General features: G+C 44.5%; 1 protein-coding gene across 3 annotated transcripts; it reads right to left on the reverse strand.

Moving 5' to 3' along the window:
• Positions 1-32,158: 32,158 nt before the first annotated feature.
• On the reverse strand, positions 32,159-92,582 carry LOC123482012 (U3 small nucleolar RNA-associated protein 25-like). 3 transcript variants are annotated; one of them, XM_045208035.1, is made up of 3 exons: positions 90,734-92,582; positions 74,520-74,609; positions 32,159-32,608 (listed from the first exon to the last, which is right to left on the reverse strand). In XM_045208035.1, exons 1-3 carry the CDS (start codon positions 90,842-90,844, stop codon positions 32,456-32,458), a joined length of 354 nt encoding a protein of 117 aa, XP_045063970.1. In that variant the 5' UTR covers positions 90,845-92,582; the 3' UTR covers positions 32,159-32,455. The 3 variants fall into 3 exon arrangements, 2 of the variants coding, with proteins under 2 accessions (XP_045063970.1, XP_045063969.1); XM_045208034.1 differs by having other exon boundaries at positions 90,702-92,582; XR_006657512.1 differs by lacking the exon at positions 32,159-32,608 and having other exon boundaries at positions 73,480-74,609; positions 90,495-92,582.
• Positions 92,583-144,179: the final 51,597 nt, after the last annotated feature.

Consider the following 144,179-nt stretch of genomic DNA (forward strand, 5'->3'; position numbering starts at 1 on the left):
TGGTGCGTGTTCCCAGTCCGGCCCGGCCCGTTCCTGCTCCTCGCACCATGCCAGTGGTGCGTGTTCCCAGTCCGGTACGGCCCGTGCCTGCTCCCCGCACAAAGCCAGTGGTGCGTGTCGCCAGTCCGGCCCGGCCCGTTCCTGCTCCACGCACCAAGCCAGTGGTGCGTGTCGCCAGCCCGGTATGGCCCGTGCCTGCTCCCCGCACCCAGCCAGTGGTGTGTGTTCCCAGTCCGGCCCGGCCCGTTCCTGTTCCTCGCACCAGGCCAGTGGTGCGTGTCGCCAGTCCGGCCCGGCCCGTTCCTGCTCCTCGTACCAGACCAGTGGTGCGTGTTCCCAGTCCGGTCCGGCCCGTGCCTTCTCCTCGCACCAGACCAGTGGTGCGTGTTCCCAGTCCGGTACGGCCCGTGCCTGCTCCCCGCACCAAGCCAGTGGTGCGTGTTGCCAATCCGGCCCGTTCCTGCTCCTCGCACCAGACCAGTGGTGCGTGTTCCCAGTCCAGTACGGCCCGTGGCTGCCCCCCGCACCAAGCCAGTGGTGCGTGTTCCTAGTCCGGTCCGGCCCGGGCCTGCTCCTCGCATCAGACCAGTGGTGCGTGTGTCCAGTCCGGCACGGCCCATGCCCGTTCCACCGGTGCCTGATCCAGCTCCGGTCAGCTGCTCCACTCCAGAGCCAGAGCAGTCCGCTCCACCGGTGCCCAGTCCAGCTCCGGTCAGCGGCTCCACTCCGGAGCCAGAGCAGTCCGCTCCACCGGTGCCTAGTCCAGCTCCGGTCAGCGGCTCCAGTCCGGAGCCAGAGCAGTCCGCTCCACCGGTGCCCAGTCCAGCTCCGGTCAGCGGCTCCATTCCAGACCCAGACGGTTCGGGGTCTCCCACACCAGGGTCCAGACAGGGCTTGGTACATCGTGGGAGGAAGGAGAGGGGAAGCAGCGCGCCGAGGTCCAGACCAGACCAGGAGCGCAACGGGGAGGCTGAGAGAATGTGGTCGTCACGCCCGGAGCCGGATCCGCCTCCGAGGCGGAATGCCCACCCAGATCCTACCCCAGGGTTCTTCAATTCCGGTCCTGGAGTGCCGAAACACCTCTGTTTTTCATCCTCTCCTTCTAATCAGGGGCTAATTCAGACCTGGGACACCAGGTGAGTGCAATTAACTACCAGGTAGAAATAAAAAACAGAACTGTTTCAGCCCTCCAGGACCGGAATTGAAGAACCCTGCCCTACCCTGTTATGTCAGGTTTGTGCGGTCAGAGTCCGCACCTTTGGGGTGGGGGGGGGGGGGTACTGTCACGTCCTGACTTATGGGACTCTAGTATGTTGAGTCAGGGTGTGGAGTTCTATGTTGTATTTTCTATGTTCTCTTTCTAGGTGTTGTATTTCTATGTTTGGCCGGGAGTGATTCCCAATCAGAGACAGCTGTCGCTCGTTGTCTCTGATTGGGGATCATACTTAGGCAGCCTGTTTGCTATCATTAGTTGTGGGATCTTGTTCCGTGTCAGAGGCTTGTATTGTGTTTAGCCTTAGGACTTCACGTTTCGTTGGTTTGTTCGTGTGTTTATCGGTGAAATAAACATCAAATCAAATCAAATCAAATTTTATTGGTCACATGCGCGGAATACAACAGGTGCAGACATTGCAGTGAAATGCTTACTTACAGCCCTTAACCAACAGTGCATTTATTTTAAACAAAAAAGTAAGAATAAAACAACAACAAAAAAAGTGTTGAGAAAAAAAGAGCAGAAGTAAAATAAAGTGACAGTAGGGAGGCTATATATACAGTAAAATAAAGTGACAGTAGGGGAGGCTATATATACAGGGGAGTACCGTTGCAGAGTCAATGTGCGGGGCACCGGCTAGTTGAGGTAGTTGAGGTAATATGTACATGTGGGTAGAGTTAAAGTGACTATGCATAAATACTTAACAGAGTAGCAGCAGCGTAAAAAGGATGGGGTGGGGGAGCAGTGCAAATAGTCCGGTAGCCATGATTAGCTGTTCAGGAGTCTTATGGCTTGGGGGTAGAAGCTGTTGAGAAGTCTTTTGGACCTAGACTTGGCACTCCGGTACCGCTTGCCGTGCGGTAGCAGAGAGAACAGTCTATGACTAGGGGTGGCTGGAGTCTTTGACAATTTTGAGGGCCTTCCTCTGACACCGCCTGGTATAGAGGTCCTGGATGGCAGGGAGCTTTGCCCCAGTGATGTACTGGGCCGTACGCACTACCCTCTGTAGTGCCTTGCGGTCAGAGGCCAAGCAGTTGCCATACCAGGCGGTGATGCAACCAGTCAGGATGCTCTCGATGGTGCAGCTGTATAATTTTTTGAGGATCTGAGGACCCATGCCAAATCTTTTTAGTCTCCTGAGGGGGAATAGGCTTTGTCGTGCCCTCTTCACGACTGTCTTGGTGTGTTTGGACCATGATAGTTCGTTGGTGATGTGGACACCAAGGAACTTGAAACTCTCAACCTGTTCCACTACAGCCCCTTCGATGAGAATGGGGGCGTGCTCAGTCCTGTTTTTTTTCCTGTAGTCCACAATCATCTCCTTTGTCTTGGTCACGTTGAGGGAGAGGTTGTTGTCCTGGCACCACATGGCCAGATCTCTGACCTCCTCCCTATAGGCTGTCTCATCGTTGTCGGTGATCAGGCCTACCACTGTTGTGTCGTCGGCAAACTTAATGATGGTGTTGGAGTCGTGCCTGGCCATACAGTCATGGGTGAACAGAGAGTACAGGAGGGGGACTGAGCACGCACCCCTGAGGGGCCCCCGTGTTGAGGATCAGTGTGGCAGATGTGTTGTTACCTACCCTTACCACCTGGGGGCGGCCCGTCAGGAAGTCCAGGATCCAGTTGCAGAGGGAGGTGTTTAGTCCCAGGATCCTTAGCTTAGTGATGAGCTTAGAGGGCACTATGGTGTTGAATGCTGAGCTGTAGTCAATGAATAGCATTCTCACGTAGGTGTTCCTCTTGTCCAGGTGGGAAAGGGCAGTGTGGGTGCGATAGAGATTGCATCATCTGTGGATCTGTTGAAGCGGTATGCAAATTGGAGTGGGTCTAGGGTTTCTGGGATTATGCTGTTGATGTGAGCCATGACCAGTCTTTCAAAGCACTTCATGGCTACAGACGTCAGTGCTACGGGTCGGTAGTCATTTAGGCAGGTTATCTTAGAGTTCTTGGGCACGGGGACTATGGTGGTCTGCTTGAAACATGTATGCCTTTCACGAAACATGTATGCCTTTCACGCTGCGCCTTGGTCTGACCCGTCCTTAAACGTCCGTGACACTGTTTTAATGATACTAATGAATCACTATGATAAATGTAATTGTTTTTCGTGAGTTTATTACCAAAGCTGAGATTTACTTTGAAGTCCAAAGTGTAGGAAAGTGTAGGTGAAATCAGTTTTTGTTTGCAGGGCATCACCTGTGAAATCTTGTGTGAAAATGTGTTAAAGGTTATGTGATCACGTGAAAATCCACATGTGAAACTTCATGTGAAATATCATCACATGTGAAGTGTTCCAAAAACACATGGTTTCACATGATTTCACATGTACAAAACATGTGAAAATGTCATGTGAAATCATGTGATTTCCCACTTATGAAATCGTGGTTTTTCCATAAGGGGAGTCATTCACTGGTAGTACAGGATGACACACGCTTAGAACCACTTTCTCGGTTTTGTTCCGTTGTCTATGCTAATTTCCTATCCTATTGAAATGTATCACTTTGAGAGCAGCAGAATGAAGCAGACAGATTAATAGTTCCACGTCTACATGTGCTCAGTGGGGATCTTGCAGAGCTAAAACTATTACCACCCCAGTGTGGATTGGAATACCAGCCTATGATAAATCAATAGAGTCATATAGCTAGAAGACTGGGAGGAAAAACAACAGCCATAAAAAACAATTCATTTTAATTATGCGCGATAAAAAGGGGAAATTAGGAGAACTCGGGTGTCCCTGTTGGTGTTCTCGCTGCACTGATTCCACTTAGAATGTGTCTTTGTCAGCGCTTCAAACACCCGCTACACAAACCAAACAAAATGTCTACCTACCAATTAACATTTCCCCAGACACAGCAACAGACAGAATAGTCTTAGACAAAATAACAACTTGATTGCCATGGAGAGGACACACACACGCGCACATGCACACATGCAGACATGACCACTAAGCTAAAACTTTTAAGCTTAGATCCCATTTCAAGTTACTTTCACTTGGTTGACCAATAAGTATAGTTGAAGCCAAATAAAATAGATTATTCTATTATTGTACCACCTTTTGTATTGCACCAACAGCACTTTTCACAGGGGAATGCTGCATTACTAGCGTATACAAACTATTACATGAATAACAATGATACGCGTTATTTATAAAGATAATTTCTCATAGTACCCAATGCATCATAAGGGAATTACATTTGCACAAAAAAAGTATGTTTTATACCCTAAATCCCAGAAAGCCCTGGGGCGATGTATAGATCTGAGGCAGATAGCGGACTGCATTCCTGCATATTCTATTTCGCATATAGATTGTGTGTGTTCCTGCAGACATGCCATTTTGTATGTGTGTGTACATGTTTGTGTGTGTATGTTTGTGTGTGTGTGCCCCTGCATGGATGCTTGTGTGTGTTGTGTACTTAAATGTGACTGATTGACCATAGCTGTGCTTTTTCATGCATATAGTACACATACTTACACACTCAAATACTCACATGTGGAGACAACAAGCTTGTATTAAACCCACGTTCTGCTGTGACAATATAGTTGGCGCTCTACCAAGGGTCAAGTTGTGTGTGTGTGTGTGTGTGTATGAAAATGTATGCACTCACTAACAGTAAGTCGCTCTGGATAAGAGCGTCTGCTAAATGACTAAAATGTAAATGAAATGTAAAATGTGTGATCGTGCGCACACGTCCATGCTCACAACACAAGCTGTGGTGACAAAATGCATGCCATCTGTGCACACAGGATATTTCACACTCTTGCCCATGTATAAACTATGCCAGTAGTCCCAGGGGACTGTGACCAATGAGCACATAGTGCCACAGAGCAACCAGTAAAGGCCTGTTGGGTATGACACACATTGTGAAAAACCCTGCAGTGAACAGATTGGTGTAAGGAGATATGGTTGGTGTTTGTGGCACATACACTCTATGCTGGATACCTGGCAATACTGGGTAAATGCAATGGCAGTTGGCTGCTATGAACATATGAAAACATGAGTAATGATCTATCACAGTGTGAGTGGCAGTTGGTGATTCATCATGACTCAACATTTTTCTTCCATTCTTCCTCTCAGATCATAAAAGGACGATGGTCGACGGGGCCATAGATCTAAAAATAATAATAACTCAGCCGATGCTGTTTGATTGGAGTGAAACTAAATGAAAATGAACCAGTGACAAAGCACACTCTCCCTCCACAATAATTTCAAAGTAAACACGGGGAGACCTAGCCAGGAGACATACCTGGGTTCTCGGATATGGAAAATCAAATAAACCCTGGCACACACCTCAACCTGTAGAGACTCATTAAAACAGCATAATTCTCGTCTCTATGTCTGTGTGTGTGTGTGTGTGTCTTTCTCTCTCTCTCTCACTCTCTCTCTCTCTCCATGTCTCTCAGTGCTGAGGCCTGCAAATTACTGCACAGTAAATTCTCCAGTGTTAAATCAACACTGAGAGTGTTAAATTTAACACTGGTCCAGTGTCTATACGGGTCCACACATTTCAGTGTTAAATCAACACACTGCTTCATGTAAAACATTATTTGCATATTTCCCAGAGTGCCTTCCATGTCAAGTGAATTTTAGAGTTACCACCCATGACTGTATTTGTTAGTGACAGAGACATGGTTGTTGTATTCATCCAACTCCTGGCCCAATGATTTACGGGCAACATCAAGCCTGCAAGTCACATCATGCTGGTTGCAAAGTTATGTCTAATTCATTTTGGAATCCAGACAGAGTGATGTTATTTATATTTGAGTAGCATAAGATTAATTAATCAACCAATGTACATGCAAAAACATAGACATTGAAACAAACATTTCAAAAAATCTACCTGCAATAGAGCATGCTGTGAAATATGATAAGGATGGTTGTGGTTTTGGTTTAAAACTGTTCATCAACACCAACACTGGGGTTCTTATACACCAATTAGTGTTAATTTAACACTTACAGAGTTAATTTAACAACTGAATAAACAATATATCAACAATGTTACACTGAAAAATCAACACTAGGTACACTGCCTTGCTAAAGTATTCATCCCCCTTGGCGTTTTTCCTATTGTGTTGCATTACAACCTGTAATTTAAATGGATTTTTATTTGGATTTCATGTAATGGACATACACAAAATAGTCGAAATTGGTGAAGTGAAATAAAAAAAAATCGAAAAAATAAATAACGGAAAAGGGGTGCGTGCGCACAGTTGAAGTCGGAAGTTTACATACACCTTAGCCAAATACATTTAAACTCAGTTTTTGTCACGATCGTCGTAGTAATGAGTAGACCAAGGCGCAGCGTGAGAAACAAACATGACTTTAATTAGTTAAAGTTTCTAAACAAAACAAAACACGACTCGTGAAGTCCACGGTGACAATGACCGAACACGGAACAAAAACCCACAAACCCAAAGTGAAACACAGACAGTTAAATATGGCTCCCAATCAGAGACAACCAGCAAACAGCTGACACTCGTTGCCTCTGATTGGGAGTCACTCAGTCAAACATAGAAAATGACGAACTAGAACACCCAACATAGAAACAGAACACATAGAATGAACACACCCTGGCTCAACATAATGAGTCCCAGAGCCAGGGTGTGACAGTACCCCCCCCTAAAGGCGCGGACTGCGACCGCGCCTCAAAGTAAAACAAAACAGGGGAGGGCTGGGCGGGCATACCTCCTCGGCGGCGGTTCTGGCTCCGGCCTTGACCACCACCCTCCAATACACCCCCCATAGTGCCCCTGGTCCAGTCTGTCGACTTGCACCCCTGGCTTGGTGCGTGGAGGAGGAACGGGCCTTACCAGGCTGACTTCTCGCACCCCTGGCTTAGTGCGAGTGGCAGGAACAGGCCGGACCGGGCTGGCGACGCGCACCGTAGGTTTGGTGCGAGTGGCAGGAACAGGCCGGGTCGGGCTGGCGACGCGCACCGTAGACTTGGTGCGGGTGGCAGGAACAGGCCGGGTCGGGCTGGCGACGCGCACCGTAGACTTGGTGCGGGTGGCAGGAACAGGCCGGACCGGGCTGGCGACGCGCACCGTAGGTTTAGTGCGTGGAGCAGGGACAGGCCGGGCTGGGCTGTCGACGCACACCGTAGGCTTGGTGCGTGGAGCAGGGACAGGCCGGGCTGGGCTGTCGACGCACACCGTAGGCTTGGTGCGTGGAGCAGGGACAGGCCGGGCTGGGCTGTCGACGCACACCGTAGGCTTGGTGCGGGTGGCAGGAACAGGCCGGGCTGGGCTGTCGACGCACACCGTAGGCTTGGTGCGTGGAGCAGGGACAGGCCGGGCTGGGCTGTCGACGCACACCGTAGGCTTGGTGCGTGGAGCAGGGACAGGCCGGACCGGGCTGGCGACGCACACCGTAGGCTTGGTGCGTGGAGCAGGGACAGGCCGGACCGGGCTGGCGACGCACACCGTAGGCTTGGTGCGTGGAGCAGGGACAGGCCGAACCGGGCTGTGGAGACGGATAGGAGGCCTGGAGTGAATAGCGGCCACCACCCGTCCTGGCTGAATGCCTACCCTCACACACTCTGTGTGAGGCATCCGCACAGGACGTACAGGGCGGTGTACCCCTGGCCTGGTGGCCTTCTGGATCCGCCCCCTTTTCTCCTCCGTCAGCCCCGTCGTCCATGCCGTGTGCCCCCCTAAAAATTTTCTGGGGTTGCCTCACGACCGTCCGACGACGACCCTGATCACGCCGTAGCTCCTCTCTACGGCGCGCCTCCACCGTCTCACTCCATGGCCGCGATCCATCCCGGCCAGGATTTCCTCCCAGGTCCAGGACCCTGCCCGTCCAAGATCTGCTCCCACGTCCAGGCTGCCTGCTCCTGGACACGCTGCTGGTCTTGGTATGGTGGATTTTTTCTGTCCCGATCGTCGTAGTAATGAGTAGACCAAGGCGCAGCGTGAGAAACAAACATGACTTTAATTAGTTAAAGTATCTAAACAAAACAAAACACGACTCGTGAAGTCCACGGTGACAATGACCGAACACGGAACAAAAACCCACAAACCCAAAGTGAAACACAGACAGTTAAATATGGCTCCCAATCAGAGACAACCAGCAAACAGCTGACACTCGTTGCCTCTGATTGGGAGTCACTCAGTCAAACATAGAAAATGACGAACTAGAACACCCAACATAGAAACAGAACACATAGAATGAACACACCCTGGCTCAACATAATGAGTCCCAGAGCCAGGGTGTGACAGTTTTTCACAATTCCTGACATTTAATCCTAGTAAAAATTCCCTGTCTTAGGTCAGCTAGGATCACCACTTCATTTTAAGAAGATGAAATGTCAGAATAATAGTAGAGAGAATTATTTATTTCAGCTTTTATTTATTTAATCACATTCCCAGTGGGTCAGAAGTTTACATACACTCAATTAGTATTTGGTAGCATTGCCTTTAAATTGTTTAACTTGGGTCAAACGTTTCGGGTAGCAAGATACCCCCTTTTTCCTCCAAACATAACAATGGTCATTATGGGCAAACAGTTCTATTTTTGTTTCATCAGACCAGAGGACATTTCTCCAAAAAGCTTCCCACAATAAGTTGGGTGAATTTTGGCCCATTCCTCCTGACAGAGCTGGTGTAACTGAGTCAGGTTTGTAGGCCTCCTTGCTCGCACACGCTTTTTCAGTTCTGACCACAAATCTTATATAGGATTGAGTTCAGGGCTTTGTGATGGCCACTCCAATACCTTGACTTTGTTGTCCTTAAGCCATTTTGCCACAACTTTGGAAGTATGCTTGGGGTCATTGTTCATTTGGAAGACCCATTTGCGACCAAGCTTTAACTTCCTGACTGATGTCTTGAGATGTTGCTTCAATATATCCACATACTTTTCCTTCCTCATGATGCCATCTATTTTGTTTAGTGCACCAGTCCCTCCTGCAGCAAAGCACCCCCACAGCATGATGCTGCCACCCCCGTGCTACACGGTTGGGATGGTGTTCTTCGGCTTGCAAGATGCCCCCTTTTTCCTCCAAACATTACAATGGTCATTATGGACAAACAGTTCTATTTTTGTTTCATCAGACCAGAGGACATTTCTCCAAAAAGTACGATCTTTGTCCCCATGTGCAGTTGCAAACCAAAGTCTGGCTTTTGCATGGTGGTTTTGGAGCAGTGGCTTCTTCCTTGCTGAGGGGCCTTTCAGGTTATGTCGATATAGGACTCATTTTACTGTGGATATAGATACTTTTGTACCTGTTTCTTCCAACATCTTCACAAGGTCCTTTGCTGTTGTTCTGGGATTGATTTGCACTTTTTGCACCAAAGTACGTTCATCTCTAGGAGACAAAACGTGTCTCCATCCTGCGTGGTCCCATGGTGTTTATACTTGCATACTATTGTTTGTACAGATGAACGTGGTACCTTCAGGCGTTTGGAAATTGCTCCCAATGATGAACCAGACTTGTAGAGGTCTATTTCTGAGGTCTTGGCTGATTTCTTTTGATTTTCACATGATGTCAAGCAAATAGGCACTGATTTGAAGGTAGGCCTTGAAATACATCCACAGGTAACCCTCCAATTGACTCAAATGATGTCAATTAGCCTATCAGAAGCTTCTAAAGCCATGACATCATTTTCTGGAAATTTCCAAGCTGTTTAAAGGCACTGTCAACTTAGTGTATGTACATTTCTGACCCACTGGAATAGTTATACAGTGAATTATAAGTTAAATAATCTGTCTGTAAACAATTGTTGGAAAAATGTGTGGAGTGGTTCAAAAACGAGTTTTAATTACTTCAACCTAAGTGGATGTAAACTTCTGACTTCAACTGTATGTATTCCCCCCCTTTGCTATGAAGCCCCTAAATAAGATCTGGTGCAACCAATTACCTTCAGAAGTCACATAATTAGTTAAATAAAGTCCACCTGTGTGCAATCTACGTGTTATATGACCTGTCACATGATCTCAGTAGATATACACCTGTTCTGAAAGGCCCCAGAGTCTGCAACACCACTAAGCAAGGGGCACTACCAACCAAGCGGCACCATGAAGACCAAGGAGCTCTCCGAACAGGTCAGGGACAATGCTATGTCTGGCGCAAACCCAACACCTCTCATCACCCCGAGAACACCATCCCCACAATGAAGCATGGTGGTGGCAGCATCATGCTATGGGGATGTTTTTCATCGGCAGGGACTGGGAAACTGGTCAGAATTGAAGGAATGATGGATGGCGCTAAATACAGGGAAATTCTTGAGGGAAACCTGTTTCAGTCTTCCAGGGGTGAATAGTTATGCACGCTCAAGTTTTCTGTTTTTTTGTCTTATTTCTTGTTTGTTTCACCCAAAAAATGATTTTGCATCTGCATGTTTTGTAAATCAAATGATACAAACTCCCCCAAAAATCAATTTTAATTCCAGGTTGTAAGGCAACAAAATAGGAAAAATGCCAAGGGGATGAATACTTTTGCAAGCCACTGTAACTAAGTAACACTGGCCGATTTGTTGCGTGCATCTCCTGTTCTCCCTGTCACTGTATGTTTCTCTCTGTATCTCTATTTCTCTGATCTACATAGTGTGTATTCATTAGGCAGAAGTCACTGTCACTGTTTAAACACTGAACTACCCTTTTGGGAACTGTTGTTGATGTACTATAAACAATAAGAAAAACTCCAGCACACCGTTCATCTTGATGATTCCAATAAACGAATAGATCTTATTTACCAAAAATCCAGTCTGAAACGACCTCCATCAGGATATTGTTCTACTATTGAACCATCACTACTAAGTGATAGAGGAATTATGATTCTGACTAAAATTGTTCCACCCCAATACTGATGATGACTGTGTGAACTGTGTTAGGGTTGTCATTATAAACCCACTAACAGAGGGGGTGAGTTAGAAACTGCTGAGACAAACATTCCAGGAGGGAGGGGACTTAGAAACTAGTTAATCATTCTATACTGTGGAAATGTACAGGCCGCCTAAAGGTGGGCGGAGCAGATTTCCTTTGTGTGAAGGGTTATAAAAGGCTGTGTGTGTGTTTTGGCGGGAGAGCTCTCCATGATTAAATATTACAGATCATTCTTGTTGGTTGTGGACCTTGAATAATTCATGATTAAAACCAGAGCATTACAACCTCTGGGAATTATTCAAGCTTGAGTTTAATTAGAGATAGAAATTCTCGTGACAAAAGGTCCTTCGTGCCGGATCTCAATATCTTTGTCGTTCCGGGGACACCGAAAACCATGCACGGGCGGATGATAGCATCCGTATAGACTAAGTCCTGGCCTTTAACATTAAGGTTCATAAACAGGCCGGTGATGAAACTAATGAACGACAAAAACGTTGACGAGATCTGATTATTTTTTTAAAATCCCAGCTGCAAGAAGAAGGTCAGTCATTTTAATTCATGGTTTTTTGGGGAGAATGATCTGAACTTGTAATAACATAGAAATACTGTTGTAATTCTTGTAATGGCAGAGATTGATTACCAAAATCCAGTAAGGCTTGCCATCGTGTTTTTAGACGTTTATCTAGAGAAAACCCAATGCGCCAGTATTCTAGATAGATATAAAATGCGAGTGGTATAGCACAGTAAACTTAAGTAAAAAGAGGTGGGTCCAAAATTGACTCCAGGTAGAGAGGCCATTACCAAAAATAAACTAACCTTGTGTTGAGACAATCAGGAATTGTCAAAAGTATACAAGAAGGAAGTAAACTTAAGCGTTTTTAGACGTTCATTTAGAGAAAACCCAATGCACCAGTATTCTAAATGAACATAAAACGGGGGTGAACTTCAAGAAGAAAGAGGTAAAATAGCAGGGGTGAGAAGTAGAATATTAGTACAGTCAAAAGTCATAAACAACTGTAGATTTGCCATTACTCTATCTGTTCCATGAAACTGGAGCTTTACGACCTCTGGGTTACCGATAGTGATAATTGATGATCATATAAGGTTATATACGTGTGAGACTTAATATCTATTCAAAAGTCACAGCCAAGAATACATTCCAAAAGAAGGGACTAAAATAGATTGCGTGAGAAAAAATGGTTGTCCCATCCGTTTCATGAAACTGGGGTCTTAAAAAAATCTCTGGGTTACGGGTTGAATAATTTAAATGGTTAATTACAAAAGCTGATCATAACATTTGCTCAAAAGTCGCACCTAATAATAAGTTCAAAGGAAAATAATTATTGAGTGAATTATTACTAGATTATAAGGACAACTGGGGGATTTCTTATTTTTCTACCATGGGAAATAAATATTCAAAAGAGGTCCGGGAATTAACGGAGGATGAAAGATATATGGTGGGAAAATATCAAAGGAATATTTACTATGGATCCATTTGGGGGAAGAAGTATGGGTTTATTGGGCATCTCGATGTAGATAAATTAGAGGCTATGATTAAACAGATGCATGTAAACTGTGGAACAGATCTAAAGAAACAGCGAGGGGAGGAGCTAGACACTGCTAGAGTTTGGCTCTCTGAGGCTCGGAAGAGAGAGGAAGGACAGAGAAGGAAAAAGGGAGTTATGCAGAGAGTAAATGAAGTGGAGGTTGAGGTCTCAGTGCCTCCCCCAGAGCAGAGGGCAGAGAGGTTATATCTAGTAAGAAAACTTAGAGAACGAGCAAGAAAAGAATGGAAGGGAGCCTTTTGCTTCTCTCCTCAACCAGAGAGGAAAGAGCGGCCACGGTTGAGCAGAATTCAGACTAAAACCTTTGTCTCTCCTTTGCTATCTTCTTAATTGATTACAGCATGATGGGGGGGTTGGGTTAGGTTTGAAAGATTTAAGTATGGACCTGTCATGTCCAACCATCAGTCTTCAGGTCAAGCCCGGAGGAGCCGGGGTAGAACAGAGTTTAAACTAAACATGAGTGTTTTTACAAGATAAGGGATTGATTGATTGTATTACTATTGATTCTAAACTGAATGAAAGTCGAATTTAGCCGCCATAATAGACAAAGGAAGTGGGAGGAGCAATAAAGAAGCAAGGGGCAGTCTCAGGAAGAAATTGGGTATAATGTCTACCGATAGTATTAATGACGATCAGGATAACTCCAGATAAAGAAGGGTTATTGCCATTGGAGAAGGTATTTGGTAGACCATGCAGAATGCCCGAGTTAGGGGGATCAGAGCAGGCAGAGATAGAAATTGAGAGCACCCTAGCAGAACACGTGAGAAGGTAGTTTATTAACCACACGCGTATGTCAGAGGTTTTGTGCCCCACAGGTGAACTAAAGGAGAAGGTGACCCACTCTATCCAACCAGGTGACTGGTGTGGATCCAGTCCCTAAAGAAGAAAGACTGGAAGCAGGCCTGTTGGGAAGGGCCCTATCAGGTTATATTGGTCACGCCTTTTGCCATTAGAATAGCAGAAAGAGCAACCTGGGTCCACATTACCCACTGCAAAAAGGTAAGAACACATACAAACAACAATACTGTGGAAATGTACAGGCCGCCTAAAGGTGGGCGGAGCAAAGTTCCTTTGTGTGAAGGGTTATAAAAGGCTGTGTGTGTGTTTTGGCGGGAGAGCTCTCCATGATTAAATATTACAGATCATTCTTGCTGGTTGTGGACCTTGAATAATTCATGATTAAAACCAGAGCATTACAACCTCTGGGAATTATTCAAGCTTGACTTTAATTAGAGATTCTCGTGACACTAAGCCAGCTACAAAATAGACATTTTACTTACTTTGTAGCTATGGTACACACACACTCAAAAATGTTCTAAATAGTACCAGATAGGGTTTCTTTATATTTACATTTTACATTTTAGTCATTTAGCAGACACTCTCATCCAGAGTGACTTACAGTTACTGCATTCATCTTAAAATAGCTAGGTGGGACAACCACATATCACAGTCATAGTATGTAAATTTTTTCCTCAATAAAGTAGCTATCAGCAAAGTCAGAGCTAGTAAGGGGGAAAAGAGTCAAGTGTGAGTGTTAGTTCACAAAAAGCTTGAGGTGGTGAGCCGACATCCAAGCTAAAATATATACCAGGCACACAGAGATGCGTGTTGCCACCTGGGTGTCAGAAGGGGGATGGAGAAAAGTAGTTGAGTGTCATCCGCATAGCAATGATAGGAGAGAGTGACCATGTGAAGATGTGATGGAGCCAAGTGACTTGGCGTATAGAGAGAAGAGGAGAAGGCCTAGAATCGAGCCCTGGGGGACACCGGTACTGAGAGTACATGGTGCAGACACAGATCCTTGCCACATCACCTGGTAGCAGCGGCTTGCCAGGTAGGATGCAATCCAAGAGTGTGCAGAGCCTGAGACGCCCAGCCCTGAGAGGGTGGAGAGGAGGATCTGATGGTTCACAGTGTAGAAAGCAGCGGATAGATCTAGGAGGATGAGAACAGAGGAGAGAGTGTCAGCTTTGTAAGTACGGAGAGCCTCTGTGACACAGAGAAGAGCAGTCTCAGTTGAGTGACCCGTCTTGAAGCCTGCCTGGCTAGGGTCAAGAAGATTATTCTGAGAGCGATAGCGAGAGAGTTGGTCAAAGACAGCACGCTGAGGTGTTTTGGAAAGAAAAGAAAGAAGGGACACTGGTCTGTAGTTTTTGACATCAGAAGGGTCGAGTGTTGAGGGAAGTGAGGAATGGGAGAAGGGCTCCAGAGATGGTCTGGAGAAGGGATGAGGGGATGGGGTCGAGCAGGCAGGTTGTCGGGCGGCCGTTCCTCACTAGTCACAGAATTTCATCTGGAGAGAGAAGGGAGAAAGAGGTCAAGGCGTATGGTAGCTCTGTGTCAGTGGGACCAGTGGATTCAATAGGCTGAGTGAATGAGGAGCGGATGTCGTCAACCTTCTCAAAGTGGTTGAAAAAGTCGCCTGTAGAGAGGGAGGAGGGAGGGGGAGGGGGTGGAGGATTAAGGAGGGAGGAGAAGGTGGAAAAGAGATTCCTAGAGTTAGAGGCAGAAGCTTGAAATTTAGAGTGATAGAAAGTGGCTTTAGCAGCGTATACAGAGGAAGAGAAGGTAGAGAGGAGTGAGTGAAAAGATGATAGGTCCTCCGGAAGTTTAGTTTTCCTCACTTTTGGCTCAGCTGCCTGCAGCCCTGATATGCAAGCTCGCAATCAGTCACTCAGCAATGGAGCAGGAGGGGAGGGCCGAGCCGCCCTGAGGAAAGGGGACAGTGCGAGTCATAGGATGCAGAAAGGGAGGATAGTAGGATTGAAGAGGCAGAATCAGGAGACAGAAGGGAGATGGATTTATCAGAAAGGAGCGATGATAGGATAGAAGGAGAGAGAGAGCGAAGATTGCAACGGCGCATTACCATCTGGGAAGGTGCTAAGTTGTCAGGGTTGGAGGAGAGGGAGACAGAAAAGTGTGTATATCAATGACGTCGCTCTTGCTGCTGGTGACTCTCAGATCCACCTCTACGCAGACGACACCATTTTGTATACATCTGGCCCTTCATTGGACACTGTGTTAACAAACCTCCAAACGAGCTTCAATGCCATACAACACTCCTTCAGTAGCCTCCAACTGCTCTTAAACTGTAACGATCCCGGCAGTCTGAGTCGGGTCCTGTCTGTGGACTAGTTTTTCTGCTCGGGATCTCCAGTTTCCCGTGGGTTCTGGAACGCTCCGGGGAGCTCTCTTGATTTCCGCACCTGCATCCCATCAGCAATCTGCACACCTGGTCCTGATCATCACCCTTCTTAGGCTCTGGCCTAACATCCATTCCCCTGCCGGATCGTTAGCCATGAACAGTATGTTTGTCAGTGTATCAGCCTTGGAGTTTCTAGCGTTAGTTTTGTTGTTTTGCACCTTGTTGGCTTGCCGTGTACTTACCTCCGTTTTGTTTCTATCTGCAGTCAATCTCCCCGGAACCTTCACCCAACCCCTGCCTGGTTGTCGGCGGCTGCCGAGCCATTCTTGGATCTACCACTGCACCTCCACCAACTCATCTCCGCCGTCCGCTCTGTCCCCTGGATTATTCTACATCGTTTTTGGAATCTGTTAAATAAATACTCACCTTCGTTTCAACTCACCTTGTCCTGGTCTGCTTCTGGGTTCTGGCTTAGTAAACCGTGACAGAACGATCCGGCCAGTAATGAACCCAGCGGACCTGGACTCTGTTCGCCATGCCATTACCCATCAGGAGAAGATGTTGGGCCATCATAGCACGGAGCTACAGGAGATCGCGTTGGCAGTTCGGAACCTTTCTACCGGCCTGACGGAGGTCCAGAACCAGTGCAAGTTTCCGGTGGAGGATCCACTACCGGTTTCACCCATCTCGCCTGCCGCGTCTGGAGCTGTGTCCTTCCGTGAGCCCAAGGTTCCGACGCCGGATAAATATGAGGGGGAGCTGGGAAGATGCCGTTCTTTCCTTATGCAGTGTGGGTTAGTGTTCGATCTACAGCCCTACTCTTATGCCACAGACAAGGCTAGGATAGCCTTTGTGATTGAGTTGCTGCGTGGTCGAGCGCTGGAGTGGGCTTCAGCCGTTTGGGAACGACAAGACCCCTGCATGGCTTCATACCAGGGGTTCACGGCCGAGATGAGGAAGCTCTTCGACCATTCCGTCCGAGGAGGGGACGCAGCTAGGCGCCTGTTTTCGCTTCACCAAGGAACTCGCAGCGTGGCCGACTTCGTGATCGAGTTCAAGACGTTGGCTGTGGAGAGTGGGTGGAATGAGGAGTCTCTGCAAGCGGCCTTTTACCAGGGTTTGTCGGAGCAGCTCAAGGATGAGTTGATCTCCTATCCGGAGCCTAGTGACCTGGACAGCTTGGTAGCCTTGTCTATTCGGGTGGATAATCGAGTCCGAGAGCGAAGGAGGGAGAAGCAATGGGGTCCGTCCAATCGATCAGCTTCTCAGTTCCCAGTCGGGTCGGGTGGTGGACCAGAACACGTCGATCATTCTCCACCACAAAGGATTAGTGGAGAGGTCCTCTCTCCCGATTCTGAACCCATGCAAGTGGGGCGGCACGGGTTAACCAAGGAGGAGCGTCAACATAGACGTAAGACCAACTGCTGCCTCTACTGTGGTAGCTCGGGACATTACATCTCCACTTGTTCCCGGCGGTCGTCAAACTGCCCGGCTCGCTAAAGTTGGGAGGACTTTTAGCGAGCCAGTTTCAACCTCTCAGTACCTCTGTCAGACCCCGTTTCCCGGCTACCCTTGTGAACAGGAATCAGAGCTTAGCGATTAACGCTTTTATCGATTCAGGTGCCGATGGTAGCTTTCTTGATGCCGAGTTGGTGGAACAGCTGGGGCTTTCCAAGGAGCAATTGCCGGAAGCCATTGAAGCGACCACTCTGAACGGCAGTAGTCTGGCACGTATCACGATGAGGACTGAACCGGTTAAGATGCTGTTGTCGGGGGAATCATTCGGAGATGATTTCATTCTTCATTCTGCCGTCTTCCCATGTTCCTCTGGTCCTTGGATACCCCTGGCTGAAGGAACACAATCCCACGTTCGATTGGGTGACGGGCAAGGTAACGAGTTGGAGCCTTGATTGTCATGCTAACTGTCTCAAGACTGCCTGTCCCCATTCGGTTCCCAGTCAGGTGATTGAGGCTAAACCCCCAGATTTGTCCCTGGTTCCCGAGACATATCACGATTTGGGGGAAGTATTCAGTAAGCAGAAGGCTCTGTCACTCCCTCCCCACCGACCATATGATTGTGCCATCAACCTGTTCCCTGGAGCTGTCTACCCCAAGGGAAGGTTATACAGTATCTCCCGCCCTGAACGTGAGGCTTTGGAGACCTACATCAAGGAGTCCCTAGCTGCTGGTCTCGTTCGTCCCTCGTCATCACCCCTGGGGGCAGGATTCTTCTTTGTGGGTAAGAAGGATGGCTCGCTTCGACCGTGTATTGATTATCGGGGGTTGAATGACATCACGGTCAAGAACAAGTATCCCCTGCCCTTGATGAGTTCTGCCTTCGACTCCTTACAGGGTGCTACGGTGTTCACCAAGCTAGACCTACGCAATGCGTATCACATGGTCCGGATCAGAGAGGGAGACGAGTGGTTGACGGGTTTCAATACACCGATGGGTCACTTGAGTATCAGGTGATGCCGTTTGGACTGACCAATGCTCCAGCGGTATTCCAGAGTATGGTGAACGACGTCCTGAGAGATATGATCGGTCTCTTTGTGTTTGTTTACCTGGATGACATTCTGATCTTCTCGAAGGAACCTTCCGACCACGTCCAGCATGTCCGGCAGGTTCTGCAGCGATTGTTGGAGAATCGCCTGTTCGTGAAGGCCGAGAAGTGCGAGTTTCACGCCCACACGACATCCTTTCTCGGGTACATCATCTCCAGGGGAGAGATTAGGATGGACCAGGAGAAGGTTAGAGCGGTTCTGGAATGGGCCCAGCCCGGTACGAGATTGCAGCTCCAGAGATTTTTAGGGTTTGCGAATTTCTACCGCAGATTCATCCGGGATTACAGCCGTGTGGCCGCTCCGTTAACGGCCTTGACTTCCAGTATCAGGAGCTTCAAGTGGAATCCGGAGGCGGATCGAGCGTTTCTGGATTTGAAGAGGCGATTCACCAACGCACCGATTCTCTCTCAACCGGACACGGCCCGTCAGTTCGTCGTTGAAGTGGACGCGTCTGATGTGGGAGTTGGCGCCATCCTGTCGCAGCGATGCTCCACGGACAGTAAACTCCATCCCTGCGCCTACTACTCTCGTCGCCTTTCGCCTGCGGAGAGGAATTACGATGTGGGTAACCGGGAGCTTCTCGCGGTGAAACTTGCCTTGGAGGAGTGGCGCCACTGGTTGGAGGGGGCGGAGCAGCCGTTTATTGTCTGGACTGACCACAAGAATCTTGCTTACGTGCAATCGGCTAGACGTCTCAACTCCCCGTCAGGCCAGGTGGTCGTTGTTTTTCGGACGATTCAATTTTTCCCTGACGTTCCGACCTGGATCTAAGAACGGCAAGGCGGACGCCTTGTCTCGGATGTTCTCCAAGACGGAGGAGAGTGGGTCCAAGACCGAGACAATTCTCCCCCGGAACTGCGTCGTGGGAGCTGTTAGGTGGAAGATTGAGGAGGAGGTGATGGCGGCTCTTCGGACGCAGCCCGGTCCCGGTAACGGTCCACCCGGTCGGTTGTTTGTGCCTGAGTCGGTTCGTCCTGCGGTCCTCAAATGGTCCCACGCCAGCAAGATGGCTTGTCACCCTGGCGTGGCTCGGACGATGGCGTTTCTTCGCAGACGTTTTTGGTGGCCTGCCATGGCCGAGGATACTCGGGGTTATGTTGCTGCCTGTCCAGTGTGTGCGCAGAATAAGAGTACCAATCGGCCCAGCTCTGGACTACTTCACCCCCTTCCTATTCCCCGGCGACCATGGTCGCATCTGGCCCTGGACTTTGTCACTGGGTTGCCCGCTTCTGAGGGGAACACGGTCGTTCTGACTATCGTGGACAGATTCAGCAAGTTCGCCCACTTTGTGCCAATTGCCAAGCTTCCCTCTGCCTCGGAGACGTCCGAGATCCTGGTTAGGGAGGTTTTCAGGGTCCACGGATTGCCCAGTGATATCGTTTCCGACCGTGGCCCTCAGTTTACCTCTGCTGTCTGGAAGTCCTTCTGTTTGGCCATTGGAGCTACAGTCAGTCTCACATCTGGTTTTCACCCCCAATCTAATGGTCAGGCGGAGAGAGCCAACCAGAAGATGGAATCCACGCTACGCTGCCTGGCCTCTTCCAACCCCACCTCCTGGGTCTCTCAGTTGCCTTGGGTTGAGTATGCCCACAATACTCTCCCTACATCTGCCACTGGGATGTCTCCCTTCCAGTGCCTGTATGGCTACCAACCTCCCTTGTTCCCTTCTCAGGAGAAGGAGCTCTCAGTGCCTTCTGTTCAGGCCCATATTCCCGTTGCCACCGGACCTGGCATCGGGCCAGAAAGGCACTCCTTAGAGTTTCGGACCGGTATCAGCTCCAGGCGAATCGTCGCCGGATCCCCGCCTCCCACCTACACCATCGGAGATAGGGTCTGGTTGGCCACACGGGATCTTCCTTTACGGACTGAGTCTAGGAAGTTGTTACCGAAGTTCATTGGTCCGTTTGTGGTGGAGAAGGTGATCAATCCGGTGGCAGTTCGACTCAAACTCCCGAGGACGCTCAGAGTCCATCCCACCTTTCATGTCTCCTGCCTCAAGCCTGTTTTCCTCAGTCCTCTGTTGCCTCCTCCGCCTCCTCCTCCTCCTCCTCGGATGATCGGAGGTGGTCCTGCCTACACGGTGCGACGCATCATGGATTCCAGACGGCGGGGCCGGGGTTTCCAGTATCTCGTGGACTGGGAGGGGTATGGTCCTGAAGAGAGGAGTTGGATTCCGCGGCGACAGATCCTAGATGCTGACCTCATCCGTGACTTCTACCGCCTCCATCCTGGCGCTCCGGGAGTCCGCCCGGTGGCGTTCGTCGGAGGGGGGTACTGTAACGATCCCGGCAGTCTGAGTCGGGTCCTGTCTGTGGACTAGTTTTTCTGCTCGGGATCTCCAGTTTCCCGTGGGTTCTGGAACGCTCCGGGGAGCTCTCTTGATTTCCGCACCTGCATCCCATCAGCAATCTGCACACCTGGTCCTGATCATCACCCTTCTTAGGCTCTGGCCTAACATCCATTCCCTGCCGGATCGTTAGCCATGAACAGTATGTTTGTCAGTGTATCAGCCTTGGAGTTTCTAGCGTTAGTTTTGTTGTTTTGCACCTTGTTGGCTTGCCGTGTACTTACCTCCGTTTTGTTTCTATCTGCAGTCAATCTCCCGGAACCTTCACCCAACCCCTGCCTGGTTGTCGGCGGCTGCCGAGCCATTCTTGGATCTACCACTGCACCTCCAACAACTCATCTCCGCCGTCCGCTCTGTCCCCTGGATTATTCTACATCGTTTTTGGAATCTGTTAAATAAATACTCACCTTCGTTTCAACTCACCTTGTCCTGGTCTGCTTCTGGGTTCTGGCTTAGTAAACCGTGACATAAACACTAGTAAACCTAAATGCATGCTCTTCAACCGAACGCTGCTTGCACCCGCCCACCCGACTAGAATCACTACTCTCGACGGGTCTGACCTAGAGTATGTGGACAACTACAAATATCTAGGTGTCTGGTTAGACTGTAAACTCTCCTTCCAGACTCACATTAAGAATCTCCAATCCAAAGTTAAATCTAGAATCGGTTTCCTATTTCGCAACAAAGCCTCCTTCACTCATGCTGCCAAACATGCCCTCGTAAAACTGACTATCCTACCGATCCTTGACTTCGGCGATGTCATTTACAAAATAGCCTCCAACACTCTACTCAGCAAATTGGATGTAGTCTATCACAGTGCCATCCGTTTTGTCTCCAAAGCCCCATATAATACCCACCACTGTGACCTGTACGCTCTTGTTGGCTGGTCCTCACTACATATTCGTCGCCAAACCCACTGGCTCCAGGCCATCTATAAATCACTGCTAGGCAAATCCCCGCCTTATCTTAGCTCATTGGTCACCATAGCAACACCCACCCGTAGTCTGCGCTCCAGCAGGTATATCTCACTGGTCATCCCCAAAGCCAACACCTCCTTTGGCCGCAATTCCTTCCAGTTCTCTGCTGCCAATGACTGGAACAAATTGCAAAAATCTCTGAAGCTGGAGACACTTATCTCCCTCACTAACTTTAAGCATCAGTTGTCAGAGCACCTTACCGATCACTGCACCTGTACACAGCCCATCTGAAATTAGCCCGCCTGAACTACCTCATCCCTATATTGTTATTTATTTTGCTCATTTGTACCCCAGTATCTCTATTTGCACATCATCTCTTGCACATCTATCATTCCAGTGTTAATACTAATTGTAATTATTTTGCACTATAGCCTATTTATTGCCTTACCTCCATAACTTGCTACATTTGCACACACTGTATATATATGTATTTCTGTTGTATTTTTGACTTTGTTTTGTTTTACCCCATATGTAAAAATAATCAAATGTAACTCTGTGTTGTTGTTTTTATCGCACTGCTTTGCTTTATCTTGGCCAGGTCGCAGTTGTAAATGAGAACTTGTTCTCAACTGGTTTACCTGGTTAAATAAAGGTGAAAAAAAAAAAGGAAACAAAGTAGTGATCAGAGTCCTGGAGGGGGGTTGCCGTGAAATTAGTAGACAAACAGTCTCTAGTAAAAATGAGGTCAAGCGTATTGCCTGCCTTGTGAGTGTGAGGGGACTGGGAAAGGGTGAGGTGAAAAGAGGCAAGGAGGGGAAATTAATCGAAGGCAGGCATCTTTGGCTTGTAACCATAGTGGAACCATTTTTCATACTATGTAAACTGAACAGAAATATAAACGCAACATGTAAAGTGTTGGTCCCATGTTTCATGAGCTGAAATAAAAGATACCAGAAATGTTCCATAAACACAAAAAGCTTATTTCTCTCTATTTTGTGCACAAATTTGTTTACATCAATGTTAGTGAGCATTTATCCTTTGCCAAGATAGTCCATCCACCTGACAGGTGTGGCATATCAAGAAGCTGATTAAACAGCGTGATCAGTTCACAGGTGCATCTTGTGCTGGGGAAAATAAAAAGGCCACTCTAAAATGTGCAGTTTTGTCACACAACACAAAGCCACAGAAGTCTCAAGTTTTGATGTAGCATGCAATTGGCATGCTGACTGCAGGAATGTCCACCAGAGCTGTTGCCAGATAATTGAATGTTCATTTCTCTACCATAAGCCTCCTCCAATGTTGTTTTAGAGAATTTGGCAGTATGTCCAACCGGGCTCACAACTGCAGACCACGTGTATGGCGTACTGTGTTTGAGCGGTTTGCTCATGTCAAAGTTGCGAACAGAGTGCCCCATGGTGGCGGTGGGTTATGGTATGGGCATGCATAAGCTACGGACAACGAACACAATTGCATTTTATCGATTGCAATTTGAATGCACAGATATACCGTGACGAGATCCTGAGGCCCATTGTCGTGCCATTCATCTGCCGCCATCACCTCATGTTTCAGCATGACAATGCAAGGCCCCATGTCGCAAGGATCGGTACACAATTCCTGGAAGCTGAAAATGTCCCAGTTCTTCCATGGCCTGCATTCTCACAGATGTCTTACCCATTGAGCATGTTTGGGATGCTCTGGATCGACGTGCACGACAGTGTGTTCCAGGTACCGCCAATATCCAGCAACTTCGGACAGTCATTGAAGAGGAGTGGTACAACATTCCACAGGCCACAATCAACAGCCTGATCAACTCTATGTGAAGGAGATGTGCACGCTCCATGAAGCGCTCACAGCAGATACTGACTGATTTTCTGATCCACGCCCCTACCTTTTTTTTAAGGTGTCTGTGACCAACAGATGCTTATCTGTATTCCCAGTGATGTGAAATCCATAGATTAGGCCCTAATGAATTTATTTCAATTGACTGATGTCCTTATATGATCTGTAACTCAGTAAAAACTTTGAAATTCTTGCATGTTGAGTTTATATTTTTTGTTCATTATATAACCCTTGTTTGAAGGTTAAAAACAGAACCATGTTCACAAGGTTCTAAATGGAACCTGTATGGTGCTATAAATAACCCTTTCCTAAGGTTTTTTAAAGAACTATGGTTACAGTCTTTTTGGGGCTATAGTCAGTACAAGTGAAAAGATTGGACACACCTACTCATTCAAGGTTTTTCTTTATTTTTACTATTTTCTACATTGTAGAATAATAGTGAAGACATCAAAACTATGAAATAACACATATGGAATCATGTAGTAACCAAAAAAGTGTTAAACAAATAAAAATATATGTTATATTTGAGATTCTTCAAATAGCCACCCTTTGCCTTTATGACAACTTTGCACACTCTTGGCATTCTCTCAATCAGCTTCACCTGGAATGCTTTTCCAACAGTCTTGAAGGAGTTCCCACATATGCTGAGCACTTGTTTGTCACGGTTTCGGCCCAGACTGCTCCTCCTCCTGGTTCAGGCAGGCTTCGGCGTTCGCCGTCCCCGGAGTACTAGCTGCCACCGCTCTATGTTTCTGTATTTGATTGCTTTTGTCTGTCTGTCACACCTGTGTCTGTTTGGGTGTTGATTACGTGTCCTATAAGTTCCTTGTTTTGCTCTAGGGTATTTGTGTGTTGTTATTTTGTTGCCACTTTGTCGATGCTACGTGTTTGTATTCCGTTTTGTTTCATGTTTAGTGTTTTACGCGTGTGCGTAATTTTCCCTCGCCACTTCGTGTATTTTCGAGGTCGGGGTTTTCTACTCGTGTGTTTTAGACGATTAAAGTCTTGTTGGACTAAACCTCTGTTTCCTGCGCTTGACTCCTCCACCACATCCACATCGGTTTAGTGACAGAACAACACACCTTCATGGAGTCAGCAGGAACAGCGGCGGCACCCGAATCCCTGCTGGACCGGATCAACTTCCAGGACGCCATGATCCGGCAACTCGGGACCGCCATGGACAAGGTGTCCAACACTCTGCGCCGATTGGTGAATCGAGAGGTGGCCAAGGACCCTTACAACATCTCATCACCAACGGCCAGTCCTCCTCTCTCAGCACCGGAACCCAGTGGCATTCGGCTCTCGCTCCCGAGGGCATATGACGGTTCTGCAGCCGGGTGTCAGGGATTCCTCCTGCAGGTGGAACTTTACCTTGCCACCATACACCCGGCGCCCTCGGGATACGAGAGCGTCTCCGCCCTCATCTCCTGTCTCTCCGGCAAGGCGTTGGAGTGGGCCAACGCCGAATGGAGGGGAATAGACGCCGCAACCATCACCTACGCGGAGTTCTCCCGCCGCTTCAGGGCTGTCTTCGATCATCCACCTGAGGGGAAAGCGGCGGGAGAGCGTCTATTCCACCTCCGACAGGGGAAGAGGAGCGCACAGGAGTTCGCACTGGAGTTCCGGACACTAGCGGCGGATGCGGGGTGGAATGAGAGGGCCCTCATCGACCAGTACCGGTGTAGTCTACGAGAGGACGTTCGTCGGGAGCTGGCATGCAGGGACACCAACCTGTCGTTTGACCAGTTGGTGGACATTTCCATCCGTCTGGACACCCTGCTGGCTACCCGCGGACGTCCCGAGTGGGGGGTCGTCCAGTCCACCCTCCAGCACCCCGAGCCGATTCCCATGGAGCTCGGGGTGCTGGCGCTAGAGAGAGGAGGAGAGGGAACCCGAGGGGGCCATCCCCTGCACCACCTGCGGTCGTGGAGGACACACTGCGGCCAGGTGCTGGGGAGGGTCTCCTGGGAGAGGTGACAACAGGCCACGCACTGGGGAGTCATTTCAGGTGAGTAGGCGCCCCACTTACCCAGAGCTCTCTGTTGGTCACATGAGTATTCCTGTGAGGTTTCCACAGGTGGCACCTCATTCCCAGCATAAGGCGCTAGTAGATTCCGGCGCAGCTGGGAACTTTATTGATCGGGCATTTTGTAGTAGGTTAGGGAATTCCCCTTCGGCCGGTAGAAGCTCCATTTCCTGTCCACGCATTAGACAGCCGGCCGTTGGGGTCGGGCCTGATCAGGGAAGTCACAGCACCACTGACGATGACGACGCAGGGGGGTCATGAGGAGATCATTCAGTTTTATCTGATTGACTCTCCTGCGTACCCCGTGGTGTTGGGCCTTCCTGGTTAAGCACCCATGATCCTACCATAGCGTGGCAACAGAGGGCTCTTATGGAGTGGTCTGCCCAGTGTGTAGGGAGATGTCTAGGTGTTTCCGTAGGGGCGACCTCGGTAGAGAGTCCGAACCAAGTGCCCGCACTGCGCATTCCCCCAGTATGAGGATTTAGCACTCGTGTTTAGCAAATCGAGGGCAGCACGGCTACCTCCTCATAGACAGGGGGACTGTGCGATAAATCTCCAAACAGGAGCGGCTCTTCCACGGAGTCGTGTGTATCCCCCTGTCTCAAGAGGAAACAGCGCTATGGAGACATACATAGCCGAGTCCTTGGCACAGGGATACATACGGTCCTCTACTTCCCCAGTCTCCTCGAGTTTCTTCTTTGTGAAGAAGAAGGACGGGGATTGCGCCCGTGTATTGATTATCGTAGTCTCAATCAGATCACAGTTAAATACAGCTACCCACTTCCACCGATTGCGACGATGACGGAATCATTACGCGGAGCGCGGTTCTTCACAAAGTTGGATCTCAGGAGCGCGTACAATCTGAGTGCGCATTAGGGAGGGGGATGAATGGAAGACAGCATTTAGCACCACCTCGGGTCATTACGAGTATCTCGTCATGCCATACGGGTTAATGAATGCTCCTTCAGTCTTCCAATCCTTTGTTGACGAGATTTTCCGGGACATGCATGGGCAGGGGGTAGTAGTTTACATCGACGACATCCTAGTGTACTCTGCTACTCGAGCCGAGCATGTAGCCCAGGTGCGCCGAGTGTTGAGAAGACTGTTGGAGCATGACTTGTATGTCAAGGCAGAGAAATGCCTGTTCTTCCAGGAGTCCGTCTCCTTTTTGGGTTATCGGTTGTCCGCGTCTGGTGTGGAGATAGAGGTAGACCGGGTATCGGCCGTGCGTAATTGGCAAATTCCAACCACTGTAAAAGAGGTGCAGCAGTTCTTGGGTTTTGCTAATTACTACCGGAGGTTTATTCTGGGTTTTGGACAGGTTGCAGCTCCCATTACGTCCCTGCTAAAGGGGGGTCCGGTTCGTTTGCAGTGGTCGGCTGAGGCGGACAGGGCATTTGTCAAACTGAAGAACCTGTTCACCTCGGCTCCGGTGCTGGCGCATCCGGATCCCTCTTTACCATTCCAGGTTGAGGTAGACGCGTCCGAGACCGGTACTGGGCAGTCCTGTCACAACGGTTCGGCGCGCCACCTAAACTCCGCCCCTGTGCTTTCTACTCTAAGAAGCTCAGCTCGGTGGAGCGCAACTATGATGTTGGGGACAAGGAGCTGTTAGCCGTAGTCCAAGCCCTAAAGGTGTGGAGGCATTGGCTTGAGGGGGCTCAACACCCTTTCCTCATTCTGACTGATCACCGTAACCTGGAGTACATCCGGGCAGCTAGGAGATTGAACCCTCGTCAGGCTAGGTGGAATATGTTCCTAACCCGGTTTGTTTTTAAGATCACATACATCCCAGGGTCCCAGAATGGTAAGGCAGACGCCCTGTCCCGGCGGTATGACACGGAGGAGAGGTCCAACGAGCCTACTTCCATATTGCCGGAGTCTTGTTTGGTGGCTCCGGTGGTATGGGAGGTCGATGCGGAAATCGAGCGGGCACTGCGTACCGACCCTACTCCCCCCGAGTGTCCTGTGGGGTGGACGTACGTTCCGCTCGAGGTCCGTGATCGTCTTATTTATTGGGCTCATACATCACCCTCCTCTGGACATCCAGGTATTGGCCGGACCGTGTACTGTCTTAGCATGAAATACTGGTGGCCAACGTTAGCTAGGGATGTGAGGGTTTATGTCTCCTCCTGCTCGGTGTGTGCCCAGTGTAAGGCGCCTAGACATTTGCCCAGGGGTAAGCTACATCCCCTTCCCGTTCCACAACGACCATGGTCCCACCTATCGGTGGATTTCGTAACAGACCTACCCCCCTCCCAGGGGAATACCACCATATTGGTCGTTGTGGATCGGTTTTCCAAGGCCTGTCGTCTCCTTCCCATGCCGGGTCTCCCTACTGCCCTACAAACCGCTGAGGCCCTATTTACCCATGTGTTCCGGCACTATGGGGTCCCCGAGGATATTGTGTCTGACCGAGGTCCCCAGTTCACTTCCAGAGTTTGGGAGCGTTCATGGAACGGTTGGGGGTCTCGGTAAGCCTTACCTCGGGGTACCACCCAGAGAGTAATGGGCAGGTGGAACGTGTCAACCAGGATGTGGGTAGGTTTTTGAGGTCCTACTGCCGGGACCGGCCGGAGGAGTGGTCTAGGTTCATCCCCTGGGCAGAGATGGCCCAGAACTCTCTCCGCCACTCCTCCACCAACTTAACACCTTTCCAGTGTGTTTTAGGTTATCAGCCGGTCCTGGCACCATGGCATGAGAGCCAGATCGAGGCCCCTGCGGTGGACGAGTGGATTCGGCGCTCGGAGGAGACGTGGGACGCTGCCCATGTCCATCTGCAGCGTGCCATCCGTCAACAAAAGGCGAGCGCCGATCGCCACCGCAGTGAGGGACCGGTGTACGCACCGGGAGCTCGAGTCTGGCTCTCGACTCGAAACCTGCCCCTCCGCCTGCCCTGCCGGAAGCTGGGTCGGCGGTTTGTGGGGCCCTTCAAAGTCCTGAGAAGATTGAACGAGGTGTGTTACAGGTTACAACTGCCTATTGAGTATAAAAATATTAACCCCTCGTTCCATGTGTCTCTTCTCAGGCCGGTGGTAGCTGGCCCACTCCAAGAAGATGAGATAGGAGAGACCCCTCCGCGCCTTTTGGACATCGAGGGGGTCCCGGCGTACAGGGTCCGGACCATCTTGGACTCGAGGCGCCGGAGGAGTGGTCTCCAGTATCTCGTGGAGTGGGAGGGGTACGGTCCGGAGGAACGGTGCTGGGTGCCCAGGAGGGACATACTCGATCCATCCCTCCTGACTGAGTTTCACCGTGGGCATCCCACGCGCCCGGGTCCGCGTCCTCCTGGCCGTCCCCGAGGCCGGGGTCGGCGCGCGGCTGGAGTCGCGCGTCAAGGGGAGGGTACTGTCAGGGTTTCGGCCGAGACTGCTCCTCCTCCTGGTTCGGGCAGGCTTCGGCGTTCGCCGTCCCCGGAGTACTAGCTGCCACCGCTCTATGTTTCTGTATTTGATTGCTTTTGTCTGTCTGTCACACCTGTGTCTGTTTGGGTGTTGATTACGTGTCCTATAAGTTCCTTGTTTTGCTCTAGGGTATTTGTGTGTTGTTATTTTGTTGCCACTTTGTCGATGCTACGTGTTTGTATTCCGTTTTGTTTCATGTTTAGTGTTTTACGCGTGTGCGTAATTTTCCCTCGCCACTTCATGTATTTTCGAGGTCGGGGTTTTCTACTCGTGTGTTTTAGACGATTAAAGTCTTGTTGGACTAAACCTCTGTTTCCTGCGCTTGACTCCTCCACCACATCCACATCGGTTTAGTGACATTGTTGGTTGCTTTTCCTTCACTCTGACTCATCCCAAACCATCTCAATTGGGTGGAGGTCGGGGGATTGTGGAGGCCAGGCATCTGATGCAGCACTCCATCACTCTCCTTCTTGGTAAAATAGCCCTTACACAGCCTGGAGGTGTGTTGGGTCATTGTCCTGTTGAAAAACAATTGATAGTCCCACTAAGCCCAAACCAGATGGGATGGCATATCGCTGCAGAATGCTGTGGTAGCCATGCTGGTTAAGTGTGCCTTGAATTCTAAATAAATCACAGACAGTGTCACCAGGAAAGCACCCCCACATTATAACACCTCATCCTCCATGCTTTATGGTGGGAAATACACACGCGGAGTTCATCCGTTCACCCACTCCACGTCTCACAAAGCCACAGAGGTTGGAACAAAAAATCTTGAAATATTCCGTATTGACTGAACTTCATGTCTTAAAGTAATTAATGATGGCCTGTTGTTTCTCTTTGCTTATTTGAGCTGTTCTTGCCATAATATGGACTTGGTCTATTACCAAATAGGGCTATCTTTTATATACCACCACTACCTTGTCACAACACAACTGATTGGCTCAAACGCGTTAAATTCCACAAATTAACTTTTAAGAAGGCAGACCTGTTGATTGAAAGGCATTCCAAGTGACTACCTCATGAAGCTGGTTGAGAGAATGCCAAGTGTGTGCAAAGCTATCATCAAGGCAAAGGGTGGCTATTTGAAGGATCTCAAATATAAAATATATTTTGATTTGTTTAACACTTTTGTGGTCACTACATGATTCCATATGTGTTATTTCATAGTTTTGATGTCTTCACTATTATTCTATAACGTAGAAAATAGTAAAAATAAAGAAAAACCCTTGAATGAGTAGGTGTGTCCAAACTTTTGACTGGTAGTGTATAAATAATAAAATATGGTTATTTATAGAACCTCTATGGAGAATGGTTCTATAAATAACTTTTCTCAATCTAAAAGGTTCTTTGTAGATCCTTTTTGAAGAACCAAAGTTTTTTTTTTTCTGGTCAAACATATTACATTGTTAAAATTCAATAGGTGATATTATTGTGTTAATTGACAAGTTGAATCAAGTGGACTACCTCTGGAACAGCTGGGGGTCCCTGAGTAGAGAATACAATTTGATTTGTGAAATACTCACGTAAGGCCTTGTGTCAATTGAAAACGGTTGACGAAATCAGTCAGTGGTTTGATGCTGCAACCACTGACTGATTTAGTCAACCATTTTCAATTGACACAAGGCCATATGTGAGTCTTTCACAAATCAAATCAAATTTCATTTTTCACATGCTTCGTAAACAACAGGTGTGGACTAACAGTGAAATGCTTACTTATGGGCCCTTCCCAACAATGCAGAGATAAAGAAAATAGAGAAATAATAGAAAAGTAAAATACATAATAATAAAAGTAATAATAGATACACAATGAGTAACGCTAACTTGGCTATGTACAACAGTACCAGTACCGAATCGATGTGTAAGGGTATGAGGTAAATTAGGTATATACAGTGCATTCAGAAAGTATTCAGACCCCTTGACTTTTTCCACGTTTTGTTACGTTACAGCCTTATTCTAAAATGGATAAAATTATGTATTTTCCTAATCCATCTTGTGTATCCCATAACGACAAAGCGAAAACAGGTTTTTAGAATTGGGGAAAATGTATAAAAAATATATATCTATATATTTACATAAGTATTCAGACCCTTTGACTTCGCTCTGAGACTCGAAATTGAGCTCAAGTGCATCCTGTTTCCATTGATCATCCTTGAGATGCTTCTACAACTTGATTGGAGTCCACCTGGGGTAAATACAATTGATTGGACATGATTTGGAAAGGCACACACCTGTATATATAAGGTCCCACAGTTGACAGGGCATGCCACAGCAAAAACCAAGCCATGAGGTCGAAGGAATTGTCCGTAGAGCTCCGAGACAGGATTTTGTTGAGGCACAGATCTGGGGAAGGGTACCAATACATTTCTGCAGCATTGAAGGTCCCCAAGAACACAGTGGCCTCCATCATAAATGGAAGAAGTTTGGAACCACCAAGACTCTTCCTAGAGCTGGCCACCTGGCCAAACTGAGCAATCGGGGGAGAAGGGCCTTGGTCAGGGAGGTGACCAAGAACCCGATGGTCACTCTGACAGAGCTCCAGAGTTCTTCTGTGGAGATTGGAGAACCTTCCAGAAGGATGGCAGGGAGCTCGGCCCAAGTGATGTACTGGGCCGTACGCACTACCGTCTGTAGCACCTTGCGGTCGGATGCTAAACAGTTGCCAAACCAAGCGGTGATGCAGCCAGTCAAGATGCTCTCAGTTGTACAGCTGTAGAACGTTTAGAGGATCTGAGAACACATGCCAAATCTTTTCAGCCTCTTGAGGGGGAGGAAGCGTTGTCATGCACTCTTCACAACTGTGTTGGTGTGTTTGGACCATGATAGATCCTTAGTGATGTGGACACTGAGGAACTTGAAGCTCTCGACCTTCTCCACTTCAGTCCTGTTGATGTGAATGGGGGCGTGCTCGGCCCTCCATTTCCTGTAGTCCACGATCAGCTCCTTTGTCTTGCTGAAGTTTAGGGAGAGGTTGTTGTCCTGGCACCAAGTTTCAAGTTTTGTTAGTCGTAAGTACGGGATACAAATGGTATACGTCGTACAACGAAATGCTTACTTGCAGGTTTCCTTCTCGACAATGCAACAACAATAATAAATAATAAAAGGCAAGAATACAAACATAAAGTAAATGGCTCAGTAGAATATAATTAATATTATAGCATAATTATAATACAGGAAGTCTCAATTTATAGTCCAATATTTACATGTGTATTGGGGAAGGTGGGATGGGGGGCAATGTATAAACTGAGCAGTATAATAAGAGTCTGGTAGCAGCAGTTGTGATGGGTGTGTGTATGTCTGTGTGGATGTGTGCATGAGTGAGTGCATGTGTGCTAATGCAAGGAGAATCAGAGCAGGTGGTCAGTCCAGTTCAAGTGTTCAGCAGTCTGATACCTTGTAGATATAAACTGTCTTTGAGCCTGGGTTGGCACTGGTGTTAGGGCCGGCCTGGAAGTCGTGCTATGACCGGGACTGGGGACCAGGAGTTGGTGCTGGGTCTGGTGCTTGGACTGGGGACTGGGAAACAGTAACCAGGAACCAGGAACTGGGGCTGCTGCAGGTGCTGGGTCGGGATCTGGGGCTGTAGCAGGGAGGAAGGACAGCCTGAGGAGCAAGCCTTCACACAAGGGAGCCCCAGACCCAGAGGTCAATGGTAGTACTCCCCTGTGGCCTGGTCGCTCCGGGTGAAGATCTGTTCTCTCCTCCGTGCCTTGTCTGGTGGTCTGGTGCTGGGACTGGTGCTGGATACCGGGATCTGGATTGGTGCTGGATCTGCAGAGGGGAGGAAGGACAACCTGAGGAGCAAGTAGGCACACATGGGAGCCTTAGACCCTGGGGTCAGTGGGGGCACTCCCCTGTGGTCCAGACCTGGGATAACTATAGTTTTAAATATGCTTTGTGGAAAGTTTTTTTTTAAATTGGCGGAATAAATATTTACGTTGGATGTGACTACAAATACAGATCCAAAAAAATGACTACTTTTTAAAACTATTTGAATACAGATTTGAGAAAGCAACTACTTAAAAATAATATTTGAATACAGATCTCAGGAAGTGACTACTTTCAGAATCTATTGGATTTGCTGCCTTCAACTAATGGCAGGGCTGCAACTGGAGATGCATGTTGCGGATAGAAATATAATGACTAAAGCACACACAATGTCCTATAATATTTGAATGTATCTGACAGTAGATCATATTTGATCTACACAGTACATTTCTATCTGAACATTCTGTAAATGTGCATTCTCCTGAACAGGGCCCAGGTGTAGATAATCAAGTCAAACCAATCAACCAATGATATTGTCTACAGATCAGTATAAATAAGTTGTGACACTATACTGCACAACAAATTCTCCACTGTTAATGGTTTAAAAAAAATAATTAATACTGACAGTGTTAAATCAACACTGAAAGTGTTGGGTCTGTGGACCCATATAGACACCGGAACAGTGTTAAATTAACTCACTGCTTAGTGTAAAACCTTATTCAAATACTAGTTTTACCCTAATACTGGGGCTTAAAACTAATATATATCATTTTTAACCAAAACCACGCCCATCATTATCATATTTCTCAGCATGCTCTATTGCAGGTTTATTTTTAGAGTTGTTTGTTTAAATATCTATGTTTGTGCATAGATGTTACTTGGACTTATTGCAACCATTACTGAAATGGTTGTTCCAATTTAGATGCTCAGGTAGTCTCATAGCTTAGTTTTCACAATCCTGGCAATCATTCAGAATACAGGTTGCAGGTGATTAAAAAAACAAAAACACAAATTGGATCTCACTACACAGCCTGGATTACAATAGGAATTCCACGTCACCTTGCAAGCCAGCATAATGTGACTTGCAGGCCTGCTGTGGCCTGTAAACCGTGAGTTTCAGACCACTGTATTACACTTTAAGAAAGACACAAATTGTTCCCAAAGGGCTACAAACATTTGTCACTGTAGTGGTACCCAGTAAGGTTGTCCTTTAAGTTACATGCATAATTGTCCTGCAAGTAGGGTTGCAAACATCCTGTTTGAATGATTATGGATTTCCTGCTTCCATTTCCAGGAAACCTCAAACGAGGATTTCTGGACAAACTGAGAATCTTGCAAAAATTACCAGAGTTTTACAACCCTACCTACAAGTCACATTTTGTTCCAGCAATACGGTGCATTAAAACTAAAAGCAGATTTAATTAGCTCGGTGAAGACCCTAGAAACATCAAGAGTTAACCAATCATGTAAACGGGTAAGGCAACTCAGGTGTCTATACTTCAACAGCAAAGTTAGATAAAACAGAAGTTTATGAAGTAGGGCCTTGTAAACAAAAAGGGAGTAATGTAGAGATCTAAGGGTCTTTAGCGAAGTCCAGCCAACCTTTTGATACAGGATGCAGTGATGAGTATCAAAACTGTCACCTGTAACAAAATGAAGGGCACTATGGTAGATGGCATCCGAAGTTTTAAGAGTAGTAGCAGCTGCAATTTGATAAATAATATCACCATAATCAGGAACAGATTAAAAGGTTGACTGAATATTCTGCTTCCTACTGTTTAGAGAAAGGCATGATCTGTTTCTGTAGAAAAAGCCAACTCTAAATCTTAGCTTCTTAACAACCTAATCTATATGTTTTTAAATGTCAAATCTATATACAGTTGAAGTCGGAGGTTTCCATACACCTTAGACAAATACATTTAAACTCAGTTTTTCACAATTCCTGACATTTAATCCTAGTAAAAATTCCCTGTCTTAGGTCAGTTAGGATCACCACTTTATTTTAAGAATGTGAAATGTCAGAAAAATAGTAGAGAGAATGATTTCTTTCAGCTTTTATTTATTTCATCACGTTCCCAGTGGGTCAGAAGTTTACATACACTCAATTAGTATTTGGTAGCATTGCCTTTAAATTGTTTAACTTGGGTCAAACGGTTCGGGTAGCCTTCCACAAGCTTCCGACAATAAGTTGGGTGAATTTTGGCCCATTCCTCCTGACAGAGCTGGTGTAACTGAGTCAGGTTTGTAGGCCTCCTTGCTCGCACACGTTTTTTCAGTTCTGCCCACAAATGTTCTATAGGATTGAGGTCAGAGCTTTGTGATGGCCACTCCAATACCTTGACTTTGTTGTCCTTAAGCCATTTTGCCACAACTTTGGAAGTATGCTTGGGGTCATTGTCCATTTGGAAGACTCATTTGCGACCAAGCTTTAACTTCCTGACTGATGTCTTGAGATGTTGCTTCAATATATACACATAATTTTCCTTCCTCATGATGCCATCTATTTTGTGTAGTAAACCAGTCCCTGCTGCAGCAAAGCACCCCCACAGCATGAAGCTGCCACCCCCGTGCTTCACGGTTGGGATAGTGTTATTCAGCTTGCAAGTGACCCCCTATTTCCTCCAAACATAACGATGGTCATTATGGCCAAACAGTTCTATTTTTGTTTCATCAGACCAGAGGACATTTCTCCAAAAAGTACGATCTTTGTCCCCATGTGCAGTTGCAAACCGTAGTCTGTCTTTTTTATGGCAGATTTGGAGCAGTGGCTTCTTCCTTGCTGAGCGGCCTTTCAGGTTATGTCAATATAGGACTCGTTTTACTGTGGATATAGATACTTTTGTACCTGTTTCCTCCAGCATCTTCACAAGGTCCTTTGCTGTTGTTCTGGGATTGATTTGCACTTTTGGCACCAAAGTACATTCATCTCTAGGAGACAGAACGCGTCTCCTTCCTGAGCGGTATGACGGCTGCGTGGTCCCATGGTGTTTATACTTGCGTACTATTGTTTGTACAGATGAACGTGGTACCTTCAGGCGTTTGGAAATTGCTCCCAAGGATGAACCAGACCTGTGGAGGTCTACCATTTTTTTCTGAGGTCTTGGCTGATTTCTTTTGATTTTCCCATGATGTCAAGCAAAGAGGCACTGAGTTTGAAGGTAGGCCTTGAAATACATCCTCAGGTACACCTCCAATTGACTCAAATGATGTCAATTAGCTTATCAGAAGCTTCTAAAGCCGTGACATAATTTTCTGTAATTTTCCAAGCTGTTTAAAGGCACAGTCAACTTAGTGTATGTAAACTTCTGACCCACTGGAATTGTGATACAGTGAATTATAAGTGAAATAATCTGTCTGTAAACAATTGTTGGAGAAATTACTTGTGTCATGCACAAAGTAGATGTACTAACCGACTTGCCAAAAGTGTCGTTTGTTAACAAGAAATGTGTGGAGTGGTTGAAAAACTAGTTTTAATGACTCCAACCTAAGTGTATGTAAACTTCCGACTTCAACTGTAAATCCAAATGCCTAAGTATTTATACGCAATATGCAACAATTTCAAAGATTTTAATGAGTTACAGTTAATGTAAGGAAATCAGTCAATGGAAATAAATTCATTAGGCCCTACTCTATGGATTTCACATGACTGGGCAGGGGCGTAGCCATGGGTGGGCCTGGGAGGGCATAGGCCCACTCACTGGGGAGACAGGCCCAGCCAATCAGCATACATTTTTCCCCACAAAAGGGCTTTATCATAGACAGAAGTACTCCTCAGTTTTATCAGCTGTTCGGGTGGCTGTTCTCAGACCATCCCGCAGATGAAGAAGCTGGATGTGGAGGTCCTGGGCTTGCGTGGTTACACGTGGTCATTGGTTGTGAGGCCGGTTGGAGGTATTGCCAAATTCTCTAAAATGACATTGGAGGTGGCCGTGCATTATCATGCTGAAACATGAGGTGATGTAGGTGGATGAATGGCACGACAATGGGCCTCAGGATCTCGTCACGGAATATCTGTGCATTGAAATTGCCATCAGTAAAATACAATTGTGTTCATTGTCTGTAGCTTATGCCTGCCCATACCATAACCCCACCGCCACCATGGGGCACTCTGTTCACAACTTTGACATGAGCAAACTGCTCGCCCACACGACGCCATACACATGATCTGCAGTTGTGAGCCTGGTTGGACATACTGCCAAATTATCTAAAACAACATTGGAGGAGGCTTATGGTAGAGAAATGAACATTAAATTTACTTTTACGTCATTTAGCAGACGCTCTTATCCAGAGCGACTTACAAATTCTCTGGCAATAGCTCTGGTGGACATTCCTGCAGTCAGCATGCCAATTGCACGTGCCCTCAAAACTTGAGACATCTGTGGCATTGTGTTGTGTGACAGAACTGCACATTTTAGAGTGGCCTTTTATTGTCCCCAGCACAAGATACACCGATGTAGTGATCATGCTGTTTAAAACCTCTTAAATGTAAAGTCCCCATATTTGGGGACCCTATTACATTTTTTTCATTCAATTAAGTCTGGTATGAGAACGGTAGCCCCTATCTGCAAAAGCTGGCCTCCTAGCCAAGCAGTCATGAGTGAACAGGGAGTACAGGAGGGGACTGAGCACGCACCCCTGAGGGGCCCCCGTGTTGAGGAACAGCGTGGCGGATATGTTGTTACCTACCCTTTCCACCTTGGGGCGGCCCGTCAGGATGTCCAGGATACAGTTGCAGAGGGAGGTGTTTAGTCCTAGGGTCCTTAGGTTAGTGATGAGCTTTGAGGGCACTATGGTGTTGAACGCTGAGCTGTAGTCAATGAATAGCATTCTCACATAGGTGTTGCTTTTTTCCAGGTGTGAAAGGGCAGTGTGGAGCGCAATAGAGATTGCATCATCTGTGGATCTGTTGGGGTGATATGCAAATTGGAGTGGGTTTCTGGGATAATGGTATTGATGTGAGCCATGACCAGCCTTTCAAAGCACTTCATGGCTACAGACGTGAGCGCTACGGGTCGGTAGTCATTTAGGCAGTTGGTATTACAGACTCAGACAGGGAGAGGTTGAAAATGTCAGTGAAGACATTGCCAGTTGGTCAGCGCATGCTCCGAGTACACGTCCTGGTAATCCGTCTGGTCCTGCGGCCTTGTGAATGTTAACCTGTTTAAAGGACTTACTCACATCGGCTATGGAGAGCGTGATCACACAGTCATCTGGAACAGCTGATGCTCTCATGCATGTTTCAGTGTTACTTGCCTCGAAGCGAGCATAGAAGTAATTTAGCTTGTCTGGTAGGCTTGTGTTACCGGGCAGCTTGCGGCTGTGCTTCCCTTTGTAGTCTGTAATAGTTTGCAAGCCCTGCCACATCCGACGAGCGATGGAGCCGGTGTAGTACGATTCGATCTTAGTCCTGTATTGACGCTTTGCCTGTTTGATGGTTCGTCGGAGGGCATAGCGGGATTTCTTATAAGCTTCCGAGTCGAACTCCTTGAAAGCGGCAGCTCTACCCTTTAGCTCAGTGTGGATGTTGCCTGTAATCCATGGCTTCTGGTTGGGGTATGTACGTACAGTCACTTTGGGGATGACGTCATCGATGCACTTATTGATGAAGCCAGTGACTGATGTGGTGTACTCCTCAATGCCATCGGAAGAATCCCGGAACATATTCCAGTCTGTGCTAGCAAAACAGTCCTTTAGCTTAGCATCTGCTTCATCTGACCACTTTTTTATTGACCGAGTCACTGGCCTGCTTTAGTTTTTGCTTGTAAGCAGGAATCAGGAGGATAGAATAATGGTCCGATTTTCCAAATGGAGGGCGAGGGAGAGCTTTGTACGCTTCTCTGTGTGTGGAGTAAAGGTGGTCTAGACTTTTTTTCCCTCTGTTTGCACATTTAACATGCTGGTAGAAATGAGGTAAAACGGATGTAAGTTTCCCTGCATTAAAGTCCCCGGCCACTAGGAGCTCTGCCTCTGGATGAGCGCTTTCCTGTTAGCTTATGGCCGTATATAGTTAATTGAGTGCGGTCTTAGTGCCAGCATCGGTATGTGGTGGTAAGTAGACAGCTACGAAGAATATAGATGAAAACTCTCTTGGTAGATAGTGTGGTCTACAGCTTATAATGAGATATACCTTAGGTGAGCAAAACCTTTTTTTTTGCACCAGCTGTTGTTTACAAATATACATAGACCGCCACCCCTTGTCTTAACAGAGGCTGCTGTTCTATCCTGCTGATACAGTGTATAACCCGCCGGCTGTATGTCATTCATGTCATCGTTCAGCCACGAGTCGGTGAAGCATAAGATATTACAGTTTTTAATGTCCCGTTGGTAGGATATTCATGCCTGTAGTTCATCAATTTTTTTGTCAAACGATTGTAAATTGGCCAATAGTATCGATGGCAAAGGCAGATTAGCCACTCATCGCCGACTCCTTACCAAGCACCCCGATCTCCTTCCGTGATATCTACTTTTCTTTCTACTGCGAATGACGGGATGAGGGCCCTGTCGGGTGTCTGGAGCAAATCCTGCTCGTCCGACTCATAAAATAACAATAATTAGTCTAGTTCAAGGTGAGTAATCGCTGTTCTGATGTCCAGAAGCTCTTTTCGGTCATAAGAAATGGTAGCAGCAACATTATTTACATTTACGTCATTTAACAGACGCTCTTATCCAGAGCGACTTAAAGTTAGTGAGTGCATACATTTTCATACTGGCCCCCCGTGGGAAACGAACCCACAACCCTGGCGTTGCAAGCGCCATGCTCTACCAACTGAGCTACAGGGGACTATGTACAAAATATGTTACAAACAATGCGAAAAAACACACAAAATAGCACGGTTGGTTAAGAGTCCATAAAACGGCAGCCATCCCCTCTGGCGCCATCAACAGCAAGGGATTCCTGCATAGCTATAAAATCTGACTGTATTTTTGACACAGCCAGATCAACATTCGGAGCAATAGCAAACATAATAGTATCATCCACATATATATTAAGTTTACAATTTTTAACAGATTGACCAATGGTGTTTATATAAATAGTGAAGAGAATAGGTCCCAAAATCGACCCGTGGTACACCTTTATGTACATCAAGAAATTCAGACTTAACCCCATCAATCACGATGGCCTGAGTCAGAGCTCAGGCCTATCGAAGACAACTTATTCAATAAAATAGCATGATCAACAGTATCAAAAGCTTTTGACAGGTCCACAAAGAAAGCACTACTTTTCTTTTTAGGGTCTAAAGCATTGACAAGATCATTAAAAACTAAAGTGGTTGCTGTAATAGTGCTATGCCCAGGCCTAAACCCTGATTGGTTTACATCCAAAATACATTTCACAGATAAAAAAAGGGGAAAGTTGTACATTTACCAAGGATTCAAGAATCTTAGCTAGACAAAGAAGCCTTGAAATGGGGCAATAATGATTAAAATCACTACTATCCCCACCCTTATGCAGTGGCAACACGAGCTGATTTCCATACCTTTGGAAAATTTCCTGATAACAATGTTAAATAAAAAATGTGGGTTATTGAGCCAACGTTGATGGCCGCTGCACATTTAAGCAGACCGGGATCCAATTGGTCGGCCCCTGTGAATTTCTTGTTGTCCATTGCTAGCAAAGCATCCAGGACTTCTCTCTGGTCCTCTGTAGCTCAGCTGGTAGAGCACGGCGCTTGTAACGCCAAGGTAGTGGGTCCGATCCCCGGGACCACCCATACACAAAAAAAAAATGTATGCACGCATGACTGTAAGTCGCTTTGGATAAAAGCGTCTGCTAAATGGCATATTATATATTATATTATATATTATATTATATATTATATATATATTATAAATAGCCTAAAAGAAAAGCTTTGACTATCATTTCTCTGATCATTCAGCAAGTTTCCCCTATCAGCATCCAGCCCAATATCATTGTGAATAGGCTTAGAAGTTATTTCAAAGAGATAGTGGCTAGCGAAAGTATTCAACCCCCTTGGCATTTTTCCTATTTTGTTGCATTACAACCTGGAATTAAAATTGATTTTTTGGGGGTTTGTATCATTTGATTTACACAACATGCCTACCACTTTGAAGAAGCAAAATGTTTTTTCTTGTGAAACAAACAAGAATTAAGACAAAGTTAATACTTTGTAGAGCCACCTTTTGCAGCAATTACAGCTGCAAGTCTCTTGGGGTATGTCTCTATAAGCTTGGCACATCTAGCCACTGGGATTTTTGCCCATTCTTCAAGGCAAAACTGCTCCAGCTCCTTCAAGTTGGATGGGTTCCGCTGGTGTACAGCAATCTTTAAGTCATACCACAGATTCTCAATTGGATTGAGGTCTGGGATTTGACTAAGCCACTAGAGTCTTGCTTTAGCAGTATGCTTAGGGTCATTGTCCTGCTGGAAGGTGAACCTCCGATCCCAGTCTCAAATCTCTGGAAGACTGAAACAGGTTTCCCTCAAGAATTTCCCTGTATTTAGCGCCATCCATCATTCCTTCAATTCTGACCAGTTTCCCAGTCCCTGCCGATGAAAAACATCCCCACAGGATGATGCTGCCACCACCATGCATCACTGTGGGGATGGTGCTCTTGGGGTGATGAGATGCATTGGGTTTGCACCAGACATAGCGTTTTCCTAGATGGCCAAAAAGCTCAATTTTAGTCTCATCTGACCACATGCCTTTTGGCAAACACCAAACGTGTTTGCTTATTTTTTTCTTAAAGCAATGGCTTTTTCTGGCCATTCTTCTGTAAAGCCCAGCTCTGTGGAGTGTACGGCTTAAAGTGGTCCTATGGACAGATACTCCAATCTCCGCTGTGGAGCTTTGCAGCTCCTTCAGGGATATCTTTGGTCTCTTTGTTGCCTCTCTGATTAATGCCCTCCTTGCCTGGTCCGTGAGTTTTGGTGGGCGGCCCTCTCTTGGCAGGTTTGTTGTGGTGCCATATTCTTTAAATGTTTTAATAATGGATTTAATGGTGCTCCGTGGGATGTTCAAAGTTTCAGATTTGTTTTAATAACCCAACCCTGATCTGTACTTCTCCACAACTTTGTCCCTGACCTGTTTGGAGAGCTCCTTGGTCTTCATGGTGCCGCTTGCTTGGTGGTGCCATTTGTTTAGTGGTGATGCAGACTCTGGGGCCTTTCAGAACAGGTGTATATATACTGAGATCATGTGACAGATCATGTGACACTTAGATTGCACACAAGTGGACTTTATTTAACTAATTATGTGACTTCTGAAGGTAATTGGTTGCACCAGATCTTATTTAGGGGCTTCATAGCAAAGGGGGTGAATACATATGCACGCACCACTTTTCCGTTATTTATTTTTTAGAATTTTTTGAAACAAGTTATTTTTTTCATTTCACTTCACCAATTTGGACTATTTTGTATATGTCCATTACATGAAATCCAAATAAAAATCAATTTAAATTACAATGCAACAAAATAGGAAAAACACCAAGGGGGATGAATACTTTTGCAAGGCACTGTAGCCCGCTGAAATAAAAAGGTGCCATTTCTTTCTGTAATGATGCCAGTGTCTGAATTAATTTGTTGTGGCAGGGAGGAGGAATTAGAACGCTTCAGGGATTTTACAGTTTTCCTGAATTTAGCCGGGTTCCCACTACAATCCGAAAGAGCGGTTACAAAATAATTAGATTTAGCCTTTCTCATGTCTTACACAGTGATTCCTCAGTTTCTTAAAAGCTTGCCTGTCCGGGACTAAGCCTTTTTTACTGTTCTTGACCCAAGCATCATCTCTTTAATGAATTACTTCTTATAATTCTGTCGTGTACCAGCCATTCGATCTACCTTCAAAAAATTAAGAGTTAAAGGTATCATGATTATCCACAATAGTATTGAAGACATTTGCAAAAAGGCTGAAAGCTAAATTAGGTTCAGGGATAGCTGAAATACAATCAAGGTAACTAAAATAATGCTAATGTAAAAAAGCCTGTTCACTGAGGTTTTTAAAGGTTCTCTTTGTGATGACAGAAGGCTTTTTTTATTCTCACATCTCTAACACAAACAACTGGGCAATGGTCACTAATGTCTTGGGCGAACACACCAGTAGAAACATATTTCTCTGGTGTATTCGTTAAGATAAGAACAATCAGAGTTGACTTTGAAGGATCTTTAGGGTTGGGCCATGTCACCAGCTGGGTTAGTTTTAGAACATTACACATATTTTAGATTGTCTGAAGCCTACATTTCTCAATCATAATGTAGGTCACCCAGGATAATAATTTCTGATGTAATAAAATAAGACAACAAACTAGTTACCTCCTTGAGTGTACAAAAGGTTAGACGAGGGAGGACGGTAGACCCATATAACAGTTATGGATACATCTTTCCCCAGAAAAAGGCTTCAAAGATAGTAGCAAAAACTAATTGGCAAGGGAAATGGATTTCAGTAAAGAGACAGATAAAACATTTTTTTAAAGAATGGCCCTCCACCACCTCTACCCTGTTTGTCAGCTCTGAACACATTATAAACCTCAATAATAATATCAGAGTCCCGAATGTCCCCAGAGATCCAAGTTTCAGTCAATACCAGAATGTCCGGATATGTCAGCATACTCCAGATCTTGATGTAATCCAGTTCAGGAAGTAAGCTCCTAATGTTCAGATGCATCAACCCAAGGCCTTGTAATGTAATCCATGATGTAAAGAAATTCTGAGAAAATAAACGTTAAACAATAAAACAATCTGTTTGGCTTCTATTTGTATTACTTTCCATTATTTCGATTGATACATTCGAATGTTTAGCTTTTTTTTTCTACAATCATTAAAACCCTTTGACACGTACGAACACACGGGTGTGATCATTCTAGAGTGGTCCCTGCAGCATACACTTAAACCGGTGTGATAAGAACACTTATTTAGAATGTCCAGTTACGATTGATGTAACAGTCAGCGTTTGAGTTGGCCACACTGTTTTTTCACAGAAACATTTTGTGCAAACACAGTCTTTACAACTTTATGTCCTCAATGTGAGCAGTTTATTTTTGGATGCAATGTTCAGACATTCATTGATGTAGCGACAGCATAAGACAATTCTCATCCAAACCGGAAAATGTAGGCTACATTAGTCGTAGCGCTAACTGAGGAAAAAGTGACCTAACACAAGCGGTCATATTTAGCTAACACTCGGCTGACAGAAACCATAATATGAATTTAGCTAATAGCAATTACTATTTACAATTCATCACATCACAGGTGACCTCACCAATGATCGAAATAACTGAATAAAACACTTTCAAAAAATCAAAAGTAATCTGACGATGGGTAGTTTGTGCACGCCGCCATGTTTGTTTTTTCATGTTAACCAAAGGTTACAAGATGAGTTGGGTCTATTTGCAGTATTTATGTGGAAGGGGGTGTGTCGTCTACCATCATTAAATTCCATCATTCACTTTCGGAAGTTTATGCGAAAGACCATCCCTTGACCTCGTTTTTTTATAACATCGTTGGTCTGACAGACGTTTACGTGACAACCAGAATGCATTGCATGATGTCAACAAACATGGCGCCACACATAGCTGGGCTTTAGCTTAGCATTAGCTCATCACAATCAGTACAACCTTCAAAATAGTATTTTACACACATCATAGGTGTCCATTACAATCTATGCAAGAATCGGACTGCATAATTTGTCACCAGTACTTGAAAACATGTGAATAAAACAGTAAATACATTATGCTCCATACATACATACGTCAGTGGCGGTCAGTGCCGTTTATGATGAGGGAGGATGATTTTCTTTTCATGAGCATGGCCTTATTTCTTTTACAGGATGTTGGATGACTACTACATGATACTAAAATGTTCCCTATATCCCTCATGGAGGTTGCTACAACCTAGCCTATGAATGAAAGTTTACAATGTAGGTGTACACAGGTCGAGAGAAAAATATGAGATGACAGACAGTGACACATGGACAGACAGTGACACATCCAATACCGCCTTGCACACTCTTGCCTGCATCTAGCTTATCTAGGGTGTAATCATTAGTCCAACAGTTGCAAACTGAGAGTTTCTATTGGACAAATTCAGGTATTTCTTTCCCTGTTTCGTTTGCGTCCGTTTAAGAAACTTTTTTTCAACAGAATTGGCGGAATGAAACACCCCTGATCATGCATAAACAAAGTCCACTTTCATAGCAGCACTCTCTTCCTCTCAACTTTTCTGTTCGTTTGTGGACTTCAATGAAAAACACATCAGCTGTATTTGACCAGGCAAAAAAACCTTTCCAAGCCAAACCATGTCATAACCGCTACACACAGCCTACATCGTTGTCCCCATATTAGTTAAAGTAACGTCCTAGTTAAAATTGCTAATAGAACTAAGCCAGCTACAATCATACAGTAACGTTACAGTGTGTAGTGTGTAAAAATATATATATATATATATATTATAAAGTGGTTGTCCCACTGGCTATCATAAGGTGAATGCACCAATTTGTAAGTCGCTCTGGATAAATGACGAAAATGTAAATGTAAATGTAGTCAGTAAGCAGATACACCGGCGGGCCCCAGTATAAATAATTTAATAAAACCAAAAGCTCACCTTGACTTGGAAGAGTTCCAGTGTTGTGTTGGATAGTCATAGCCAGCTAGCTAACATAGCATCCCTCTGTTTGAGCTGCCTGTTTGAGTAACTAAACTAGCTAGCTGCATTTGCAAGCTAAGTAAGTGAAACTGAAAGTGAAAAGAAATGATAATCTCTCTTTCTCTCTAATTTGTTGAAAACTGTTGAACTATTGTATTTCTCTCTCTTTGAATCAACTGCTCACCACATGTTATGCACTGCAGTGCTAGCTAGCTGTAGCTTATGCTTTCAGTACTAGATTCATTCTATGATCCTTTGAATGGGTGGATAACATGTCAGATCATGCTGCAAGAGCTCTGATAGGTTAGAGGACATCCTCCGGAAGTTGTCATAATTACTGTGTAAGTCTATGGAAGGGGTTGATAACCTACAGCCTCCTAGGTTTTGTATTGAAGTCAATGTACCAAGAGGAGAACGGAAGCTAGCTTTCCTCTGGTTACACAATGGTGCTACCCTACAGAGTGGAGTTAAGGCTACTGTAGACCTTAATTGCAAAACAGTGTGTTTTAATCAATTATTTGGTGACATGAATATATTTAGTATAGTTTTATCTAAAAAGGATAACTTTTTCAATGTTTTACCATTTTTATTTGTGTGAAATTCACTGAGGAGGATGGTCCTCCCCTTCCTCCTCTGAGGAGCCTCCACTGACATACATACATACGGTGTGCTACAGTAGAAACGACAACACAATATACATAAACTACAATGATAATGTAATAAGGCACATATGTCCAAAGTTATTGTTAGTAGTGAAGGCAATGCGGGTGCCAGCCGGAAAATGTGCCAGGGAGGGAAAAGTTCGCGCTTGGGCTCTCATCAAAGGTAGAAGTTTGAGTTTGTCCGGCTCAGTAATGTCTCAAAGGTAAATTGTCCGCAAAAGTGAAATGGGCTACTTCTATGTGAATTAATGAGGAGGCGGAACACACCTCAATTCAAACTGTTGTTAGAAAATACAACTTGTTTGAAATTGACAAGTTGAAACCTGGTGCCTTGGTTTGAGGGCAGCGTAGGTTAACTGTCCTGTTGCATAACAATCACATTTTGGAACAGTGAATGCATTCACGCACATAAAACAACTGGGGCAACCTTTAGAGATATTTGGAACACACATGAAAAGGTTAAGTATTTAATTCTAGGCTGTTAATATTCATATCTGGAAGCTGTCCAAGACGTGCTAATGATAATATATTTAGACTAATTAAACTAACTGTTCTAGTTTTTGTTTGTTCATTAAATATTTGGCAGCTATAATTGTTTCTGTTTTTTATTAATAACTTGCATATATTCAAATACCTTCAAATACTGTTTGTTTTTCTCATAGGTATTCAAAGTCATTTCAAACATTATTTGTTTTTCTGAGACCTGTATTTGAATATCAAAGGAAATAGTTTAGTTGATTGTCTATATTTGACTACCTCAAGTATTTGAAAGTTGGTATTTTCAAATAAATTACAAAAAACAACTATTTTCTGCCCAGGTCTGCTGTGGTCTGCTCACTCAGGGTGAAGGTCTGATGCTTGGTCCTTCCTCTGCGCCTCTTCCGGTGTTCTGGTATTTGTATTTGTATTTATTATTGATCCCTATTAGCTGCTGCCAAGGCACCAGCTACTCTTCCTGGGGTCAAGCAAAATTAAGGCAGTTATACAATTTTAAAAACAATACAATACATTCACAGATTTCACCACACACTGTGTGCCCTCAGGCCCATACTCCACCACCACCACATATCTACAATAGAAAAATCAATGTGTACGTGTGTGTATAGTGCGTATGTTATCGTGTGTGTGTATGCATGTGTCTGTGCCTATGTTTGTGTTGCTTCACAGTCCATGCTGTTCCATAAGGTGTATTTTTATCTGTTTTTTTAATCTAATTTTACTGCTTGCATTAGTTACTTCACGTGGAATAGAGTTCCATGTAGTCATGGCTCTATGTAGTACTGTGCGCCTCCCATAGTCTGTTCTGGACTTGGGGACTGTGAAAAAAAACTCTTGTGACATGTCTTGTGGGGTATGCATGGGTGTCCGAGCTGTTCGTCAGTAGTACAAACAGACAGATCGGTGCATTCAACATGTCAATACCTCTCATAAATACAAGTAGTGATGAAGTCACTCTCTCCTCCACTTTGAGCCAGGAGAGATTGGCATGCATATTATTAATGTTAGCTCTCTGTGTACATTCAAGGGCCTGCCGTGCTGCCCTGTTCTGAGCCAATTGCAATTTTCATAAGTCCCTTTTTGTGGCACCTGAACACACGACTGAACAGTAGTCCAGGTGCGACAAAACTAGGGCCTGGAGGACCTGCCTTGTTCATAGTGTTGTTAAGAAGGCAGAGCACCACTTTATTATGGACAGACTTCTCCCCATCTTAGCTACTGTTGTATCAAAATGTTTTTACCATGACAGTTTACAATCCAGGGATACTCCAAGCAGTTTAGTCACCTCAACTTGCTCAATTTCTACATGATTCATTACGAGATGTAGTTGAGGTTCAGTGTTTAGTGAATGATTTGTCCCAAATACAATGCTTTTAGTTTAGGAAATGTTTAGGACTAACTTATCCCTTGCTACCCATTCTGAAACTAACTGCAGCTCTTTGTTAAGTGTTGCAGTCTGATATGACGTTTTTTACACAGGATTTGTTCATGTCTGATATTACGTGCTGCATAGGATTTTGAGGATGAGGACATTCCATGTATTTATTTCTGTCACTGGTGGGTGCCAGAAGGTATGCGTGCCAGGAAGGATGGGAGGCCACTGGTGCTAATCTTAGGAGAAGTATTTGATGGAAGGTCCTGACTAGGGTGCAAGACAATACCATGTAGGGTGTACTTTGGTGAAGAGAGAATAAGTCCTTTGTGAATTACTCAAAATGATCATATTGAATCATGGCACCAATGACTAAATAGATGAAAAATAAGAATCAAGGTGGGGATTTGAGTCAAATATTTAATTACTAACATTGCATGAATTAATATATAAATATGGGGAGTCAAATTAGTAGACCTGAATCTGGCAAGACAATCACAATGGACGATGATAGTGGTATAAATATGATGGGTTATTTATAGAATTTATGGAAGTCAGGCTAATAAAATATGTAATCCTAAAATGTTAATGTGATGGAAGTGACATTCCAAGTTTGGCCCTTTTTATAGAAGTTATATTCCTGCAGTTTATACAAATATTGATTAAGTGTGTTTGGGAAATAGTATTGTGTGAAAATGGAAATATAAATATAGAAATATGTATGATAATTTGATATACATTTGGATAATAAGCTTTGATATAATGTTATCTTGTGGTTCCGTACATCAATGCCCATAATAGTATATCACGAAGTGGTATTGAGAGCGTGAAGTTATTTTAGAGTGTAGAGACAAGTCTATATTTTCGGTGAGGCTTGACTTTGACGGGGTTTCCCATGACAGGAAGGTCAGTGTCCGGGAAACGACAGTCTGTTTGTTTGTTTTTTGGTTCCGCTGGGAGTATGTTTGAAGAAGCTGATTTGTGTCGATTGCGAATCGTAAAAAAAAACACGAAGGGATTGTTTGATGTGAGTACCTAGGAGTTTCTATCATTCTATATGGATTATGTGAAGATATGAAAATAGGATGAATTTTATGTGTGTGTAATCGATTACTAGAGAGGTGATAAAGTAGTAATTATAATAATATTTATATATTAACTTGCTCACCCAAACGTACATTTTACATTTTTAGTCATTTAGCAGACGCTCTTATCCAGAGCGACTTACATGAGCAATTAGGGTTAAGTGCCTTGCTCAAGGGCACATCGACAGATTTTTCACCTAGTCGGCTCGGGGATTAGAACCAGCGACCTTTCGGTTACTGGCACAACGCGCTTAACCACTAAGCTACCTGCCGCCCCGTAGACATACAGTGGGAAAAAAAAGTATTTAGTCAGCCTCCAATTGTGCAAGTTCTCCCACTTACAAAGATGAGAGAGGCCTGTAATTTTCATCATAGGTACACGTCAACTATGACAGACAAATTGAGAAATCCAGAAAATCACATTGTAGGATTTTTAATGAATTTATTTGCAAATTATGGTGGAAAATAAGTATTTGGTCACCTACAAACAAGCAAGATTTCTGGCTCTCACAGACCTGTAACTTCTTCTTTAAGAGGCTCCTCTGTCCTCCACTCGTTACCTGTATTAATGGCACCTGTTTGAACTTGTTATCAGTATAAAAGACACCTGTCCACAACCTCAAACAGTCACACTCCAAACTCCACTATGGCCAAGACCAAAGAGCTGTCAAAGGACACCAGAAACAAAATTGTAGACCTGCACCAGGCTGGGAAGACTGAATCTGCAATAGGTAAGCAGCTTGGTTTGAAGAAATCAACTGTGGGAGCAATTATTAGGAAATGGAAGACATACAAGACCACTGATAATCTCCCTCGATTTGGGGCTCCATGCAAGATCTCAACCCGTGGGGTCAAAATGATCACAAGAACGGTGATCAAAAATACCAGAACCACACGGGGGGACCTAGTGAATGACCTGCAGAGAGCTGGGACCAAAGTAACAAAGCCTACCATCAGTAACACACTACGCCGCCAGGGACTCAAATCCTGCAGTGCCAGACGTGTCCCCCTGCTTAAGCCAGTACATGTCCAGACCCGTCTGAAGTTTGCTAGAGTGCATTTGGATGATCCAGAAGAGGATTGGGGGAATGGCATATGGTCAGATGAAACCAAAATAGAACTTTTTGGTAAAAACTCAACTTGTCGTGTTTGGAGGACAACGAATGCTGAGTTGCATCCAAATAAAACCCCTTGGTTTGTGCTGTGGTGGAGACCTCTGTGGGCTATACTCGGCCTTGTCTCAGGATTGTAAGTTGGTGGTTGAGGATATCCCTCTAGTGGTGCGGGGGCTGTGCTTTGGCAGAGTGGGTGGGGTTATATCCTTCCTGTTTGGCCCTGTCCGGGGGTTTCTTCGGATGGGGCCACAGTGTCTCCGGACCGCTCCTGTCTCAGCCTCCAGTATTTATGCTGCAGTAGTTTATGTGTCGGGGGCTGGGGTTAGTTGGTTATACCTGGAGTACTTCTCCTGTCTTATCCAGTGTCCTGTGTGAATTTAAGTATGCTCTCTCTAATTCTCTCGTTCTCTCTTTCTCTCTGAGAACCTGAGCCCTAGGACCATACGTCAGGACTACCGGGCATGCTGACACCTTGCTGTCCCCAGTCCGCCTGGCCTTGCTGCTATTCCAGTTTCAACTGTTCTGCCTGCGGTTACGAAACCCCTACCTGTCCCAGACCTGCTGTTTTCAACTCTTAATGATCGGCTATGAAAAGCCAACTGAGAGACCTGAGCCCTAGGACCATACGTCGGGACTACCGGCCGTGGTGACTCCTTGCTGTCCCCAGTCCGCCTGGCCTTGCTGCTATTCCAGTTTCAACTGTTCTGCCTGCGGTTATGGAACCTCTACCTGTCCCAGACCTGCTGTTTTCAACTCTTAATGATCGGCTATGAAAAGCCAACTGAGATTTATTCCTGATTATTATTTGACCATGCTTGTCACTTATGAACATTTTTGAACATCTTGGCATGGTTCTGTTATAATCTCCACCCGGCACAGCCAGAAGAGGACTGGCCACCCCTCATAGCCTGGTTCCTCTCTAGGTTTCTTCCTAGGTTTTGGCCTTTCTAGGGAGTTTTTCCTAGCCACCGTGCTTCTACACCTTCATTACTAGCTGTTTGGGGTTTTAGGCTGGGTTTCTGTACAGCACTTCGAGATATTAGCTGATGTACGAAGGGCTATATAAAATAAAATTGATTGATTGATTGATTGATTGATAACACCATACCTAGTGTGAATCATGGGGGTGGAAACATCATGCTTTGGGGCTGTTTTTCTGCAAAGGGACCAGGACGACTGATCCATGTAAAGGAAAGAATGAATGGGGCCATGTATCATGAGATTTTGAGTGAAAACCTCCTTCCATCAGCAAGGGCATTGAAGATGAAACATTTAAATTACATTTACATTTTAGTCATTTAGCAGACGCTCTTATCCAGAGCGACTTACAGGAGCAATTAGGGTTAAGTGCCTTGCTCAAGGGCACATTAACGTCATTTAGCAGACGCTCTTAGCCAGAGCGACTCACAAATTGGTGCGTTCACCCTATAGCCAGTGGGATAACCACTTTACAATTTTGGGGGGGGTAGAAGGATTACTTTATCCTATCCCAGGTATTCCTTAAAGAGGTGGGGTTTCAAATGTCTCCGGAAGGTGGTGAGTGACTCCGCTGTCCTGGCGTCGTGAGGGAGCTTGTTCCACCATTGGGGTGCCAGAGCAGCGAACAGTTTTGACTGGGCTGAGCGGGAACTATGCTTCCGCAGAGGAAGGGGAGCTAGCAGGCCAGAGGTGGATGAACGCAATGCCCTCGTTTGGGTGTAGGGACTGATCAGAGCCTGAAGGTACAGAGGTGCCGTTCCCCTCACTGCTCCATAGGCAAGCACCATGGTCTTGTAGCGGATGCGAGCTTCAACTGGAAGCCAGTGGAGTGTGCGGAGGAGGGGGGTGACGTGAGAGAACTTGGGAAGGTTGAACACCAGACGGGCTGCGGCATTCTGGATGAGTTGTAGGGGTTTAATGGCACAGGCAGGAGGCCAGCCAACAGCGAGTTGCAGTAGTCCAGACGGGAGATGACAAGTGCCTGGATTAGGACCTGTGCCGCTTCCTGTGTAAGGCAGGGTCGTACTCTCCGAATGTTGTAGAGCATGAACCTGCAGGAGGCGGGTCACCGCCTTGATGTTGGCGGAGAACGACAGGGTGTTGTCCAGGGTCACGCCTAGGCTCTTCGCACTCTGGGAGGAGGACACAGCGGAGTTGTCAACCGTGATGGCGAGATCATGGAACGGGCAGTCCTTCCCGGGAGGAAGAGCAGCTCCGTCTTGCCAGGGTTCAGCTTGAGGTGGTGATCCGTCATCCATACTGATATGTCTGCCAGACATGCAGAGATGCGATTCGCCACCTGGTTATCAGAAGGGGGAAAGGAGAAGATTAGTTGTGTATCGTCAGCGTAGCAATGATAGGAGAGGCCATGTGAGGATATGACAGAGCCAAGTGACTTGGTGTATAGGGAGAAAAGGAGAGGGCCTAGAACTGAGCCCTGGGGGACACCAGTGGTGAGAGCACGTGGTGCGGAGACAGCTTCTCGCCACGCCACTTGGTAGGAGCGACCGGTCAGGTAGGACGCAATCCAGGAGTGAGCCGCGCCGGAGATGCCCAGCTCGGAGAGGGTGGAGAGGAGGATCTGATGGTTCACAGTATCAAAGGCAGCAGACAGGTCTAGAAGGACAAGAGCAGAGGAGAGAGAGTTAGCTTTAGCAGTGCGGAGAGTCTCCGTGACACAGAGAAGAGCAGTCTCAGTTGAATGACCAGTCCTGAAACCTGATTGGTTTGGATCAAGAAGGTCATTCTGAGACAGATAGCAAGAGAGTTGGCTAAAGACGGCACGCTCAATAGTTTTGGAAAGAAAAGAAAGAAGGGATACTGGTCTGTAGTTGTTGACATCAGTGGGGTCGAGTGTTGGTTTTTTGAGAAGGGGAGCAACTCTCGCTCTCTTGAAGACGGAAGGGACATGGCCAGCGGTCAAGGATGAGTTGATCAGCGAGGTGAGGTAGGGGAGAAGGTCACCGGAGATGGTCTGGAGAAGGGAGGAGGGGATGGGGTCAAGCGGGCAGGCTGTTGGGCGGCCTGCAGTCACAAGTCGCAGGATTTTATCTGGAGAGAGAGGGGAGAAAGAAGTCAAAGCATAGGGTAGGGCAGTGTGAGCAGGACCAGCAGTGTCATTAGACTTAACAAACGAGGATCGGATGTCGTCAACCTTCTTTTCAAAGTGGTTGACAAAGTCATCCACAGAGAGAGAGGAGGGGGGATTCAGGAGGGAGGAAAATGTGGCAAAGAGCTTCCTAGGGTTAGAGGCAGATGCTTGGAATTTAGAGTTGTAGAAGGTGGCCTTAGCAGCAGAAACAGATGACGAAAATGTAGAGAGGAGGGAGTGAAAAGATGCCAGGTCGGCAGGGAGTTTAGTTTTCTTCCATTTCCGCTCCGCTGCCCGGAGCTCTGTTCTGTGAAACGTGGCTGGGTCTTTCAGCATGACAATGATCCCAAACACACCGCCCGGGCAATGAAGGAGTGGCTTCGTAAGAAGCATTTCAAGGTCCTGGAGTGGCCTAGCCAGTCTCCAGATCTCAACCCCATAGAAAATCTTTGGAGGGAGTTGAAAGTCTGTGTTGCCCAGCGACAGACCCAAAACATCACTGCTCTAGAGGAGATCTGCATGGAGGAATGGGCCAAAATACCAGCAACAGTGTGTGAAAACCTTGTGAAGACTTACAGAAAACGTTTGACCTGTGTCATTGCCAACAAAGGGTATATAACAAAGTATTGAGAAACTTTAGTTTTTGACCAAATACTTATTTTCCACCATCATTTGCAAATAAATTCATAAAAAATCCTACAATGTGATTTTCTGGATTTTTTTTCTCAAATTTTGTCTGTCATAGTTGATGTGTACCGATGATGGAAATTACAGGCATCTCTCATCTTTTTAAGTGGGAGAACTTGCACAATTGGTGGCTGACTAAATACTTTTTTTCCCCACTGTAGGTGTTCCTTTTTTCCAGGTGTGAAAGGGCAGTGTGGAGCGCAATAGAGATTGCATCATCTGTGGATCTGTTGGGGCGATATGCAAATTGGAGTGGGTCTAGGGTTTCTGGGATAATGGTATTGATGTGAGCCATGACCAGCCTTTCAAAGCACTTCATGGCTACAGACGTGAGCGCTACGGGTCGGTAGTCATTTAGGCAGTTGGTATTACAGACTCAGACAGGGAGAGGTTGAAAATGTCAGTGAAGACAATTGCCAGTTGGTCAGCACATGCTCCGAGTACACATCCTGGTAATCCGTCTGGTCCTCCGGCCTTGTGAATGTTGACCTGTTTAAAGGACTTACTCACATCGGCTATGGAGAGCGTGATCACACAGTCATCTGGAACAGCTGATGCTCTCATGCATGTTTCAGTGTTACTTGCCTCGAAGCGAGCATAGAAGTAATTTAGCTTGTCTGGTAGGCTTGTGTTACCGGGCAGCTTGCGGCTGTGCTTCCCTTTGTAGTCTGTAATAGTTTGCAAGCCCTGCCACATCCGACGAGCGTCGGAGCCGGTGTAGTACGATTCGATCTTAGTCCTCTATTGACGCTTTGCCTGTTTGATGGTTCGTCGGAGGGCATAGCGGGATTTTGGCCAAAACACCAGCAACAGTGTGTGAAAACCTTGTGAAGACTTACAGAAAACGTTTGACCTGTGTCATTGCCAACAAAGGGTATATAACAAAGTATTGAGAAACTTTTGTTATTGACCAAATACTTATTTTCCACCATAATTTGCAAATAAATTCATTTAAAATCCTACAATGTGAGTTTCTGGATTTTTTTTCTCATTTTGTCTGTCATAGTTGACGTGTACCTATGATGAAAATTACAGGCCTCTCTCATCTTTTTAAGTGGGAGAACTTGCACAATTGGTGGCTGACTAAATACTTTTTTCCCCCACTGTATGCTGACTTCTAATAACAGCGTATTGAAAATTGCGATAGAGCTGTGGCCATTATATTACATGATAACATGAATTTCAAATCCTAGCATGCTCCGCTAGGGTGAGTGGAGTGGTATGTTTGGTAGTTGGTATCAAGCTAGCCACCTTTAGCCAGTTAGCTTGGGAGCTTGATTGCCTTTGTGAGAATCAAGGAGAAAAGATATTAGGTCACATTAAATGAGTGTAATGTATATGCGAGAGCACCAATGATGTTTACGAATAGTCACATTTTGTGTTGCGACACATTTCAATGATCGCTACATGGTGTAAAATGTAGGGTTCTGTTAATGCAATATGTTAAAGTGAATTGCAGTTAGTTTTGACTATTACGCTGAGGGAACAGTAACAACTTTTTGTAGGTTGTGGAGTTATTAAACAACAGGTTCATATTTCTTATAAATCAATGCAACAGGTTGCGATGATTACATTACCGGAAAGGGGTTATAGGTGTATATTACAAGGTGTCTAGTCAACTTAATGAAACGTGGTGTTATCTGATGTGTTTTGAGTAGGATTATTTCTTATAGGATTGGTGGAAGTACCCTACAGTATGTATGTTAAGGAAGACGTATGAGATCACATCTCAAACAACATTTTAATAGATGCCTGGGATCAAATATCTCTCATTCTTTATGCGTAGTAATTGATTATATTTGCGAATGACTAAAATATTACATTTAGAGGGGTGACAGGAACAATCTAAGGGGAAACAGATATGTACTATGTCGTTGGACAGTGATGCAGTAACGATACCATGATAATTTGATATGGGGTAAAAGGTAATCAATTAAAAATACAAATTGTAAACTCAGAGAACCTTGAATGGTTTTCATCTGTTAAGAGATTTTATGTCATCTTCTTCTGGAGTAGTCACAAGGAATTAAATTGAAACAAACGATTAATGAGTTAAGGGAAGACAGTGGAATTATCCTCGCCATGCGTGTTGATGATTAAGAGTAAATGTTAACAATTTGTAAACTTTCTTTTCCAGGAGAAAAGGGCTTTCATTATCTTTTTCAGATGTTACCGTGTATGTGGTCTTGGGAAGAGATGTTAGTTACATTCGGCAGTTTGATAAGTATGAAGATATCCGGATTAGGTCATAAAAGGGAGCTACCAAATTAAATAAGGCCATTTTTGTTTGCTGTTTTCCAATATGATTTTTCAAATAACCACACACAACCCACCTATTATAATGGTTATATACGGTTTTGATATTGATTTTAGGGGGTTTTCACGGGTTAGAGATGATAAGTCTTAAAGGGGCACACACATGGAATTTTCTGAAGTTTTTGTTTTCTGAGTGAGTTTTGGGTAAACACCTGATTTATTTTGAGAAGAAATGTAATGATGACTTACTGTACACTTGGGATACAAAATGTATGAAATGTTTTGACTGTTGTTAATGTTTAGTCTACTATAGAATGAAACACTTATTTGAAGGGTTTGAATGACCTCTGACCTCTGTCCTAACTTTCTAGTGTGATTTGATCACCCGCACTGGAAAACCGAGAGACATAGGATGAGGAATTTAAGGTAATTTATTATACCGAGTTGTGGTTCATTTATAATACTGATAATTATGAAGAAGTTTATCATTTGTCAATAGTCCTATATATGATTCGGACCATGACAAGGACAGCGTGAGAGAGCTAGTCCTGAATGAGAGACACCTTTTACTATTCCTTGAATTACCTTATGGGATACAATTAAGTTAAGATGTTATCAAAGGTTGTCATTTTAATTTAATTTATTATTTTGGTTTAACAGGCAATGTTTTTTTGTTTTGTTTTTTGAATGCATGAATCACGATGTTTGTCATGTGTCCAAAGGGGGGTGGTACTGATCGCATGGGGCTTTTTGGTAAATATGCAAATTGAATTAAGAATATGAGCAGTAGTAATTAATGTGTTATGGGTTAGATTAAATGTTTTATGTGCAAGTATTTGTGGTAGGAGGCAGGGTGTAGAGGAGGCCTGTCTCTGAAACTAGTGGACTGCAACTTGCTGCAAGAATGTGCACTTCCTAATCTCAAGGCTTCTCCTGACTGATAAGAAGACAGGGTATAGTAGCATACGGTGTCTCACCTAACAATGTTCTTAAGACTTTCTTCCCACGGGTGAAGGTTTCTCTGCCCAACCTAGCAGGAGAATCTGAGCATTGTCTGTGCCTGGAGACTAGCGGTAAAGGATTACAGAAGTAAGAGATGGACAAACCCTAGGTGGAGAGGTCAGTACTAGGTGTTGCTGGCTACCTCGATGGAGGGGAAAGTAGCAGAGAGAGATACCTGCATCCATGTGTCCCACTGTAGGAGTGTTCCAAACCCAGAAGAGGAAGATGGCACCGCCACTGCAGAGCATTGTTTTATTTTGTGTCTGTCTGTGTCTGTATGTCTTTGCAGCAGTGACTCTCATCTTCCCTATTGGTACGCTGACAGAAGGACACATTACACAGAACGATGTTGATAAATTGAGAAAGATTCTGCCTGAGCCCGAGACCATAGTGACGGAAGAAGGTTCAGAGCTAAAGGGACCATACATCATCACCCAGGCTACCTCCAAGAACATCCAAGAACTTCAAGATCTTCCAGAAGTTCAAGAATCACCTGACTTTCACACCATTCATTTCTCTGAGGTCTAACTTGAGGTCTAACTTGAGGTCTAATTGAGGTCTAACTTCCCGATCCTGTGAATATGCGGTGTAGTTGGTAGGGTGATAAGGGGAGTATATTAGAGATTGGTATTAAGAATAATTGGTCAAACATAATAATTTGTCACATAGTCAATGCTTATATGGATTTTTTGGATTAGAAATGAACTCAACTAAACTGTTATGTTCTGTCTTCTCTTGAGGTAAATACAGATGGTGTCTTGATGCATAGCAGGGATAATTCGGCCTAGAATGGTGTGAACCTAAAAAAAAAAAGAAGATGAGCATCAGAGGCATTGAAGACGTTCCTGTACAGCACCACTTCTACCTGCAACCAGTGTACAACAGTCAATCGAAGCTAAAGGCTGGTTTCTACTATGCGTATGTTCGTAAATTATATCTGGAGTGCCAGAGTGTGCTCTGAGCGTTCGTAAACTCAGAGCGTTGTCAGATTGGCCGTTCGGAAATTCAGAGCATTTCGCTCTCAGAGTGCAACACTGGCTCCACTAGCTGAATGTAAGGTTGATCCGAGCGTTCTGACCTAACAACAGCAGTCAAGCACCCAAGCTAACGTTGGATAGCTTGCTAGCTACTTCCAGACACAAATGAGAGAACAGCTCACTCTGACCATTTCACCATAGCAGAGCTGGTTTGGCTGTGTTTCTGTTATCCAGAGAGTTGGTGACTGCAACTGTGCTCCTGTGAAGTAGTGACGCTCGACATATGTCTAGTTTCCTGAAACGAGTCACATTTGGTCACTGCTCCTCCAAAGTGTTCTTGTGGGAAAGGCTCAGAAAGTGTACGCTGCTTTATTTCTTGACCAGAATTCAGATTATGACACTGTTAAAGCTGCTATCCGTCGGGCTTACGAGTTGGTCCCAGAGGCATTCAGACAACAGTTCCGTAAATTACGAAAGACAGAATCACAAAGCCATGTTGCGTTTGCAAGGGAACAAGCATGTCTTTTCTCAGTTGTGTGGTTCTCGAGGTCAAGGACCTTAAGGATTTAAAGATGCTCATACTTCTCGAGCAGTTCAAGAATTGCCTTCAAGAAAGGGTTGCGACCTACATTTTATGAGCACAGGATCTCACTCTTCTTGCAGATGAGTTTGTGTTGACACATAAAACTACCTTCACAAACAAATCACCTAGTAGTTATCCCTACACAAAAAGCAATCCAGAGAAGGCACCTCCTCCTGCGAGATTTCAGTCCTTTTCTACAGTGCCCAAAGACAAAGATCATCAGAAAACTGGTTTGTCGTATCTGCTTGTTTGACATTAGTGCCATGAGAAAGGACACATTGTCTCTGTGTCCTAAATTGAAACAGAAAAATGAGAGAGAAAAACAATTTCTTCTTGTGGGAGCACTCCAGCTCATTAAGTCTCTGGTTGGGACTGGTGTATCTAGTAAACAAGATTATGAACCCTTTGTTTCAGATGGGTTTGTGTCCCTGCAGAGTGGCAATGCTGTTAAGCAGCCGGGGCAGCCCAGTCCTTCATTTTGGAGGGTGTGTTGCCTTGGTCTGGCACCACAGTAACTGGTTACAGAGTGTTAGTACAAGGTGTGGAGATGGGTTGCATTGAAGTTCCTTTGTATAATGTTGAACTCGAGTCTTGAACTCAAGAACCCTTTCTTCCCCAAAAGGGTTATTCTGATCAAAACGGTTCTTGGTAGAATAAGTATTTGGTCACCTACAAACAAGCAAGATTTCTGGCTCTCACAGACCTGTAACTTCTTCTTGGTCCTCTGTAGCTCAGCTGGTAGAGCACGGCGCTTGTAACGCCAAGGTAGTGGGTTCGATCCCCGGGACCACCCATACACAAAAATGTATGCACGCATGACTGTAAGTCGCTTTGGATAAAAGCGTCTGCTAAATGGCATATTATTATTTATTATTATTAGAATCCTATCCCTCCACAAAACCCCTTTTGGAACCCTTTTTCTAATGGTGCAGGCAGGACCTCTAACCCCTAGCATTATCCAGAGGCAGATCAATAGTGACTGCATTTACTGTGCACGTCAATGGCCAACTCTCAGAGCTCAATCTTGGCCCTCCACCTCCCCAGCCTCCAACACACATCTACATGTAATACACACACAATTAACCATACAGATAGAAACAAATAAAAACATACATACGGTATGCATACATATGGTTAGAGATACTCACACAAACTCTACGACTCACACATTATCTTGCCCTCTCTCTCTCTCCCACTCTGTCTGTCGCTCTATCTCTTCCTTTCTCTCTTTCTCCTCTCCACCTCTCCCTCTATCATAGGGAATGCAAATTGGAAGCGACAGAGCATCATGAAATCCATCAGAGAGGAATTGAGCCAACCTGTTTGCCTGGGTCTGTGTGAGAGGGCCACGTTACTAGTGTGTGTGTATATGTGTGTGCACTCTCCACTGTCTAATTTTCATAGATTCTTAGCCTAGTGTCAGTCCCAAACTACAAAAAAGCTCATATCTCTTACATCCAGTCATAGCGGTTTACAGTAGTCATTCACTGTGGCTTCACACATCGAAAGGTTGAGCAGCATCTGATTTATGCTGGAGTCAATTAAGGTTTGACAGAGACAAGTCACTCAGCAGTAGGAGCCTCACATCAATCCCTACCCCGACCCTATCCTATGTCTCACTCCCTCCCATGCTCCAGTCAAACGATAATGACACATAGGCAATGTATACTAATATAAAAAGCCCTTGACTACCTTGCCGTGTGACCGCATTGCAGTGTAGGAGCTTTTAATATCACCTCTGTGGCTGGCTCCACCTGCTGAGGAGAGCTCTGGTGTCAGGGAGGGAGAGGGGTGTAGCTTGGGTAAGAGGGAGGTGTTGGGGGGTATAACCATCCATTATGCATGGCATGAGGATGCCTCCCTGGCTTCCCTATGCTGAGAGGGGTGAGGGGAGTACCATTATGCAGTTGCAGACCCTGCACCCACCTCTTTCTCTTATCCACCCCCCAAACCCAACCCCAAGCTTCATCAAGGCAGAGCGGAGACCAGATAGTGCGGTAGGGGCACAGAGCGAAGCGGGGAGCGACGACCGCGACATCCATCGCATGCAATGAATAATCAATGAACACCATCTGGTGACGCAGAGCTGGATTCATTTACTCTAAGGTTGGTCTCTACCCCTCTCTCTCTCTCTCTTTTTCTGTTTCATCACCCTATGTCAATCTCTCTCCCTCCTTTCTATAGCTCTCTCCTCTCTCCCGCTCTCCCTTCTCTCTGTCTATGGGCCTGTGTCCTCTCGCCTGTCCCCTGTAGTACTCTGTGACCTCTCGACGTCAGACCCAGCAATGGGAGTCCTCATTTTAATTCAGTTCTATCTGTTCTATCCAACAGCAGCTAACAAGATGAACCTTCGCCCTTTAAAAGACATCCACCCATATGATTCCTATTGTAATTGAGTTGCTTATTAAAAAGGGGTTTTAATATAATGTAAAAGAGCTCTGAGCTGGTTCTTAAAGGTCATCCAGATTTAATAAGTAGTCTAATCTAGTCATTTTGCTGAGAGCTTTATTCAACTGCAGTATTACAGAGGTTTGAGATCCATGAGATTTGCGTTGAATGACTTTGTAACAGTGAGTCTTATTTTAGGATGTTTGGAGCTGCGTCATGTTATAATAATATCATATAATATGTTCTACGTTATGCTGTGTTGCCCTTGAATTTAAATCACACAGTACTTTCATAGATCTTCATTTATTCTGTAAGTACCTAAACACACAAATATACAAGTCTTGCATAAATTGTGGCTGCAGCAGCACCCATGGATGTATGCCATCTTGTCTGTGTTGAGGAGGCAATTGGGTCCAATGGAGATCAAAAAGCATGCCCTAAGCACAAGTACTGAAATATTAGGCATCACATAGCAACAGAGTTGACAGTCATGGCATTATTAGAGAAATATCTCTGGTTTCTCTTAAATGAACATTCCACAAAGAGCACTTCTGTCTTTTAATGGAGGTGGAGATGTACTATAGGTGTTACTGTAAATCCTCTCAATCATCATGACAGGCACACAGAGGTGTCTGTATGTGTGTCTAAGTCAAGCTGTTGAATAACAGGTAGATTCGCAGAGTGAGGATGCTGCTCTCTCTGTGTTTAAATAATTTCCTGAATGATGAAGCACGTTTGTAGTTCTGACTTTGCTGCTGGGCCATGATAAGGATGGATCGAGCAAAACAGCCGGGAGAGGAAGAATAGTTAGTTCCTATCCAACCTGTCACTGTAATGATAAACGTAACCTAACTCCCCATCTATTGTGGGAGTGTTTGTAAACAACCGTGACAGAGAAGGGTAAAGGAAGTCAGACAAAGTAAACACAGAGTATGATATGATGGAGGCCATTGTCAACAACAACACACTGAAGTTACATTCACAACCTGTGACAATCAATCAATAACACTGGATACTACAAGGAATATATCCAAGTCTGGCGAGTGGTAGAAACAGAGAGAGAGGTAGAGGTAGAGAGAGAAAGAAAGAGAGACAGATACACACAGAGACAGAGACTGTCACGGATTCAGCCGAGGCTGCCCCTCCTCCTTGCTCGGGCAGGCTTCGGCGTTCAACGTTCCCCGGAGTACTAGCTGCTACCGATCTATGTTTCTGTGTTTGACTTGTTGGGTCTTGATTGTCTACACCTGTTTCCCATTATGTTGTATTGTCTTCCCTATTTAACCCTCTGTCTTTCATTGTGTGTTGTGTGTGTTTGTATTTTCGTCATTGGCAGTCGTTAGTGTGCGGGTTATTTTCCTCCCTGTGTGGAGGTTGTATGTACTCAGTTTACTTTCTAGTAAAGTACGTTTCCAGTAGCTCTGTGTCCTGCGTTTGACTTCGCCCACCGCATTTCACTGACGCTTATGACAGAATCACTGGACATGGAGTCAGTAGGAGCAGCGGTGCCAGCAGGATCAATGGAAGAACGCGTACAACAACAAGCGGCCATGATCCAGGCTCTCGGCACCGCCATGGAACGTGTAGTGAACACCATGGAGCGATGGGAGAGAGGAGGTCTGCCTACACCTCCTCCGATTACACCACCACCATCATCGATACCCATCGCTTCACCTCCGGGTCCAGTGGGATTCGGCTCTCGCTCCCGAGGGCTTATGATGGCACAGCTGCCGGGTGTCAGGGTTTCCTGCTCCAGGTCGAACTCTACCTGGCAACCATCCACCCAGTCCCCTCGGGATACGAGAGCGTGTCCTCCCTCATCTCCTGTCTGTCCGGCAAGGCGCTGGAGTGGGCCAACGCCGAGTGGGGTGGAATAGACGCCGCTACTGTCAACTATGTGGAGTTCACCCGCCGCTTCAGGGCGGTATTCGATCATCCACCAGAAGGAAAAGCGGTGGGTGAGCGTCTATTCCACCTCAGACAGGGGAAGAGGAGCGCACAGGAATTCGCACTGGACTTTCGGACTCTGGCTGCCAACGCGGGATGGAATGAGAGGGCCCTCATCGACCACTACCGATGTAGTTTGAGGGAGGACGTACGTAGGGAATTGGCCTGCAGGGACACCAACCTAAGCCTGGACCAACTGGTGGACATGTCGTTTCGTCTGGATACCCTGTTGGCTACCCGCGGACGTCCGGATCCTGGGCCGTCCATTCCATCCCCCAGCACTTCCGAGCCTACCCCTATGGAGCTCGGAGGTGCTGATATGAGGGAGACCAGGAGAGGGGCCGTCCCCTGCACCAACTGTGGCCGCAGAGGACACACTGCTGGTCGGTGCTGGGGAGGGTCTCCTAGGAGTCGAGGCAGTAGGCAGCGCACTGATGAGCCATTCCAGGTGAGTAGGCACCCAACTCACCCAGAGCTTCCTGTTGCGCATATGTGTATTAATGTTGTGTTTCCCAAGGTTTCTCCTCATTCCCAGCATAAGGCGCTAGTAGATTCAGGCGCAGCTGGGAACTTTATCGATCGTCAGTTTACCTATACGTTAGGGATTCCTATTGTTCCAGTTGATGTGCCCTTCCCTATCCATGCCCTAGATAGCCGCCCTTTGGGGTCAGGGTTGATTAGGGAAGTCACAGCGCCTCTCAGGATGAAGACACAGGAGTGCCATGAGGAGATAGTTAGCTTGTATCTAATCGATTCTCTTGCGTTTCCCGTGGGGTTGGGGCTTCCCTGGTTAACTTCTCATGACCCCAATATTTCATGGCAACAGAGGGCTCTCAAGAGATGGTCTGATCAGTGCTTGGGGAGGTGTGTAGGTGTTTCCGTAGGGACATCGACGGTGGAAAGTCTGAACCAAGTTCCCACCATGCACATTCCACCTGAATATGCCGATTTGGCTCTCGCCTTCTGTAAAAAGAAGGCGACTCAATTACCACCCCATCGACAGGGGGATTGTGCGATAAACCTCCAAGTAGGCACTGCGCTTCCCCGAAGTCATGTGTATCCTCTGTCTCAGGAGGAGACGGCGGCTATGGAGACATATGTCACCGAATCTCTGGGACAGGGATACATACGGCCGTCCACTTCCCCTGCGTCATCGAGTTTCTTTTTTGTGAAGAAGAAGGATGGTGGTTTACGCCCGTTCATTGACTACCGTGTTCTCAATCAGATCACAATCAAGTACAGCTATCCACTCCCTCTGATTGCTAGTATGACGGAGTCATTACACAGGGCGCGCTTCTTCACAAAATTGGATCTCAGGAGCGCATACAACCTGGTGCGTATTAGGGAGGGAGATGAGTGGAAGACAGAATTTAGTACCACCTCGGGCCACTATGAGTACCTCGTCATGCCATATGGTTTGATGAATGCTCCTTCAGTCTTCCAATCGTTTGTGGATGAGATTTTCCGGGACCTGCATGGACAGGGTGTAGTGGTGTATTACGATGACATTCTAATATACTCCGCTACACGAGCCGAGCATGTGTCCCTGGTTCGTCGGGTGCTTGGTAGACAGTTGGAGCATGACCTGTATGTGAAGACTGAGAAATATCTGTTCTTCCAAGAGTCCATCTCCTTCCTGGGACACCGTTTGTCCGCGTCAGGTGTGGAGATGGAGATTGACCGCGTTTCGGCCGTGCGCAATTGGCAGACTCCCACCACGGTGAAGGAGGTGCAGCGGTTCTTGGGTTTTGACAATTACTACCGGAGGTTTATCCGGGGCTTTGGGCAGGTAGCAGCTCCCATTTCCTCCCTGCTAAAGGGGGGGCCGGTGCGTCTGCAGTGGTCGGCTGAGGCGGACAGGGCTTTTAGGCATCTGAAGGACCTGTTTACCTCGGCTCCGGTGCTGGCACATCCAGATCCCTCTTTGGCATTCCAAGTTGAGGTGGATGCGTCCGAGGCTGGGATCGGTGTATTGTCTCAGCGCTCGGGTACGCCACCAAAACTCCGTCCCTGTGCTTTCTTCTCTAAGAAGCTCAGTCTGGCGGAGCGCAATTATGATGTGGGGGACAGGGAGCTGTTAGCTGTGGTTCAAGCCCTGAAAGTGTGGAGGCATTGGCTTGAGGGGGCTAAACACCCTTTTCTCATTTTGACTGACCATCGTAACCTGGAGTACATCCGGGCGGCGAGGAGGTTGAACCCAAGTTGGGCTATGTTTTTCACTCGATTTGTGTTTACGCTCACCTACAGACCAGGTTCCCAGAACGCTAAGGCAGATGCTTTGTCCCGACTATATGACACAGAGGAGAGGTCCATTGAGCCCACTCCCATACTTCCGGAGTCTTGTCTGGTGGCACCGGTGGTGTGGGAGGTTGATGCGGACATCGAGCGGGCGTTACGTACCGATCCTACTCCCCCCCAGTGTCCAGAGGGTCGGATATACGTGCCGCTCGAGGTGCATGATCGATTGATATATTGGGCTCACACGTCACCCTCCTCTGGTCATCCTGGTATCGGTCAGACAGTGCACTGCCTTAGTGGGAAGTACTGGTGGCCCACTTTAGCTAAGGACGTGAGGGTTTACGTTTCCTCCTGCTCGGTGTGCGCCCAGTGTAAGGCGCCTAGACACCTTCCCAGAGGGAAATTACAACCCCTACCCGTTCCACAGCGGCCGTGGTCTCATCTATTGGTGGACTTTGTCACGGACCTTCCCCCCTCACAGGGGAACACTACGATCTTGGTCGTTGTGGATCGGTTTTCGAAGGCCTGCCGTCTCATTCATATGCCAGGTCTCCCTACAGCCCTACAAACTGCTGACGCCCTGTTTACACACGTCTTCCGGCACTACGGGGTACCTGAGGATATAGTGTCTGATCGGGGTCCCCAGTTCACCTCTAGAGTCTGGAGGGTGAATATGGAACGTCTGGGGGTCTCGATTAGCCTTACCTCAGGTTTTCACCCCGAGAGTAATGGGCAGGTGGAGAGAGTGAACAAGGATGTGGGTAGGTTTCTGAGGTCCTATTGCCAGGACCAGCAGGGGGAGTGGTCGGGATATATCCCCTGGGCAGAGATAGCCCAAAACTCACTTCGCCACTCCTCAACTAACCTTACGCCTTTTCAGTGTGTGTTAGGTTATCAGCCGGTCCTGGCACCTTGGCATCAGAGCCAGATCGAAGCTCCTGCGGTGGATGAGTGGTTTCGGCGCTCGGAAGAGACCTGGAACGCTGCGCATGTCCACCTGCAGCGGGCTATCAGGCGCCACCGCAGTGAGGCTCCGGTGTATGCACCGGGAGATCGGGTCTGGCTCTCGACCCGAAACCTGCCCCTTCGCCTGCCCTGCCGGAAGCTGGGTCGGCGGTTTGTGGGGCCATTTAAAGTCCTGAGGAGATTGAACAAGGTTTGTTATAGGTTACAACTTCCTATTAATTACCGTATTAACCCCTCGTTCCATGTGTCTCTCCTCAGGCCGGTAGTAGCTGGTCCACTCCAGGAGTCTGAGGTACGAGAGGTTCCTCCGCCCCCACTGGACATCGAGGGGGCTCCGGCGTACTCAGTCCGTTCCATCTTGGATTCGAAGCGTCGGATTGGGGGCCTGCAGTATCTCGTGGAGTGGGAGGGGTACGGTCCGGAGGAACTGTGCTGGGTCCCTAGGAGGGACATCCTAGATCCCTCCATGTTGAGGGATTTCTATCAGAATCATCCGACTCGCCCTGCTCCGCGTCCTCCTGGCCGTCCCCGAGGCCGGGGTCGGCGCACGGCTGGAGCCGCGCGTCAAGGGGGGGGGTACTGTCATGGATTCAGCCGAGGCTGCCCCTCCTTGTTGCTCGGGCAGGCTTCGGCGTTCGTCGTCCCCGGAGTACTAGCTGCTACCGATCTATGTTTCTGTGTGTGACTTGTTGGGTCTTGATTGTCTACACCTGTTTCCCATTATGTTGTATTGTCTTCCCTATTTAACCCTCTGTCTTTCATTGTGTGTTGTGTGTGATTGTATTTTCGTCATTGGCAGTCGTTAGTGTGCGGGTTATTTTCCTCCCTGTGTGGAGGTTGTATGTACTCAGTTTACTTTCTAGTAAAGTACGTCTCCAGTAGCTCTGTGTCCTGCGTTTGACTTCGCCCACCGCATTTCACTGACGCTTATGACAGAGAAAGAGAGTGAGAATATCTGTACCTTCTATTTCTGACCAACAGTATCCTGACCTTTGACCCTGTCTCTGCAAGGCCACAGTGGGACCTCCTTGTTCCAGTGATCTGTACAGCACAGCTCTCAGAAACCACCAGGGGAGACCCATATCCTGTCCCAGAATTCTCTAGGGCAAGGTGCCAGGTGCCCACGGCCCACGTTGGCCAGCCCAGCCTGGTTTGGCAGCCAGCATTCAGATGCTGGCAGAGGGTGAGAGAAAAGGTAGTGAAATAAATAGGAAAAGGGAGAAAAACACCTTTATTTTTACCGTCATTAATCCCAGATGTCTCATTGGATGAAACCGATTATTGCTCTTCTTCTTTGGTATGAGTTCGATAGTTTGATTCTCTCTCTCTACCTCTCTCGCTGTGGGATGAATGAGCTGATACTGGTGTTGACGCCTAGCATACACAACCATTCAGACTCTTCATCAATCAAAATACGACTCTTCTATCTCTTTGTTCTCTCATTGTCATTCCCATTCTCAGTCTTTATCTCACTCTTGTTATCTTCCTCATTCTCTCTCACTCTCTCTGTCTGTCAGTCAGTCTGTCTGACAAACACACGTATAAACATATTATATCCCTTTGTCTTCATGTTTGACGTTAACCTCATGCACCACTCACAGACACCAACTCTCTAATCTTTCCTCCTGTCCTGCAAATGAACAGAAATCTATTCCATTTTCATTCCAGTTAAACTCCCTGTTCTGGGCCTGGTTTCCCAAAGGTATCTTACAGCTAAGTTCATCATTAGAACCTTCTTCGGAGCATCGTTAAATCTTCAAGCTGTTTCCCAAAACCATCGTTATTAACGTTGCACTTGAAAATGCTCATAATCTAACGCCTGCCCCAGACCACTCGTAGAAGAGCTAAGTACGTCGTTAGATCCTTTTCTGCCCTCCCGCGTCACTTTATACACAGAAGATCTCTGCTTAACATAGAATCACATTTATTCATCTCTCTGTGACCACGATAACTTCAGAACGAAGTTGACTACAAATACGAAGTTGCCAATGTCTTTGCAATTGATACAAGCAAGCAATGTATAAAAAGATGCTGCGAGGTGACTGCATTAAAATACAAACAGTAAGTTAACCGTAATCATATTGAAATACATTTCATGTTCAATCAATTGAGTTCTATTTTGCTACTTGTAGGCTACTCTCTGTAATTTGTCTCAACATATTTCATGATGTGTAGCCTAACATTTGCACAATAATGTGCCAAATCAGTGATTTTGAGCATTTTTATTGGTTAAACATAGAATAAGCCACCTCAATATTTGCAGCCGCAAGTGGTAATATCTCTCTAGGAGCTGAACCGTCATCAGTATTGTCACGATCGTCTAACAGAGATGAGGACCAAGGCGCAGCGTTACAGGCAAACATACTCTTTATTAGAGACACGATCAAAAACAACAAAACGATAACGTGACAGTTCACGGTCTAACACAACAGACTAGAAACAAGATCCCACAAACTCTGTGGGGAAACAGGCTGCTAAAGTATGGTTCTCAATCAGAGACAACAAGCAACAGCTGAATCACGTTGCCTCTGATTGAGAACCACACTGGCCAACATAGACAAACAATACTAGAATGTGAAACCTAGAACAAAACACATATACTTTACACACCCTGGCTCAACATATTAGAGTCCCCAGAGCCAGGGCGTGACAGTACCCCCCTAAAGGCGCGGACTCTGACCGCGCCCCACCAATCTACAGGGGAGGGACCGGGTGGGCACTCCGCTTAGGCGGCGGATCCGGCTCCGGGCCTGATCCCCGCTCCCTCTCCAACCCCCCAAAGTACCCCTGGTCCAGTCTGGCCCCGCTGGCCAGAGCTGGACTGCACACTGGTGGAGCGGATTGCTCTAGCTCCGGGGTGAAGCATCTGACCGGTGCCGGACCAGCCACCAGTGGAACAGGCACGGGCCATGCCGGACTGACGACACACACCACTGGCTTGGTGTGGGGAGCAGGAGCGGGCCGAGCCGGCCTGACGAAACGCACCACTGACTTGGTGCGGGGAGCAGGAGCGGGCCGGACCGGGCTGACGAAGCGCACCACTGACTTGGTGCGGGGAGCAGGAACGGGCCGAGCCAGGCTGACGAAACGCACCACTGACTTGGTGCGGGGAGCAGGAGCGGGCCGAGCCAGGCTGACGAAACGCACCACTGACTTGGTGCGGGGAGCAGGAGCGGGCCGGACCGGGCTGACGAAACGCACCACTGACTTGGTGCGGGGAGCAGGAACGGGCCGAGCCGGGCGGACGAAACGCACCACTGACTTGGTGCGGGGAGCAGGAGCGGGCCGGACCGGGCTGACGAAGCGCACCACAGGCTTGGTGCGGGGAGCAGGAACAGGCCGGGCCGAGCTGGCGACGCGCACCGTAGGCTTGGTGCGAGTGGCAGGAACAGGCCGGACCGTACTGGGAACACACACCACTGGCCCTACTTGGGGATCAGGAACAGGCCGGACTGGACTGGCAACACACCCCAGTACCTCTCGCCGTGCCTCTACACCTTCCATCCCCTCTTCGACCAGTGGCCCCCGTAACCTGGCGGCCTCCTCTGCCAACCCACTGGGCCGCTCTATCGCGGCCTCCTGCTGCCCCGACGTCGTGAGCCCCCCCCTAAAAATTTTCTGGGAGTCTCTCTTCCCCGTGGGCCAGGCCTCTATGGTTCTCGCCCAACTCTCGCTCTTCTCTTCCAATTCCCGCCATTCAGCTCCTCATTCGGCTTGACCCAGTCGAAGCTCTTCCTTCACTGTTCCCAAGTCCACCCTCTCTGCTCCTCACTAGGCTGCTTGGTCCAGTTCTGGTGGGATCTTCTGTCCCGATCGTCTAACAGAGATGAGGACCAAGGCGCAGCGTTGCAGGCAAACATACTCTTTATTAGAGACACGATCAAAAACAACAAAACGATAACGTGACAGTTCACGGTCTAGCACAACAGACTAGAAACAAGATCCCACAAACTCTGTGGGGAAACAGGCTGCTAAAGTATGGTTCTCAATCAGAGACAACAAGCAACAGCTGAATCATGTTGCCTCTGATTGAGAACCACACTGGCCAACATAGACAAACAATACTAGAATGTGAAACCTAGAACAAAACACATATACTTTACACACCCTGGCTCAACATATTAGAGTCCCCAGAGCCAGGGCGTGACAAGTATTGTGAAATAATTATAATGTTAAGGAAATATTTGAATGGAGAAAGCTGTCTGAGAGCAGCGCTCCCTTTCTTTCAATCCTATCAGTATAGGCACATGCTCCTACATGGTGTTTTTGGAAACTCATGTTATATCTTCAGCTGTTGTAGGAAAGATGCATTGTTAAAACACTCATAAACCCAAGTTCCATCGCTATCGGGAAACTGGGCCCCATTCTGTTCTCCTTCTCTGTTATGTTGTCACTTCCTACTTGTATTAATAGGGGATTTAAGGCCCCCCCTGTCCCCCTCCCCTCTCCCCCTTTCCCCACTGTCACAGACCCCACTGTAGAGAGTGGGAAAAGTGTGTGTGTGTGTCTGCTAAGTGCCGGCCCTGTCAGTGACCCCAATGTAGTGAGGAGGAGGAACACGACGGCTCAGGGACGAGGCTCTCTGCTAATTAATGAACAGGTCACTGCTGCAGTAACTACTGAGAGGGAGAGAGGGGGAGGAATAGAGAGAAGGGGAGAGGAAGAGAGGGGGGGGGTGGGGAGAGAGAGGAAGAGAGAAAGAGAGGGAGAAGGAAGGAAGCAGCTGTCTGTGTGATGCACACAAAAACATTTGGGTTCCTCAAGGGTTCTTTGGGAAGGGTGATGGTTCTATGTGGAACCGTAACGTATACTGTACATGACTATGGTTCGTGAAGGTGTCTTGTGAAAGACTCGCATTTGGTCTTGTGTCAATGGAGAATGTCGCCTAAATCAGTCAGTGGTTCTCAATTCTCTCCTCAGGGACCCCCAGCTGTTCCAGAGGTAGTCAATTAACACAACACCTATGGAATTTTAACAATATAATATGGCTGACCAGAATACAAAACTATGTATGGTTCTTCAAAAGGATCTACAAATACCTTTCAGATTGAGAAAGGTTATTTTTAGAACCTCCCTCCATAAATGTTCTATGTCCAATACCTTGTGTCCAATCCGAGGCCTATTTCATCTCCTGCTCTATTGGCTGTTGAAAAGACTAGACCCTGCAGCTGGGCTTATCTTAAGAGGAAGCAGAATGTTTAGTCCAATTCAGCTCAGAACAGAGCAGAGGCCTCCGCTCCATCGATAGTTTCCAGCACAGCAGACAGGAAATCGCTATAGCTTGTTGAATGTTTCCGATATGACGGGGGCTAAGAACCAATGAACAGGAGCATGTGCTTCTAAACTAGAACACCGCTGAGAATACAACAGACTTGCAGTCTTCACATTATAAACCCAATCAGAAACAACATTGTACCACTATTAACATAGGAGAGGAACTCTACACACTGGCTGTTGAACACAACACACAAATATAAACTATATATACAAATATAAACTATATATACAAAATTATGTGGACAACCCTTCAAATGAGTGGATTCGGCTAATTCAGCCACACCCGTTGCTGACAGGTGTATAAAATCGAGCACACAGCCATGCAATCTCCATTGACAAACATTGGCAGTAGAATGGCCTTACTGAAGAGCTCAGCGACTTTCAGCGTAGCACCGCCATAGGATGCCACCTTTCTAACTAGTCAGTTCGTCAAATTTCTGCCCTGCTAGACCTGCCCCGGTCAACTGTAAGTGCTGTTATTGAGAAGTGGCAGGGGCGGCAGGTAGCTTAGTGGTTAAGAGCGTTGTGCCAGTAACCGAAAGGTCGCTGGTTCTAATCCCCAAGCCGACTAGGTGAAAAATCTGTCAATGTGCCCTTGAGCAAGGCACTTAACCCTAATTTCTCCTGTAAGTCGCTCTGGATAAGAGCGTCTGCTAAATGACTAAAAAATAAACATCTATGAGCAACAATTGTTCAGCCACAAAGTGGTAGGCCACACAAGCTTACAGAACGGGACCTCTGAAGCACGTAACGCGTAAAAAAATTGTCTGTCCTCGGTTGCAACACTCACTACCGAGTTCCAAACTGCCTCTGGAAGCAATGTCAGCACAAAAACTGTTCGTCGGGAGCTTCATGAAATGCACTGTAAAAAGTGATTTGTTCGTTCAACTTAATTGAATTACTGCAAATGAGTTGAGTTTTTTCAGGTCAAATAAATAGTTTTGATTAAATGTAATTATTAGGTCAATGAAACTTGTATTATTTGATTACAATCAAATGAATAATTTGCCTCAGTAAAACCTACATTTTCATATTTTTCAAAACTTGTTTATTTGCTTTACTGAAAATCTAAAATACTATGCAAATACAACCTCCAAAATTAGGCTTCAAGAAAAGCTAATTATTGGATTGGATTAACTTAACTGAGGTACTTCAACTGGTAACATCTAATTGAATGAAGTTCCTGCAAATCAAAATATTAGGTTGGTTCAAAAACATCAAAGTATGAATCAAAACTTAAAATGTCTTTCACAATGAAACATTTTATTGGACGCAACCTGCATGTACAACAATACAACATGCATGTAGAACAACAACTTGCATGTACAACAACACTGTCACGCTCGTTGAGGACAGGATTGGACCAAGGTGCAGCGTGGAATGCATACATGTTTATTCATTAAGTTAACATACGACAAAACAACAAACGCAACATGACGCTACATTGGCTACCGCCAAACAAGAGTCAACAAGGCTACCTAAGTATGATCCCCAATCAGAGAAAACGATCGACAGCTGCCTCTGATTGGGAACCACACCCGGCCAACATAGATCAACAATAACATAGAATGTACACATAGAAATTCACACCCTGACCAAACCAACAAGAAACAACAGGCATTAAAGGTCAGTGCGTGACAAACACAATCTGCATGTGCAACAAAACCTCAACACAAAACTCTTCAGTGTAGTGGGTTACAAGAGTGGAGACAAAGCGGGAGAGATGAGAGGATGAGGAAAGAGTTTGGACAGGCAGAGGCCCAGTCAAATCATCACCTATGCCTTCTGTACTTGTGCAGATCTTAAATGATTTGACAGGTGTAATCAATCTGGTAATAGCTCCACCTTGCCTCATTAGGTCGAAGTTATACCATATTGCTTAAATACCAAACAAATCCTCTCAGATCTTCACAACTGCATAGGGCGTAGGTTTAGGGGACAATTTGGATTGGCCCAGTCGAGGATGAGATGGTGGGAGAGGAGGGTACGAGAGAATAAGGCGAGAGGAGGGTGTGGGCAGAGAGGAGGATGAGATAGGAGAGTGAGAGGTCAGGGACATACGGGGGTAGAGGGAGGTTAAAGTGAGAGAGAGAGATGTGTTTTACAGAGGTAAAAGCTATAACTCATTTAAACAAAATCACCTTAAGTCCTAAAATATTTTGCACTTTGGAAGATATAACTGATTCATCAAGCGATCAAAAACACTGTGTTGAACTATTGTGCAAGCTCAAGAAAGACAACTCCTTCAATGTACACAAAACAATTTGTCCACACTAGTTGGGTATTGCATTTTCCTTAATGACAACCTGAATGAACAAAACCTGGAATCCCAAAAACATTTCCAGGTAGTCATATTGTAACTTCAATAAAACTGTAGTTTGTAGGAGCTACCTTAAACACAGTGAGTAGAGACCAGTGGTAACATTCAATAATCTGTTCTATGACACGTTCAACAATATTTGACAAGAAAGGAGTACCAGAGACACGTGAATGGGTGGAGTCAGGGCGCTTCCACCCGAGTTCTCTAATGGCACCGGGGGGAGACTCAGTTTTAGTGGGAAGGGAACATGGGAGATCGTATCAACCATTATTTAAAATGGGAAAAATTGACCATTCCAATCAAGATCTTGCTCCAACTGCTTAACGAGAATTGGTATAATACGAGGGGAGTTGGTATATCTCATGAATGGAGACTGTGGACAATTATATCCCCTGTTGTCTTTGTTAGTGGAATAGTCCATTAGTCACTTCCCTGTTTGGTGACGTGTGCCCCGTAGTAATTACCTGCAAAGCCAGCCTGGGTTATCTGATCTCTAACTTTAAACATGTATAGCTACAAAACATTACATTTATATTGAATATTCAACAGTTGGGGTCCATAATGGTTCATTTTTGTTTGTCGGAGTGACCTTACAAGCACTGTGAGGAGCTGAAAATCCTACAATTCTAAAACCAAAATAAAGCCCATAAGAAGAGATAAACATGGTTTTTGTTACTCTGTGCTTTGTAGTTTGCAAAACAGATTTTGCACTTTGGGAGACATCTTGTGTTGATCAAGCTTCATTAGTATTTTCTGGAACACTTCAAAGGTGAAATGGAGTGTCTTTGGGTAGCACAAGTCAAGTCCATATACTGTATCAAACCCAGAAGTATGACACAACAGATGCCACTATAGTCAGTTCATTCACTTTACCTCCACACCTTTGATGACTACACCAATGTCCTCTGGCGGATGCTGGGTGAGCTGCTCCAAGACCTTCACAGCCTCGTCAGCCTCGCTGTCCTACAAGAGACAACATAACAAATATACAGAGACAAAAATTAGTTAACGTAAGACACTGTTCACTCAGCGTTTTCTGTCCTTTAAAGAAATGTAGTATTAAGACAGGACATGCTGACACAATTTAGATGGCATCATGAGGAAGGAAAATTATGTGGATATATTGAAGCAACATCTCAAGGCATCAGTCAGGAAGTTAAAGCTTCGTCAAAAATGGGTCTTCCAAATGGACAATGACCCCAAGCATACTTCCAAAGTTGTGGCAAAATGGTTTAAGGACAACAAAGTCAAGGTATTGGAGTGGCCATCACAAAGCCCTGACCTCAATCCTATACTAGAACTGAAAAAGTGTTTGCGAGCAAGGAGGCCTAAAAACCTGATTCAGTTACACCAGCTCTGTCAGGAGGAATGGGCCAAAATTCACCCAACTTATTGTGGGAAGCTTGTGGAAGGCTACCCGAAACGTTTGACCAAAGTTAGACAATTTAAAGGCAATGCTACCAAATACTAATTGAGTGTATGTAAACTTCTGACCCACTGGGAATGTGATGAAAGAAATAAAAGCTGAAATAAATCATTCTCTCTACTATTATTCTGACATTTCACATTCTTAAAATAAAGTGGTGATCCTAACTGACCTAAAACAGGGAATTTTTACTAGGATTAAATGTCAGGAATTTAATCCTAGTAATGAAAAACTGAGTTTAAATGTATTTGGCTAAGGTGTATGTAAACTTCCGACTTCAACTGTATCTACATTTGAGTAGTTCCGCCTCGGAGGAAGTGGGATTTCCTCTTTTAAAACATCAATGGGAAGTTTTGACACATTTGTTACTTGCAGAGGTGGTTTGTGAAGTCTAAACATGTTCAAATAGTGTGCCGTCTAAAACTCAAAGGAGAACAGTTTTGAAGCAGCCGTTGTGTCGCATAACTCTCTTAAAGAAGCTGTGTTTGACTTCAAATCGCATTGTCCATAGTGCAACTAGTAGTGCTCTGAGATCTTAGTCAAGATATGCAATGGATTCCTCAGTATGAATAGGTGTAACAAGGTCCACTTCAAGTCTGTTAAGGAGTGCCATGCTGGTTCCTCAAAGGGAACTCTCTGTCCAATCAAGAAAGGGAAAAATCTTAGCAGACTCCAGTTCTCATAGGCATTTCCTCCAACAGTTTTTCTTGATCCAAAAGTAAGTGGCACAGAATGAGGCTGATTAGTTTTGTCAGTCCACTTAAAAGGAAAAGTTTGTATCGACTTGTTCAAAGTTGCTAACGTTAAGTACTTTTTTGTGAAGCATACACTAAGGCACAGTGCAAGCTCATGAGGGATGATTCCTTCAAAGAGATCGTGAACAATATCAGGGGGGAAACCAGTGGTCACATCGAAATAGGAGAGGTGCTTTGACAAAACAACCTTTTTTCACACCATGATAGCTGTTCAGTACATTTTCCTTAAGCTGCCTCAGATGGCCTGCATGAATCTCCTTAGTTCTTTGACAGAAAGCTCCAGTTCTAACTTATTTGGTCTGAAATTCTAACTTCTCTGCAGTGCAGAATCTGCATGTGTATGTCCCTGTGAAATTCTCAACAAAACCTGCAATACCATGCGCACCAAGGTTGTCAGCGACAACACACTGAACTGTGCCTTTTACCCTTCTTCTCAACTTTGAGAGAAAAATGCCATGCTGTTCTAAAATAACAAGATCACTTATCAGAGGTTCTAACAATTTCTCATAACCATAGCACTTCACATCATCGCTTTTGATTTAAAGCAACCAAATACATGGCCGACAAAGCGGACTGACAACGTGGTGGAAAATTGCCCAAAATCCAATACAATCCACAAATGTTGTATTTCTTTCTTAACGTAGCGAGGGGATTACAAATGTAAAAATCATCAACGAGATACTGTCCTGCTCTGACAGCAATTCATTTTTTTTGAAGAAAACACAATCACAGAGGGATTTGTGTACATGCACATTACTCTGTGACTGTTTGTCTTTGGCATTGAAATTGCCAGCCTGATCTAGAATAGTCCGACAATTAAGAATTTGCTGCAAAATTGGAATATATTGGAAGGACTTCTTAGGAGTGGTGGATGGAGAGGATTGGGATTTGGAACCTCAAAATACATCCCTCATTACCCAAAAGAGTGCAATCACATACATTTCCTCTCGCTCTCTCCTTCCTCGTTCTCTCTCTCTCACCTCCTCTCATTTCTCGCTCGCTGTCTTTCATCCACACCAATCCGGCAAATATCCATTACACCCTTCTCGTTAGTAGACACTGCAAAACCCTTGTATTCATCACAGAGTGAAGGATTATCTAAATGAATCATTTAGTGCCGGGGAAGATAATACCAGATTTAAATTCAAATTACAGTTTCAATTTCAAACCTGGCTCGGTTGCTCCCTGTACACTCACTCCTCTCTGCTATAGATCTGAAAAGAAAACAAGACTCATAATTGATTTGTTTCAAATACCATAAAAAACAACCACTACCTCAGTTTACAGTATTACACCCTGCCTTTCTCTGTTTTGATTTCCCTTCTGAACTCTGTGGCAGTATCATGATACATCTTCTAAGGTTAGCTCTAGAGAGAGACAGGATAATGACTCATCCACAGAGGAACAAGGGAGCAGGAGGAGGAGAGGAGGAGGAGATGATAATGTTTTTAGACCTCCCACCCTCCCTCTGTCTCTCTATCACTCTCTCTTCTCTCTCTGTCTGTCTGTCTGTCTGTCTGTCTGTCATAACAGCAGGTCCCAGCTTGTGTCAGTATACTGAGGGGTTGAGGGACACTGGTTTAATGCAGCACAGAGACTGACTGAAAAACATGACTGACAGATGAACAGGGCGGACAGGCAGGGCAGGGATGACCTGGTTTAATACCTCATTTGAGGCACAGTACTCACTGAGAATCACAATAGATAATGTTGGGGACCCTGGGGCTTGAAAGGCAGTGCATTTGCTCCTGGTTCTATGCCAGGAAAGATAATTTACAACACAGGCTGCAGTGAATAAAACATTTAGTGGATGCAGGTGTGGCCAGGTTTTACATTTGCTGTCTGGCTGATGTTGGCTAGAGAAAAAGTATTGGTTCCACTCAGACCTGAGTTCAAATACTATTTAAAATATCTCAATTACTTTCATACACAGATATATTTTATTTGAAAAGACAACTAGTTGAATATTTTAATTATGTCACTCATTGCTGCAAGCCACACCTCGCAACACCCACCAAACGGGAGAAAACGTACCTCAAAGTCTGTTCGAGAACGTACAAGAACGTTTTGGGGAAATGTATCGTTCAGTTCAAACCGTTCCGCAACGTAGCAAATGTTCAAGCAAAATGAAAGCACCTCAAGGGAATACTCTAGGAGGTGCCATTTGTTTGGCCCACCTCTCTCCCTCCTCTTCTCCTCTCCTCCCTCTACCACTGTTGCTCCATCTCACAGAATAGTATTAAGAGGCACTGTCCTCTTCTTCCGAATGCTTCCCATGCTCTTCATCATTACTCACCTATTTTCTCCCTCCTTCCCCCTTTTCTCTCCATCCCCATTTCTCGCAATCCGATGTTTCCAACATGCACACCCCATTGCTGTGAGGAGGTAATATCTCCTCTGAAATGAAACATAAAACAAACCGAATGTGATCTAATATTGTGTAATCCCCACAGAAATACGTTCACTGACACATGCATTTTATGTAGATGGAAAACCACACTGACACAAAACAATCAATTTCCTCTTGCCTGGCCACAAACAATGCATGCTTCATGAATGTAGAGTGTGAAGAAGAGAAGAATGTTTATTCCAGAGAAAAATTAATAAAAACAGATGAACGCCTCATTATGGATAGAGGCAGAGGGGGCAGAGGCAGAGGGGAGAGAGGGAGAGAGCAGAGGGAGGGGGCAGAGGGAAAGGTGGTTTGAGGGACTTGGCGCATATAATACCCAAGGAGATGGGTGATCTTTGGATGTTTGTGGAAGGTGGGGTGCATTCATACAATGTTCCCTTGTATATTTTTATGTCTGAGCGTATGTGTGTGTATATTTTCCTATCTTCTTATCTGAATAGGTGTGTGTGCGTGTGCATCGTGCTCAACACACAGCTCACCTTTCACACAGTGGATGTAGTGGAATAACTTCTGAAATATTTATTACATCAATATGGTCCATGAGCTTTAGTAAGTCTTTGTGGGTTGTAAGTGTAGGTGTGAGCATCAGTGTGTGGGTTGTTTGTGTGTACTGTAGAAGTGTTGGTGTGTGTGAGCCTGTTGGTGTAAGGGAGAGTGAAATGAGAAGCAAGGGAGCATCTAAACATTTAGAAAATGTTTTAAGGTCTTATTACCCAAAGGACGTTCCCTCCAACTCAATTTGACCAACTCAGTTTGACCATACTTACTCAAAACCGTCCCTGATCTGCAGAGCTGCATTCACCCTCCTTATCCACTAATGTGTAAATCAAAGTTGTAAGGACTAAGGAGATATTACATAACCTCCCCCTTTATAAACACATGTACTTCCTAAGGGCAATACTTTCCACTTCCTACCTCTTTCTAAGCCTCTACATCCAGTTGATTCTAGAGGAATAAAGCCTCTCAGCTATTAAATCCATAATGTACGTATTTACAGAGATCAGCTGCATTACAAATTACACCCTATGGGCCGTGGTCAAAAATAATGCACTATATAGGGAATAGGTTGCCATTTGGGAAGCAGCCACGGTCTAATGAATGACCTTGATTTCTATCAGTGGAGGCTCCTCAGAGGAGGAAAGGGAGGATCGTCCTCCTCAGTGAACTTCATAAAAATCAAAATTCTTACAACATTGAAAAAGTTATCATTTTTAGATAAAAATATACTAAATCTATTCACATGTCACCAAATAATTTATTAAAACACACCGTTTTGCAATGAAGGTCTACAGTAGCCTCAACAGCACTCTGTAGGGTAGCACAACTGTGTAGCCGGAGGACAGCTAGCTTCCGTCCTCCTCTTGGTACATTGACTTCAATGGTTCTCACCCCCTTCCATAGACATACACAGTAATTATGACAACTTCCGGAGCTCCAACCTATCAGAGCTCTTGCAGCATGAACTGACATCTTGTCCACCCAATCAAAGGATCAGAGAATTAATCTAGTACTGAAAGCATAAGCTACAGCTAGCTAGCACTGCAGTGCATAAAATGTGGTGAGTAGTTGACTCAAAGAGAGAGAAAGACAATAGTTGAACAGTTTTGAACAAATTAATTTCTTCAAAAATTAAGGAGAAGCAATACACATTTTTTACTTTTTTTTCACTTTCAATTTCACTTACTTAGCTAGCGAATGCAGCTGGCTAGTTTAGTTACTCAAACACCCGGCCCAGCTAGCTGGCTATGACTATCCAACGCAACACTGGAACTCTTCCAAGTCAAGGTAAGCTTTCTGTTTCATAAATGTATTGCCACCGGGGCGAGCTGGTGTAACTGCTTACTAAGCAGTTATATTAGCTATGTTGACTAGGACATTACTTTAACTAATATGGGGACAACGATGTAGGCTGTGTGTAGCGGTTATGACATGGTTTGGCTTAGAATAATTTTTTTCACCTGGTCACATACAGCTGATTGTGTTGTTCATTGAAGTCCACAAACGAAGGGAAAAGGTGAGAGGAGGAGATTGCATAGAGGCGAGAATGAATACAACGTGGCTGCTATGAAAGTGAACTGTGTTTATGCGTGATCAGGGGTGTATTCATTACGCTGATTCTGTTGGAAAATGTGTCTTAAACGGAAGCAAACTAAACTGGGATAAAAATACCTGAATTTGTCCAATAGAAACTCTCATTTGCAACTGTTGAACTAATGATTATACCCTAGATAAGCTAGATGCAGGCAAGAGTGTGTAAGGCGTTATTGAATGTGTCACTGTCTGTCCATGTGTCACTGTCTGTCATCTCAAATGTTTATCTCGACCTGTGTGCACCTACGTTGTAAACTTTCATTCATAGGCTAGGTTGTAGCAACCTCCATGAGGGATATAGGGAACATTTTAGTATCATGTAGTGGCCTAAACCTATCGACGTTACATTGAACTGGGTGAATGGAAAATGAATGACAGTCATCCAACATGCTGTAATAGAAATAAGGCCATGCTCATGAAAAATAAAATTGTCCTCCCTCATCATAAACGGCACTGACCGCCACTGATCTCTATAAACATAATCCCATCACAACTCATCACAGCCACCTGTTTTCTGGCTGGCTTATACCCCCACTCTAGTGCTCACTGAAGGGCAGGTTATCTGGTTTATACGACCCCTCTGATGCTCTGCAGACCTGGGTTGAAATACTACTCAAAATAATTGCAAATACTTTAGCTGGGCTTGATTGAGCTTGCCTGGTGCACTAGAACCAATAGAACTGTAACAAAATACAAAGTCCTGCCCATTTGGCACTAAAGGCAGGATATAGAAAACGCTACAAGTATATTTGAAAGATGTCAAATACTATTTGAACCCAGGTCTGGTGCTTGCTGATAGAGTAGTGGCTAGCTTTGCCAGATAATGTGTCTATAAGCATGTTAGAATGGCCAGTGTTTGATAACAGTTGAGTCAATGACAGAGGATAAATCACGCAGCTTTGGCAGCTATTTTGGAGGCCATTTTGTTGGATTAGACCCAAAGTCCTTGGAACCCCCTGACAATCATTACCTCTCTCTCCTCCTCACAGTCACACCCAGAGGCAGAGATGAGAGAGGGGGAAATAGAGGGGTAGAGGAGAAAGAGACTGAAAAATTAAAAAGTTGTGATGGATTCTCTCTCTCGCTCTCTCTCTCTCTCGCTCTCTCCAGTATTCTGCATGATAATAGGGCCCCATGGTCGCGGGCACTCAGTAACCACAATATGACAGTGGATTGATGGATAGATAACATTACAAACAACAAGGTCCATATACAAATTGAGACTGTCTCTCTGGCAACACCATTGCAACTGAGGTGACCACAAGGTCCCCCCAATAGGACCGCTCTTTGATTCCATCCCAGTCCTCCATGACAGCGGTTGTGGTTCTGTTTGGCCTCTTGTAAAAGACTGATATGTGACCGACCGGCTCAATTCATTCTTATATAGCAACATTTTAAATTGTGTTTTTTTACATTGGTTAAAAGTAGAGACTCAGACCTATAAAATGGTATATGATACAGTACAGTTGAGGAAAAATGGAAAAGTAATTCTGCTTTGAAAGTTGATAAACTTGTAACCTCACTTTTGAGAAAATGGCCTTTGCATGTTTTGGTTACCTACTGGAGAGCTTTTTGTCTACACCCATTCAGCATAATTCACACCCTCTTAAGCCTTGGCCCCACCCATCTCTTTAAGTATTCACGTGAGGCCATGTGCTAAACAGAGTGAGTGTGGTAGTGTACTAAACAACCAAAGATTTTAAGACTAAAGGCTGGTTTATACTACGTCTATCGACATGTCTGTAGACAGTTGTCGCAGTGACATCATGAACATTCAATTGTCGTCCGACATCAAACTTTTCGTTGTTGTATAAACACAAAAACTACAGGCTGCATGACATCAGCAGCCTAGTGGTCCAAAATAGCATAACTGGTGTATTTTAACACCAATATACCCATCCGTTTAAAAATGAATTTAGTACATGTCAATCTAGCAAACCAGGCAACTAAAAGCAACTTTCTAAACAGTGTTTTGGTTCGTTTCTAGCTTGTTAGCTAGCTAGCTAACGTTAAGTCAGTTCAAATAATGACCATATCATATAGCTGACAATGAATTTGTATTCGTTATTACAGGAAAATAAACTCACAACAAGATCATTATTTACCAGTTAATGCTCTTTGCCACCTTCTCCTCCCTGCTGAATCCTCCACCTCCTCCCCCTCCCTCCTCCCTCTCTGTGGATGACTTCATCAAACATTTTGAAAAGAAGGTTGACGACATCCGATCCTCATTTATTAAGTCAATGACACCGCTGGTCCTGCTCACACTGCCCTACCCTATGCTTTGACTTTCTCCCCTCTCTCTCCAGATGAAATCTTGCGACTTGTGATGGCCGGCCGCCCAACAACCTGCCCGCTTGACCCTATCCCCTCCTCTCTTCTCCAGCCCATTTCCGGAGACCTTCTCCCTTACCTCACCTCGCTCATCAACTCATCCTTGACCCGCTGGCTATGTCCCTTCTGTCTTCAAGAGAGCGAGAGTTGCACCCCTCCTCAAAAAACCTACACTCGATCCCTCCGATGTCAACAACTACAGACCAGTATCCTTTCTTTCTTTTCTCTCCAAAACTCTTGAGCGTGCCATCTCTAGCCAACTCTCCTGCTATCTCTCTCAGAATGACCTTCTTGATCCACACCAGTCAGATTTCAAGACTGGTCATTCAACTGAGACTGCTCTTCTCTGTGTCACGGAGGCTCTCCGCACTACTAAAGCTAACTCTCTCTCCTCTGCTATTATCCTTCTAGACCTATCTGCTGCCTTTGAAACTGTGAACCATCAGATCCTCCTCTCCACCCTCTCCGAGTTGGGCATCTCCGGCGCTGCTCACTCTTGGATTGCGTCCTACCTGACAGGTCTCTCCTACCAGGTGGCGTGGAGAGAATCTGTCTCCGCACCACGTGCTCTCACCACTGGTGTCCCCCAGGGCTCAGTTCTAGGCCCTCTCCTATTCTCTCTATACACCAAGTCACTTGGCTCTGTCATATCCTCACATGGTCTCTCCTATCATTGCTACGCAGACGACACACAATTAATTTTCTCCTTTCCCCCTTCTGATAACCAGGTGGCGAATCGCATCTCTGCATGTCTGGCAGACATATCAGTGTGGATGTCGGATCCCCACCTCAAGCTGAACCTCGGCAAGACGGAGATGCTCTTCCTCCCGGGGAAGGACTGCCTGCTCCATGATCACGCCATCACGGTTGACAACTCCATTGTGTCCTCCTCCCAGAGTGCCAAGAACCTTGGCGTGACCCTGGACAACACCCCGTCGTTCTCCGCTAACATCAAAGCGGTGACCTGATCCTGCAGGTTCATGCTCTACAACATTCGCAGAGTACGACCCTACCTTACACAGAAAGCGGCACAGGTCCTAATCCAGGCACTTGTCATCTCCCGTCTGGATTACTGCAACTCGATGTTGGCTGGGCTCCCTGCCTGTGCCATTAAACCCCTACAACTTATCCAGAATGCTGCAGCCCATCTGGTGTTCAACCTTCCCAAGTTCTCTCATGTCACCCTGCTCCTCCGCACATTGAACTGGCTTCCACTTGAAGCTTGCATCTACTAGAAAACCATGGTGCTTACCTATGGAGCTGTGAGGGGAACGGCACCTCCTAACCTTCATGCTCTGATCAGACCCTACATCCAAACGAGGGCACTACGTTCATCCACCTTTGGCCTGCTAGCCCCCCTACCTCTATGGAAGCACAGTTCCCACTCAGCCCAGTCAAAGTTATTTGCTGCTCTGGCACCTCAATGGTGGAACAAGCTCCCCCACAACGCCAGGACAGCTGAGTCACTGACCACCTTCCGGAGATACCTGAAACCCTACCTCTTTAAGGAATACCTGGAATAGTATAACAGTAATCCTTCTACCCCCCCATTACAAAAAGAGGGAAAAAGGGAGTGGTTGTCCCACTGGCTATCCTAAGTTGAATGCACCAATTTGTAAGTTGCTCTGGATAACAGCGTCTGCTAAATGACTTAAATGTAAATGTAAATGTAATGGAGAGCTAATGACAGAAAATAGCTTACGGCTGTGAGTGTGACAAAATAAAAGCAGGGCATTCTACTGGAGCAATGTTGAACTTGGACACTGTCTCGTTGGCCTAACGTTGTATCCTGATTTGACTTTGGTGGAGGTCATGTTGTTCTTCACATTACCGTCTCTGGTAAACATACACTGTATCAAATGAAATCTAAGTTGATTTGTCCCATGCACAGGATACAGAACATGTAAATGGTACAGTGAAATGATTACTTGCATTATGGAGTCTTTTGTTTAGATGTCTAGCTAGCTAAACAATTAATCACAATCCCAACTCATAACATTACTACCCTGCATGAATCTGCAGGTAGCTAACCAACTATGTTCAATGTTAGCTAGCTAGCTAACATTAGGCTATATCTAGCAATGCAAATGGATCTGAGATATGAATAATATTACAACACAGATTATACACATAACGTTAGCTAGCAAGCCAGCCAGCTAACTTTAGCTAGCTAGCTAACAGTACACTTTAACTTGCAATGAAAACGACTTTCTGACAAAATGTTAAATGTACATTATCTTTAAATGTAGCTAGCTAGACTATCTTACCCGTATACATGTATGAACACTTCTCCCTCTCTGTCACAGATGCCATGGTTGCCCTTAGTTTGAAGATGTAATCCGGAGACAGGTGTTTTATACAACAGCCTTCTGTGTGTTTTCTTTTAGACTCCCTCTGCATATTTGCAATCAAACGCCAGAATTTTCTCCATCTCCTTAGCTATCATACTCTGTCTCCACTGGGCATTCCACTGATTTCAAAACTCAGTCCTCCAGAAATTGGAGAGCAACACTTTTGCAGTTCTTCATTATAATAAAAAATAAGCTGTGTGGGAAAGGATTACCTACACATAATGAGCAGCTCATGTTTTAGACAGAAGCATGCTACATGGCATACCAATTCAAACTCATCTCTCGGCATGTCCAGGTCATCCATTATCTCAGCCAATCATGGCTAGCAGGAAGGTTCCTTTATTTTTCTGTGACTAAACCAACTAGGCTCGTAATTTAACAAATGTATTCATATTTACAGATGGCATACAAGGTTGTTATTAAGGCACATGAAAGTTCACATGTTCCAAAAGGCATTTCTGCCCCCAAAATGTATTTTGATTTTAAAAAATAATGTTTACATTAAAATGCCTCTCCTGTGAAGTAGTGACGTGCGACATACACCTAGTTTCCTGAAACGAGTCACATGTGAGAGGGGGTGGTATTTACTGAAGAGGTTCAGGTGGTGCAATTCGGTTCTGATTAAACAGAAAACCCAGACCAAGCTGAAATAAAAATGTAATTGAAATTTCTTCGATGGATTGTAGTGAAGTAATGTTTTATATATAAAGTTCTTTCAGAAAGTACACTGAACAAAAATATAAATGCAACTTGCAACAATTTCAAAGATTTTACTGAGTTACAGTTCATATAAGGAAATCAGTTATTGTCCTGCTGAAAGGTTAATTAATCTCCCATTGTCTGGTGGAAAGCAGACTGGACCAGGTTTTCCTCCAATATTTTGCCTCTGCTTAGCTCCATTCCATTTATTTTTTATCCTGAAAAACTCCCTAGTCCTTAACTATTACAATCATACCCATAACATGATGCAGCCATCACCATGCTTGAAAATATGAAGAGTGGTACTCAGTGATCTGTTGTGTTGGATTTACCCCAAACATAATGCTTTGTATTCAGGACATAAAGTTAATTTCTTTGCCACATTTTTGCAGTATTATTTTAGTGTCTTATTGCAAACAGGATGCATTTTTTGTAAAATTCTATTCTGTTCCGGCTTCCTTCTTTTCACTCTGTCATTTAGGTTAGTATTGTGGAGTAACTACGATGTTGTTGATCCGTCGTTAGTTTTCTCCAATCACAGCCATTAAACTCTAACTGTTTTAAAGTCACCGTTGGCCTCATGGTGAAATCCCTGAGCAGTTTCCTTCCTCTCCGGCAACGTAGGAAGGACACCTGTATCTTTGTAGTGACTGGGTGTATTGATACACCAGCCAAAGTGTAATTAATAACTGATCCTTGCTCAAAGAAATATTCAATGTCTGCCTTTTAATTTTTAACCATCTACCAATAGGTGCCCTTCTTTGCGAGGCATTTAAAAACCTCCCTGGTCTTTGTGGTTGAATCTGTGTTTGAAATGCACTGCTCATCTGAGGGACCTTACAGATTATTGTTTATGTGGGGTACAGAGATGAGGTAGTCATTCATGTTAAACAATATTATTGCACACAGAGTGAGTCAATGCAACTCATTGTGCAACTTGTTAAGGACATTTGTACTACTGAACTTATTTAGGCTTGCCATAACATAAGGGTTGAATACTTATTGACTCAAGACATTTCAGCTTTTTATTTAAATAAATGCTAAAAACATTAGTTCACTTTGACATTATGGGGTATTGTGTGTAGGCCAGCATCAAAAAATCTAAATGTAATCTATTTAAATTCAGAATTGACATGGAAATTCTAACCAAAAGGAAGAGAGACTGTAGATTCTTCAAACAACAACTTTATTATAAGATTTGCAAATCTGGAGGGGTTAACAATCACTCAATGGTGCAGAGTTAAGAGCCCAATGAACAGAGTTGGGTTTCAGCTTTTATAGAAAAGTACAACCTCTTTGTCTACGTGGCAGTTAGCAGATGTGTGAAGACATGGGTGGAGGCATAGAGTGCAGACAAGTGGTCACCCCCAAACGACCCTTGGCCACATGACTAAGTTACATAAAGACCATTTGTATCAGTAGAAAATCCAGTAGCATATAACAACATACAATATTCTAAGTAACAAACAGCATAGCATGTCTAATTTGTAATTTCCCACCACATTCCTCCCTTTTGAGACTAAATTTAAAGAACATTTACAAGTAAGCATGTTATTTAAGTCCCGCCGTGGGACTATGCTGGTGTTGTGTGCTTCAGTTGCATTGTGGCCACTTCTCGCTCTGTGCTGTTCTGCTCCTCCCAGGACCCATACAATAGCTGCAATGAGTAGGCTGACCATGAAAGCAACAAACATGACGCGTAGAGTCCGGTCCTGGTCTTCCCATGGCTACTTGGGTCACCTACGACGAGACATCGGCTGATGCATCATCATCTGGGTTGTGAGGAACCTTCTTGCAGTGGCTGGCATGAACCCACGTAGACCTCTCTGCAACCTTCACTGCTGTCTGGGTCATCAGGAGCACCTGGAATGGGCCAGTCTAGCACTGTTTTTTGCCAAGTCTTTCTGCGGAGGTCCTTGATGACCACCCAATCGCCTTACTGAAGTTTGTGGAGTGGTCCTCCCTTTGGTACAGGTAAAGCTGCTTTTACCCTGGGGAAAATAGACTTCAGAATATTGTTAAGTAACTTACCATTTGGGCCTCACAGCCCATCAATGTCAACCTGTTCTGTGGGAATGGAGTGTTTAGCATTCTCATGGGTCTTCCTGTGAGTATTTCATAAGGTGCTAAACCAGTGGTACGATGCACGCGTCCACGCATGTACATCAGAGGCATTACTGTTACCCATGGCAATCTGGTCTCAGCCATCCTCTGCCTGCATTGTTAGTCATACAAATCACACACTTAGAACAAAATTGCTCCGCAAAAACAGAAAGTCCAGGAGCAAACCAAAACTGATGTACAGTTTCTACAACCCCCTTTGACACATGGTCTTGGCCATGTGAGATTTTTTTTTTAAAGCAGAGACAGGAAGTGAAACTATCTGGATTGTGGGGGAGACAGATGACGTTGCGGATGCCTTAGCAGCCATATCAGCAACAGCGTTTCCTTTAGAAACAGGGTCAGAGGCATTAGTGTGAGCTTGACATTTGCAAACAGAAATGGTGATAGGCAACAAAATAGCCTCCAACAAGTTTTCAACCAATTTAGAATGTGAAATTGTCTTACCAGATGAGCTGAGGAACCCACATTCCTTCCAGAGTGTACCGAAGTCATGCACAACCCCAAATGCATACCTGCTATCAGTGTAAATCGTAACAGTTTTATCCTTAGCCAAAATGCATGCCCTAGTGAGAGCACACAGTTCTGCAGCTTGAGCTGACAGATGTGGTGGTAGTGTAGCACTCTCTAGGGTAGTGGCAGCCGTAGTTACTGTATAAGCCACCAAAGGCTCGTCTTGAGGTGATTTTTGGACGACGCCATCAACAAACAGTTCCAATTCAGCGTTTATCAAAGGCACATCAGATATATCAGGACAGGGCTTACAGACCTGGTCTACCAGGACAGCACAATCGTGGGGTCGGCCAACATCGTCAGTTGGTAGAAGAGTAGCAGGGTGAAGAACCATGCAGCGCTTCAGGGTAACATGAGACATTGTCACCAGTACATTCTGATAATGTAGCAGCCATGCTGGAGTGAGATGGGTGGTCCTTGCCTGTGAGTTGAGTGCATGAACAGCATGAGGAACTTGAAAGGTTCATGGGTAAATTGCAACAATGTCAGCACAAGCTAACACTGCCTCTGTAGCAGCTGTTACAGCTCGAAGACAACATACCAACCCTCTTACCACACTGTCAAGTATTTTAGAATAGCAAACAACAGGCCACTGCTTCCCACCATGGTCCTGAGTGAGGACAGATGACATGAAACCCTTTTTCTCGCAAACAAACAGATTAAATGGTTTAGAGTGATCCAGCAAACCTAAACAAGGAGAAGAGGTTAGCAGTTGTTTCAATTTGTCAAGCACCTCCAGACCCCCCTAGTCATTCATCGCCATCCTGTGGCATTGGATGAGATCAGAGTGGCTGTACAACTTAAGCATAGTCTGGCAGCCAGGCTCTACAATAGCCTGCCATTCCTGTGAGTGTCAACGTGTTGTTTTGCAACTGGCTGTGGTACAGATAGAATTGCAGCTGAAAACCATTTAGCCCACGCCGGCACGGCCGATATTATCGTAATGGGGTTTGCACAACATAAACTGCATCGTTAACAGGTCTAAGATCTTGAACAAAACTCCAATCACCTGAAGCTTTTCGGACAGGAAGAATTGGGGGTGTTGCAGGGAGAGTCTGGACAAGGCACAATTGCCCCTCTTTCTACCAATGAAGCATGAACAGCGGTAATCCCCCCCACAGCTTCCTGATTTAGGGGATACTGAGCTCTGCTTGGTCTGTGTGTGCTCTTAGGTGTGACAGTAAGTGGCTCAACCCCACTCATTCGCCCAATGTCATACTTATCTTTAGCCCACAGAGAGTCCGGGAGACCAGCCAACAAGGGTGACTCAGTCTCCACAGAAACCATCTGTTTAGTTTGTTTTGCACAATCTAAGCCATGCACGCCTCGTTGAACAGGTGCAGCCCAGATATAGGGAACACACAGGGTATGTGTGCTGGGGGAGAATTTAGACCCATCTGCTTTAATTTCCCAGTCAGTGACCTGCAAGACAGATTTCAACCAGGCACCAGAATCCTCCCAGATAACATCATCTGTCTTAGCTATCGAAACATGTGGTACCCTATCACTGAAGAGGTCAAATAGAGCCTGTTCCTTGGTTATCGTTACACTGAGGGCGCATAATTGGGGCCCACTATACATATCATTGCACAGTAGGCTTTCTTGGGGTGTGGTACCTTTTAGCCAATTTTGTACAAAGTGAAAATCTCTCGTCAATGGTGAGAAATGGGCGGTGCAATGTAAGTCAGTCTGTGGCATAAAACTGCCTTTCTGTTTTCAACAACTGCAAGCAGTTGAGAAAATGTCATAAATAGGGTCATAATGTGACCCATCAATATCCTGTACGTCCCATGCATAGTACCAATCACATGTTGAGACTGGGTCGGACAGCATCATGAGATTACATTTCTCCTGGGACCATACAACACTGAGGCTCTTGTCTTTGCATGGGATGCTAAGTCCCAATTTGCAGAGAAGATCTCTTCCCGTCAAATTGACAGGGCAACATGTCGAGGCAATACATTTGTGTGTCAAACACTTATTTTCAATTTTAACCGGCAGGGGCATTGTGAGCAACTCTTTCATAGATACTCCCGAGGCCCCCATGGTGCTAACTGATTCATTTGACATGAGTGTCAGACATGGTTTTAGAATTTATGACAGACATTGCAGCGCCAGTATCAACTAGAAATTCAATGGACTCACCATTGACGAGGAGACTAATCATTGGTTCTTCACGGGGGCTTGAAAAAATCCTTAAATGCTGTCCAAGGGGGTGAACTGTCTCTACCTCACGTCAGTCCTATGTGGGTTGTAAAGGGTCATTTTCAGCTGTGGTCCGGTTTTCCAACGTCCCCCTGCTGCCCCCTGTTCGGTAGGTTTGTTTCGACATGTTCTGGCAAAATGTCTCACCTTTACGCAGTTATAGCAGGCAAAGTTCCTACCATGTGGTTGCTGTTGTCCGGACCATCCGTCAGCGCTGTCTCCTCTGCCTCCTCTTCCTCTTCCTCTTCCTCCTCTTCCTCTACCCCTTCCTTTTCCTCTCTGTCCACCATTTTGAGGTCCTCCCTGAGCCTGCCGCTGCTGGCCCTGTCCTTGATAGAAGGCCAGCTGTGCTGCTTGTAGTTTCACACCCTCCTTTTCCATTCTCTGTTTCGTCTTATCTTCTTGAGACAGTTGCTGCCTCTCAGTGTGTTTACAGTGTTCAATGACCGTCTGTTGCTGGTCTGATGCCACTGCGTTTGCGGAAACAGTTCTCCAATGTATGCCTCTAGTCCTCCAGTGACTCTTTGGTTTTCTGTGTGCAACTGTGGATGGCTGCCCAATCTGTCATGGGCGGGTAATGTTCCTTTATTCAATCACACAGTGCAGCCAGTTGGGCCTGATAGGGTCCATCATCCGTCCAGTGAAACGGAAGTCATTGTAGGCGGTGTGTAGAACGGGTTCCTACTGCTCTGAGGCTGCCTCTGATGGGTCTTTTGGTCCTGCTGGGGGTAGAGTCTTGGCTGGGGAGGTGGCTGAGTGTCCTGCTGTTGGACAACCAGGGCGGATGCTGGTGCATTGGGTACAGGGGTATAATAGGGAGGTGGAAAGTTTCTCCTTCTTTTCTTATCATCCTCCGTCTGTTCCTCCTTCTTACTTTCTTTCACCATTATTTCTTACATTTTCTTGTCTGACTTTCTTTCGGCTTCTCTCTCCCACTCTCTAAACTTACCCCAATCTATTTAACATGTCTTTCCTTTCTTGGTTTCCTCAAACTTCTCAAACTTCTTCCTACATTCTGCTAATAAAGCCTTAATCAAAGTGCCTTTTTAAGGGAAAACCTGCTACCTTGTGCCAGAGCTGTATCTGTTCCAGAATGTCCCTGCCCCACTTTTCTGCCATTACCTTCAGTGGTCCGGTCAGTGGGTTGGGCAGACAAGGTTCTCCCTTTCTGCTCTTGGCTCCCATTGTGAAACTCTGTCTATACACACACACTCAGAGACAAACACAAAATAAACAGTATTTGGTTAGGAACGTCTTCCTTTCTTATAATTCAAAGAGTTTTTTCATTTTCTGTAAAATATCGTTTAACTCCTTTATTTAATTTTGGATTTTGTACCCATATAGTAGATGATCCTACACATATTGTCATATAATTTTGTACAAGTGGCCAGTCAAATCCCAATTATAACCAACTGTTTTACCGGTCCACTGAATAATACATTATTTTATACAACATATTTTCAATGTGCAGGAATATTTTCTTACTTTTACCTTAGGACCCTGTCCTGGAATTGCATAGCTCATGCATTTACATCTTACGATCGTAACCCATGGCATATTACCTCAGTACCTTGTCCTGGACCACTTTCATCAGGACCCTGTCCTGGTATCTTTATAGTACCTCAGGATCTTATCCTGGAATCGCTTTCAACAGGACTCTGTCCTGGTATCTCTAACACACGTGACTTGTTCCCAGAACAGGATTTCCCAGAACTTTCCCCAATTGTTTAAGAAAATCAGTCTCACCCTTAACTCTGTACGTTCGGGATGGCGTATCCGTCCACTGACGGGTCCGAGGCAGGTCCCCTATGCTCCTCTCAATCGGAGTGTGGGCTCCCTGAGCCACGTCTAACGTAGCTCCTGTGCACATTTAACCTTGGTGTCCCCGGGAACGATCAGCAAGAAGAGTTAGCCATCCCAAGAATTGTCATGGAAATTCTAACCAAAAGGAAGAGAGACTGTATATTCTTCAAACAACAACTTTATTATAAGATTTGCAAATCTGTAGCGGTTAACAATCACTCAATGGTGCCGAGTTAAGAGCCCAACGAACAGAGTTGGGTTTCAGCTTTTATAGAAAAGTACAAGCTCTTCATCTACTTGGCAGTTAGCAGATGTGTGAAGACATGGGTGGAGGCAGAGTGCAGACAAGTGATAACCGCCAGTTTTGTTACTCTTTTCTGCTGATATTTAGATGCTGCTGCTCAAGCTAGCTTCTGTTCTCTTGCATATCTCCACACAGCTGTGTCCTTGGCAGATACCAAAAGAACAGGATGTATCACTTACTGTGATCACCCGCAAACGGCCCTTGGCCGCATGACTAAGTTACACAAAGACATATTGTATCAGTAGAAAAAACACTAGCATTTAACAATAGACAATGATCTAAGTAACAAACAGCATAGTACAGTTGAAGTCGGAAGTTTACATACACTTAGGTTGGAGTCATTAAAACTCATTTTTCATCCACTCCACAGATTTCTTGTTACCAAACTATAGTTTTGGCAAGTTGGTTAGGACATCTACATTGTGCATGACACAAGTAATTTATCCAACAATTGTTTACAGACAGATGATTTCACTTTTAATTCACTGTATCACAATTCCAGTGGGTCTGAAGTTTACATTCACTAAGTTGACTGTGCATTTAAACAGAAAATGACGTCTAGTGTGCGCTCTGACTGCTCGGAGAGCGAAATGCTCTGAATTTATGAACGGACAATCTGACAACACTATAAATTTACCAATGCCCAGAGTGCACTCTGGCACTCCATGTTGAATTTACGAACACACCCTTAGTATAAACCAGACTTTAGTCTTGAAATCTTTGGTTGTTTAGTACATGTCCTCACATGTGAATCCTTAAAGAGATGGGTGGGGCTACGGCTTAAGAGGGTGTGAACGATGCTGAATGGGTGTAGACGAAGAAGAGCTCTCCAGTAGGTTTACAACATATTTAAGGTTCACAACATTCAAAGCATAATTGTATCAACATTCAAAGCATAATTATTTTCCCATTGTTCCTCAACTGTAGTGTATGATATAACATTTTTTACCTCTGAGTCTCTACTTTTATCCAATGTAAAAAAAAAAACTTTTCACATTTTGCTACATAAGACTGAATCAAGCCGGTCAGTCACATACAGTTGAAGTCGGAAGTTTACATACACTTAGGTTGGAGTCATTAAAACTAATTTTTCAACCACTCCACACATTTCTTGTTAACAAACTATAGTTTTAGCAAGTCGGTTAGGACATCTACTTTGTGCATGACACAAGTAATATTTCCAACAATTGTTTACAGACAGATTATTTCACTTATAATTCACTGTATCACAACTCCAGTGGGTCAGAAGTTTACATACACTACGTTGACTGTGCCTTTAAACAGAAAATGATATCATGGCAGAACTAGTCTCCTAAGAGATTAATGTACTTTGGTGCGAAAAGTGCAAATCAATCCCAGAACAACAGCAAAGGACCTTGTGAAGATGCTGGAGGAAACAGGTACAAAACTATCTATATCCACAGTAAAACGAGTCCTATATTGACGTAACCTGAAAGGCAGCTCAGCAAGGAAGAAGCCACTGCTCCAAAACCACCATAAAAAAGCCAGACTACGGTTTGCAACTGCACATGGGGACAAAGATCGTACTTTTTGGAGAAATGTCCTCTGGTCTGATGAAACAAAAATAGAACTGTTTGGCCATAATGACCATTGTTATGTTTGGAGGAAAAAGGGGGTTGATTGCAAGCCGAAGAACACCATCCCAACCGTGAAGCATGGGGGTGGCAGCATCATGCTGTGGGGGTGCTTTGCTGCAGGAGGGACTCGTGCACTTCATAATATAGATGGCATCATGAGGAAGGAAAATGATGTGGATATATTGAAGCAACATCTCAAGACATCAGTCACGAAGTTAAAGCTTGGTCGCAAATGGTCTTCCAAATGGACAATGACCCCAAGCATACTTCCAAAGCTGTGGCAAAATGGCTTAAGGACAACAAAGTCAAGGTATTGGAGTGGCCATCACAAAGCCCTGACCTCAATCCTATAGAAAATTTGTGGGCAGAACTGAAAAAGTGTGTGCGAGCAAGGAGGCCTACAAACCTGACTCAGTTACACCAGCTATGTCAGGAGGAATGGGCCAAAATTCCCCCAACTTATTGTGGGAAGCTTGTGGAAGGCTACCAGAAACATTTGACCCAAGTTAAACAATTTAAAGGCAATGCTACCAAATACTAATTGAGTGTATGTAAACTTCTGACCCACTGGGAATGTGATGAAATAAATAAAAGCTGAAATAAACCATTCTCTCTACTATTAATCTGACATTTCACATTCTTAAAATAAAGTGGTGATCCTAACTGACCTAAGACAGGGAATTTTTATTAGGATTAAATGTCAGGAATTGTGAAAAACTGCGTTTAAATGTATTTGGCTAAGGTGTATGTAAACCTCCGACTTCAACTGTATGTCTAATTTGTAATTTTCCACCAACAAATTGTGGAAAAAGTCAAGAGGTATGAATTCTTTCTGAAGGCACTAAATGTATATTATATAAAGTACCACACAATCGAACTGTGATAAGACTGTGCAATTAATATGAAAAAAGTATTTTCAAATGTTTATCTGACTCCATAAAGATGATTTAGTCATTTGCAAGCAGGACTATCTTTGAGTTGATTTATTGGAATAAACCATCAGGGAAGATCTGAGAATGGAATACTAAAGGCAAATAGATTTAATGACATTGTAAAATGAATGGATTCACATACAAGGCACACTGCTTAAAGGTGCAATATGCATAAATTGCTCTGTCATTTCCTGGTTGCTAAAATTCTAATATTTTGCCTTATTTCAGTTTATGTGACAAAACAAGCACTCAGAGTTTTTAGAGAATCATTGTACCATCTAAACCGCTGTGAAAAATATTTTCCATAACCAAAAAGATAGCATTTTCAGCTGTTTGATACTGGTGTACAAAACCCGAAAGCAAAAGATGTAAAAACGGGAAGCATAGAAATGGCGCACATAGAACAGATCTACCGCTTCTTAGACCTACTTTCAATGCAAATTACATATCTATAACTCACATTTCTATGTGAATTTGGTCAGTTCGCCCAAATAGTTACATATTGCAGCTTTAAGTTACACAGTAATACTGACATTAACAAAGCATTCGTCATCTAGTCATGATCAGAGAGGGAGGAGTCCATGGGGAGGAGAAAGAAAGACAGGTACCTAACCAGAGCAGGACAGGAACAAAAGAGAAAGAGCAATGCATCTGAGACCCTTTAATAACCATTCTCCTCTTTTCTCCTTTTTCTGTCCTCTCTATGCAGCCCCCTCCTCGCCCCACCGCCCTCTTTTCTGTATAAAATTATCTGCATCTTCCATGTAGTGTATGCAAATGTTCTATTCAGCAGCACACTGTTGAGCCTGACAGCATGACAGTAATGGCAGGTATTTCCTGTTGCCTGTGTGGAGAAGAGGAAGAGAAGAGCTTCTTTGAAATTCTGACAGTCTGAATCTCTAGTCAATAGTTTAGGTCTGCTCTCTGCCGCATACTGTCTCTGCAAACACCAGGAGAGAGCACTCCCTTACAAAAAAACAAACATGTCAGATTTAATGTTTTCACATGTATGAAATTTAGAGTTCACATGTTAACATCACCTTTTCACATGTGAGGAGAATAACATGTTTTCACCTCACGTGGATTGGAGTTTCAATTTGCGAAAAATGTACGATTTCACAGGTTCAAAACTTTTACGTGAAAATCGGATATGCAGTTTCACATATGAAAAATATTCACATGTGAAAATCTCACTTTCACACGTGGAATTGCATTTTCACATGTGAAAAACATTCACATGTGAAAATCACATTTGCAGTTTCATATGTGAGAAAACTTCCATATGAATGTTTTTTACATGTTGCAGTAGCAATATTTCCACCGATGGAATTAAGTTGACCACATCCCCCCCAAAAAAATGCAGGACAAGGGAATGGTTTTGCGGGACATTCGCTGAACAGTGGACAGAATAAATGTATTTCTAGCCAGGTTAATGGATCACATTAAAATGGTGTCATAGTTCTCCTGTATGAAGGATGTCACGATCGTCATAATGAGTGGACCAAGGCGCAGCGTGATATGAGTACAGACTTTTAATTGGTACTTTTCAACAATACACAAAACAACAAAACGATACGTGAAGTCCTCGGTCATAAACACAAACCTTAACAGAACATAGACACTACACAAAGAAACTAACACCCTGGCTCAACATACAAGAGTCCCCAGAGCCAGGGCGTGACAGTACCCCCCCCCCAAAGGCGCGGACTGCGACCGTGCCAACATAAACCCAACAGGGGAGGGGCCGGGTGGGCATTCCACCTCGGAGGCGGATCCGGCTCCGGGTGTGACCACCACCCTCTAACAACCCCCCCCGTAGCGCCCCTGGTCTGGTCCCGCTGGCTGGAGCTGGACTGGACATCGGTGGAGCGGATTGCTTAGGCTCCGGTGTGGAGCAGCTGACCGGTACCTGACCAGGCACCGGTGAAACAGGCACGGGCTGTGCCGGACTGACGACGCGCACCACAGGCTTGGTGCGGGGAGCAGGAATGGGCTGGACCGGGCTGGCGACGCGCACCACAGCCTTGGTGCGAGGGGCAGGAACAGGCCGGACCGGGCTGGCGACGCGCACCACAGGCTTGGTGCGGGGAGCAGGAACAGGCCGGACCGGGCTGTGGAGACGGACTGGAGGTCTGGAGCGAAGAGCTGACACAACCCGTCCTGGCTGAATGCCTATTTTTACACACTCTGTGTGAGGCATCAGCACAGGACGTACAGGTTTGTGTACTCGTACTGGCACTACAGCACGTGACACTGGCGCAGGATATCCGGGACCGAGGAGGGGTACTGGAGGCCACGAGCGTTGAGCCGGCACACTCCGTCCTGGCTGCATGACCACCTTAGCACGACACGTGCGTGGTGCTCGCACAGGACGTACCGGACTGTGCCGGACCACTCGCGGCACAGTACGCAGCTCCGCATACCTCGGAACCTGCCCAGTCTCACGCTGCCTAGCCTGAGTACGGGGAGTTGGCTCTGCTCTACCTCTAGGCTCCGCCAACCTCCCTTCCAGCCCCCCAAACCCGGTGGCCTCCTCTCCTAATCCCCAAACTCGCCCCGTAGCTGCCTCCATGCCGTGTGCCCCCCCCCAAAAAAATGTATTGGGGTTGCCTCTTGCGTGTCCGACGTCGACCCCGGTTGGCGCCGCTGCTCCTCTCTATGGCGCGCCTCCACCGTCTCCTCCCACGGACGGCGATCCATTCCGGCCTGGATTTCCTCCCAAGTCCAGGACCCCTGCCCGTCCAAGATCTCCTCCCAAGTCCAGGCTGTCTGCTCCTGGACACGCTGCTTGGTCCTTTGATGGTGGGATCTTCTGTCACGATCGTCATAATGAGTGGACCAAGGCGCAGCGTGATATGAGTACATTTTTTTTAATTGGTACTTTTCAACAATACACAAAACAACAAAACGATACGTGAAGTCCTCGGTCATAAACACAAACCTTAATGGAACATATACACTACACAAAGAAACTAACACCCTGGCTCAACATACAAGAGTCCCCAGAGCCAGGGCGTGACAAAGGGCCACTTCTAGCTAAAGGGGCGATCCTTAGTTGCTACATCCATTTTTGGATTTATAAATTAATGATACCCCGTCAGAACCCAAAATATAAGCTTGTTTTACGTCAATGTTTGTAAACAAAGTAAATGCAAACAACCACTGTATAGTCTAAAAACATGGTTAAAACTATAATGTTGATGTCATGGAGGGTCAATCCTTGCATCGATAGCATAGTCTATGGATTTGAGAGTGATTGAATTCCTCCAGCCCCATCCCTCACCTTTTTACTGAATCTGTGGTGCGGAATATGCTTTGTTAATGTTTCAATTAAGGATTGCCGCTTTCAACATCTTTGAATAGTGTCAACAAATCACATCTGAAAAATGTCACATCATTTTTTTTAAAGATAATAATTCACGTGAAATTTTCACGAGTCAGACACGTGGTTTTCGAACACATCTGTGACGTTTCAAATGAATTTTTCACATGACTCAGAGATGTGGTTTCCAAACATTTCACATGTGATATTATACGTTTCATGTATGTGCTTTTGTAACTGGCAGGGTTATAAATGCGGGTCTCCCACGGGAGAAGCCAACGTCTTCACCATTCAATGAAGAGGGCCAACACAAATGTTGAGTTGCAGGTGGGGCTACCTCATCACGTAACCATGAGCAACCATGACCGACTCATGTGCATTTTTGCATTTTTATGTGAATTAGGGCTGTCAAACGTTCCAAAAATGTAATCAAGTTTATTGCAGGATTTGCTGTGATTAATCACTTGCTCAAATGTAGCTGTACTTTAAGATTTGTTTATACATAAAGCATTACAAGAATATTGCCATTTTTGATTTTGTCCAAAGTAACAGTCAGTAAAATCAGGTGAATTGATCAACACACTCTTTAACCTTAAAGTCAAGTTGTCGTATTGTTATTTTGAACGCTTTTTGACAATGCAACAAAAAAAAAGTGTGCACAAAAATTATAAAACGTTAACTTGAGTTAACTGATTAACTCTGACATTGCTAATTATAACATGTTAAAAATGACAAATTAGGAAACAGAATCCTAGCTTCTCTGTTCTTTTCACTGGGCTTCTTCCAAAGGTCACTGTAACAACATAGGTTTGGGAGTGTTACTGCAGCAGTGCCTGTAGCAGTAACACTCCGAATGGATTGCTCAGAAATTAGAAATCATTTTTAACACACTTGAATTATTATACTTAGGTAAGCTAAGTTACCTTTTAACAGAATGGCATTACAGAATTTGCAATTCCATACGTGGACACATTGCTACTACAACATGTTAACACCGCCTTTTCACATGTGAGGAGAATAACACTATTTCACCACCACATGTAAACTTGCAATTCCATATGAAAGTGAGATTTTCCAGCCAGGTCGTTCAAGATTGAAGTCGACATTGGACGTCTATCCATATCCTGAGGATGTCGGGAAATGCCTTCAAAACCAGCCACTAGGGGCAACAGTGAGAGCTATTACCATCAAGTAGGCTTGGGTGTTGCAAGGTTGTTTATGGAAGGAGGTGGTGGATGGATATAATCCCATGACTCTGGAGCAGAAGGTTGCGTGTTTGATCCCAGTCATAGACAATTTTTGTTGTTTAAAACCCTCTTGAGTCTAAGCCCTGTCTACGCCGTGGTGGTGTCTACTAAGCTAACATATGGAATTGTTTGAAGATGATCATACCAAGGATAATTTAGTTATTTGATTTCACAAATGAACTGATACCAGGGAAGTTCGGATAAGTCTTGTGAGGCTTGTGGACGTTCTAGAGCAAAACAACCGACATGTACGCGTTCATAAGAGACCAAACCGTTTGGACGCTTTAGACGTTTTCGTGAGAAGACTGATTTTCGGGATGTCTCATGGTCTGACAAACACTGCTCTAGCTCTGTCACCTTTCACCGCAGATGTGGAAGGGCGATATCGGCTGATGTGGTGGATTGAGATGCAGCCCATGCAAAAAAAACGTATATCTCTAGCTTAAACAGACAGATTTTGATGAATGAATTATGTTAATAAGATTTCCGCGGTGACGCGGAAATTGTAGGAGAAGGGTTAACTCTATCCCAAACCTTAACCCTTACCTTAACCATTCGGAATTCGTGTCTAAACTTAACCCCTTAATTTGACGTTTGGAGAAATTGAATGATACAGAGAAGCAGGAGCAACAAAAACACTTTGAAATTTGATGTTTGGAGAATGTGGATGAACATTTAATTCTGCAGTGAGACTGAGAGCTTGTTGAGATTTTCACGTGGAGTTTTCTTAGATGTGAAACTGCTAATTTGATATTCATATATGATTGATTTTCCCGTGAACTTGCAATTCCACATGTGAATGGGAGATTTTCACGAGAAAGATTTTCACGTGAAACTGCAATTCACGTGAGGTGAAAACATGTTTTTCTTCACACGTGAAAAGGTGGTGTTAACATGTGAACACTAAATGTAATACATGTGAAAATATGGTTTCACATGTTAAATTTAAACTCAACAAATTGCAAATTTGACATGTGATTTTGTTTTGTATGGGGTGGTAAGGACAAAAGGAATTAGCAGAGATAGAGAGGAAGGTAGAGAGAGAGCAGACAGACTAAGAGAGTGATATTGAGACTGTGGGAGTATGAAAGAGAGAAAATGAGTGGGAGGATTAGAAACTGAAGGAGAAAGAAAGACTGAGAGGAATAATCAGGCCAACTCCCTCTGTTCTAGCCCAGGAGGAGTTATTTGTTTGTGTGCGTGTGTGTGTGATTAATGATTAATGCAATTTTAGGATGAATAATGAATTGTTTTCCTCCTCTGCCTACAAACCCAGTCAAGAAAATAACATTAAATTAAATTTAAATTGACAGATTATGCCTTATATTTAGATCTCCAAAAAACATATATATATTATTTTTTGAGATTCTACTAATATCCATCCTATGCCTTGATGACAGCTTTGCACACTCTTGGCATTCTCTCAACCAGCTTCATGAGGTAGTCACCTGGAATGCATTACAATTAACAGGTGTGCCTTCTTAAAAGTTATTTTGTGGAATTACTTTCCTTCTTAATGCTTTTGAGCCAATCAGTTGGGTTGTGACAAGGTGGCGCTATGATGAAACTAGCTCTGATGAGGACCGCGACAGGAATGGAAGATCCAGAGTTAACTCTGCTGCAGAGGATAAGTTCATTAGTTACCAGCCTCAGAAATTGCAGCCCAAATAAATGCTTCACAGAGTTCAAGTAACAGACATATCTCAACATCAACTGTTCAAAGGGGACTGTGTGAATCAGACCTTCATTGTCGAATTGCTGCAAAGAAACCACTACTAAAGGACACCATTAAGAAGAAGAGATCTGCTTGGGCCAAAAAACACGAGCAATTGACATTAGACCGGTGGAAATTGGTCCTTTGGTCTGGAGTCCAAATTTCAGGTTTTTGGTTCCAACCGCCGTGTCTTTGTGAGACGCGGTGTGGGTGAACGGATGATCTCTGCATGTGTATTTCCCACCGTAAAGCATGGAGGAGGAGGTGTTATGGTGTGGGGGTGCTTTGCTGGTGACACTGTCTGAGATTTATTTAGAATTCTAGGCACACTTAACCAGTATGGCTACCACAGCATTCTACAGCGATACGCCATCCCATCTGGTTTAGGCTAAGTGGGACTATCATTTGTTTTTCAACAGGACAATGCCCCAACACACCTCCAGGCTGCGTAAGGGCTATTTTACCAAGAAGGAGAGTGATGGAGTGCTGCGTCAGATGACCTGGCCTCCACAATCCCCCGACCTCAACCCAATTGAGATGGTTTGGGATGAGTCGGACGGCAGAGTGAAGATAAAGCAGCCAACAAGTGCTAAGCATATGTGGGAACTTCTTCAATATGTTGGAAAAGCATTCCAGGTGAAGCTGGTTGAGAGAATGCCAAGAGTGTGCAAAGCTGTCATCAAGGCGAAGGGTGGCTATTTGAAGATTCTCAAATATAAAATATACTTTGATTTGTTTAACACTTATTTGGTTACTACATGATTCCATATGTGTTATTTCATAGTTTTGATGTCTTCACTATTATTCTACAATGTAGAAAATAGTAAAAAATAAAGAAAAACCCTTGAATGAGTAGGTGTGTCCAAACTTTTCACTGGTAGTGTACGTTAGGACGCAACAGACTTATTCATGAGAAGACCGATTTATGTATTGTCTCATGGTCCGACAAACAGTGCTGTATCGCCACCTTCCACCGCAGATGCGGAAGGCTGCCATTGGCGGATGTGGTGGATTGAGACGCAGCCCATGCAAAAACATATATTTCTAGCTTAAACAGACAGATTTTGATGGGGATTTTGTATTATGCTAATTATATTTCTGCAAGGCAGTGACATCAACTCAAGGGGGTTAAAACATTAAGTGTATAGCAGAAAATATCCTTACCATTAACCTCACTTCTTGGACAGACCAGAGCCTTAGACATGCCATTTTAGAAACTGTTCTTTGTCCTGTAAGCATTGCAAGTATTACATGGCAACATATGAATTTTGATAGCGCACAGGGCTGAGGGCCAGAATGTTGTGGGTTCATAGATCACCATAGACAAGATTAGGGATGGAAAGATCTCCTTTATAACAAAAGCATTGCATGAATCTATTACCGGTCAGAGAAAAAATGGCCTTTTATACAAAAAAATATGCAATTCTATGTCATTTTTCATATTAGCAGAATTCTGTGGGGTGGTACTGAATTACAGTAAATTACTGGCAGCACAGTAGCCAGTAAATTATTGTAGATTTACAGGACACAATACGGTATGGTACTGTATTCTGTGGGGTACAGCATTCTCCTTCTTCTTTGGAATTTGGTTGGTGGATTGCATCCAATTTTTACGTGCATACACCGCCACCTACTGTACTGGAGTGTGAGGCCAGTCACGGCCTACCTAGATTAAATTCTCTTGATTAGTCTTGTTCCTCTAAGAAATATAGCCCTAGACACCACCACCTACACCCATTAAAAACCCACTACCCCATTCCACTACTTTGACCCTATCTGGTCCTGTACCAAGCCAGCGGCCTGGGAGGACGGGACACCACCCCTCAACACACCCTGTAACTCTTCTGAAGTCAAATCTCGTATATCCAATTACATCTCTGCAGCTGCCACCACAATATCTATTTTCTGTGATTTACGTTCCATTTCTTTGGTACAGTTAATAACCATTTCTGTGAACGCTAAGAAGCCAACCTTACTGAAGCATAAATCACTCGTTGGCCTATCCTTCTGTGCTGGCACAAATCTACTACTCACTGGAATCCTCTCAGGATCCCTCACCCTTGACCCATCCTCCTCTACTTTCTTCACTGCCTCTCCATACGACACCCTCAGCACTACTCTGACTCTGACCACTTCAACCCGCCTCTCTCGCACTGGACACTTCCGATCCCCAGTAACATGGGCACCCCTACAGTTAACACACAACTTTATCCACCAAAACTACATAATCCTCTGTTCCATGCCCTCCTGTACACTTCCCACATCTTGGAATCACCTTCCTACACATGACCATAAACGTTGCATCTGAAACGACGCCGTGGATTCGGCACAACAGCTCTAACAGAACATTTTACAGCAGTGTTGCAGAATGCCATTGAACCCCCATAATGCATTGCTTTTTACAGTACTGTAATATAAAATTACAGTAGCTAATTGTTAAAGTTTTGCTGTAAATTTACAGCAATTTGTTAGTGTAGGCCTATGACATACCCTCTCATTCCCCCTCAGTTCGAGTCCTGGCTTTAACTTAACAGCCCGTCACTGACAAGAAGGTAGGTCTAACTAAAATAAAGACGGTTGAAATGAATTATGCTTACTCAAATCTGCCTACTTTAAGCACCATGAGCTGTCCATTTCCGATTGACTGTGCCGCGACTGCTGCTTCAAGTTTCAGGCCTCCTGTAGCTCAGTTGGTAGAGCATGGCGCTTGCAACGCCAGGGTTGTGGGTTCGATTCCCACGGGGGGCCAGTATAAAAATGTATGCACTCACTAACTGTAAGTCGCTCTGGATAAGAGCGTCTGCTAAATGACGTAAATGTAAGTTACTCGAATCTGGCTTATTGTGAGGTCAATAACTCTGATAAATACATAATGGGCAAGAAACATACTGTTTTTATTAATATCAATTATAATAGTAGCAAGATATCATAGTTGACTTCATCTTCGCGCTCTCCTTTTCAAACTGAACAGAACATAGGCTATAGGCTAGTCCACGCTCAAGATATTGCATTTTCTGGACTAGGCCTAATAAATTAAAAAAATCAGAATAATCCTTTGACCCTCCTCCTGAACTGCTGCTGTAGGCCTAAACAGCACAAACATTTTTAGGCAGCACAAAAAAAGGTTTTGATCAGCAAGAGCAGAGCAGGCCGGGGCTCATGGTTGGAGTATCCATTGCGGTGTGTAATGCAGCCTAGTTTTATTTACACCGTCCCAGCAGCCATCTTAGAAATATAACTTTGCTCTGTGCTTCTCCGAGCATGCACTTCGTGGCCTATAGCCTACAGGTTATGGATCATTTGATTGAGAACACACTAAATAGTCTATAGGCACACTTGATATTGCACGCCCAGCAGAGAATCAGCGATGAGGGCCGGCATCGGGCACATATGGATATACTGCATTTAAGTTATAATGCCAGAGAAGCCGGTGTTTGGAGGATATATTGGCACGGGTGTTGTTAGGCCTGAGACAAAGTCGTGCCAATATATGCGCCAAACACCGGCCTAGAGGGCATTATCACTTTTATACAACGGGTTACCAACATATTAAAATAATGGTTGACATATTTTAATTAAAAACATTATTTTGATTCATTTATTCATACTATTTCATCCTTCCACAAGATATAGTCCCGACACAAATCTAGGGTTGCTACCCAAGTCGGCTGGTCGTTCGTTCTATTGGTTCTGTCTTTTTTTTCTGTATCAGTCGTTCGTTCTAAATGTTCCATTGCCATACTGTCTGGCAACGTTCTTATCCCTTGCTTGCTAGCTAGCCAACTATGGCTAACTTACAGTCACGTCAAAAAAGTGCAGCAAGAATAACAGCAAAGTAGCTATATTTGCATTTGTTTAAGCTGTTTTCTAGAGACATTTATTTGGATACATCCATAACAATGAGCTAATGAGGCACGATTTCGCCTGGCATAGAAAATGTGCTCACTCGTCAGGATACAGTTGTTCAGAGGAGCTAGCCAACAACACAGCTAATACAATCACTTCAAACTGAAGCTGGAAAGACTGCAAATTAGCTGCACTTCATTTAGTTTGACCTTTTTTCAACTGACATTTCTTTGTATACATCCATAAAAATTATGCCAGCTGATTCATGATTTTGACTGGTTGAGAAATGCTGCCTGTCTGTCTGTCTCGTCCCGACTCCCGACACGTTCATTACTATGGGACAGCTGGAGATCGAATTTGAATATTGAAACAATGTTGCAAATGTCAGAGAGACAGACAGCAAGGTTTATACAAATCTCTACTGTTGAAAACTAAATGTGAGATAATATCTAAATGCTTTTTATAGTTGAGATCAAGTTTATAAATTGCTTGGCTGGGCTGATGAGACAGTGGATTGTGCAATCAGATGGAACAGAGTAAACAGGCATTTTAATGTCATAGATTTAGCTGGTGGTAACTTGTGGAATAGACACCGGCTGGAATGCGGTTTTAACCAATCATCATTCAGGATTAGACCCACCTGTTGTATAAAGCCTAATAAGCAACTAATTCTAAAACACTGAAATATTGAAATTTCATCAATTACAAGACCCTCCCCTGGACTAGATTTTTTTTATATATATACTAAACCCTCCCCTTGACTGAGATTGAAAAAGCATGACCCTCCCCCATTTTCCTCCAGGTACCCATTCTGTAAATTTCGATGCATCCCTAACAAGACATGAGTATGGCCTGTGGGTGTGTGTATGTGTGCGTGAGTGCGTGTGTGAGAGTATACAGTGTTAACCAAACATCTGTGAGTGAGTGTGTTTTTGTAAAGGCTTCTCTTCACACTCACAGGGAAGCTCCATAGCCATATTCACGACGCCGGATGGGTAAGCCACGTCATTAAAAATGTTCGAGGCGCATCGGATAGCTGTCAGAACACATGCCAATTGGGAGCCACTTTGGGTGTCAGTCTGGCGGGTAGTGGGGAGAAGGGAGAGGAGGGAAAGACAAGAACCAGAGGAGAGATAATAGGGGGAGAAGGGAGAAACCTGCTGACAGAGTCAAACTGTTACGCTCATCTGACACAAAACATGGGGCCTCTCAGCTGGATCAAATACAAACCTTCTGTGTTTGATCAACAATTAACAGGCTATTGTTTGATCCACATGGATGGACTGATATAGGAGTGTAGAGAAGAAAGAAGGTATTTACAATTTTTTACCTTGTGTGACTGACCGGGTTCGAAGCCAGAACTCCTTTGTGCTGAGCTTAAAGCTAATTGAAACAGTCCTTAATTGAAACAATAACAAACCGGTCGCCTCTGTGTGTGGGTGCGTGTGTGCATGCCTGCGTGTGTGTGACTGATACAGCAAGAGTTCCCATTGGTGTGTGTGTGAGAGAGAGAGAGTGTGTTACTGAGTGTGTTACTGATACAGCAACAGTTCCTTTTGGCTTCAATTCCCCTGCACACTTGTTGTTCCCATTACCTTCTTCCATAATCAGTATGAAGGCCTGCCATCATTTAAAATGCACATGTTTGTGTTGTGTGAGCGCGAGCCGGAGACACAGATAACGTCCCAAATGGCACACTATTCCCCACATGGTGCAATCCCTTTGACCAGAGCCCTATGGGCCCTGGTCAGATGTACTGTACTATGTAGGGAATAGGGTGCCATTTGGGACAGATACACACTCTGAGACACCGAGAGGAGTAGACTAGACGTAACATTGTAAATGTAAATCTGGGACACTCAAATTAGTATGGTTACATAAGACAGAAGGTTACTTAAGAAAAACACAAAAGGAGGTTGGTATGGATGGATATATAACGTGAATGTCTAGCAACCCAAAGGTTGCGTGTTTGAATCTCATCACTAGCTACTTTGCAACTACTTAGCATGTTAGTTAACCCTAACCCTTTTAGCTAACCCTTCCCCTAACTTTACCCCCTTTTTTCTCCCCAATTGATAGTTACAGTCTTGTCCCATCACTGCAACTCCCGTACGGACACAGGAGAGGCGAAGGTCGAGCGTCCTCCGAAACACAACCCAACCGAGCCGCACTGCTTCTTGACACGAACATCCCTACCGGCCAAACCCTCCCCTACCCTGGACAACTGTGCGCCGCCCCATGGGTCTCCCGGTCGCGGCCAGCTGGACTCGACCCAGGATCTCTAGTGGCACAGCTAGCACTGTGATGCAGTGCCTTAGACCACTGCGCCACTCGGGAAGCCCCTAACTTTAACCATTTAACCTAACCTTTAACCGTAACCCTAACTCCTAGCCATGCTAATGTTAGCCAGCTATCTAATATTATCCCTAGCCACCTAGCTAACATTAGCCACAACACATTGGTATTCGTAACATATCATATGTTTAGCAAATTTGTAACACATTTTACGTTTTGCAAATTCATAACATATTGTACATTTTGTAAATTCGTAACATATTGTATGTTTTGCAAATGTGTAACATATCATACAAATTGTAATTTGTAACATACACAATAAATGCAGTGTCTCGGATGTACGTACAGAATAATACAAAATGCTCCTCCGCACCTCTTCCGGTGTTCTGGTGCTGGAATTGGAACTGGTGCTGGATCTGCAGAGGGGAGGAAGGACAACCTGAGAGCGAGCAATCGCACCTGGATGCCCAAGATCCAGAGGTCAGTTATGGTACTCCCCTGTGGCCTGCTCGCTCCGGGCAAAGGTGTAGATCTTTGGTCCTTCCTCTGCGCTTCTTCTGGTCTGGTTCTGTGAGAGGGAAGAGTGTAGCGGGAGGAAGGGGGAAAGGGATGGAGAGGGTATATCCATCGGCCTGGGCTGGTGTTGGAGGAGGAGCGATGCGGCGGCAAGGCTGGACGCTGGAGGACAGAGGGAACAAGCAGAGCCCAAATGTGGCTCTGCTTGTTCCCTCTGTCCTCACAAACAGTTGATAGGTGTGTTCACTGTGAGTGCCTCCGTGGGGGCAGTTATCTGTACGTACCTTGTGCCAATTATAGATAAATTCCCTAGCGGGGAGGCAACCATGAACAGCTGTCTGAGAAAAGTCCTTCTGTTCGGAGTGTGTTGTCAGGGTCATGATGACAGGTTATTGGGGGCGGGGGGGGGGTCCAGGTCTGATCATTTCGTTGCAGTTTTGGATGAGGGCCTCTAGCGGGTTTGTTTGTGTTGTTGGGTGGTTCTTGGCTGCCTGGTGGCTCGCTGTATTGTCTTGGTGATGGAATGGGTGATGCTGGGAGGGGTGAAGGCGGTTCGGAGGGTCTGGACTGTGGCTGGCTGGTTTACTGCTGTGCGGGATCAGGGGCAGGAATGGCTAAGGGGGTGGATCTGGGTTGCTAAGGAGCAGGGGGGAACAGTCAGGGGAAGTAGGGCGTATGGTAGGAGGGTCAAGGGCATTTGGTGGTGGGAGTGGGGAATCAGGGACAGTAAGGGGCTGGGAGGAGCGATCAAAGGAAGTCATGGACTGGGGGAGGGGGTTCTAGAAGGGGGAGTTATTTTCTCGGAGAGAATCGGGGGGATTTTGGGTCGTGTTTGCTGCCGTCTGGGTTTGGGTTCGTCTTCTGGTCTGGTGTCTTGTTGGTCTGTTGTTTGTCTGGTCTTTTCCGTTTGGTAACGTTTGTCCATTTTAGGTCGCTGTCTAAGAACTGGAGTTGTGAGGTGAGGGGTTCTTCCGGTTGTATGGCCTCTCTCGAAACCGGCTCCCCTTTGACCAGGGTTTTGGAGGTGGCAAGGAAGAGATTTGTAGGGAGGGGCAACCTGCTTGTACTGTCCTTCCTCCCCTCTAAAGACCCAGATCCCCTCCCAGCACCTGCAGCAGCCCCAGCTCTTAGTTCCTGGTTCCTGTTTTTCCCGGTCCCCAGAACCAGCACCAACCCCTGGGCTCCAGTCTTGGTCCCAGCACAACTTCCAGTCCCGGTCCCAACACCAGTACCAACCCAAGTTTTCCCAGTCCCAGCCACAACACCAGCACCAACCCTGGACACCGCACCGACCAACCACAACTGCCACCTCCATTCTGCAACTGCCAGCCCCCGCCCTTTCCCGTACCCCAACACAAAGACACAGACACTGTGGACTGACGGACTGATTGACTGACAGATTTTTTCTGATTCCTTTTTGATTGATTGATTACTTTTGCTTTTGTTTGATTAGATGACCATTTATTTTGCCTAATTTGAATTGATTGCTTATTGTTTTAATTGTTTATTTTTGGATTTTTTAATTAATGATTGTCACGTTCGTTGACGGACGGGACGGACCAAGGCGCAGCGTGATATGCAAACATGTTTATTTACACGAATAAACACACGACAAAACAATAAACTAACGACACGTGAAGTCCTAAAGTAACACAACAAACCTTATACAGAACAAGATCCCACAACCCACTAGTGCCAATAGGCTGCCTAAGTATGGTCCCCAATCAGAGACAACGAGCGACAGCTGCCTCTGATTGGGAACCACACTGGCCAACATAGAAATACACATACTAGAATATACAACATATACAATCACAACATAGAAAATCACACCTTGACTCAACAAATAAGAGTCCCCAGAGTCAGGGCGTGACAATGATGGATTGAATTTTAACTTGTTGAACATTTTAAACTGTAACGAAAATTGGAAAAACCAAATAAATTGACCTTAATCCTCTAATGGTTCAATATTAAGCTGTGTACTTTTGATCTGTTTTTCCCTGTTAGCACAGCCAGTTTGGAAGCCTTTATTTAGGCCTCTAGAAGTATAAGTGATATGAAACACCAACTATTAATAAATATGCTGTAATATACAAATACCTAACAGCTAACCTGCATGCACTAATCCCATTTAATTACAATAAAATAGTATAAAATACCAACATGATTTACTTTCTCATGGTATAGTAAGCAAATGTTACAGTATTGTACTATGTCATTGCTCTGCATTTTACAGTAATTTACAGGAAGCTGGTGGGAAGTTACTGTGAATATTGCAGTAACATACTTTGCACTATCCAGAGATGGGCAAAGATATGTCCAAACAGTATCTTGTTACAAATACAGAACATTTTCAAGACCAATTGATCCTTAACTACAACAACATTCCCAGTAGTAGTTACAAACAAGTTTTACTTGCTATAACTGTGATCTTTTTTTAATCAACCTTAAATTAATGCATTTTGGTAATTTAGCAGACGCTCTTATCCAGAGTGACTTACAATCAGTGTATTAAACTAAGGTGAACAGTCATAGCAAGTAGAAAGATTGTTACCGTTACCGATTATGTTGTAGTTAAACGGGCTACTTGCAAGTATATATTCGTATTATAAAATACAAAATACATGTATTGTAATTAAACTGTTACAAAATAGGCTAAATTAATTGTCGTTCAGGCCAGTTAAATACAAATTACAAAAAAGCTATTGAAAGTATTGAAATACTTATATCAAATACAGAAATACTGCCGACGTTGGCCCTCGCTACCTGCACTGTAAATCTGCAACAGTTTACAAACCACTGTGCTTCCAGCAATGCACTGTAAATTCTAGATATACAGCATATTATTGTAGTCAGGTGTTCCAGTAATAAGCTGTAAATTTGTGTTACAGTAAAGGTCCTGTAAATGTACAGTAATTTACTGGCTTCTGTGCTGCCAATTATTTACTGTAAATGTATAGTAACCTACTGGCTACTGTGCGGCCAGTAATCAACTGTAAAAATTACAGGATTTGTTTTACAGTGCACATACGGGGCAACATACCACCACTACATATGGGTCAGTGTGAATATGACTGCGTCTGTCTATGCATATAGTGTGTTGGTCATTTAGGGAATCTCCCAGGGATGAGGTTTGATTAATCCAGATTAAACCTGGATTATTACTTACTTAATGAATCTGGTAATGACTGAAATGTAACAAGCAGTTTGTGGATTGAAGGGATTCGGTTTTGGGTTTTTATTTAGTCAAGACACCTGTAATATGGGCCAGATCTGGGCTATTCAAAAGGTGAATATGAATTATATTTCCATTCATGTTCAACGTCAAAGCCCTCTCCTTACCCACATAGGAAATCAAATGATGTGACATTTATGTGACATTGTTTTAATTATTTACCCTCTTGACCCAGATTCTACACTCCCATCTACCTCTCTTATATTAATATCTGCTGTTCTAATGGATTTCCACTATTGGTACCCTCTATTATGCAAAAGCCTTTTCTTTTTCCATCCCTCGCCTCTAATTCCTGATTAAATTAATCAATGCAGTTACGGTGTAGTTAAAATGAGCCGACGCAGGATTACGACACACTGCAGAGCTAAACACAGAGAAAACGCAGCCAGTCTGGGTAATTAGCCACCTGCTAACAACAAATGAACCTACGCGCGCGCACACACACAAAAATCATCCTTCCATCACCTACTACAACTTTATGACTTGATCGATTAAGGTGTTTGCTGCGCCGGCATCAGGGCCTGTTTAAACGCTTAATGTTATACAGACAGAACGACACAAATGCAATGACTGTAAGGACACAAAAAGAGCACTGCCGGTGTTGCAGGGAATACAAAATACTGTATCAGAGAGAGGGAGAGAGAGACAGATCACATCAAATATTTATGTTTTTTTTTATGGCAGCATATGCTGTAATGAAATATTCAGACATGCATGTGGCTGGGGGGATGTAAGGTCCATAGATGGGATCTTATGGTTTAGATGCTCTATTCTATACTTTGCAGTGCAAGCTTGGGAGTGGGAGGTAGAGAGTGAGGGGGGAGGTAGAGAGAGGTGAAAGGGAATATAGCTGGTGGGAGTAGTAAAGGAATATGCACTAGATAGATTCAGAACATTATGTGGTATCTATGACATATATGTCTGATATGAGATGTTTGAATACTCTAGTTTATATCTTCCAGTACAGGCATGGAAGAGGAAGGATGTATAATTTGACCAAATATTTAGGAACAGGTCATAATTTCATGGAGTCTGTGAAGTAAGATAGCACATGGAAAAAGTGGTAAGCAAGTTAGGTTTCTAAATATTTGGTTTCAAGGTTTCTTGATGCTTGTACCTAATCCAAAGTATACTGAACAAAAATATAAAGGTAAAGTTTTGGTCCCATGTTTCATGAGCTGAAATAAAAGATCCCAGAAATGTTCCATTTGCACAAAAAGCTTATTTCTCTCAAATTTTGGGCACACATTTGTTTACATCCCTGTCAGTGAGCATTTCAACTTTGCCAAGATAATCCATCCACCTGACATGTGTGGCATATCAAGAAGCTGATTAAACAGCATGATCATTACACAGGTGCACCTTATGCTGGGGACAATGAAAGGCCACTCTAAAATGTGCAGTTTTGTCACACAACACAATGCCACAGATGTCTCAAGTTTTGAGGGAGTGTGCAATTGGCATGCTGACTGCAGGAATGTCCACCAGCGATGTTGCCAGATAATTGAATGTTAATTTCTCTACCATATGCCGCCTCCAACGCTGGGGAAGTGTGCTCTTAATGGATTAATCCCAGTTTCAACTGTACCAGGCAGATAGCAGACTGTGTTTATGGCGTTGTGTGAGTGAGCGGTTTGCTGACGTCAACGTTATGAACAGAGTGCCCCATGGTGGGGTTATGGTATGGCCAGGCATAAGCTACGGACAACAAACACAATTGCATTTTATCGATGGCAATTTGAATGCACAGAGATACCGTGACGAGATCCTGAGGCACATTGTTGTGCCATTCATCCGCCGCCATCACCTCATGTTTTAGCATGATAATAGATGGCCCGATGTTGCAAGGATCTGTACACAATTCCTGGAAGCTAAAAATGTCCCAGTTCTTCCATGGCCTGCATACTCACTAGACATGTCACCCATTGAGCATGTTTGGGATGCTCTGGATCGACGTGTACGACAGCATGTTCCAGTTCCCGCAAATACCCATCAACTTCACAAAGCCATTGAAGAGGAGTGGGACAACATTCCACAGGCCACAATCAACAGACTGATCAACTCAACTCGTGCCGCTTGATGCAAATGGTGGCCAGTCATATGAAATCCATAGATTAGGGCCTAATGAATTCATTTCAATTTACTGATGTCCTTATATGGTATGAGTTGCAACTTAGTAAAATCGTTGAAATTGTTGCATGTTGCATTTATATATTTTTTTCAGTGTAGATAAATAAAAAATAAAATATGTTTTATTGTCACATACACCAGATAGGTGCAATGAAATGTGTTGTTTTACAGGTTTGGCCATAGTAAAATGGCTCAACATATTCCACTCTCCCATATCTATGACATGCATGTCTAATGTTAATATGAAGATGGTGGGGACGGACTTAAAGTACATGTAGACATGTTCCGGAAGAATAGGTTCGACAGGAAAGGTGTTCTGGTAGATTAATATGTAAGCAGCATGTGTCATGGTATCAAGTTCTTATGACATGAAGGTGTGACAGACACTTAGGGACAGGTGTTATCCCTGTGGAGAAATCAACAACAACACACTGTAAAACCAAGTATTTAGGATCTGAACATATAACTTAACACTTTTCTGTTACACTTTTTAAACATGTTAAGGCATTTAGAATTTCTATGAAAATACGTCACAGTGTTTAGATTGTAAACAACAGAACATGTTTTATTTGCTGTAATACTTTTTAAACACATTAACACGTTTATTCAACACCAGGTGTTTAGGTTTTAACATTATAATTATTCCACAATACTGATGATGGATCAGCTCCTAGAGAGATATTATCACCTACTGTATGGCTGCAAATATTGAGGTGGTTTATTCTAATGCTTAGCATACTCTTTAATAATGTACTAAATCAAGATTTGGCACATCATTGTGCACATGTTAGGCTACACATAATGAAATATATTCAGACAAAAAATTACAGACAGTAGCCAAATAAAACTAAATTGAATAAATATGAAATTGATTTCAATATCATTTAAATATACAGTGCCTTGCAAAAGTATTCATCCCCCTTGGCGTTTTTTCTATTTTGTTGCATTACAACCTGTAATTTAATTAGATTTTTATTTGGATTTCATGTAATGGACATACACAAAATAGTCCAAATTGGTGAAGTGAAATTAAAAAAATTACTTGTTTCAAAAAATTATAAAAAATAAATAACGGAAAAGTGGTGCGTGCATATGTATTCACCCCCTTTGCTATGAAGCCCCTAAATAAGATCTGGTGCAACCAATTACCTTCAGAAGTCACATAATTAGTTAAATAAAGTCCACCTGTTCTGATACATTTCTGTATAACTCCGTGAAATGGTCAGGAAGTAAAATATAAGAGTATTCGGATCACAGACCCCCCAAAAATCAATTTTAATTCCAGGTTGTAAGGCAACAAAATAGTAAAAATGCCAAGGGGGGTGAATACTTTCGCAAGCTACTGTACTGTGTAGGCCTATGCAGCCTATGCTGTAGGTAGGCTATTTACCTTTTAATGCAGTCATCTAGGTTTTCATTTGAAGCATCTTTTTATCCTTCGCTTGTTGTAACAATTGCAAAGATATTGGCAACTTATTATTTGTAGTCAACTTCGTTGTGAAGTTATCGGCGGTCATAGATAGACAGACAAACATCTTGATTCTATGTTTAGCGGAGATCTTCTGGGTATACACTTATGAGGTAGGGAAAAAAAACACATCATGAAGCACTTAGCTGTTCTGAGGCAGTAAATAACCAGTGTTTTCAATTGCAACTTTAGTAACAATGGTTTTGGGAAACAGCTTGGAGATTTAACAGTGCTCCTACAAAGGTTCTAATGATGAACTTAGCCTTAAGATGTTTTAGGAAACCATGCCCAGAACAGGGAGTTTAACTGATTTTGTTCAGTTGTGCTGAAATGTAGGTAAGATGACAGACATTCCTAATACTGATCTGAATAAAAGGCAAGGAAAGTCACATTAATTTGTAATGACTAATGCACTCTAAACAGGATGATGGGAAAGTAAACACTAGTGTTAAAAATGGAACACTTAGGAGATAAACAGTAGGATAAGAGGGTCTGCTAAATGATATAAATGTAAATGTGTTCTGCTGATTGGAAACTGACTGGAAAAAGATAACTATCATGTTTAATCTTACATTCTAAATGGCTGTGTTTAAGATGAGAACACTTCTTGACAAATCTAAATGCCTAATGTTTAAGTTTTAAACACTGACGTTTAGGTTATAAGCGTGTCACTTTTCATGGTTTTACAGTGTACAAAACCTGACACATATGGTATCCATGCACGCTGCACTGCATTAACATATGTCACAGAGACCAGAGAGGATCATGGGATAGATACAACCTCCCCATCTTCCTGTAAAGATTTTTCAACTTACCTCCCTCCCCTCTGCAAAGTCTCACTTTGTACAGTATCTCTCTCTCCTTACTCTCTTCACCTCTCTCTCTCTCTCTCTCTCTCTCTCTCTCTCTCTCTCTCTCTCTCTCTCTCTCTCTCTCTCTCTCTCTCTCTCTCTCTCTCTCTCTCTCTCTCTCTCTCTCTCTCTCCCCCCCTCTCTCTTCCTTCCCTCTCTTTCTGCCTCCCCCCTATTTCCTCTCTCTCCCTCAGAGAGACAGTGTATTGGGACCCACACTAATTAAAATAGACCCAGCTCACTGTTGCGATCTTAATTCAAAGGAGATAAAGAGAAAAATATTGGAAGACAGAGAGGACAGCCCCCTCGACCCCTATGAATCTTTTAATCATGACACTGACTGAAAGTGTTGATTTTTTTCTCTCTCTCTCTCTCTCTCTCTCTCTCTCTCTCTCTCTCTCTCTCTCTCTCTCTCCCTCCCGCTCTCTCTCTCTCACCTTCTTAGATCTGTCTGTATTTTACTCTCTACCCTTACTGTCTTCTCTCTCAACCTACCTCTTCTGCCATTCCCTTCTACTTTGTTGTTGTTACAGTTTCTATATTTTCTCTCTCTCACCTTTTCCATCTCTGTTGTCTCCACCTCCCAATCTCTCTTCATCTGAGTCTGTCTTACTCTCTCTGTTTAAATTTTTCTCCTATTCCCACCCTCTTTATATCCCTCCACCTCCCCCACCTCCCCCACCTCTCCTCCCTCCCTCCCTGTAAAAACTATCAGTGGGGCAATTATTCTAAAGCCTCTCATTAATTTTCTAGACGCATTAACAAGTATTCTAATTTATGATAGACAGTGCTGATGAAAGCACTTTCAGGGGATAATGATTTGAATGAACTGTATTACAACAAGTGTATATTACATTGCATTACATTGTATTGTAAAAAAGTGAGGGCAGTATAGTATCTATTCTACAGTATGGATAGACAGACATGCTTAGATTATATTTGCAGATTACGTAAACTAAGACGCAACATATTATTATGACACAATATATTTGTGATCTGAATACTGTTATATTTTACTTCCTGACCATTTCACAGAGTTATACAGAAATAAAATAAAATGATTTCCAGACAGATCTGTTCATCTGACAGAGCTACAGTATCTGAGTTCATGAATGTCAATACTCTTATAGCAGCCAGCGCTCTATCTCACTGATGCATCTAGTGTGCGTGTGTGAGTGCGTGCGTGTCAGTGTTTGTGTGTTTGTGTGAGTGCGAACTACGCATGACTGTGGTCTGATCCCTGATAAAGTCCCTGATGTGATTGGGGGTTATCCAGCGTTAACACTGTCTCCACCCAATTCACAGCAATACGGTCTCCACGTAATTCACAGCTCTCCATTCATATAGCGGGGAGATGGACTTTTTACTGCAACAGCCTCTGCAACTACTAGTTCAACCCTGCATATACACACATATGCACAGACGCACTCACGCACCCAGGCATACACACACACACATACACACACACACACACACACACACACACACACACACACACACACACACACACACACACACACTTCTCATTCCAACAGACAAAAGTGTAATTTCACATTACTGCACCAAATCACTGAGGAGATCCCAGGGCACGAGGACAAAACCACTCAGCTGTGACTCTGACCCCCCATCCTTACACACACATACACATGCACAGACACACGCACGCACGCACACACACACACAGACACACACACACTCTCCTGGCAGGGTGTGAGGGAGGCTGAGGCTGACAGATTGGGAGGAAGGAAGCATCACTGAAGGGTCTCGTCTCTTCACAGAATAAGAATACCAACATCCCCAAGTCCCCATCCTCTGCCTCCCTAATCTCTCTCTTCCACCTCTCCCTCCCTCCCCACCTCTCTCCTCCCAGACCACTTCAGATACACTTTCAGGGCTTTTAGCAAGCAAAACACCATGGCTGCAAACATCTATAACCATTATACAGACGCGTACACTGGAAAATAACACCATGCGGCTCGGTGCACTGCAGTTAGCTCTGGTGGATGCAGAATTAGTCTCTCTCTCTCTCTCTCTCTCTCTCTCTCTCTCTCTCTCTCTCTCTCTCTCTCTCTCTCTCTCTCTCTCTCTCTCTCTCTCTCTCTCTCTCTCTCTCTCTCTCTCTCTCTCTCTCTCTCTCTCTCTCTGAAGTTAGTTCTGGTGGAAGCAGCAGAATGAGGCGTTTTGGTCTAATGTGCCATCTCCCTCAGAGTGGGGAGAGGAGTTAAGCGCAGCCAGCGGAGGAAGAAAAAACACTGATTTCCTCAGAGATGGGAAGAGAGAGGGAGGAAGGGAGGCGTGCAGGCAAGGAGGGGGGGAGAAACTGGAATAGGTAAAGAGACAAAAAGAGGGATGGGAATTCATTGAGGGGGGAAAGGAGGGAGGAAGCGAAAATGGGCACCACCAGAGCATGTCAGTGGGAGATGTTGTGCGTGCGCGTATGTGTTTTCTCATGTCGTGTTTGTGTGAGAATGTATGAATATTTATGATTACTCGGATCCCACCTATTTCTCAATTGTTTTTTTTCTTCACACATTCAGACACACGATGAAGTGGAAAATCACACTCAGATGGAATTCTCTTCAGTCACACACACAGAGAGAGATAGAGAGAGAGAGAGAGAGTGAGAGAGAGAGAGAGAGAGAGAGAGAGAGAGAGAGAGAGAGAGAGAGAGAGAGAGAGAGAGAGAGACAGAGAGAGAGAGAGAGACTAAGTGTACAAAAGGTTCAAGAACACCTGCTCTTTCCATGACATAGACTGACCAGGTGAATAAAGGTGAAATCTATGATCCCTTATTGATGTCACTTGTTAAATCCACTTCAATCAGTGTAGATGAAGGAGAGGAGACCAGTTAAAGAAGGATTTTTAAGCTTTGAGACATTAATTGTGTATGTGTGCCATTCAGAGGATGAATGAATGAGCAAGACAAAATATTTAAGTGCTTTTGAACGGGGTATGGTAGTAGGTGCCAGGAGTAATGGTTTGTGTCAAGAACTGCAACGCTGCTGGGTTTTTCACGCTCAACAGTTTCCCGTGTGTATCAAGAATGGTCCACCACCCAAAGGACGTCCAGCCAACTTGACACATCTGTGGGAATCATTGGAGTCAACACGGCCCAGCATTCCTGTGGAACGCTTTCGACACCTTGTACAGTTCATGCCAAGATGAATTGAGGCTCTTCTGAGGTCAAAAGGTGGGGCAACACAATATTAGGAAGGTGTTCCTAATGATTGGTATACTCAGTGTAGATAGAGAGAAAAATAGAGAGAGCCCTTGGAAGGAGGGATGGTGTTCTCTCCATCTTGAGCTAGTCTGTCAGTGTTCATTTGTTCTCCAGAGAGCCCTGCTATCCCTACATTGTTCCACCCCCACCTGCTGGGCAAATACTAATCTAATCTGTTTTTGGATAGACACACACCATCTCTCCATTCAACAACTCTCTCTCCACCTCTGTCTGCATTGACAGACAGAAATAAACAAACACACACACAAACACACACACACACACTCTTGGCAGGGTGTGAGGGAGTCATGCTGAGGCTGACAGATTGGGAGGTCGGAAGCAACACTGCAGGGCTCAAGTCTCTTCACAGGAGAAGTGTGAAGGCTTTTGGGCAAAAATGGAGTAACATACCAATGTCCCCGTCCTCTCCCTCGCTCTCTCTCCATCTCCTCTCCCTCCTCCCAGACAACTCCAGATCCACTTTCATGGCTTTTAGCAAGCAAAACACCATGGCTGCAAACATTTATAACCATTATACAGACACACACACCAAAAAATAACACCATGAGGCTCGGTGCACTGCAGTTAGCTCTGGTGGAAGAAGAATTAGACTCCCTCGCTCTCTCTCTCTCTGCAGTTAGTTCTGGTGGAAGCAGCAGAATGAGGCATTTTGGTGATTGTTGAGCTGGATTATAATGTGTTTATCTGGGATTGATGGTGAAGCCTGGTCTAATGTGCCATCTCCCTCAGCGTGGGGAGAGGAGTAAAGAGCAGCCAGCGGAAGAAGATAAAACACTGATTTCCTCAGAGAGGAGTGGGGAGAGGAGTAAAGAGCATCCATGAAGTGCTTTGAGAGACTAGTCAAGGATCATATCCCCTCTACATTACCTGTCACCCAAGACCCACTTCAATTTGCTTACCGCACCAATAGATCCACAGACGATGCAATCGCCATCACACTGCATACTGACCTATCCCATCTGGACAAGACGAATACCAATGTAAGAATGCTGTTCATTGACTATAGCTCAGCATTCAACACCATATTACCCTCCAAGCTCATCATTAAGCTCGAGGCCCTGGGTCTGAACCCCGCCCTGTGCAACTGGGTCCTGGACTTCCTGACGGGCCACCCCCAGGTGGTGAAGGTAGGAAACAACATCTCCACTTCGCTGATCCTCAACACTGGGGCCACACAAGGGTGCACGCTCATCCCCCTCCTGTACTCCCTGTTCACCCATGACTGCGTGGCCAAGCACGCCTCCAACTCAATCATCAAGTTTGCAGACGACACAACAGTAGTAGGCTTGATTCCCAACAATGATGAGACAGCCTACAGGGTGGAGGCGAGAGCTCTGGGAGTGTGGTGCCAGGAAAATAACCTCTCACTCAACGTCAACAAAACAAAGGAGATGATCTGGGAACAGCAGAGGGTGCACCCCCCTATCTACATCGACGGGACCGCAGTGGAGAAGGTGTAAAGCTTAAGATTCCTTGGCGTACACATCACTGACAAACTGAAATGGTCCACCCACGCAGACAGTGTGGTGAAGAAGGCACAACAGAGCCTCTTCAACCTCAGGAGGCTGAAGAAATTTGGCTTGGCACCTAAAACCCTCACAAACTTTTACAGATGCACAATTGAGAGCATCCTGTCGGGCTGTATCATCGCCTGGTACGGCAACTGTACCGCCCGCAACCGCAGGGCTCTCCAGAGGGTGGTGCGGTCTGCCGAACACATTACCAGGGGCAAACTACCCACCCTCCAGGACACCTACAGCACCTGATGTCACAGGAAGGCCAAAAATATCATCAAGGACATAAACCACCCGAGCTACTGCCTGTTTACCCCGCTATCGTCAAGAAGGCGAGGTCAGTACAGATGCATCAAAGCTGGGACCGAGAGAATGAAAAACTGCTTCTAATCTCAAGGCCATCAGACTGTTAAATAGCCATCACTAGCACACTAGAGGCTGCTGCTGCCTGTTGAAATCACTGGCCACTTTAAGAAATGGAATACTAGTCACTTTAATAATGTTTTCATATCTTGCATTACTCATCTCATATGTATATACTGTATTCTATAATATTCTACTGTATCTTAGTCCATGCCGCTCTGTCATTACTTGTCCATATACAGTTGAAGTCAGAAGTTTACATACACCTTAGCCAAATACATTTAAACTCAATTTTTCACAATTCCTGACATTTAATCCTAGTAATAATTCCCTGTCTTAGGTCAGTTAGGATCACCACTTTATTTTAAAAATGTGAAATGTCAGAATAATAGTAGAGAGAATGGTTGGGATGGTGTTCTTTGGCTTGCAAGCCACCCCCTTTTTCCTCCAAACATAACGATGGTCATTATGGCCAAACAGTTATATTTTTGTTTCATCAGACCAGAGGACATTTCTCCAAAAAATACGATCTTTGTCCCCATGTGAAGTTGTAAACCGTAGTCTGGCATTTTTATGGCGGTTTTGGAGCAGTGGCTTCTTCCTTGCTGAGCGGCCTTTCAGGTTATGTCGATATAGGACTTGTTTTACTGTGGCTATAGATACTTTTGTACCTGTTTCCTCCAGCATCTTCACAAGGTCCTTTGCTGTTGTTCTGGGATTGAACGCACCAAAGTACGTTCATCTCTAGGAGATGAAGTGGCTAGAAATGTCTCCTTCCTGAGCGGTATGACAGCTGCGTGGTCCCATGGTGTTTATACCTGCGTACAATTGTTTGTACAGATAAACGTGGTACCTTCAGGCATTTGGAAATTGCTCCCAAGGATGAACCAGATACTATTTTTTTCTGAGGTCTTGGCTGATTTCTTTTGATTTTCCCATGATGTCAAGCAATGAGGCACTGAGTTAGATGGTAGGCCTTGAAACACATCCACAGGTACACCTCCAATTGACTCAAATGATGTAAATTAGCCTATCAGAAGCTTCTAAAGCCATGATATCATTTTCTGTTTAAAGGCACAGTCAACTTAGTGTATGTAAACTTCTGACCCACTGGAATTGTGATACAGTGAATTATAAGTGAAATAATCTGTCTGTAAACAATTGTTGGAAAGAATTACTTGTGTCATGCACAAAGTAGATGTCCTAACCGACTTGCCAAAACTATAGTTTGTTAACAAGACATTTGTGGTTGAAAAACTAGTTTTAATGACTCCAACATAAGTGTATGTAAACTTCCGACTTCAACTGTATGTATGTATTCTTAAATTCCATTCCTTACTTAGATTTGTGTGTACTGGGAATATGTTGTGAAATTGTTAGATATTCCTTGTTAGATTTTACTGCAATGTCGGAGCTAGAAGCACAAGCATTTCGCTACACCCGCAATAACATCTGCTAAACTCGGGTATGTGACAAATAAAATTTGATTTGATAGAGGGAGGGAGGGAGGGAGGCAGGCAGGGAGGCAGGGAGGCTGGGAGGGAGGGAGGGAGGGAGGGAGACTGGAATAGGTACAGAGACAAAAAGAGGGATGGGATTTGAGGGGGGAGGGAGGAGAAAGTGTTGTGGACATGAAAGAGTGTACTGTTAGCCTTTTTTGTAATTTTATCAGTAGCTTACTATATTAATCAAAAGTATGATACTGTGTAAACTTAATACAGTAGATTACCGTAGGATGCACAGTAAAATTCCGTACATTTGTTTTACAGCACACTGTAAGACATTTCTGTAATTTCAACAGTAAAACACCATGTAATGCACAGTAAAATACTGTAAATGTGTTTTAGTGTATTAATTATGGTTCATTGGGGTAAAAATGTTGTGGGCAGGGAAAGTCTCTGGCTCATTAACATATTTTAAGCCGTGCTTTGTCAGATCATGTATTTGTTGCTCCTGTGAGTGAGAATACCAATTGCTGCCAGTCATGTATTGTAATTCAGGATATACTGCATTTTTTGAGCGCCAAAAACCTTTTGAGCATGGTATTGTTGTTTCTCAATAATTCATATATTTAAAGTTGTGCCTTGTAAGTGGCTATGTTTGTTGCACCCATTAGTGAGAGTCCTGTACCAATTTAAGTGATATGCAGTAGTAGTTCTCTAACAATTAAATGTGTATAGGGACAGATCAGAGCAGTAGTGGTTCTTAAACCTGTTATTGGGTAAGTCTTTACCCATGTCCCTTTGATCTGTTTTGCCCTGTATTCACGGCCAGTTTGGACGCCTTTGTTTGGGCCTCTGCAAGTGATATAAAACATCAAATATTAATTGGTATGCTGTAATATATAATTACATATTCACTGTTAGCAATTGCTGTAATTTTATTACAATACAATTTAACAATAAAGCACTATATTGCTGTTTTGCTGCATATTTACTAGTGATGGGGAAACTAAGCTTCCTGAAGCATTGAACATTTCTAGCCACTTTGAAAATATCAACAACAACAAAAAAAGTATCAAAAATATGTTCATATCACAAGGCTTTGATTAACACAGTGTACACTAGTGGCACCTGCTGGTCAAAATAATTTAGAATAGCCAAATTATTATAGATGACGTCGTACTCGCCGTAGCGCGTATGCAGGGTTGCCTTTTTGTCTTCTGCCAAAACCAATAGCAAACCGATCAGGTGGTTATTCGACAAAACAAAGCTTCGGACATCATTGATCACATCCTTCTGATAAAGTGATACAAGCATCGGCACGCTGCTTTGAAGTAATCCGCTTAGCGATTTTGACGCATGCCTCGGAGCTCCGGTATCAAACGTATTAATATTTACTGCAGCGTTCTTTAAATTATGTGGGAGGGAAAGAATCGTTGGCTCATTAACATATTTTGAGGTGTGCCATGTAAGTGGCTATATTTGCTGCACCAGTTAGTGAGAGTGCTGGACCAATTGAACTGATATGTGGAAGTAGTGCCCTATCAATTTAATGGATATATGGGGCCGATCAGTGGCAGCAAGTCTTAAATCCTTTACTGGTTTAAGACTCTGGTTTCTCTTTATTGCGCACAACCCTGCGTGGTTGAGATTTTCTGGGGTTGTGTCCCTTTCTCTACTCACTCTACTCTCTCTGTTCTATCCTTTTCTTTGGACGAACCAGGAGGCAGTAACAGTGTCTTGACTGCGGCTGGCGTTGCCTTTCTGGTCCTGCGGAAAAGGCCGGGAAGAACTGGGGAAGACTGAAGGGTGACAGTGGCTAGACCGCGGCTCGACCTGACTCCACAGAACACCCCGGACCCCCTCAGCATCCAAAACCAGCACCAGACCAGCTGCCAGTGGAGCCTTAATCCCTCTACCCTTGGCCTGCAGCCCTCCTCCCATGCCTTTAATTTTTTTCACCATCTTCCCTCCTCAGGCCACCACTGACCAGACCAGGACCAGCAGACCGCCAACCACCCGGAGCAGACCAGACAGCATTACTGCCAGAGCCGCGAAGGAAGGACCAAAGACACCAACCTGCTCTGAGGTTTGTCCTTCCTCCCCTGCAGGACCGGAACAGATCCAAAAAACACCACCACCCACCTCAACAAGTTGACCGGGATGAACCCAGGAGCGACGCGCTGCTACAGTCCGGTGAGGCTGACGCTAATCCCCAACGAGGAGGCTGCCGAGGACGGCACCGCCAATCGCCAGGGAGCAGCAGGAGAAGCAACAACAACCCCCAGACCAGAAACCATGACCCGCCTGGAATTCAGCAGGGCATTTCTCTAGAGAGGTATGGGCTTTGTGCCGTCTGACCGGAACTGCCTGGCGAAACCCCCAGGGCCACAGGAATCATTTGAAGTCAGTTTCAAGACCTCCCAGTTACTACAATAGTTTTGGTCAAAATTATGAAAGTGCAAAGATTCAGCCCCCACCCTCAAGTCAATAGCTAGGAGGGTCCTGGATGAAGACAACGTCTGGACTGGGGCACAAAAATGGCTGGTCCTGTTAACCCTTTGACGTGTACGATCATATATTTGTGATCATTATTGAGTGGTCCCTGCAGCGTACCATCGCAAATATGTGGTTGGAACAGTAGCAACAGAATGTATGATGCAACAAACATGTCTAAACACCATTGTTATCTGAACAGCATCTAAATATTTTTTTTGTACTGATGGAAAATAAAGGTCTTCAACTTTATTCCTCAATTTCACCTTTTATTGTAAAGGATAAATGCGAACTTCATTATCCAAGCATCACACAGAACATATCCACAGCCAAACGCATTCCATAAACCAGTCTAAATAACAGGTTGCGTTGACAAAAAAACTAAACATAAGTTAGTTACTACCACATCTCTGGTGAGCACAAGGGAGAAATGTAACATTGTTTTGAAAAGAGATACGTATCAGCTAAGCTAACAGCGGCTAAATTCTTTATGATGGCAGCCATGTTTGTTTATGTTTGACAAGCAAAAACTCCCTAATCCCAGAATGCCATTCACTATAAGACGCTAATAAACAAAGTCAATAATGGCTGCGCCCATTGCCCGAAAAAGATCAACTTAGTTTGTCCACTTTTCAGCATATTACAAATCTGCGATGTGCTTGTTACAGTGCATACAAAAAACGGAGAACATGACTTGACAAGTCGTTTGCCGTTTTTGACAAATCACAAAGCAAATACAGTGTTATCACCTCACAGATCATCACCCCAAATACAAGCCTACTGCCTAGCCATAGCGCGAAAGCTAAACAGGGTTGCCAGATATGGATGATGAAATCCTTTTAGGGGGGTTTGTGGGGGGGTTTCAAGTCCATGGGGGAAGGTATCATCGGGGGATATGATGGATGAAATATTACTATGATGGGGAATAATCAATAAATAGGGGGCAAACACATAGTTACAATCTAAGTCAGTCCTGACAGAAAAATGTAACTCTTGACAGACACTGATAGCCATTGAGTATAGAGATAACGTCCAGTTTCAAAAGGAAATATTTTGTAATTCTGATGTAGAACCTGTGTATGAAAGTAGGCCGGATCAATCAGATAGTGACAAGGAATATCTGCCCCCCAACCTTCTAGACTGTGAGCGTGAGATGTCTGAGGACAATGGTGCCCACCCCAAGCTTGCATTAAATGAGCATCCCTCACCTTCCCAAGATGCTGGTACTGCTGCCAATCTTGTAGGCTGTGAGGGAGAAGAGGTTGAAATTGAGGAGGATGGTCCCCGCTGCTGGAGATTCTGTCACTTCACACAGAGATAGACTTTGATGATACCCTGTCTGGCGTACAAAGCCAACCTGCCTACCCACTCAGAGGCAGAGTGTTTTAAACTGTTCCTTGATGAGGAATTAGTGGAGAGTGTGGTGCAGGAAACCAACAGATATACCCATTACAATATTACAGAAAAATGACTTTAGCCTACTAAATATGCAAATTTGTTTGCAGGTATTCTCATGAACTGAAAGAGAAGATTGCCCCTGACAATAAAGGGAAGCTCTCAAAATGGGTGAACACTACCATCAGTGAAATGTATACTTTCCTGGTCACGGTGCTGCTGATGGGGCTAGTGAAAAAGGGCTATGTGAGGGACTGCTGGACCAATGACACCATGCTGCAGAACCATTTTTTCCCAACCCTTTTTCTCACGGAACCGCTTCCTTGTCTTGCTGAGGGCACTCCACTTTGTGAACAACGCTGACCCCCTTCACAAAATTAGGAATGTCAGGGCAGCTTGACCAGGGCATTTGGAAGAGTGTTTGTGCCTCACAATAACTTTTGCATTGATGAGTCTCTCATGGCTTGGAAAGGGAGGCTTGCTTTCCGGCAATACATTGCATCAAAGCGCCACAGACTTGGAGTCAAGTTATATGTTTTATGTGCATATGTACAGCACCTGATAATCTTTACCGGCGCCACCACAGATATAAGGCATGTTGAGGGTCTTGGCATATCTGGATCAGTGGTGATCACCATGCTGCAGCCTTACCTCAGAAAGGGGCACACTGTATTTGTGGACAACTGGTACAGTAGCCCTACCCTTTTCCAGTACCTTTTGAGGGAGAACACAGGGCCCTTGTGCATAGTGAAATGCAGTGACATGGCACGATAAACGCGATGTCCATGTTCTGTCCACTGTGCACACCTCCAAAATGTTGGACACAGGAAAACTGGACTATGTCACCGGAGAGAGGAAAATGAAACCAGACTGTGTCCTGGAGTAGAACAAGAAGATGGGAGCAGTTGGACATGCAGAACAGTTTTGTTGAGTGTGCCAGAAAGTCCTTTAAATGGTACAAGAAGCTATTTTTCCACCTAATAGACATAGCTCTCCTCAACGGCCACATTGTCCACCAGCAGGTCACAGGACAGGTGATCTCATACCAGCAGTACAGGATATACCTGATGCGGCAGCTCATTAAGGACCACCACACTCCTTGTCATCCGTCTACTGGGGGCCGGCCTGCCTCTGACAATCCTCTACTCCTCCCAAGTGATGTCCCTCAGACCACCCTGCAATGGAAAAGCACAAGGAGGCATTGTAAGGTGTGTCTAACATCTACCTGACGACAGAAACAAAGGAAGATGACCAAGTACATAAATCAATCAATCAAACACATTTATTTACAAAGCCCTTTTTACATCAGCAGATGTCACAAAGTGCTATACAGAAACCAAGCCTAAAACCCTAAACAGCAAGCAATGCAGATGTAGAAGCATGGTGGCCAAGTAAAACCCCCTAGAAAGGCAGGAACCTAGGAAGAAACCTAGAGTAACCAGGCTCTGAGGGGTGGCCAGTCCTCTTCTGGCTGTGCAAGGTGGAGATAGTACATGACCATTATGGTCAGATTGTTCTTCAAGATGTTAAAACGTTCATAGATGACCAGCAGAGTCAATCAGAGGTCGAGACAGCAGGTGCGATAGAGAGAGAGAGAGAGAGAGAGAGAGTCAAACCGTGGCCCCATCCGACATAACCCCCGGAAAGGGCCAAGCAGGCAGGATATAACCCACCCACTTTACCAAAGCACAGCCCCCACACCACTAGAGGGAGATCAACCGACCACCAAATTGTGTGGTCTGTACCATTTCACACAGCCTTGTGGGCAGTTCCTTGCTTTGGCGAGAACAACACCCTGAAGAACTACTGAGTGGAAAGTAGGCCTATAGTGGCTGATACAATTGTTGCTTTATGTTGATATTTATAAATATTTAATTGTAAAATGTATTGAAATTGGGGAAATGTTCCCACAAAAATGAAGTAAAATACAGTGCATTCGGAAAGTATTCAGACCCCTTGACTTTTTCCACATTTTGTTACGTTACAGCCTTATTCTAAAATGAATGAAATATTTTTTTGCCTCATAAATCTAAACACAATGACCCATAATGACACAGCAAAAACAGGTTTTTATACATTTTTGCAAATTTATACAAAATTAAAAACAGAAATACCTTATATACATAAGTATTCAGACCCTTTGCTATGAGTCTCAAAATTGAGCTCAGGAGCATCCTGTATTCATCATTGAGATGTACGGTGCCTTGCAAAAGTATTCATCCCCCTTGGCGTTTTTCCTATTTTGTTGCATTACAACCTGTAATGTAAATTGATTTTTATTTGGATTTCATGTAATGGACATACACAAAATAGTCCAAATTGTGGAAGTGAAATTAATAAATTTCAAAAAAATAAATAACGGAAAAGTGGTGCATGCATATGTATTCACCCCCTTTGCTATGAAGCCCCTAAATAAGATCCAGTGCAAACAATTACCTTCAGAAGTCACATTAGTTAAATAAAGTCCACCTGTGTGCAATCTAAGTGTCACATGATCTGTCATATGATCTCAGTATATATAGATCTGTTCTGAAAGTCCCGAGAGTCTGCAACACCACTAAGCAAGGGGCACCACCAAGTAAGCGGTACCATGAAGACCAAGGAGCTCTCCAAACAGGTCAGGGACAAAGTTGTGGAGAAGTACAGATCAGGGTTGGGTATAAAAAGATATCCGATAACTTTGAACATCCCACAGAGTACCATTAAATCCATTATGTAAAAAAATTGAAAGAATATGGCACCACAACAATTCTGCCAAGAGAGGGCCGCCCACCAAAACTCACGGACCAGGCAAGGAGGGCATTAATCAGAGAGGCAACAAAGAGAACAAAGATAACCCTGAAGGATCTGCAAAGCTCCACAGCAGAGATTGGAGAATCTGTCCATAGGACCACTTTAAGCCTTACACTCCACAGAGCTTGGCTATATGGAAGAGTGGCCAGAAAAAAGCCATTGTTTAAAGAAATAAATAAGAAAACACGTTTGTTGTTTGCCAAAAGGCATGTGGGAGACTCCCCAAACTTATGGAAGAAGGTACTCTGGTCAGATGAGACTAATATTGAGCTTTTTGGCCATCAAGGAAAATGCTATGACTGGCGCAAACCCAACACCTCTCATCACCCCGAGAACACCATCCCCACAGTGAAGCATGGTGGTGGCAGCATCATGCTGTGGGGATGTTTTTCATCGGCAGGGACTGGGAAACTGGTCAGAATTGAAGGAATGATGGATGGTGCTAAATACAGGGAAAATCTTGAGGGATACCTGTTTCAGTCTTCCAGAGATTTGAGACTGGGACGAAGGTTCACCTTCCAGCAGGACAATGACCCTAAGCATACTGCTAAAGCAACACTCGAGTGGTTTAAGGTGAAATATTTAAATGTCTTGGAATGGCCTAGTCAAAGCCCAGACCTCAATCCAATTGAGAATCTGTGGTATGACTTAAAGATTGCTGTACACCAGCAGAACCCATCCAGCTTGAAGGAGCTGGAGCAGTTTTGCCTTGAAGAATGTTGCAAAAATCCCAGTGGCTGGATACGCCAAGCTTATAGAGACATACCCCAAGAGACTTGCAGCTGTAATAGCTGCAAAAGGTGGCTCTACAAAGTATTGACTGTGGGGGGGAGGGTGAATAGTTATGCATGCTCAAGTGTTCTGTTTGTTTTTTTGTCTTATTTCTTGTTTGTTTCACCAAAAAAAGTATTGTGCATCTTCAAAGTGGTAGGCATGTGTAAATCAAATGGTACAAACCCCCAGAATATCAATTTTAATTCCAGGTTGTAAGGCAACAAAATAGGAAAAATGCCAAGGGGGATGAATACTTTCACAAGCCACTGTATCTACAACTTGTTTGGAGTCCACCTGTGGTAAATTCAATTGATTGGACTTGACTTGAAAAGGCACACATCTGTCTATATATGGTCCCACAGATGACAGTGCATGTCAGAGCAAAAACCAAGCCATGAGGTCGAAGGAATATTCCGTAGAGCTCCGAGACAGGAATGTGTCGAGGAACAGATCAGGGGAAAGGTACCAAAACATTTCCGCAGCATTGAAGGTCCCCAAGAACACAGTGGCCTCCATCATCATCAAATGGAAGAAGTTTGGAACCACCAAGACTCTTCCTAGAGCTGGCCGCCCAGCCAAACTGAGCAATCGGGGGACAAGGGCATTGATCAGGGAGGTGACCAAGAACCAGAGGGTCACTCTGACAGAGCTCTAGAGTTCCTCTGTGGAGATGGGAGAACTTCTAGAAGGACAACCATCTCTGCAGCACTCCACCAATCAGGCCTTTATGGTAGAGTGGCCAGACGGAAGCCATTCCTTCCTCAGTAAAAGGCACATGACTGCCCGCTTGGAGTTTGCCAAAAGGCGCCTAAACGACTCCCAGACCATGAGAAACAAGATTATCTGGTCTGATGACACCAAGATTGAACTCTTTGGCCTGAATACCAAGCGTCACTTCTGGAGGAAACCTGGCACCATCCCTGTGGTGAAGCATGGTGGTGGCAGCATCATGCTGTGGGGATATTTTTCAGCGGCAGTGACTGGGAGACTAGTCAGGATCGAGGGAAAGATGAACGGAGGAAAGTACAGAGAGATCCTTGATGAAAACCTGCTCCAGAGCGCTCAGGACCTTAGACTGGGGCGAAGGTTCACCTTCCAGCAGGACAACGACCCTATGCACACAGCCAAGACAAAGCAGGAGTGGCTTAGGGACAAGTCTTTGAAGAATGTCATTGAGTGGCCCAGCCAGAGCCTGGCCTTGAACCCAATGAAATATCTCTGGAGAGACCTGGACATAGCTGTGCAGCAACGCTCCCCATCCAGCCTGACAGAGCTTGAGAGGATCTGCAGAGAAGAATGGGAGAAACTCCCCAAATACAGGTGTGCCACGCTTGTAGCGTCATTCCCAGGAAAACTCAAGGCTGTAATCGCTGCCAAAGGTGCTTCAACAAAGTACTGAGTAAAGGGTCAGAATACTAATGTAAATGTGATATTTCCGTTTTTTTGAGGGGGGGTTTTGCACAAAATTCTAAAAAGCTGTTTTTGCTTTGTCATCATGTGTGTAGATTGATGAGGGGAAAAATATGATTTAATCAATTTTCGAATAAGGCTGTAACGTAACAATGTGGAAAAAGTAAAGGGGTCTGAATACTTTCCAAGTGCACTGTATGTTTGTTTAACTGAAATGAAATGCTTTGTTTGACTCCTGGGCTCTATTTCTGAAATAAAACAGAACAAGAAAAGAAAAGAAAGTAATCAACAATTGTTGCTTCATGCTGATATTAAGAAAAAAAGTGACATGTATGACTTGATGTGTTTGATGCATAGTGGGTGGTGGGATTGGAAAAATGTTCTTAAAAAATATATATACACAACAAAAGATAGACACATAACATACACTACCAGTCAAAAGTTTGGACACACTTACTCATTCAAGGTTTTTCTTTATTTTTACTATTTTCTACATTGTAGAATAATAGTGAAGACATCAAAACTATGACATAACATATATGGAATCATGTAGTAACCAAAAAAGTGTTAAACAAACAGATTCTTCAAATAGCCACCCTTTGCCTTGATGACAGCTTTGCACACTCTTGGCATTCTCTCAACCAGCTTCATGAGATATTCACCTGGAATGCATTTCAATTAACAGGTGTGCCTTCTTAAAAGTTAATTTGTGGAATTTATTTCCTTCTTAATGCCTTCGAGCCAATAATTTGTGTTGTGACAAGGTAGGGTGGGTATACAGAAGATAGCCCTATTTGCTAAAAGTCAGAGTCCATATTATTGCAAGAACAGCTCAAATAGTAATAAGTTCATTAGAGTTACCAGCCTCAGAAATTGCAGTCCAAATAAATTATTCAGAGTTCAAGTAACAGACACATCTCAACATCAACTGTTCAAAGGAGACTGTGTGAATTAGGCCTTCATGGTCGAATTGCTGAAAAGAAACCACTACTAAAGGACACCAATAATAAGAAGAGACCAGCTTTGACCAAGAAACACAAGCATTGGACATTAGACCAGTGGAAATGTGTCCTTTGGTCTGGAGTCCAAATTTGAGGTTTTTGGTTCCAACCCCTGTGTCTTTGCAAGACGCGGTGTGGGTGAACGGATGATCTCTGCATGTGTATTTCCCACCGTAAAGCACGGAGGTTGAGGTAATAATAATAAGCCATTTAGCAGACGCTTTTATCCAAAGCGACTTACAGTCATGCGTGCATACATTTTTTTTTGTGTATGGGTGGTCCCGGGGATCTAACCCACTACCTTGGCGTTACAAGCGCCGTGCTCTACCAGCTGAGCTACAGAGGACCACGGTGGTGTTATGGTGTGGGGGTGCTTTGCTGGTGACACTATTTGTGATTTATTTAGAATTCAAGGCACACTTAACCAGCATGGCTACCACAGCATTCTGCAGTGATATGCCATTCCATCTGGTTTGGGCTTAGTTTGACTATCATTTGTTTTTCATCAGGACAATGACCCAAAACACCTCCAGGCTGTGTAAGGGCTATTTTACCAAGAAGGAGAGTGATAGGGTGCTGCATCAGATGACCTGGCCTCCACAATCGCCCAACCTCCACCCAATTGAGATGAATCAGACCACAGTGTGAAAGAAAAGCAGCCAACAAGTGCTCAGCATATGTGGGAACTCCTTCAAGACTGTTGAAAAGCATTCCAGGTGAAGCTGGTTTGAGGTTGCAAAGCTGTCATCAAGGCAAAGGGTGGCTAGAGCCTGGACTCAAACCAGGATCTCTAGTGGCACAGCCAGCACTACGATGCAGTGCCTTAGACCACTGCGCCACTCGGGAGGCCTATGCCTTGATTTGTAATAGATTCTCGCAATTATGTTTTGTCAATTTCAATCAAACTTTTCAAAATCATATTTTCCCTAGCCAACAACCTTTATCCTAACCTGTGGACTACTGTAGACTAAAAAGCATGATTTGAGTTGTTACATTACATCAACTTTTCCTAGGAATATACTGCATATTTTGTAATAAAGTTTATACAAATCTAACCATTGGAAGGAGAGTGATAACTTGTCCACACAAGTAACATTCAGCCTGTAGATGGCACCAAAGCATAAACCTAGATAATCCTGTCTAGCTCCATAGTTTACGATAACCCATTATATCGACAACCTCGCTTCACTCATGCCACGGTCTCTGAATACAATATAGCTGATTACACGCATTGCACCATTCAATCTGATCACCCGCACAAACTACCTCACTTTGTTGCTTGTATGACTTGATCCACCGCCCTGACCAGGCTAAAACCTATCCAAGCCATAATACTCACCGCATTCGATTGTGAATTATCTTCCTTGCTTGGTGACGAGGCAGGTATCTGTAGGCTACATGTCCAATGATGATAATATCTTGACATGATGATGAAATGTAGCCACTGCTATAGCCTAGTTTTTCCAGAGTAGAATAAATGTTTTTTGTTTTGTTTTTTTATGAACAAAAAGTATTTAGGATGCCAGCATTTCCCGGCTTTAGCCATGGTCAGCATATTTAATATATGCTCATACCCCGCTCTCACTTAGTTTGTTCGCCACTATTGTATCAAATAGCTCAATATAAGAATGCTATTGGTCCTCTGTAGCTCAATTGGTAGAGCATGGCGCTTGTAACGCCAAGGTAGTGGGTTCGATCCCTGGGACCACCCATACGTAAAAATGAATACACACATGACTGTAAGTTGCTTTGTATAAAAGCGTCTGCTAAATGGCATATTATTAAATACACCAGACTTAGCGCCTCAGGTTTCATGCCCTATCTCCCGCCCTATCTCTTTTTCAAGTAATAATAAATGTAATAGATGATAATAATAATTATACAATTATCAATAATACTATAGATACTCGCTGCTACTACTATAGGAAGAAAATATATTTTTTATAAAGCCTCATATGAAGCAGACATTGCAGTCTTGATGCAATGAGGGGTGCAGAGAATAGCGGTAAAATGCAACAATCAAATTCTACAACAGCAGCATAGAATTCTGGTACCGCATGCAAAAATAACTCACTCTGTAATTGACGTTATTAATATTTAGAACTTACACGTCAAAAGTTTAAGACTGGACCCAACTGGAGTGGGCGGAGTCCAACACCTCCCCAGCACAATCACACTGGGAAACAACAGAGGCTTCGTCCATTACTACGGTATGCCCACACTGTGCAGGAACAGCGGCTAACTGGGCCATCTGTCTGCAGCCTGCACAGCCATCATCTGGAAGATCTGTAAAGACAACCATCCCACCTCCGACTGTACCACCAAACGCCCCTGAAACCTGTGTGGGAAAGGGGGCCACTTCTTCAGAACCTTCCTCACTTCATACGCCAGCCAACCCCAACCCACTAACCCAAATTCCAAACCCACCAATACCCCATCCCCTCCACCAGACAACAACAACAAAGACCCAGACCTTTCCAAAGGCACCGCCAAACCACCACCCAAGATGTCCCAGAAACGGTCACCATCCCTGCCGGCCACTCCACCTTTGCCCCCCGCAACAAATCCCTTCCTTGCCACCTCTACCCCTCAAAACTCTGGTCAAAAGGGAGACGGTTTTGAGAGAGACCTTAAAACCGGAAGAACCCTTCGCCTCACATCTCCAGTTCTTAGACGACGATGATCCAAACTGGACAAAAATAACCAAATGGAAAAGAAGACAAACAACAGACCAACAAGAGACCACCCCAGAACCCAAACCCCAATGCCAGCAAACATGACCCGCAAAACCCCTATCCCCTATGAGAAACACAGCAGCAAGCCAGCCTCAGTCCAGACCCCCCGGACCCGCCTTCACCCTTCTCAGCACCCCCCAGTCTACCATCAAGTCAGTACAGGGTGCCACCAGGCAGTCATTAGGAAGGGATGTCAATACCTGTGAACAGCCAAGAACCACCCAACAACACAAACAACCAATTAGAGGCCCTCATCCAAATATGCAACAGAATGATCAGACCTAGACTCAGATCCAACACTAATCCAAGTTTTCCCAGATCCCCAGGCTCAGCACCAGACCCAGCACCAACCCCTGGTTTCCAGCCCTGGTGCCAGTACATTTCCAAACACGGCCCTAACACCAAACCAGGTTTTCCTGGTCCCAGCCCTAACACCAGCACGAACCCCGGAAAGAGCACCAACCAACCAACCACAACTACCACCTCCATCCAGCAACTGCCAGCCCAGACCCCACCGCTTCCCCTTCCCCAATACAAAGACGCTAACACACCATCAACCACTCCACCAGACCAACCATGACTGACTGACTAACTCATTGAAGGACATTTTAACTTGTAAATTAATTTTCAGAAATCTTTGCTGGTTGATTGTTTTGCCAAATCATTTTGGTCTGTTTTGCACTGTAATCACAGCTAGTTGGAAAGCCTTTGTTTAAGCCTCTAGAGGTACAAGTAATATAAAACACCAAATATTAATGAATCTGTTGTAATATACAAATTCCCAGATAATTACAGTGAAACACCAATATTACGATTTCAATAGCATTTACTTTCTTACAGTATAGTTGTCTAATTTCACAGTATTGTACCGTATAATTGCTTTGATAATACAGTAGCAAGTTACTGTGAACATTACAGTAACATACTTGGCACTAGCTAGAGATAAGGAAAGAGAAATCAAAATATATCTTGGTATAAATATAAAACACCTTGAAGGCCAATGTATACTTAACTACAACAACATTCTCAGTAACGGTTACAGAAACCTTTTACTTGCTATAACTATGATGTGTTTTCTTTTCATCAACCTCAGTTTCATGCACTGACTGTTAAGTCGTTCTGGACAATATCGTCTTCTAATTTACCAAAATGTAAACGTAAAAATGAACACTGGCAAAGCACACTGCTGTTGTTATTCTAATGAGCTCCGCCCTCAAACTATTTGTATTTTGATCAAATCTGGCCTTGTTTGGTGGCCGAACTCATTCGAATAATACCCAGCAGTGTGCCTTTTCATTTTTACATTTACATTTACATTTTGGTCATTTAGCAGACGCTCTTATCCAGAGCGATTTACAGTCAGTGCATTAAACTAAGGTAGATAAACAAGAACATTAATATTACAGTAGCAAGATTATGTTACCGTTACCGATAATGTTGTTGTAGTAAAGTGGGCTACTTACAAGTAACATCTACATTTAGAAAATATTAAATGGATGTATTAAAATGTAACTGATTACTAAATACATGACTTACTAGGCTAGTGATTTACAAAATAGGAATTAAAACTATTGAAATACCTATACAAAATACATGTAACAGAAATACTACCGACTGTTTGTGCTAGTTGTGTGGACTGTACATCTGCAACTGTTTACTAACCACTGTACTTCCAGTGATGCACTGGAAATACAGCATGTTGCTGTTGTCATGTGTTACAGTAATATGCTGTAAATTTGTGTTTCAGTAAAGGTCCTTTAAATCTACAGTAATTTACTGGTTTCTGTGCTTCCAGTATTTTACTATACATGTACAGTAACCTACTGGCTACTGTGTTGCCAGTAATTTACTGTAAATAATTACAGGACTTTTTTTTTTTACAGTTTGCCAGGAAGTTATTGCGCATTTCACAGGAAAAGTTTTACAGTTTTTCTCAATTGCTAAAACACTAAACCCTATTGTCTGAACCAAATGCTCAGTTGCCTGAACCCACTGATTGAATCAATCACTCTTTTGGCAAAACCATAAGCACTTTTCATTGTTTAGACATAACTTGCCAACACATTTTCATTGTGATGCACCCGTGCTGCATAATGGTGAGCACAGGTGACAAAAGTCAAACACAATTAGAGCACAGGTGTCACCACTTGAACACAACAACTCAAAATTGATCACACTTGTGGCTAATGATGTGAGGGAACATATACAGTAAGCCAGTTCAGAGAGCACTGGTTTGTGAGGCCCTACAATGGATAGAAATCTGAGAGGAAGAGTTCGTGTGAGAGGAGGTCGAGGTGGTCAGCGAAGACAAAGAACAGTAATATCTGATGAAATCAGAGCTACTGTGATTGACCATGTTCTTGTCCATGGTATGAGCATGAGGGAGGCTGGACAAAGGGTACAACCAAACATCAGTAGATTCACTGTGTCCACCATAATCCAAAGATTTAGAGAAGAGAACAGGTAATTACCTTTTTTTGACATTATAGTACAGTATGTAAATGTTGACAGCAATTACTGTATGACATACTATATACTGTACCACAGTATACTGTAAGTAAATATATGTTTCAGTACATCACTGTACCAATGTACTGTAGTATTGTAATGGAGGGTTGGTCTAACTGTTTGTAGGCCTAGTATTCCATGTATATTTTTTGTAACTCCATGTTCTCTTTTTGTAGAATTGAAAGACTGCCACATGGGGGTGGGAGGACAGGTATGTTCTCCCCACACCAAGAGACCCTAATTGTTGATATGGTCCGTGAGAACAATGCCATTAAACTGAGCGAAATTCAGCAGAAGATCATTGAGGACCATTTAAATTTTGAGGGTATCAACAGTGTCAGCCTCTCTACTGTTGATCGTGTCCTCAAGCGCAACAGACTGCGCATGAAACAGCTATACAGAGTGCCCTTTGATCGCAACTCAGACAGAGTCAAAGAGCAAAGATTCCAGTATGTACAGGTTGGCATATATCCAGACACATTCAATGTTGATTACTCTAAGTAGTGATTTACTGTAGTGGCCTAAATCACTTTTTCCATATCACTTACAAAACTATATCTATTTCTACAGAGGGTTTTTCAACTGGATGCAATGGAAAGACCCCATCAATACATCTACATGGATGAAGCTGGGTTTACAGTTTTTTTGGATTGCTTACACACTAAAATTAAAAGTAGTACACTATTAGCAAAACCTTACACTCAAGAAGCAAAACATCAGCCCATATTTGCACAACTATAAGCACATTGTCAACCTTACACTTGTTGCAAAACTCTACACACAGTGATTTGCAAAACACTAAACACACTTAACATACATTACACACAAAAATCTATCATGAAGTCACGTCCTTGCAATACCAAAGCACTGACTGTCAAATTACCACACCGTCCAACCAATTGGTTCAACACAGTCATCAGGTGTGCAAACACTCGTTTGCTTAATTGTAGACACACCAATCAGGTGTATAAGCACTATAAAAAGCAGCAGGTGAGTTCATCGGTCTTCAAGCACAATGGAAAGAGTCAGAGAAAGAGTAAGACGAGGAGGAGGAGGAGGAGGAGGAGGAGGAGGAGGAGGAGGACGACGAGGAGAACGAGGAGGAGAACGAGGAGGACGAGGAGGACGAGGAGGATGAGGAGAACGAGGAGGAGGACGAGGAGAACGAGGAGGAGAACGAGGAGGACGAGGAGGACGAGGAGGACGAGGAGGAGAACGAGGAGGAGGAGGAAGGGGAGGAAGAGGAAGAGGAAGAGGAAGACAAGAAGGTGCTCAAAGAGGACCGAATCTGACAAATGAGATCCGCGCAACACTGGTTGACCACATTGTCAACCACGGCCTGACGCTGAGGGAGGCTGGACTGCGAGTACAGCCAAATCTAAGCCGATATACAGTGGCAAGTGTGATGAGAACATTTCGACTGGAAAATAGGTATTGTAAAAATATCATCATATCAAAAACATCTGCACGGTTTCAGTAACTGCTTACAGTACTATATTCTATGCACTATCAGCACTTCTGTTACCTTTTCCTGTGAAATTACTGTACTATTGTATACTGGTTTTTTTTCTACATAGGATTGAGGGTCAGGGACGACAAGGGGGAAGGCCTCCTATGTTCACAGAACAGCAAGAGAGGGAGATAGTAAACATGGTTTTGGCCAACAATGCTATAACACTCAAGCAGCTCCAAGCTAACATTGTCAATAACCACGCCATTTTCAACGATATCCATCAGGTCTCAACATCAACACTGGCACGCATCCTAAAAAAAAAACATATTCAAATGAAGCAAATTTATCGAGTGCCTTTTGAGCGCAATTCCGAAAGGGTGAAACAACTGCGGCATGATTATGCAGAGGTATGTATTCACTTTAGCAGTGTGATCTTGCATACTGTCTCATAATCTTTTACTGTACTGTAATATGTATACTAGATCTACACTGAACTACACAATTTTGCCTGACACTGTTTTTCAGAGAGTTTTACGAATGGATGGAGAGGAGATCCAGCATGAGTTCATTTACGTAGATGAGGCTGGGTTCAACCTGACGAGAACACGAAGGAGGGGAAGAAACATCATTGGCCACAGGGCTATAGTCAATGTCCCAGGGCAACGTGGGGGTAATATAACACTCTGTGCAGCCATTACACAGAATGGGGTCCTCCACCGCCATGCCCATATGGGCCCTTACAACACAGCACTCATACTTACATTCTTGGACCAATTGCACAACATAACAGCAGCAAATCAAATCGATCATATGCAATACATTGTTGTCTGGGACAATGTGTCTTTCCACCGCTCTGCTCTGGTTCAGAACTGGTTTCAGCAACATCCACATTTCACCTTCCTATATCTTCCACCATACTCTCCATTCCTCAACCCTATAGAAGAGTTTTTCTCGGCATGGCGGTGGAAGGTATATGATCTCCGTCTCCAGGCTGAGGTACCCCTCATCCAAGCCATGGAGGAGGCCTGTGACCAGATGGAGGTAGCAGCAATGCAAGGATGGATTCGTCATTCAAGACGTTTCTTTCCAAGGTGTCTTGCTAATGACAACATTGCCTGCGATGTTGATGAAATTCTCTGGCCAGATCCAGCTAGGCGAAGAGACAATGTCTAGTTATTTTTTTAAACATTTTTTGAACTTACAATACGTAAAGTGACGTTTGGTTACAGTATTATGAATCTCCATGTCAACAGTTTGGGCGTGTTGAGAAATAAATGAGTTTCTTCAGTCTGCAACATTGGTTTGTGTAGTGTTTGCTGAATTTACATTATATTTGTACTTTGTTGAGAGTAGCCTACTCTAATCATAGGGAAGTAGAAGTGCTAAAAGTGTTTTAGGTTTATCACAGCAGAGTGTAACTCGTGCAAACAGAGTATAGTAATGTGAAACGTGTGTGTTTCATATGGTAACAAAGTGTGGTTTTTAAAAAGAAGTGTATAGTTTTTACAAGAGTGTTTAATTTAGCAAAGGATCTGTAGTGTTTTGCTAATTGGGTGTGTGGTTGTGCTAATTGTGTGTAGTGTTTTGAAAACACGGGCCCTGTTTTGAAAATCGTGCTTAAGCAATAAAAAAAAACTGTAATCTCACCAGAAGGAGAGGCCGTAATGTGATTGGCCATCGGGCCATTGTTGGTGTTCCTGGGCAGCGTGGTGGCAATGTCACATTATGTGCTGCCATCAGCAATCATGGGGTTGTCCACCATCATGCCAACCTGGGGCCCTACAACACTCACCAGCTCCTCATTTTCCTCAATCACATGCGAGATGCTTTGTTAGGGCAGCAGGATGAGCATCCCATCTATGTTGTTGTTTGGGACAATGTGAGTTTTCACAGAGCCCTCCAGGTTAGAGAGTGGTACAATATGAACCAAGGTTTTATCAATCTTTGCCTTCCACCGTACTCCCCTTTCCTAAACCCCATTGAGGAATTCTTCTCCTCATGGCGGTGGAAGGTATATGAACGCCAACCTTACACCAGGGTAAATCTCCTGCAAGCCATGGGACTTGCCTGTGGTGACATAGGTGTGGAGGCATGCCAAGCCTGGATACAGCATGCCAAGTGTTTTTTCCCCCGTTGCCTGGCCAGACAAAATGTGGCCTGTGATGTGGATGAAGTCCTGTGGCCTGACCCAGTACGGAGACATGATGCTGTGGCTGAGTAATGCACTTATTTGTATATTTTTGTAATTTATTTTTACATGGGCTTACTGTACACAAGTGGCAAACGCATAAGATTTCTGTTTGTTTTTACAAGTGCTACATGTAAATGCACAAGATTTCAGTTTTGTCTTTTTGTACAAGTGCTAAATGCACAGGTTTTTTTTGTTTTGCAACATGCATTTAGCCTACAGTGAACAATAAACATGTATTTCTCCAGCTTCATGTCCTGAGCATTGTGTTTTCTATTTTTCTACGTAGTGTTTAGTGACTGTTCAGTAGTGTTTTTTATTTTGATTGACTCGGGGCACGATTTGACAACATAGTTCAGTTTTGAGCACAGATTGAACTGTTTTGAGGTGAAAGTTTGGTTTTGCAAGAAGAGTCTGAGGTTTTGTGAATGTAGCTTGAAAATTGGGTTTTGTGTTCACAGTTAAGAGAAAAGGAGAGCAGCTTTCAAGAAATGTGTCTTAGCAATCGAGAAAAACTGTAAAGTGAGGGAATAAGGAGATGTAAAATGGGCACCACCAGTGAGAGTGTGTGTGTGTGTGTGAATATTTATAATCTCGGATCACAGCTATTTCTCAAGCGTTTTGTTCTTCACACATTCAGACATACAGGATGAAGTGGGAAATCACACTCGGATGAAGGGATGGTGTTCTTTCAATTTTTAGCTAATCTGTCAATGTTCCTTTGTTGTCCAGAGAGCCCTGCTATCCTTCAATCCCTCCATCTTTCCACCCCCACCTGCTGGGCAAATATACATCTCATCTCATCTGTTTTTTGGAGAGACTTACCATCTCTCCATTCAACAACTCTCTCTCTCTCTCTCTCTCTCTCTCTCTCTCTCTCTCTCTCTCTCTCTCTCTCTCTCTCTGTCTCTGTCTCTCTCTCTCTCTCTCTCTCTGTCTCTCTCTCTCTCTGTCTCTCTCTCTGTCTCTCTCTCTCTCTCTCTCTGTCTGCACTGACACACAAAACCACTCTTAGAGATTAGAGGAGTTTGTCCCAGTTACTCTAGCTGTGCCATGTCCAGGCCTTAGGGCTTTAATAAACAGGCCCTACTTTATCCAGATTACAGCTGTAAAGATATCACACGCATGCATGCGCACACACACACAGGCACAATAGCATGATGAAACCCTGCTCACTCGTCCCTGTCCTCTGATTCGTTATCAGCAACTGCCTTGTCAAAGATTTGGAAAGGGCAGAGACCTGGAAATCTGAAAGAAAAAGACAGGAAAAACAGGACACAAACACTCATAAGGTTACGTAGAAACCAGGGATGTAGTGCTGTCGGAGCATACCGGAGTGTCGCTAGTTGTTGATGCTGGGTTGTTGAGCTGTGATCCACCGGATCAGATCAGAAGACTGGAGGCGTGGCTTAGTAGGGGCGTGGCGTTCAATTTTTTGGGCACCCGTGAGTGTAAATGTCATTCTGGTTAATCTGTTCTGTTGTATTGTCAGTACACACAGTAAGGTTTTGCACGGGCACATTTGCAGCATTAATACGGTTTACACAAATGTATGAGTTTATTTAAGTGCCTATGCATATCCTAATGTTAGGGTACTTATCACTGTGTTATAATATTTAAGTAGTGTTTTTAAATGTATATTTAAATATGTGATGTGCAAAAATATTGAAGGAATGTTTTTATTTGTAGTCTGCTAAATGATGTAAATGTAGTATATAAACTTAACATGAATGACCAAAAATAACTATCTGAAAGCCACGCCCTGAATAGGCCACACCTTTGGATTATCCAAACATGGGTTAATTTAACCATCAGTTGGGTTTTTATTCACTTTCATGCAGGGTTGACCCAGCAGATGGGTCTTTTTAAATGTAATCTCATAGAGCTGGATACAGGACTCATCTTTGTATCTGTGCCATTATAGCGTCTGTGGAAATGAAGGGAAAGGGGATACCCAGTCAGTTGCAAAACTGAATGCATTCAACTGATATGTGTCTTCCGCATTTAACCCAACCCCTCGGAATCAGAGAGGTGCGGGGGGCTGCCCTAATCGACGTCCACATCATCGGCGCCCGGGGAGCAGTTGTTGTTCATGCAATCTCCAATTTGAAGTAGTTTTCTTCTTCACGATTGGATGATCCCTCCTAATGACCCGGTTGGACATGACTTCAACCAGGAGGGCTCAGCCAATGAAATTGGAAGTCCCACCCAGTTGACTACATTAATATGGTGGAAGCCAAAGAGCAAGAGGCGAAGCGAGAGGGATAACTGGGCCCAAAATCTGTATTCTCCTTCAGGTGCTGTTTCTTTCGGGGGGTTTTCTCCAAGCGAGGAGTTTTGTATGGAGGTCAATGACAGAGTGTCGAGTTTGCTTAATGGCTTTTTTATTTATTTTTAGAGGGTAGATCAGCTTTAATATTGCAGATGGATTGTGGCTTCCATCAATGTAATTGTTTGCGTCATATATTTTTTGTAAAAATACAGTACCAGCTAAAAGTTTGGACACACCTACTCATTCAAGGGTTTTTCTTAATTTTAACTATTTTCTACATTGTAGAATAATAGTGAAGAGATCAAAACTATGAAATAACACATATGGAATCATGTAGTAGCCAAAAAAGTGTTAAACAAATCAAAACATATTTTATATTTCAGATTCTTCAAAGTAGCCACCCTTTGCCTTGATGACAGCTTTGCACACTCTTGGCATTCTCTCAACCAGCTTCATGAGGTAGTCACCTGAAAGGCATTTCAATTAACAGGTGTGCCTTGTTAAATGTTAATTTGTGGAATTTATTTCCTTCTTAATGCATTTGAGCCAATCAGTTGTGTTGTGACAAGGTAGGGTGGGTATGCAGAAGATAGCCCTATTTGGTAAAAGACCAAGTCCATATTATGGCAAGAACAGCTCAAATAAATGAAGAGAAACGACAGCCCATCATTACTTTAAGACATGAAATTCAGTCAATCAGGAACATTTAAAGAACTTTGAAAGGACTTTCAGAGGAGACTGTGTGAATCAGGCCTTCAAATCAAATCAAATCAAATCAA

Source organism: Coregonus clupeaformis, chromosome 27, assembly GCF_020615455.1.
Source record: "Coregonus clupeaformis isolate EN_2021a chromosome 27, ASM2061545v1, whole genome shotgun sequence".
Classification (NCBI taxonomy): domain Eukaryota; kingdom Metazoa; phylum Chordata; class Actinopteri; order Salmoniformes; family Salmonidae; genus Coregonus; species Coregonus clupeaformis.

Bases quoted from the DNA above. Each gene is read 5' to 3' on its own strand.
- LOC123482012 (XM_045208034.1), bottom strand. From the start codon at position 90,935: ATGGAAAAGGAGGGTGTGAAACTACAAGCAGCACAGCTGGCCTTCTAT. The intron at 74,610-90,701 runs GTGAGACATTTT...TGTCTCTTGTAG, and splicing joins CCTGCTATAACTGCGTAAAG to GACAGCGAGGCTGACGAGGC. The intron at 32,609-74,519 runs GTAAAGTGAATG...TCCCCTCTGCAG, and splicing joins TAGTCATCAAAGGTGTGGAG to ATCCAGCACCAATCCAGATC.